The sequence below is a fragment of the Loxodonta africana genome, chromosome 18 (assembly GCF_030014295.1).
Source record: "Loxodonta africana isolate mLoxAfr1 chromosome 18, mLoxAfr1.hap2, whole genome shotgun sequence".
Classification (NCBI taxonomy): domain Eukaryota; kingdom Metazoa; phylum Chordata; class Mammalia; order Proboscidea; family Elephantidae; genus Loxodonta; species Loxodonta africana.
In genome coordinates this window covers 67,032,290-67,149,443 of record NC_087359.1, presented here as the reverse complement: position 1 = coordinate 67,149,443, position 117,154 = coordinate 67,032,290, and the positions used below count along the sequence as shown (strand labels likewise).

Below are 117,154 nucleotides of genomic sequence, written 5' to 3'. Positions count from 1 at the left end.
AACGTGATAGCTCTAGAGCCATGCACTTCGGCAGCCTGGGGCCCAAACCCCTATCTTTCCCCTTAATTGGCTGGTCCCATGACCAGTTTTTAGAGGTGATGCCTCTTGCCACCACCTTATTCTGTGACCTTGAGCAAACCCTTATCCATCTCCGGGCCTCAATGTCCTCTTGTTAACCAGGGATTTGAATAGGAGGATCTGGAAGCAATCCCTCCAGCACTGACACTGCATGACTAGTATTTTACTGACTCCAATTACTGGGTTTGATACACTCTGGCCGCCAGCTCCTCCCCTGGGAGCAGAGGCCAATACCTGGGAGCAGAATAAACTGGTTTCTCCAGCCCGGAAGGCCCAGCCCTGTGGCCCCCCTCTAGTCTTTCAGACATTCCTGCCGGAACCTGAGATGTTCCAAACCTTCTTGGCTGATAGTGCTATTCCTGCCCCAGCCCAGGGACCTGGGGCCTCCTACTGGAACTGCCCCAGGGCTGGCAGACACCCTGCCAGCCTGCTGGGCTGCAGAGGGAGGGCCACAGGGAGGTAAGGAGGAAGGGAGGGGTAGTGCAGCTGGCAGGAGCCAGAACAAACCCTTCCCAACGAAGGAGGCTCCGCCAGGCTGGCCTCCCTCCACCCTCCCAGGAGCCTGCAAGTAGCAGCCAGAGGGATATGTGGAAACATCCAGATCTTACCATGTCAGTCCGTCTCAGGGGTTTCTGCTAGCCCTCCTTTGCACCCCTCAAGGGACCCTGCACCCTAGCCAGGTGGATTTCTCTACTCTCGGGCACCTCCTGCCCAGGCCACCCACCCCACAGCAGCCCCCGCGCACTTATACACACTGCCCCGTTCTAACCTCCTGGCTTTGGCTCAAGCTGCTACTGCCCACGCATAAGCCTGCCCTTTGCCACTATTCTGTCCCAACTCCGCTAGCCTTTAAGGCCCATCTCCTAGAGAAATCCAGCCTTCGATGTTCAAGCCATTCGCTGGCCTCCTCTCTGTCTGCACTGCACTTGGGACCTGCCCCCATCAGTAGCTATCTACCGTAAATTCCAAAAAAAAAAAAAAAACCATCACCATCGAGTCAACTCTGACTCATGGTAACCCCATGTGTTACCGAGTAGAACAGTTTCACAGGCTTTGTTTGGGTTTTTTTTTTTTAACTGTAATCTTTGCCAAAGCAGATTGCCAGGCCTTTCTTCTTCAGTGCTCTGGGTGGGTTTGAATGACCAACATTTAGTAGATAAGTGCAAACCATTTGTGCCACCTGGGGGCCTCTACTATAAATAACTGTTTCCTAAATAGAGCTCCTGAATCCTCCCCTCCCTCCCTACTTTCACCCCCAAGGTAGGCCTCCCTCTTCCTTTGTCCCCTAGACTGAGAGCTCCTCCTGGGGCAAGACCAAGGGCCCTCCTTCCCTCACCTCTCAGGCTGGACACGTATCACCAAAACAACTCCTGTTGATGTGACTGAAATTTCCCCAGAGTTTGGGAGCTTTTTTTTGGGGGGGGGGGGGCGGAGCTGGTAGTAACTCACTTGGGATTCAATCCTTTCTGGGGCCTGATTACTTTTGCTCTTGTACCTGGACTCTCCTGGCAATATGAAAGTTCCTTTACTACCTCCTCGCATTAGCACCTATCTGACACAGCTGCCGTGACGTCTGGGTGCTCAGGCTGTGCACTGCACTGCTCCAGAGGGCTCCTTTCTTTAGACCACAGTGCGATAGCTCTGGAGTTATGCACCACAGCGGCCCTGGGATCCAAACCCTTATCTCTTCCCTTAATTGGTTGGTATCTTGACCAGTTCTTGGAGGTGATGGCTCACAGAGCAGACTCCTGATTCATGGATCAGGTGCCCATAGCCTTCATTACTGGCCTTGAGCCTATGTTTGTTCTAGGGTCACCCCCCCCACCCACCAGCAAAGGCCTGACAATTTCTGCCTATCAGTTTGCCCATCCTCTCTGTGTTACTTCCCCTCCTTGGGCCTCAGTTTCCTTATCTGTAGAGAGGCACTTGTGCACTTGATCTCCAAGGGCTCTCTCCATTCTAAAGATCACCAATCTCTCCTATGCTGACTTTGCCAACAGGGGCTATGTGACTCGCCATACACACCTTCCAGCACACTGCTTCAGTAGGTTTAGGAGCCTAAAGACAAGAAGGGACATTTACAACATGCAAAATAACCCGAATCTTGCTGGGGTAAGTCCCAAAAGACTCCTTTGAGCGGCAAGCTGAGTGTGGGAGAGAGGAGCCCAGGCAGTTCGATCCACAGAGGAGGGGGCTCTGTGCTGCCCTGAGGGGAAGGGCCAAGCTTGAAATTGCAGCAGAAAGACAAAATGTTTGAACAGTGGGAGGCACTCATGCTTGGAGCAAAGCATCAGTTTTTCCACCTGTCTCTGTAACAAATTCCCATGGACTCTCAGCCTGAGGATGGAAGGACCCAAGGCTAAGTCAGAGGGGCTGGGGACAGGCAACCCCACTCAGGAAGGAGGTGACCTACCGGAGCTGGCTGTCATGGCTCTTGGTTGCCATGGACTTGATTCTGACCCATGGTGTGCAGAGTAGAACTGCCTCATAGAGTTTTCAAGCCTGTGATGTTTCAGAAGCAGATTGCCAGGCCTGTCTTCTGAAGCACCTCTGGGTAAGTGAGAATCACCTACCTTTCTGCTAGCAGTCAAGTGGTTAGCCATTTGCACCACCCAGGTTCTCCATACATATCAGGGGAGTGATGGAGAAAACAGCCTCGGAGCCCAACTGCCCTAGCTCTGAATCCAGGCTCTGCCCAGATCCTCTACATCCACTTCAGTGAACTACTTCTTGTATCTGTTTCTTCCCACGTTTTAAAATGGGGAGAGTAACCTTTCCTACCTCTCAGGATCACTGTGTAATAAAGTGTTCAGCTCATCGCCTGGCACGTAGCAGCAGCAACTGTGTACTGCTATAATGATGACAGTGTCCTGGAAAGTGAACTGTGCACATGGTGTGCACACTCATGCACACACACAGAGCAGGGTGGGGACACACACCTTGCCATGTGCCCTTAGCGGGGGGGGGGGGGGGTAGGGACCCAGGCACTGCAGAGGAGGAAGGGGATAGCAAAGAGCCTTTTCCAGCCACAATGGTGTCATCTCATGGTGCCTCCCTCAGGACGGGAAAAGGGAGGGAAGCGAGAAACGGGGTGTTTAGATGTGCTTCATACTTGCTGTGTCTCACACAATCAGCACCACCCCAGCAGGACTCTTTGGGATGGAATGGGAGTATGTTCTCAGGCAGCTAAATCATACACCCCAGCGCAGGACAGGGAGAACATCCCCAGCCCAGGGTCCCAGAAGCATGGGAAGGGGGACGGTTTATATGCAGCCCAATGGTATTCATGTTTGAGTGTGCGTCCTGGGTGTGGAGGGAATGGGGTTCACACCGGTCCCAGGGGATGGCATCACACCTGTCATTGTCACTAGTTGGGTGTGAGTTCATGGCAGACTCACAAGCTCCAGCCTCACAAGCCAGCACCGCTGAGACCAGGCTTGCTGCCTCCACTGTATGGCCGACCCTGTGGGCACTGGCTTCCCTCCAGCCGGCCTCCCCAGGCACCACGGAGCCCAGAATGGGCAAGCAGGGGCTGAGTCTGGTCCACCTCTAAATCCCCAGCGCCCAGTTAAGGGCCTGGCACAGAGCGGATGCTGGTGAATGAACCAACGTCTGGATGGATGAATGAACGAATGACTAACGCCCACTTCCTCAAATCACGGGCTACACCACCTGAGCCTGGAGGAGGGCAGAGCCCACGGGACCCCAGAAGAGGTCCCACCTTTCGATCTACCGTGCCTGAGACTTTGCCTCCCAGGGTCGCAGAGGGGGGAGGGGGCGGGACGGTTCACTAACGGCGCGGCACGGGGCACCCTTCCTTCCCAAGAAGAAATCTGGGTCTCCTGACTGAGCTGGGGTGGGGGTTGGGGGAGGAATGTCGCGTCCTGAATAGAGAGAGCAGTAGAACAAGGGGGCCCGTCCTGGTTTGCGTTGGGGGGCGTGGGATGGAGTGGCGGCCGTGGGACATCCCTTTCCATCCCCGCGCCAGAGTCTGCCCAGGTCCGGGGGAGGGGGGACGGTGATAGCTCCCTAACAATGGGACTGGGCAGGGGTGCCGCAGACCTCGCCCTATCCAGCGGGGCAATGGCGAGGGGGACGCGGTGCCCACGAGGTGACCGGGGGCTCAGGGAGGACGCGAGGCGCGCGGAACCCTCTCTCCACCTGCAGGGGTCGGGCCACGCCGCTGCCCCCTGCCGCCCTCCCAGAACCTCCGCCCACCTGCGCGAGGGGCTCACCTGGACCCGTGGCCCCTCCTAGAGAGGCGCGGGTCCCTCCCCCCGGCCGCCGGCCCTGCCCTCCCGGCGCCCGCCCTCACCTGCACTGCCCGCCTTGGCCATGTCCCGGGCGGCGGGCTCCGGGGGCGCTGCCCGCGCTCCTCCCGGCTCCGGGGCCCGGCCCCTGCCGCGGCGGCGCCTTCGGCTCCGAACCGACTCCGCGCGCCGCGCCGCGCCCGCGCCCCCGCCCCGCGCGCCCCTGCTGCCGCCACCGCAGCCGCCGCCGCCTCGCCGCTCCCTCCAGCTCCCTTAAAGGCGCCGAGCGGCGGCCGCGCCGCCCCCCCCCCCCGCCCCGCCGGGGAGGGACTGACGACGGAAGGCGCCCAACACTGCCCCCGCGGGCCCACACCCCCGCCCGGGCCGCGGCCCCGCGCTCCAGTCCGCTCCGCTCCGCTCCGGCCCGCGCGGCCGCCGCAGCGCGTGGGGGTAGCCGCCGAGGGGCGACAGCGACTGAGCCCGGGACCTGCGAAGAGACGTGGACAGAGACCGCGCGAGAGACTCGGAGACAGCGAGCGGAGAGAGCCGGTGACACTGCAGCCAGGCGGAGATTGAGACACGGACTGGGAGACAGGAGACGCGGGCTGGGAGACAGGCCGGCAGAGACACAGTGCTGGAGAGAGACTCCCCTAGGGCAGAAACGCCAGCGGGGAGAGAGACAACAATTCAGAGAGAGATACCCAGAGGAGACATAGATACTCAGAGCCTGGCACTGAGAGAGAGTGACAGAAACCAGGCGGACGTGAGGAGAGAGAAAGGAAGACAGGGACACAGGAGGCTCCCAGATGCCAAGAGGGAGTTAGGGGTTAGAGACTCCAGGGTTAGAGACAAGAGAGGTACCTGTCCATCACCTCCCATTAGAGGGGTTCTGGGTCGTTTGCAGGGTCGGACCCAGCCTCAATAGGAAAGGGGTTTCTGTGCCTCGAGCTTTAAAGGACAGTGTAAAACACATGCAGTTCCTGCCTGGATCCCAGGCTGGAGCTCTGTTTGGGGAGTCAGTGACCTGGCAGGAGCAGGACCCCCTTCCTCCTCCCCAAATCTTGGACGCAGACATTCTAATGAACAGGCCTCAAGGGGTGTTGTGGAGATTGGGGTTGTGGCTTCTGCCTTGGTGGCAGCCAGGGATCCACATCCCAGCCCCAAATGGGGACAGAAGATGGTGGGGCCTATGAGACAGGGACTCCAGTGGGAGGCCCCAGGGGAGAGCAGGACCCTCCCTAGCTCAGGATGGGACCAGGCCTGGGGGCCCAACAGATGTCTGGCCAGCCTTTGGCAACTCCCAACATCCCCAAAAGCCAGCTGCCTGGATCCCTGCTGCTGGAAAGGGGTAGGAGTAGCTGCTCCTCAGACACCTCGTGGAGCCCTCCACTTAAAGAATGCCCTGCTTCCTACCCAGGAATTGGTAAAGGCTACTAGAAAAAAAAAAAAAAAAAGTGCAGCCAAGGGGCCCTGGTGGCATAGGGGTTAAGCGCTTGGCAGTTAACCAAAAGGTCGGTGGTTCGAACCCACCAGCCCATCTGTGAGGAAAAGATGTGATAGTCTGCGTCTGTAAATATTACAGCCTTGGAAACTCTATGGGCAGTTCTACTCTGTCCTATTGGGTCGCTGTGGGTCCGAATCGACTCAACAGCAATGGGAAAGTCCAGCTGGAGTCCCTGGGCAGTGCAAATGGTTAAGTGCTTGGCTACTAACCAAAAGATTAGCAGTTCGAATCCACCCAGAGGTGCCTCAGAAGAAAAGCCTGGTGATCTACTTCCAAAAATCAGCTAGTGGAAACCTTGTGGATAATGGTAGAGGTCAGTGAAAATGAAAGAAACCCTCAATGAGGTGGACTGACACAATAGCCAGAATAATGGACTCAAACATAACAATGATTATGAAGATGGTACAGGACTGGGCACCATGAGGTGGGGCCAACTCGATGGCAACCAACGATAACATTCTTGTACTCTCAGAGGTATACAAAAAAAAATACCAAACCCACTGCCGTCGAGTCAATTCCGACTCATAGCGACCCTATAGGACAGAGCAGAACTGCCACGTAGAGTTTCCAAGAAGCGCCTGACGGATTCAAACTGCCGACCTTTTGGTTAACAGCGTAGCACTTAAACACTACGCCACCAGGGTTTCCCTCAGAGGTGTATTATCCCCATTTTACAAATAAGGACACAGTGGCTGAGAATTTCAGTGCTCACGGCCATGTGGGACTGGACCCCAGGCCTGTATGGCACAAAGCCTCTGTTCTGTTCACAGTGCTTCATGTCCTCATCTTTCCATGTGGCTGGGGGACTGTCAGAGGCATGCTGCCTGGATAACGCCCAGGTTTGGCCACCTGGTCTGTGGGCATGAGCTGTGGAAGAAGCAATAAACCTGCTGCAGAGGGGACGCATCAGGACCAGAGCACCTCGCAGGCCCTGAAAGCTGGGCCCTGCCATTTCCTGACACAGCCACCTGTGTGTGTGTGTGTGTGTGTGTGCGCGCGCGCGCGCGCCCGCATGCCTTCACACAGACTGCAGGTAAATACATCCAGCTCACAGAAACCCTCGCTGAGGTGGGCACTGAGACCCCTGCCCCCATCATTCAGTCCAGTCACCACAAACCTCAACCAGTCGCCTTGGGGGGCTGGGGGGTGGAGGAGTTAAAGAAAGATGCCAAGAAATCATCTAACCAGCCTCTGCCCCACCTCTCTTTCTCAGATGGGAAGACGATAATTGGCCAGAGACGGAGGGGCCTTACCACATGAGGGCTGACTTCCAGCTCTATCCATGGCTTCCCTCTGACCAGTCACTGGCTGCTTTAAGCTCATTGGAGCCCCTGGGTGGTATAAATGGTTAACGTGCTCTGCTGCTAGCCACAAGTTTGGGGGTTTGAGTCCACCCAGAGGTGCCTCAAAAGAAGGGCCTGGTGATCGACTTCCAAAAAAAAAATCAGCCATTGAAAACCTTATAAAGCACGTCTCCACTCTGACACACATGGGGTCGCTATGAGTCAGGGTCAACTCAAGGGCAGCTGGGTTTTTTTAGGCACGTTATCCCCTTGAATTCTCACAGTAACCTTGTGAGGTAGATATTATTATAATATTATTATCCCCAATTTACCGACAAGTGAGGGGAGGCTTAGCGGTTAATTCACTTGCCCTACGTTCACACAGAAGTGAATGACCAAGCCTGGGTCTGAAGTCTGGTCTGTCTGACTTCAAGATCCTGGATCTCAGACATCCCATTTCACTCCTCTAATGGGCTCGCAGCTTCCCTTTTTTAAGTGTTAACTACAGCCCCTGACCCTGTCTGGAGAACAGCTCAATCGGCTGGATCTGAGGCCAACAGTGAGTGTGGGCCTTGGCCCCCAAGGGCAGGTCCCCAAGGCAGGCTGACAGCGGCAGACCCATCAGGACTCCAGGCCATTAGATTAACTAGTGGGAGTTAACTTCCTGTGTCAGAAGGATGTCCGTAATTGAAGTAAGGCATAACTAGCAATTTAGATCTGCTGACCTCGCTGCCTGGAGGAAAGAGAAGCAGGAGCCAGCCGGTGCCTCCTGGGCCTCCCAACTCTCCCTGAAGATGTCACAGCTCTAGACTCAGCCCCTACTCCAAGGCCCGACGCCCAGGCTCTTCCGTCTGACTACAGTCTGTTCTGCTTCTGCATCTGCCTGTGCGTGACAGCCCAGAGAGCTGAAAACCCCGTGCAGATGCAGTCCTGCCTCAGGACTGGGGCACTGTGGACAGGCCAGAGAATTCCAGGGACCTGGCTGGAGGACAGCTTCTCAAAATGACAGGCCTGGATATCGATCCTGGACAGATGGTTTTAAGCCCTTGGAAAGGTGAGTGATGGTCACCAGGTGCCAACGTGGCCTCATGGAAAGAAAGCCAGTCATGCCCGGCTAAGTTCATTTCTTTTTTGGACACAGTTATGATGACCGGTGGAGCTGGGGTTGGCCGTGCCTGCTGGGCCTGGGTTTGGGCACAGCTGCTGCCCAACTCTCTGATTTTGTCAGAAGCAAGATGATGGGCTGGTCCTTGTCCACTCCTGAGATGTGGAAGGAGGCCTCCAGAAGGACTGGGGCCAGACCATGAACCTCCGCAGTGGTGCCCATGACAGAAGGCACCATAAGGAAGACGAGGATCATGTAGCTCATACAGTCTGCATGGGAGCCAGCTCACCACTTCCATGACCATTCACACTGGCCTTGGTAAGCTGGAGCCATGGCCCCAGCCAAGAGTATGAAATGAAGTCTCTCTCAACCCCCAGCTCTAAGCATTAACCCTCACTCCTCAATCCCCACCACTCCCTTCTCTCCAGCCCTGCTGCCTCTCTGCCAATATCACACTGGCCCCTCTCACCCAAAGCTCCTTCTGGCCTGGTTCTATGTTCTTCTTCATCCTCTCCTTACTGCTTCCCACACTTGAAAGCCCCTGGGTTGCTGTCCACTGCCATGGAGACCAAGTCTACCACCATTTCAGCCCCTCTCCCATCATAAAAGCAACCCCACAAACATCTCCTCTTTCTTGGAATCTTCTGGAAGAGCTCTGAAAATTGTTGGCTTGTTCTCACCATCCCCTCCTTGTCCCTGTTGTTGTTGTTAGTTGCCCATGGCTCCGACTCATGGCAACCATATGTATAAGAGAATGAAGCATTGTTCATTCGAGCACCATCTTCATGATGGTTGGTATGTTTGAATCCATTGTTGCCCCTGGCTCCCCCAATTCTGCCCACTATCTGGGTCACTGGATGGAACGTGCCCGCTACCCATCACTGCTTATTCGTCTTCTCCTACTGCTGACTGTGGTTAATCTATCCCACGCTTCTGCTTCAACCCCAGGAAGGATTAGGACCCTGCCTGCCTCCATCCCTCTTCCTGGGCCAATTCCCCATCACTCTTGGCAGTTACACTGACAAACCACGACCTCACCCTCAAGGCAAATGCTGCAAAGAAGGCACCAGGTCACTGAGTCTCATCTGCGGTCTCTGCAGAGTCATGAGGCTGCCCTTTTGATCAATAAATGACCCTTAAACAGGGTCAGATTAAGGCACGTGAGGGCCCTAAACACTGATAACCTGGGGGCTTTCTCCTCTGCTTACTCACGCATTGCAATGGGATATGTGAGTTAAATGAGTATGTGTACATATACGTGTGTGTCTTAGCTATTCATGACATAACTTCTTTTTAAATGTGACTGTAATATTAGTGATTAAACGCAAAAAGCGGCATATACCATTTCAGCAGAATGAGATGAACTAGATTATAAAATATTTAGTTGATGTGAGTCCTAAGATCTGTACTATAGGCCACAAAGAACGTTCCGTATATTCTACAACAAAGAAGATGAGTCAATGAACTTAGTCTTTGCCTTGGACAGCTGGTGCCCCTGTTTCGCTGATGCCCTAAACACATGCTTACCTCGCGAAGCCCCCAGCCAAGACAGAGCCCACCCAGGAGACCAAGCCCAGGGTTCCTCTTCTACATGAAAGTATACAGCCACTTCATTCCCACAGGGTGAGCTGAGAAATCTAGACAGCACACATGGGTGTTTATGTTCAGCATGTTCAAAAGACGTTTGGGGGCATCTTGCAGAATCTGTTAAACTGGATCTTGTCGGATTTTTACCTGAGTGGTGAGATGAATTGAGACTCAAGTCTGTATTTTATCAATTGCTGGTTAGTTCACTTCTGTCTTGCTGGTAGACAGAATTTTGAAGAAAAGGTCTAGGGAAGAAAGCTTGCCTAGAGAGGCTGAGAGGTAGGCTTTTCAAGAAAAGGGGTAGTTGGGTGGAGGTAGGAGAGATGTGGCAACTGCTCTAAGAACTGTGGAAAAGGGATGATTTTTTTTAAAGAGAATGTTCAATAGGTTCTGCTGTGTAGCATCTAGTGGGACCCCCCTCCTCCACTGTCCATGCAAATGTCAGCAACTCAAGTCCACCCAGAAGTGCCGTGGTAGAAAGTCCTGGCAGTCTGCTTCCAAAAAACCTGTGAAGCACAGTTGTACTCAGAAGCGACTCCATGTCAACTGGTTTGGTTTTGCTCAAGCTTCTGCAGTTGTAGTCGTGTTTGTTTGCAGTAAAGACTGTTGAGATTGGCTGCCCAGCAAGCCCAGTTGTCTTTGTGTTACCCTTTGTTTTTGTTTCTGTTAGCTGCATCAAGGCAACCCCAACTCATGGTGACCCCATGCACAATGGAACAGAACAAAACGATAGTCACATGCCATCCCCATGATGGGTGGTGGACTGGACCGTTGTGAACCACAGGGTTTTTGCTGTCCGATTTTTGGAAGCAGATTGCCAGGCCTTTCTTCCTAGTCTGTAAAGCTTCACTGGAACCTGCTCAGCATCATAGCAACAGGCAAGCATCCACTGACAGATGCGTGGTACTGAATATGAGGCGCGCTGGCCAGGAACCGGGTAAAAATCCAAAACTCGCTGCAGGATTGCTCCTTGAGTTGGCTCTCCTGCAAAGACCCAGCAGGGTCAGCTGCCCGGAACAACCTAGCCCACGTGCTCTGACCTCAGATGTACCCTCCCAGCTCCTCACACAGCATCGTCTATTTATGACAGATTCTAGGGCTCAAAAATTGAAACACAGTCATAGATGCTAAGGCACTGAAGCAACAGGAGATCGATGGGAACATGTGCCTGGGGTTCATGATTAATAATGCAACACCAAGGCTCCTCGCACAGGAAATCACAACCGGGTTCTGTAAACAGAGAAATCCCCCAAACAACCCAGGGCCGTTGAGTCAGTGGCATTAATTACATTGGCAATGGTGTGCAACCGTCACCAACATTTCCAAGATGTTTTCATTACCCCAAACAGAGACTCAGTACCCCTTAAGCAATAACTTCCCAGCCCACTTGGCCCCCAGTTGATATTCTTTTTGAGATCTCTGCACATTGGTATTTATAGACTTAGCTTGTTCCTTTTGACTGTTGCGTAATATTTTAAAGTGTGAATAAACTTGATTTTATTTTTCAAGACCCCACTTACTGGCCATTTAGGCTTCACGGCTCCTGGCTGTTACAAATGATGCTACAACAAACATCCCATGACTTTTGGGGTTCACCTGGAGACTCTCTGGGCACATACACAGTATTGGAATTGGTGGGCTGTAGGGAAGGTGCACCTTCTGTTTTCCTAAGTACCGCACCCCTGCCTTGCTTCTAGGTGGCCATCCGGCTACTGCCTTCATTTTACGGCTGGTAAGATCAAGGGCCAGAGCAGGGAAGTCCTTGCCCTACTTCTAGAATCTGAGGGTTCTGACTTCCGCTCCAGGGCTCCGTCCACTCAGAACACTCCATCCCCTGTCTTTGGGGCTCCAGAAGCGCACGAGCCAGCAGTAACCTCCACCCTGGGGTAGAAGCTCCACGTTTCTTCTCTGTCTCCGAGCGCAGTAGTACTCACCACAAACCTCCCCAGGAGCTGGTGGGGAAGAAGGTGGGAGGGTTGAGCGGAAGTCAGCATGGAGAGGCAGGCCTCCTGTGACACAACAGAGATAAACTTTGGAGGCTCAGGCACCTGCAGCAGCACCTGTGTGTGATGAAATCTCCTGCTACAGGGCCCCCCTCCCTCTGGGCCACTTTGCAGGGGCAAAGTTTGCACTTGTTGTTGATGCGGATATCAAAGCGTATTAGTCTGGACTCCCCAGAGAGGACCCCACGCTGCTCAGAGCTCAGGCAGCTGCTGAATAAATGCCAAGACAGCCACTAGGGGGAAGGAACCCTAAGAAAGGGCCATTCTGTCCATCTCCCTGCCTTCAGGGGAAATTTTGCTTAAACCTTTAGACCTCTGTTAGGCTATATGTTTGTAAGGGAAAAATCCCTTAATTTTAATAAATTCCTTAATCCCATTCCAGTTGTTTAACGGTGCTATCTGGCCAACTCTTCCCAGCATTTGCTCTATTTCTCTCCTACTATAACAACGGAAACCCTGGCAGTGCAGTGGTTAAGAGCCACGGCTGCTAACCTAAATGTTGGCGGTTCAAATCCACCAGGCGCTCCTTGGAAACCGTATGGAGCAATTCTACTCCGTCCTACAGGGTCGTTATGAGTCAGAATCAACTGGACGGCAACCAGTATACTGACATATAAGAACAACTGGAGCTCTAGTGGCGCAGTGGTTAAGAACTCAGCTGCTAAGCAAACTGTTGGCAGTTCGAATCCACCAGCTGCTCCTTGGATACCCCATGGGGTAATTCTCATCTATCCTATAGCGTGGCTATGCGTCAGAATCGGCAATAGGTTTTTGGTTTTTTGTAACTACGACAATGGGGCTGACTCAGGGCGACCCCGTGCACAACGGGATGAGACCACTGTGATCCATAGGGTTTTCATTGCCTGATTTTCCAGCAGTGGATCACCAGGCCTTTCTTCCTAGTCTGTCTTAGTCTGGAAGCTCCACTGGAACCTGCTCAGCATCATAGCAACAGGCAAACCTCCACGGACTGATGGGTGTTGTCTGCACATGAGGCTCATTGGCTGGGAATTGAACCCAGGCCTCTGGCATGGAGGGTGAGAATTCTGTCACTGAGCCACCACTCGCTGCCCTCTGCAATGAGCACTGAATGTTTGCTTAGGGACTACTACATGCCAGGAATCGTTTTAAGCGCTTTACATGTGTTACCTCATTGAATCCTACTGTAACATAAGGAGGCAGGCATTATTTGGCCCCATTTTACAGATAAGGAGACTGAGGCTCAGAGAAGCTAGGTATCTTTCTTTAAGTTACACAGCTAGTAAGTGATAGAGCAAGTATGCAAGTCCATGCTCCTACCTTAACCACTAGAGGGAAGAAAACAAGAAAAAAAATTAAGACAAAAACAGGACACAGAAAACCAGGAGGCTGAAGCTCTGCCACTAATTCACGTGCAACCTGGGGACAAATCGCCGCCCCTGCCCGTCTCCGTGTTCCCCGGTCTATACAGCCAGCCCGCCAGACTGGCAGGTTACCCCGAGCCTTTTCCGGGCTCCTATGATCCTGCGGTTTTCCGAATCCCACAGGTGAGGTGCCCCGGCAGGTCCGGGAGGCGAGGAGGCTCTGAGTCAGCAGGCGTCTCCAGGGCACAGATGTGGCCACCTGGTCTGGGCAGACGCCTCCTGGGGACTCTCAGAGCCGCCCTGCCCGGCGGTGCCAACCCAGTACCCCGGGCAAACTCCCGGGGCTGCTCCGGCCATCTATTCGTATTGGAATTTGAATGCTTCTGGTCAGAACGAATTTTACAAGGGTTTTGCAAGTGAATTGACTCCACTTATTAAAGATAGACTAGATTACACGCCGAGTGAAAGGACACTCCCGGGGCCTCGGGGCCTCGCTGCCTTTCGCGGAGACGGAAGCAGCCCTTTCCGAGCGGCCCCCGGTAAACCACAGTGGGGAGACATTTCAGCGAGCAGATGCCAATTAAATTACCGGCTGAAGGCTCGCCGTCCATCAAGGAAACATCGTGGCCCAGATGGGCTGCTGATGAATAAAAAGGCAATTCTCAAAATCCCCTCTGGTTATGTTATGCAAATCTATTTCCGAAGGCAGGAAAGCAAAGGCTAAGAGACAAGTGTTCAGGGGAAGCCTGGACTTTGAGTCAGGAAATGTCTAAGGAAGGGAGGGCGAGGGAGCGGGAGAGGGAGGGATAGGCAGGGAGGTGTGAGGTGTGTTTAGAGAAGGAACTGTCAGGAACTGCGGCCGGTAGGGGGCGCTACATCTGCTCTTTGTCTTCAGAGTCTCTGCGGAGTAATCTTAAAAGGAGTCCCTGGGCGGGGCAAACAGTTAACGTGCTGGGCTGCTAACTGGAAGATTAGATGTTCAGGCCACCCAAAGGTGCCACTGAAGGAAGACCTGGTAATCACTTTTTTTTGTTTGTTTGTTTGTTTGAGAAACTTTTTTATTTTTAAATAATTTTTATTGTGCTTTAAGTGAAAGTTTACAAATCAAGTCAGTCTCTCACATATAAACATATATATGCCATACTACATACTCCCACTTACTCTCCCCTAAATGAGTCACCCTGCTCCCTCCTTCCAGTCTCTCCTTTCGTGACAATTTTGCCAGTTTCTAACCCTCTCTACCCTCCTGTCTCCCCTCCAGACAGGAGATGCCAACACAGTCTCAAGCGTCCACCTGATACAAGTAGCTCACTCTTCGTCAGCATCTCTCTCCAACCCATTGTCCAGTCCCTTCCATGTCTGAGGAGTTGTCTTCGGGAATGGTTCCTGTCCTGGGCCAACAGAAGGTTTGGGGACCATGACCACCGGGATTCCTCTAGTCTCAGTCAGACCATTAAGTCTGGTCTTTTTATGAGAATTTGGGGTCTGCATCCCACTGTTCTCCTGCTCCCTCAGGGGTTCTCTGTTGTGCTCCCTATCAGGGCAGTCATCGGTTGTGGCCGGGCACCATCTAGTTCTTCTGGTTTCAGGATGATGTAAGTCTCTGGTTCATGTGGCCCTTTCTGTCTCCTGGGCTCATAATGGTAATCACTTCTTAAAGATTAAAAAAAAAACAAAAAAACTCTGCCATCCAATGGATTCCAACTCATGGCGACCCCATGTGTTACAGAGTAAAACTGCTCCCTAGGGTTTTCTTGGCTGTAATTTTTGTGGGAGCAGATTGCCAGGCCGTTCTTCCTCAAGTGTCACTAGGTGGATTCAAACCTCCAGCCTTTAAGTTAGTAGATGTGCTTCCGAAAGCTCACAGCCATTGAAAACCCTCTGGAGTGCAGTTCTCCCGAGACACGTGGGGTGCCCAAACTCGACAGCAAATGTTTAGTTTGTTTTTATCCTAAGCGGGTGAGGGATTTCCTTTATGCCATTGTGGAAGTTTAATAGTTAGAAGGGTGTCTTGGACTCAGAGCCTATCGGAGTTGGAAGGACCTCTCGACCCAGCCCATCAGACCCAATCCCAGCTCAGCACCTCACTTTATAGATGGGAGGAGGTGGTGGGAAGTCGAGTTTTGCCACTAAGTCATTCGGACTCATGATGCCACCAAGGGACACCGATGGGGAAGCTAGCCCCAGGTAATGGGGCTCAAAACCAGGGAGCTGGTGGCAGAGCTGGGACTCAACAAGGATTCCCAGGTTCCTAGCTCAGGACTGTGTCCTCACAGCTTTCCATGGAGATGTAGGGAGCAGTCACTGGCATGTGGCAAGAAGTATCTTCTACCTTCTCACCTTGTGTCCCCAAGAGAATCATTTTGCCCCTCCACTCCTTGCTGCCAGGAGAAGCAGGGTGTGTTGCTGGTGCACAGATTGCATTTTTCTTGCAGAAATAATATGAGGGCTGGATGACATGTATGTAACACAGATGCTTCCTCTCTCAAGTAACAGACACAGACCCAGGATCTCTTTAACACACAGGGAACTTACTGGAGGACGATCAGGGTCTCGGAGTCTCTGGGTGGTGCAAACAGTCAAAGTGCTTGGCTGCTGACAGAAAGATTGGAAGTTCAGGTCCACCCAGAGGTGCCTTGGAAGAAAGGCCTGCCAGTCTACTTCTGAAAAATCAGCCATTGAAAACTCTGTGGAGCACAGTTCTTGTTCTTTTTGCTTCTATAACGGTCTTAAATCACATAAGGTACATGTCCCTATTATACTTTCAAAATATATATGTATAAGCATTTATAAGATGAACACAGGAATATTTTTACCTTTGTGAGGCTCTCTAACTATCGATCACTAGAAACCTGTAAGTCATTAGAAAGTTATTTAGAAAATTTCTGAACTTAGACATAGAAAAACATGTGAAAAATGTGAACAACCTTTAAGTTGGCTTTGACCCTGCATGCTGTGACAAAAGAAAACTATGAGGTTGAGCCATGGTCAAGCCTTCCTCCCAAGACCTCTCCTTAAAGGTAAATGCCTGAAGTGTAACAATTGGAACTCTAACCTTTGAACTAACATTGTAATAAATTCTGATTCTCCAGCTCTAAATGAGTGTTGTAAGGTCTTACTAGGGTGCCTTGCCATGACTACCTTGCGATAAGCTAGACTCGAGTTTATGCATGACAAACCTGAGTATCTACTACTTTCTAAGCTTAAAATCCAACAGTGCAGTTCTACTCTGACACACACGGGGTCACCAGGAGTCGGAGTTGACTCCAAGGCAGCTGGTAATTGATACTACTCTGTGCACAAAGGTCCTAGTGCATCCTCTGACCGGAAACTTCAGGGGCAAGGCTAGCCCCCTCCCAGTCAACTGTGGTCCCACCATAGTGCTTTGCAGGTGGACCTGGGGCCGCCTGTATGTTTTTAAAAGTTTCCTCATCGCAAGATTTCATATTTGGGAAATAAGAACAACTACCATTTTCAGAGTTCAAGTTATATTTCAAACTATAGAAGGGAAAACTTAGCGAAAGTCTTCTTGGCGTTACATACAATGAGCCTTAACTTGGGGAGGTAGATTTCTGCTCCCCTCCCCAGAGTGAAAGAGTTACTAGAAATTCCTGGGGTGGGAGGAATGAGATTTTTTTGCACATCAGAAGGGAGCAGCTGGGCTAAGAAGTTAAAGAAAGCAGTGATGTAGGCAATGGGCACTGAACTGGGAATTGGAAGACCTTAGGTCTAGTCCCAGCGTGGCTCCTGATTTCCTGTGGGACCCATCCCCACTCCGAGCTTTTGTTCTCCATCTGCAGGAAAAACACAGTTGCTGTTGGTCAACTCCAGCTCATGGCAACCCCATGTGTGTCAGAGTAGAACTGTGCTCCACAGGGTTTTCAATGGCTGATTTTTCGGAAGCAGGTTGCCAGGCTTTTCTTTTGAGGCACCTCTGGGTGGACTCGAACCTCCAAACTTTTGGTTAGCAGCTAAGTGTGTTAACTGTACCACCAAGGACTCCACCTGCAGAAAAACCAAAACCAAACCCATTGCCATCAAGTGGATACTGACTTACAGCCACCCTATAGGACACAGTAGAGCTGCCCCATAGGGTTCCCAAGGAGTGGCTGCTAGATCCGAACTGCCGACCTTTTGGTTAGCAGCCGATCTCTTAACCACTGAATTCTTCTCTGTCTACCCCTCAGAATAAGAGATCTGAAAATGCTTTGTGATGGGTACATCGTTATGTAAAAAGACTACTTCAGAGAGTATGAAAAGTGGTGGGGGTCGGCCTCAGAATCATGCCAGAATTTCAGGGCTTCTTGCCTGGATCTAGGGATTGTGAGCCCCCTGGAACTGAATGGGAAACTATGTCTGTGTGTGTGAGAGTGTGTGTTTGTGTGTCTATGTATGTGTGTGTGTGTACATGCTTCCTGAGGAAAGGGTCTGTAGCTTTTACCAGATTTTTAAAGTGGCCTTGAACCTTCAGAATAGCAGGAAGTCCTGTTTAGTGAACCCCTTTGCTCAGATGGGAAACAGGCCTCCTAAGAGAGCTTGTGAGTCTGAGGTTTGTTTGTGTCTAAAGCTGTGAACAATTATCTGAGTTAATTAAAAGCTCTGGCAGAGCCAAGCCAGGGCCCCCATTCCCCTCCCTCAGCCCAGCGGCCTTCTGTCACACATGCCACAGGTCACAAGAGCTGCAGCAGTCTTCCGTGTGTCTGAGGCCCCAGCAGGAAGAAGGCATCCGTGTGCCAGGCCACGCTCCCTCCTGAGGCGAGGACAGTATCATCCCTGACAGAGGGAGCAGAGTCCCCAAGGCCCTGTCTAGGTTGTCCTCACAGAGACCCAACAGTTCTGCTGGCCCCACATCTGTTTCCAACATGCCTGGGATTTCTTTTTGACAAGAAAGTAAACGTTGTCTGGACAGCCACCTACGCGGCGGAAAGCTGCCGGCTTCCCATTGGAGGGTGGGGAGATTCTGCGGGTCTTTAAGGATGGCAGAGATGCTCCTGGCCTGCTGAGCAGATATAAAGTCCATTAGTAAGAACTAATGAAGACACAGAAGGCAGGTCAAGGAGAGGCCCGGCTTGCTGCGAGGGCTCGCATACAGGCTGGAAGCTGTGTGGGGCCTGCAGTTGCCCTCGCGCTGTGGGTCAGTCTTCAGTATTTGCCTCTCCTGTACACGCTGTCCTTGGATCCTCATTGTTCTCAGTTCAGTGGTTTGGGCAGTGAGTCTGTTTCCCATTCGATATAAAAAGCCCGTGCCTGCCTGTGGACCTCTTGGCACATTCGTTGTGAAGCTCGGATTTATGATGGATCGGATTTCAGAGGAAGCATCGATTAAATACAGATGGAGCATTTGGCAAGGGCCTGGGGCTCCCAGTAGACGCCCCCATTTAGAAACAGAACGAAGATTAGAAAGCGTGAGCAAGGGACATCTGGGGCAAACTGCATATTCAAGGGAAAGTCGGGAGGACAGGGTGAGGGGAAACTGCTCCTTCCTGTTCAAGGGCATCTTCTCGAAGTCTGAGGAAAATTCTGTCAGGAGAAGTAACGTCACCACCTCAAACACATCCGGTCTGGTCACTTGATGCTCTTCCTGTGCCTTCTGTTGGGACCGGGATGGCGGCAGGGCAGCCTCCTTTCTGGCTAAACCCCGTCAGTGCCTTGGTGTAATGGCACTATGTTCACAAGTGTGCCCTCTCCTCTCAAGACTCTGGGCCTTTGCCATGCTGTTCCGTCTGCCTCTTCTTTAGTCACCAGCATCTCACTTATCTTCCAGGATTCTAACTGAAATACCACCTCCTCCACGAAGAACGCCAAATTGTAACCCTCACTCAGTAAAAACCAGTCACTCCTTTCAGTGTACAGTATGCGACTCTGCCGTCTATTTCACCTTCATTTTCATTCTGCCTTAAAATATAGCTTCTAGAACAGAATCTGTGCCTCAACTCTCTGTTTCCGATGTGTAGCATGTCCAAACCTAAACCAAACCCACTACTGTCAAGTTGATTCTGATCATGGCGACCCCATGTGTTATAGAATGGAACTGCTCCATGGGGTTTTCTTAGCTATAATCTTGAAGAAAGCAGCTTGCCAGGCCTTTCTTCCTTGGTAATGCTGGGTGGATTTGAACCCACAACCTGCAGGTTAATAGTCAAGCGCAAACCACTTGTGAGCCTTCCCCCAAATCCACTGCCGTCGAGTCAATTCCAACTCATAGCGACCCTGTAGGACAGAGTAGAACTGCCCCAAAGGGTTTCCAAGGCTCTCATCTTTATGGAAGCAGATTGCCACATCTTTCACCCTCCAAGTGGCTGGTGGGTTTGAACCGCCAACTTTCAGTTAGCAGCCGAGTACTTAACCACTGCACCACCAGGGCTCCTCATAGTGAGCCTTAAATGAATGTTAATCCAAATTAAAAAGTGTCTTATGACAGAGTCTGGAGAAGACGTGCTTGCTTTTTGTGGTGCACATCAGCCCGCCCTCCCTCTGGGAACAGCACTTGGGTTTCCCCTGGGAAGCTGCCCCTATCCCATCCCGGGCTATGCAACTGAGATGATGCTGATCCAGGGGTGGACATGTGACTCGGATCTGACCAATCAGAGCAGAGGATTAGATCCAGGTTGGGCTTGTTACTCAAGTTGGGCCAATCAGAGCGGAAGAGCAATCATCCAGGGGCATGTTCGGCCACTACTGAGAGTGAGGGGCTTCCTCCTGCTGGGGCTGCTAGGCCGGGCTGCTGGTGTCCACGTTGCCATCACACTGGCGGAGTTTGCCTGAGACTGATGCCTTTAGGAGGAAACCAGGCTGGAGGCTGGCTGGTGAGGCACAGCAAGCCCAGGTACACCTGGGGCAATGGCTGGTGCCAGGATGTCCAATTTGGAGAGTGCTTCCTGGCAGCAGGGGTCCGAAGCCATAGGTGGGAGCCTGACTTATGACTTCAGGGCAGATCCCCAGCCCCTGGTGGGAGGCTTGGGGAGGAGGAGCCCAGACAAAGGTAGGCTGGGTGCGAAGTGATGGACTCTGTGGTACACTGGTAAGTGCACAAAATTTGTCAAAAGACCTGGGGACAACCACTTTCTAGTTGGGAAGATCCCCATCTCATTTGGCTTCAATTTCATCTGTAAAAGGGTTAATAACCCCCACCTCAGTGTTATTGTGAATTAAATGACATAATGTACATAAGGCACTCAGACATAGCACTCAAGCAGTGAAGTTACTGTGTTACTCTGGGGGCTGGGTTCGGAGCAGGGCCCAGTCCCAGCAGAAGTGTTGGGATGAGGGAGGCAGATGATGGAGTGGATGTAAACTGAGGCAGCAGCTCGGCCTCTGAGCAGCCTGCTCTGTCAGACCGATAGGAAGGTAAGAAGCATATTGCATCCATCTTTGTATGACTAGAACTAAGCACAGTGCCTAAAGTAGAGCAGGGCCTCAGTAAATATTCGTTGGTTTTAAGAGATGGAAACTGCACTGACAGTGAGCATCTGCTGTATTTTCTAGACCAACTAAGAATCATTGACTTAGGAGAAAAACGCAACTGTGTGACAGAATGGAAAAAATACTAGACTTGGAAGAGGTCCAGATTGAGTTCTAGTTTTGTCAATGTGTGTCTGTATGGCTCCAAGTAAGTCCCTTAATTTCTATAGGCCTCAACTTATTCATCTGTAAAATGGGGTTATTAATACTTTGTCTACCCCATAAAGATGTTGTCCAGTTCAGAAAGTTCTGGAAGCGCTGTGAGACCTACAGCAAACATGGAGGGGCAACATCCATGGGTGTAGTCAGTCCCCAGGGCTGATGTGAGCCAGAAGGGACGCTTACCGGAGGCAGCCCAAGGCAGTCAGCTAAAGTGGGGACCCGGGTGTGTGCTCGCGGCAGCCAAAAGCATGGCTAGAAAAACGGTGTTGCCTAAGTGTCCAGTTTGAAGGCCAAGGCCAGTGTAGACACAGGTCTACAGCAGGGAGGATTCCAAGCAGGAGAGAACACAATGAAAGGAAGAAGGCATGGAAAGCAGCTCAGAGAACTAAACCCGTGAGAACAAGCTGAAAGTTTCCCTCTACAAGGTTCTCAGTAATAAACCTAAGCGTTAATACTTATTGAGCGCTTACTAGACGCCAGGTGCTATTCTATGTGTTTTCATGGGTTACTTCCCTTAACCCTCACCATGGCCCTGGCTGGGTGCTATTTTTATTTTCATTTCACTGATTAGGAAACTGAAGTGATCACACACGATTTTAACTCAGGCCAACTGGCCCTGGCTCTGATTCATAACCACCCCAAATTACTGCTGGTAGGCAAAGCCAGGTGGCTACAGTCACCTAAAGAGAGAATATATCTAAAGGCATTTTGTAAATTTTCAAGTACTAGGTAGATTTTCGATGTTGTTAAATCTAAAGAATATAACTTCTTTTGGCCTCTAGGTACCTCTCCAAGAGTGGTGTGTTGGACGGTTTTGGTTAAGGAGACCACGTCTCTTACTGAGATTGGATCATGCCCAGGAGGTCTTTAGGCCCACGGAGGGAGTGTGGCTGCACAGGCTTTGGTGGCCACTTTATCTCCACGGACCTCTGGACCCCCAGCCTCCCATGTGCTCTCGAGGAATCATTGTCTGCTTTTGTCTTCCCAAGTCCTAATTAAGCTAAGGTCCCAAGAACACTGGAGCTGTGGGGTAGATGGCAGAGCCCATGTGTCACGGATTGGAATGGTCCTGTCCCTCTTGGCCAAAGCATTTCAAAGCTTGACAGCTTCCTGGAATTTGCCCATCCCCATGTGAGTGGCCAAGCATGAAGAGAAAGACCAAGGGCCCCACTCTAGCAGGGGGCAGGAACATACAGTGGGCTTCTTGGCTCGGGCCCGGGGACCTTCTGCAGGGCTCTGCAGCCCAGGACTGGGTGGTTGACCTGGCAATAAGACCTAAGAGAAGACAGAGGAAAGATGGGTGGGGAAGGAAATGCGTGGCTAGGTTCAGAGAGGGAGGCAGTGAGGAAGGTTGGAGGTGGGGGAAGGCAGAGTAAAGCAAGGTAAGAAGAAACCCCAAGAGGGATCTTCGAGAGTAGAAATGGGCAGAGGGTGGAGGGTTGCAATGATAGCCAAAGGCTAACAGTGGCTGGGAGGGAGAAGGCTGTGGTGAGGGGGGTTTCGGAGATAAGGACTTGGAGGTGGGCAGTGTCTCAGTGAGGATAGGCTCTCAGGAGCGGTCTTAGGTTGGGCTGCTGAGATGGAGGACCTAAGCAGCTCTTTGGTGTAAAGGTGCTCTAGGAATGATTGGGAAAGACTCTTTAAGGTTCTCCAAGGAGGATTTTAAGATCCTGGAATTGGGGGAGAGAGGAGTGAAAACCCTAAGAAGACCCAGGGGTATCATGGGAAGTGAATGACACCACCAGGGAGAAAGGAGAGGGCCTGGATTTCCAAGGGGAGAACCATCCTGTGATGAGGACACAGCAGTGGTCAGGAAGAGGGAGTAGCAGCAAGGAGACATGAGTACCTTTTCCTGGGTCCACAAAAAGGAACAGGAAGGGAGTAGCCTCCATAAGTGGCAGACCATGTGGGGAGCCAAGCTCAGGGAAGGCAAGGAGGTAGAGGTGTCTCAGTTATCCTCCAGCAGCAGGACATGGCAGAGCCTATCCTTAGACACACCTGCTGGGGTGAGAACAGATGGACTCAACTGCAGGCCACAGGAGAAAGTCCAATTGGATGGATGGAAAATCAGAGCCAAAGAAAAGTGGTGAGACAGCAGATTTGGTTTAATGAGGGTTCCCAGGCAGATGGACACCAGGAACAGCTATGGGCACTCTAGGAAGAGCAGAGGAAGAGAGTTATGGGGAGGAGGGAAAGGTCAGTCTCAGGGAGATGTGGCAGCAGGCTCCCAGCCGCAGGCTGAGGTTCGGGAGCCACACTTCAAGCTCTGATGAGACAGGTGAGAGCAAAGCAGGGAGAAGAGCAGGTGCCCTGGACTGGCTGGCAAGAGGAGGACCTAACTACTAGAGCTAAGGTGTAAGGGGAAGGCCTGACCACGCAAACACATCAATGTCTGGATATCAGACCTGTGAACTCCAGGCCAGGGTGCGAATGCTATTATCAGTTGACTGAGTTCACTTGGGCCTGACAGCCAGCCCAGGGTCCCAGTCTAGAATTTCCAGGGTCCTTTACTGAGGACTAAAAGGACGCACACAGGATGGCTGGAAGAGGCCCTTCCAGCCCAGGCCCAACTTATTGGATTCAACCAACCAACTAACACGCTAGTGTTGAAAGAGATCAGAGATCTCTATTTGGAATCAACAGAGAGCTGAATGGGAGAAGGCCAATGTTGGTGAAGATAGATACAGCCGCCACTGCCTTTCTTCTGCTTCTCAAGAGCCCAGAAACCACCAGTTCTCTCACCAGCTGATGCTTCCAAAGGGCATGTCTGTGAGATGAGTCTGTGGAGATGCAGGCTCCCCTGATGCATCTGCAGGTTTTGCAGTGAGTTCTCATCACGGTCTCAAGCTGCTCAGCGACAAGGCTTCCTCTCAGAAACACAAGAGTTAATGAAACCTACACTGCGTTACAGAGAAAAGCAGCAGCCTCCTGCTGCTAGTCTGGGAACCCTTGCCTCCCTGTTGTCTTCGGGGGCCTTGCTCAGATCCTTCCTCCTGCTCTTCAGACCCACAGATGCACAGTCCAGCTTTCTTTGCTGCTCGTACCTCCTTGCAGCACAGCGTCTACCCCCGCCCAGCCCACTCACCCTTGCCTTCAGGGAAGCAGGAACTGTTAGCCAGGAAGTGAGGTGAGCGAGAAAGACATCCTCTCATCATCTCTCCAAGCTCCGATGCTTCCCTGCCCTAGCACCGAAAGGACCACAGTTCTGAGACAGTCAAGGGTACAAAGAGGAAGAGGAGGGAGTCATTTCTATGGTCCCACCCCTGCCCTGCTGGCCCACGCCCCCAATCGTATAGGGGGGCTCTGTGACCAAGGCACTGTGAGGGGGCTCAAATCCTGCCTTAGGCAGGAGGCAAGTTCCCAGCATTGACTTGGAATTCTGACTGCATTAGTACCTCAGAAACTGTCACAGATGGCACTCTATTTCAGGGTCACAAAAGGTTAACAGAGATTTTTGTGGCCGATACAGAGATGCTATCTATACAGGCAGTCACTGGGTTCCGAACGTGTGACTTACGTAGCTTTGAACCAGGCCCCGAAAAGCCGATTACGTTAAAGATATGAGGTACGTACAATGGTCCATAATAACCAACGCGCGCTACTTTGTGATGGGCATCAAAGCATTATTACTGTGTTTAGGAATCAGAGAGGAAGTCCCACACAGCCAGAGCAGATGAGCTGAGGGGTGTTTGTCCATTACTTAGGGTAGGGTTTCCCAAATGAACCTGAGAGGAATTAGCTGGGGGTGGGGGTGGGGTGGGAATTTGCTGGGACACTTGTCAAAACGATAGATTCCTACGTTCCCTTCCTCGGAATGGCTCTTTACCTGCCCTGGAAAGGCTCTAGTGGAACCCAGAAATCTGGAGTTTAAAATGCCCCACACCAGGTGATTCTTGTCAGGAAGGTTTTGGGGGCTCTGACAAAGCTCGACCAGCCTTGCCTGCTAAGAGTGTAAGTGGGAGCCAGAGGACAAGGGTTGGTGTTATCTTCTCGATTGTGCCTAGGAAGGCCTCTAGGGAGAAAGTTTGGCTGGCGGAGTGCTGGCTCGCCATGAAGGCCACAGAGCTCAGCTGGGCACGCGCTGCCACTGCCACCGCCACTTCCTCCTCAACGCCTCAATCTAACGAACACCTGATTCATGCCGCCTAATGACGGCACGTTCGGGGACTGCCTGTATGCTGTACACTAGGACAAACATTTGACCGAGTGTCGTTAGATACTAACTGTACCTAACTGTTCCAACTTACGTACGTACAAATATGACTTAAAGACAGATTTAGGGACGGAACATGCTGGTAATCCAGGGACTGCCTGTACACATAACACATATACAATCTGATCCCATAAAAAAGTGAGCTTTCCTTCTTGTGTTAGTTCAAAAAGATTTACTGAGCACCAACTACACGCAAGGCACAGTCCCTGCCCTCAAGGAGCTAAACAGACCAGAGGCAAGTATGTAAAGAGGTAAAACCCAAAAATGACCAGGGCTGTGAAGCTATCAGTGGTAGTAGATGCTGAAAATATACAGAGGAATTTCAGCATCTCTGTAAACCAGGGGCAGCCTCTGCAACGTGGAAATACTAAACCCATGCATCTCTGTGTCTGAAAATCCACGAAAAGGTACTGCCAAAACTGGAGGGATTTAGGGAATGACTTATACAGGATCAGCCCTTGTTCATAAAGAACGAAAACCGTCAAGGCCCAGGAGAGCTGCAATGCTATAAATGAGAAAGGTTACAGTTTAAAGACTCAACTGCCATTTTCAAATAGAAGTTTTTATTTCTTGCAGTTCATTTTTGTGTCTTGGAGGCGGCTTTGGCCACGGAGGTCTACTAGGCCGGGGCTACAAGGTGGATGCCCAGACCTGGAGGCCGGTATGAGCCCTGCCCATGTGAGTCAGAGGTGGGTATCCACCCGGTGGGAGGAGGAGAGACGGGGAAGAGCTAGAAACAAGGCAGTCTGGGCTTGACCCTGCAATGGGCAGGGCCCAGCAGGCAGGCTTGGGGAGCCGCTAGGACACGAACTGGGTGGGGTCAGGTGAGGCAGGAGAAATGCCCTTCAGTGGACTCTCAAAACTGCTACAACTGTGTTTACGGGAATAAGTGACCCCATGACCGTGGCATCGCTGAGTACAGGCTTGTTTCCTCAAGTTATCTCCCCTTTCTGTGCCTCAGCTTATTCACCTCTAAAATGGAATAATGACAGTATCCCACTCACACGGATATGAAGATTAAATAAGTTAATACATGGAAAGCACTGGGAGCAATGCCTGGGACATAGTATGTGCTCAGTAAATGTTAGCTTTTATTATCATTTATTTTTGCCTGAGGGGGGTGGTGGCGAATAAGCTGCTATGCTCATTTCAAAACTATTCTCAGTGGTTTCTGTAACTCACATTGTACTTTGCCTGTGGAAAAAAAGGAGATGTAAATTATTTCAAATAGGCATACATATACTTCAAAATATCGAGTTTATTTAAAAAAAAAAACAAATCGGCACAGTAAAAACTGCCACACAAAATTACAATCAATGACAAGCGCTCCTATCAAGTACACATATTTAATTAACTCCCCCAATTAAAGACCTTTAATTTCCCTTGAAGCCTTTTTAATTCTGAGGTTATATAAAATTAAGCAGAAAAATATTAACATTACGCAAAAATCAATTTTGCACAAATGACTGTGATCAAGCAGCTTAAATTATCACCTGAAATGCGTGTACTTCAGAGAAAAATCCCAGATGACAACACTAGAAGTGTTATACAAAGATTCACATTACTCCACGGGGCATGTCTCACGTCACTCGTTCGCCACCTTTCTTTCATCAAGCCTGAGGCAAAAGAATCGAGTGGAATTTTTTCCAGGCACTGGCCTTATTTTTATGCACATTCTTTTTCTGAATTCAGAGTTTCTAAAAATGCAGAGGCTTATCTCTTGGTAAAATATGAATATAAGATGTTCAAGGACCAAGCTATTATGGTTCTTAAGTTTCTTCCTTTCTCTGGGGAGACCCAGAGGTCATCACAACATCCTGATCTGTTCTCTTCTCCCACACAAGGTGGATTCTGTAGTATGGCAACACAAAAGCAGACACTTGAGACCTCATCAGAGATGAGGCACAGGAGGCCTGGTGGTCCTCTTCTGATGTCCTCAGACTTCCTCTGAATTCAGGAAAAGTTCTGTGTATCAGGATATGTTAACCCACAGCAGGAGAAGACTTGGGGAACTAAAAAATGTGAAAAACCACCCAGGAACTGAATATTAAAGAAATGTGTGTTTACTATTGCATACCGGTAACTAGTGGATTCCTCTTTTCAGGGAGCTGTAATGGACCAGGGGCTTGGCAGTTTAGCCAAACTCTGTGCCCTACACGGGAGTCTGTAACCTAGCAGATGGAGACAGCTGTCCTGACAGGCAACTGCCAAAGACAGAAACATGAGCTCGGCAAGAAGACCAGGCAGTAACTGTACTTTTGTTGGCACCCGCGGGTTCAACAGCAACGTGAATCATCGTGTAAACACACTTTTACTTTAGGTTAGATGCTTATCTGCTACTTTCCAAAGAATTCTGATAACCAAACTGAGCCAGAGGAATGAACATAATATTTCAATAGGAAAATTACACATTCAAAAAATGTTACATTGTCATAATCAATTCACAACGTTTCCTGGGCACTGATAAATATAACACATTCAGTCATGAACTACCAGAACCATTGCTATGACAACTGGAAAATGCAGAGTGAGGATGCCATCACTGGCGCTTCCTTCCCTTCAGTGGGCAGCGCCTTCTGGGCCTGGACTGGCAGCTGAGGAGAAAGATTTCCTGTGGGGTAAAACGGGGTGGTGCCGCCCTTCTCCAGTGTGACATGAGGGCCCCGCCTCGGAGGGCCTTTAAGCAGCAGCCTCTAAGAATTCGGAGGTGAACACGGCTTCTGCATAATCTTCACACACATCCTGAAGTTCAGCAGCCACGGCCCCCAGAGCTTCATCTACCAGCTCATCTGAAAAGCTGGAAGACAAACAACACAGCTAAAGGGACGCACAGCCGAGTGTGGGAGCCACTCCTGTGCTCGGCTGGGGAACTTAACAAGCCAATTCTACAAAATTTAAATGGAAATTCAAAAGGCCAAAGACAGCCAAGATACTTTTGAAGGAGAAAAACAAGGTGGGAGGACTCGCTTGACTAGATGTTAGGTTCCGGTGCTCAGATCCCCAAGTTGTGCCAGAGGGAAGAGGCTGTAACACCCAGGGTGGTCCTCACCCCCAAGACACTGGAAAGCAGAGGGGAAGTGAAACTAGCTGCAACCCCTGTCCAGATCCACTCCTGACTGTTGTTCGCTGCCTGAGAGAGCAAGGGTGTGTGCACTCTCTGTGGGGGTGAGGGGTGGTACTCCAAATCTGCACTTTCTCACCACACATACACACACACAACTTTTTTTCCTCCTGAACAGCTTGAAAATGAATTATAGACTTGACATCCCTTAAATACCTCAGCGTGTATTTCCTAAAACCCAGGACATTCTCTTCTGCAGTCATCGTCCAATTATAAAACTCATAAAAGATAATACTATTATCTAATCTTACCCACAGACCTTATTCAAATTTTGTCAACCGTCCAAATAATGTCTTTTTCGGCAAAACTTTTCCTAATCCAGGACTCCATGCTATATTTAGTTCTAACGTCTCCTTAGTCTACTTTAATTGGCAATAATTTTTTAGTCATTCTTTGTTTTTTATGATCCCAACATTCTTTTGAAGTGCCCAGGCCTAGCATTTATTTTGATGCTGGGGCCGCTCCCGATCTGGCCAGTAAGGGGCGCTTTCAAAGCGGCTCCTGTGTCCTGTTGCCAGGGCCACACCGTTTAACGCTTCCTTCCTGGACGCCATGGTGTCCCAGGCTCCTCTGACATCTTCCCAGCCCCAGTGCTGGTATCAGCTGTTTCTCCAAGGAGCCCTGGCACTTTTTATGGAGAACAGTATTTAAAAACCGGACCTGGGTACTAGCTGTGCCCACTGCTACTGGTGCCACTGCTCCTGGGCCCTCTCAGCAGACGAACTAAGAAACACACACACATACATCTACATCAAAACCTGTAAATTCATACAGATACCTCCAACTATAGCTCAATAGAGGACTCATTCTAGCCATCTCCTGGAAACCTGGCTCTCATGATTCACAATATATTTACTTATTTGATCAATCCTAAAATAAAGTAGCTTTAGAATTGCTAACCCATACCACAGTGAAAAAGACACCTAGTAACTAGACTTCCATATGTGCTTAGAGCTCTTGTTGTCTTTAGTCAGAGAGCATACAGTCAAAACACTGAGTTCAAAGTTACTTAGGCAGGTTCTTACCATGCCTCCCCGCTTCAGTATGATTATGTTAGTTATTCCAAATAAGGTTAGGTTCATGTTTCTGTTTGTATGCCAATTTAGGGTTTCCCCCATCCTTACTGATTCGATGGGGTGGACAGAAACATTAACATGGTTGCAAAAGTCAGAAGTATACAAAAAAAGTATATGCAGAAAAGTGTCAGCTCCCCGCTCCTCCCCCATCGTCACCCCAGCTAGTTTTGGGTGTGTTTTTGCTAATCCGACAATCTTTTGTCAGATCTTTAAATGGCATGTATAGCGCTTTTTCATGGAATGTAATTCTGATATATTGGGTTTAATTCTATGACATTACTAAATATTTTCTACTTGTCTACTCTCTCTTCTTTCTTGCCTTCTTCTGGATTTTGTATTTTTTTTATTATTCCAGTCCTTCCTATTAACTTGGACTTATACACTTTTACTATTCTTTCAGTGCCAACTCTAGATTACAAGAAGCATCCTTGACTTAAAGTCTAACATTCATGGACAGTCTTACCATCATCCCAGACAATGCAGTTCCTGACTTACATGCCAGTGCTATCACGTGTTTTAATTTGTATACATATACATACACACACATCCCCAGAAGACATCAGTAGTATTGTTTCGTGTAGTCAATATTCATTTACCTACACATTTGCTTTTTTTTTTTTCCTTCATGCCTCCCTATATTTCTGACTTTCCATCCGTGACCATTTTCTTTCTGCCTGAAGAATACCTTTTTACTATTTCCTGTAGTGAAGATTCACTGGCAATATATTTCCTCTTCTTTGCTTGTTTGGAATGTCTCACCTTCCTTCTTAATATATACTTTCACTAAGTTTAGCAGTCCAGATTGGTAATTCTTTTCTTTCAGCACGACATTTCTTTATGCCAGGACCTCCAGCTTCCACGGCCTCTGTTCCTCCTTTTCTCCTCCTTCAGTTAATTTTAAGATTTTTCTGTCTTTGATTTTTCAACAGAGCCTTTGTCATCTTCTCATCATTGAGATGCTCAAATTCATCTTTATGGTGTGCCCTGTACTGTCCACTCACTCACACACAGTGGCCACTCTTGGGCTCTTTTTATCTAGAGACTAACAGCCTTCTGAGAAATCTTCCTACAGTATTTCTGTGGCAATTTCTCATCCCCCCATTTCTCTAGTCTCACATTCTGGAACTCCTATTATTCAGATGTTGAATCTTCTACAACGATCCTCTAATTATAAATATTTTCTCCTTTATTACCTCTTTGTTTTGTTCTACTCTGAGAGATTTGACTTTTTTCTTGAATCCTTCTAGTGAATTCATTTCCGCTGTCACATTTTTAATTTCTAAGAACATTTTTTTGTTCTTTCAAAGTTTTTAAAATAGCATCTTTTTCTAATTTCATGGTGTAATAGCTTCACTTAATTCTCTAAGAAATTAATTTAAAAATTTATTCTTTATTTTTATGTTTTACTCGACTGCCTGCATTGTCTCTGCTTCCTCAGAGTTCTTTTTATCTGTTATAATAGCCTGTCTGATCTTTCATGGTTTTCATCAAATGTCTGGTCATTTAGCTGTCTGCTCATACTAAAGAATAAGAATTTCCACCAAGCCTCCTATTTTCAGGCTCACCCATGCCTTCACAAACATCTGGTGCTTCTAAGTCCTGAGTCTTATCAGGAGTTCTTCTGCACAGATAAACCTGACTCTTGGCTTCAGTCCCATTAGGCACTTGGCTTTCTCTGGTCTGCTAAGTCATATGTCATTTGTCTAACTGCTTTATGGCTTCCAAAATTGTATTAACGTGTCTTGTTTACTGTCATTTATGATTTCATGCTTTTCATTTATTCTTTTAGTGACGTATAGTGGGACTGGGACAGGGAGAAGAGAGTGGAGATAAATAAACATGTCCAAACTGTCATTTCCAACCAAATGTCTCTTTGTTTTTGAAACCAGGAAATCATTAAGAGCTTGCTTTTATCAAAAGCACTTTCACCTTAAGCCTTTCCTTTCACAATCATTCTTTTACTTGCATCCGGTTTATAGCATCTCCTCCCACCATTTACTGGAAGGGTGCTTTCTTTTCCTTCAGGTGTAAGGAAGAATTAAGACATTTAAAAAAAGAAAAGACTTAGCTAGCTTCTCCTTCACGTAAAAGACTATTTAGATGCAGTCAACTGTCATTTGGATACTTTTTCAAGACCTGAGGGATACAATTCTCATCTTTGCAACATTCAAGTAAGAAGCAAAAATAGGAGAAGTTAAAAACACAGCCAGAATATTGAGATGCACTGTCACTTAGGGACAAACCCAGGCATATTTTAATAGCTTTACCTTCTAGATTTTAATCTAATACTCTTCATAGGCTGAGGGAGGTTTTCCCTATGTCTACGAACCAACTAAGAACAAAATGTATCATTGAATCAAGTGGTAAACACATATCAGGAAAAGTCTATCTTCCTTGGCTTGCTTCTGGATTTCCCAATAAGCTAACTCACCTCACCAACCCAAACAGGTCATGGGAAAAGGAGGCGAGCATGCTACAGGACAGCGTTAGTGCACAGGAGCAGGTCCGGTTCATCTGCTCTCTCCCCCCAGAGAGTCCCTCCAAGCACACGTGAAGATAAACGTGCGTCTCGGCCATCTCGTGCTTTGAAGGGTGCTGTATGTTACAGGGAAGCCCCAGAGCTTCTGGTTAAAGGTGAGGGATTGAACACAAGTGATTATCTCTGCTCCTGCCCAAGCCCCCACTGAAATAAGTGAAATAAACAAATGTACAAACCTATAGGGTGGGAAAAAAAAGTCAAAAGTAGACGTGTTATGTCCGAAGTACTGAGCAGAGACCCAGAATCGTAACTGATTCAGCAGCACAGAGGACGTACAGAGGGAGCAGAAACCTAAGAGCCCGGAGAAGCTGATGCCAAGGGAAAGCAAGCTCATTTGTCCCCCAAAACATGAGCAAGGCTCAGGAAACGGGGCTCCTGGGAATCACGAAGGGTGAGTGAGGTGTGGGGTACAAAATGAGGAAAATGATTGAAAATCTGCAGAATGAGCAGTTAGACTGATAAGTCTCCACCCCACTCCTCGCAGCCTAGTGACAATCCCTCCTTTACCCTCACACGAGAAGGAATATTCTTCAGAAAAAATAAACCGGTAATTTTAAACTTGGGCAAATTATCAATCAAATACAAAGGTAGAATAAAGACACTTCCAAACATTAAGTCTTAAGAAAGTTTCCCCAATACACAAAGCAGAATATGTGCTGTCAAAACAAGAGCATAAAGCAAGAAAGAGGAAGACAAGTACGTTAGGAAATAAGGACTCCAGTCCAGGAGGGAAGCAATCGAAGCTCGGGAAGTCCCAGGATGCGAGCCTGCAGCAGATCTAGAGAGCTGAGGGCCACGCTGTGGGGAGGAAGGAGGGTCTCAGGAAAGAGATGGCAGTGGGAAGGAAACAGAGATGAACTGTTTTGATCATGAAGAGATTATACTGAGGCTGTTGAAGAGTACGGGGGAAAAGTTAATAAGTACATAAAAGAATAAGCAAATAAAAGAGAGACAATTATTAACCCTTGGAAAATTTCTAAAACTTAGCTCAGTGGAAAATATCTGTGTATTCGTAATAAACTCTGAATACTGCTTTCTCTAAAAACTGGAATATGACCATATTTGGAAGATGGAAGGGGGGAAAAGGAGGTGAATGGCATTGTGTGTGCAAGTATACGCCCAGGCATAAAGAAGTTAAATCCTGTGCTATAATAATAAAGAACTCAAAGTCCAATGTCTAAAATTTAAATTAAGATACGAGTGTAGAAATACAAAGGTAAATCATGAAGAAGTAGCTAAGAAAATTAACAGTGGTTGCCCCTGCGGAACAGGATCAGACATTTTGGAAAGAAACAGGAGGACAGAAACCCATGTTTTCAACTATTTGACCTTTTAAAAATCATCTGCATCTACTACTTTGATAAAAATCAATTTTAATGAGCTACTTTATTTCTCAGCAGATTAAAATATGCATAGGTAACAGGAATGCAAATATTTCAAAAGCACTTCCCTTGATCCTGAGCTCACTAAGTAATTCGATGATGTGTATTGACACTGAAAACGGTAGTAACAACGTAGGTCTTTCAGGTGCTTTCATGTATATCCCTGTTCAACTTCCCCACAGCCCTGGAAGGTAAGTGCTCAGGGCAGGTGTTAGTAAACTCTTTTCTGGGATGAGAAAACCAGGGTTTAAAGAGAAGAAATGACTGGCGGCTTCAGTTTATACTTCCAGCTCCAACTCCTGTGTCCTCTGCCTCTCCCAGGGGTTCTTTTCCATTAAAGAAGGGCCATCAAAAATTTCTTCAACAGTGACACCCATCCAGCGCTTCCGCGACACCCATCCAGCGTTTCCGCGACACTCATCCAGCGTTTCCGTGACACCCGTAGGCATCTGAATTTGGGCCCTTTTTTAGAAGAATGGACATATATGCATATCTTTCAAGTTAGCATTTTGGACATCGTTTTGGACTCCATAAAGCTACTTTTCCCAGGGGAGGTGACCTGTAGTAGGAGATAGGTTAAAGAAAACACTGCAAAGCCAGAAAGCCTGCTGTTCATACATGCAAGCCCGTCCCAGCCATGAAGACTGCATGATCATGACTGCTTCCTGCCGTCAGTATTGTGAGTTCCAGACAGGACACGGCCCTTGCTAACAGCAACAAGAAATCCACCCTGACTTGACTCCTGAGCCTGTCAAAGGGTTCCTGAGAAGGGTAGGCTGCAGTGGGCTCCTTCAGGTGTTGTCACCCATGTCATTTTATAGTCTCCTGTATCTGAAAAGAGGCAGTCAGCAGAGAAAGCCTATCCACTAGCCTGAAAGCAAATACTTGAATCCCAGGGCCCTAAAGCATGACATGAGAGTCCCTGGGAGGCACAAACAGTTAAGTGCTGGGCTATGAACCGAGAGGTTAGCAGTTTGAACCCAACCAGAGGCGCCTCTGAAGAAAGACCTGTTAATCTACTTCCAAAAAAATCAGCCATTGAAAACCCTGTGGAACAGAGTTCTATTCTGACACACACGTGGTCACCATGAGTCTGACTTGATTCGATGGCAACTGGTGCTGGTATTTTTAAACCATGACATGAGACCTTGGCTAGTGCTTTCTCCAGTTTCCTTGTTAAGTATAATATTTGGTACTTGGCTCCTGAACAGATAAACAGAGGCACATAATATTTTCCTGACCTTTCGGCTATCAGCCATGGGTTGAAGGAGCCGACGGCCTCATGAGAAACCATCCGGAGGTACTGCTCAAAACGACTGCAGTAGTCACCAATGCTGTGCAGCATAGCCGGGGGGATGGACAGGAGGGCTCTGCCCTCTTTCTGCAGAGCAGCTTCCGGAAGGGAGAGAAGGGGAGCCTCTCTTTTCTTCAATCTCTCTTCTGTTTCCACACTTTCATCCAGGGAACTGAGAACAAATAAAAATGATGAAAGTATTCAAAATAAACTGTGGGCAAAGGCAATCTGTCCATTCACCCTGAACAAAACTCAGTATCCCCCCACCACTTAACACTTCCCTTCTTCTCTGGACTAACCCTCAACATGGTACGAATCACTGTCCTCTAGACAAAGAGCTCTGAAAGCCACGTTTGCAGTTACTATCTGCACAACCCACAAGTACCAATGCAATGCTTTCAATGGCAAATACCAACAAAATGTTACTGAATACTGAAAGGCTTCTTAAGATGCAGTATATTCACTGCCCATCTTATAAATATGCTATTTTACCAAGCTAGCTAATATATCTGGAGTTTGGTAAGATCTTGCTCAAAAGATTTTCTGTCTTGTGGGAATTGAAGGAATTCAAAATTCAAAGGCAGCCAACTACAAAAAAATCAGTCTAGTTCCCACTTACTTGCCATTCCAAGGCCTCTCTAACACAATGTTCACATCTGGGTCTTTGTGAGCCACTGTCTTTGTGATCCTGATTGGATGAGGAGGCAGCGGCCCTTCACGGACTGCTGGGACTTTTTGGTCTAGAAAAGGAGAGGCATAACGTGACTGCGTATAAAGAGACGTCCAATGCACATATTAACTAGGGTTGTCCTGGTGGCCAATAACCCCAGAGTGAGTTAGTATGCATCTCTCTTAGGCATAATGAGTTAAGCTAGCAGTTCAATGGCAAAACAGGCTCTTGTTTTAAATAAAATGGTGAAGTAAAAAGTTATAAGTAAATAAACCAATGAAGAATTAGTCTTAGGAGATAACTGAACTCCTCTCAGAAGCCTCTGCACGCTGTGGAGCTCCTGGAAGAGGTCTGTGCAAAGTCCCAGGCTACGCTGCTTCCATTAGGGCCAGGTGCCATTCAAGGAGTCTTAAGCAGTTGAGTTTGTTTTTTTGTTTTTTTTTTTGGTAGCATTTTTTATATATAATTTTATTTTGTGGTTGAGAATATACACAGCAAAACATACACCAATTCAACATTTTCTACATGTACCATTTAGTGATATTGATTACATTTTTCGAGCCGTGCAACCATTCTCACCCTGCTTTTCTGAGCTGTTCCTCCCACATTAACATAAACTCACTCCCTCCTAAGGTTCCTATCTAATCTTTTGAGTTGCTATTGTCAATTTGATCCCACACAGATAGTTCTTAAAAGAGCACAACACTCAAGGCAGACCTTTATTACTAGCTAAGCTAAACTATTGTTTGGTTTTAAGAAGACCTCAGGGGATATTTTTGGTTTAAGGTTTAAAGACTATCTCAGGGCAATAGTTTCAAGGCCCATCCAACCTTCATGGCTCCAGAAGTCTGATTCCATAAGAGTTTTAGATTCTGTTCTGTATTTTCCCCCTTTTGATCAGGATTCTTCTATGGAATCTTTGATCAAAGTGTTCAGTGGTGGTAGCCAGGCACCATCCAGTTTTTCAGGTATCATGGCAAAAGAGGCATTGTTCAATGAGCCACAAATTCCATACCTCCCCATATTCCTGACTCTCCTTCTTCCTCTATTGTTCCAGGCAAACAGAGACCAATTGTTGTGCCTTGGATGGCTGCTTGGAAGATTTTAAGACCCCAAGCACTATGCATCAAACTAGGAGGTAGAACAGAGGTACTGTGAGTTTGTTTTTTAAGCTTTAAATGGTTTGCTTACTAAAGAAGGAATCAAGACCACCCACACCAGAACACTGAATTAGCTGATTTAATTTGTCTCTGGGCATTGCTGGAAAAGTCTGCAGGATGATAGGCAAAACATTAATTCAGGAACTATCCCTTGCAGGCTTCACAGCTCTTTCGAGCTTCAGGTTATTTATAATTTAAAATTTATTTCAAGTGTAGGAAGAAAATGGGTCCTCTTAGGTAAAGAGCATCTAAAAGTCAAACAACTTTCCCTCTCATTTACATGCTTATGATTTCTTTCCGTCCAACAGGGATTGTGTAAAAAACCAGTTTTTGTAAAAATATTAGAGAGAATACAATCAATTTTCAATTATTCAAAGAAGGAGAGAATCAGAGATGTAGATTGGAAACGGCAAAGACTAAAAAATCACTTTACATTTGGTTTTATGATGCAAGTGAAAATACAATCAGAAAAACCAGGATTCTTACTAGGATTTCATGATTCTGGAGTTATATACACCCAAAAACTCATTTCTGTTCTTAGTGTTCTAAAGAGCTCCTTTGAAATGCACAGCTAGGCTCTAAGTGTGGCTACAGATAGTGACTAATAATTTAAATTGTCCTTGAAAAAAAAGAACACTGAGTCCTCTGGGAGCCTGTCTTCTTGGGTGATAGAACCTAACTTTGTGGCCAATGGCCAAGCCATTGTTAAACTCATTCCTCTTCAGCTTTTCTATAAAAAGAATACACACCAGGAAGATGCTAAAATGCCCACTGGTTCACTCCACAAGGATCAGAAGAGCCCACCCAGAGTCAGGTTTGTGCTAGGCACAGCGGGGAGACACAGAACTGAATATGACAACTTCTCTGGCCTCAGAGAACCTGTGGCTTAGCGAGAGAGATGAGGCACCTTCACAAACAACTCTAACACACAGGAGAACATTCCAGAAAGTGCTATGGAAGTTCACAAGCAAGAAGGGGAGGAAAGGAGAAGTTCCAGGAAAAGCACCACACAAGTAGGATCAATCGAGGTGGGCCTTGAGGAATGGTTTGATTTTTAAGTGAAGATAAAAATGGGTACTGGAGTGAGAACAATAAGAGCTAAAAACAGCGCTACAAAATTACAGACAACATAAAAGGAACAAGTTAGTATTTCGGTTTAGATGGCTCATCTTTCTGTCAAAATTTGATAATGAAGAATGCTTTTTCTAGAAGATAATACCCCAGACTCATATTTTAAAATAATTATCTGTGACGTATGCCACTATCATAAACCTTCTATACCCACAGGTTCCCTTCCCTCTCTTTGTAACTGTAGTATTCACAGTCCTTAAATTCCTTTAGAGGTGATGTTTAACCACATTTTATCCTCCTCCTCTCATTCAGTAAGGAAGTACCTGATAAGCATGAGTCAAATCTAATCTGCGTTAACACTTCCCAGCCAAAATCGTGGCAGTAGCCTAGCAACTGCAGCCAAATGCATATGTATGGTTTTTTTTAAATGGGGAGAGAAAAAGAACAGTCTTTTCAACACAGTGGTGCTGGAACAAATGGATACCCGCTAGGAAAAAAAAAGAAAAACAGGCCTCAATCCCCTACCTTAAACCACAGGCAAACAGTCATTCAATACAGATCACAGACCTAAACATAAAAGCTAAAGCCATAAAGCCTCTAGAAGAAAACAGGAGAATCTCTTCTCAACCTGGGGACAGGCAAAGTTTTCTTAGATCACAGGAAGCAAAAACCACAAAAGAAAAACTGGTAAGTTAGACTTTATAAAATGCTCATAATAAGACACCTCTGAGAAAATAAATAGGTGGGCCACACAGAAGGGGGAAAGATTTGCAAAACACATCTGAGTAGATTAACCGCTGCCCGGCTGCAGGGTGGGGAAACGGGGAGTGACTGTGAACAGATACACAGTTTCTTTTTGGGGTGATGAACATTTTCTGAGGTGATGGTATGTTCTGTATCTTGACAAAGGTGTATCCACTTGTCAAAACCCATCAAATGCTGCAGTTAAGATCTGTGCATTTTATTATGTAAATTTTATCTCCAAAGAAAAAGAACCACATGTAAGTATTAAACCCTAGCTCCCGATAACGCATGTGGAAGTGTTTAGGAGTAAAGTGTACTGATGTTTGCAACTTACTCTGAAATGCAGTCACAAGGTGCATTGGTGGGTGGACAGAGATGGAAACATGATCAAGCAAATAGGGCAAAATGTTAACTGCAGAATCTAGAAGGTGGGTATACGGGTGTTCACTGTACAATCTTCTCAACCTTTCTGTACGTGTGAAATTTTTCATAATAAAATTTGGGAGGGAGGAAAGTAGAGAAACATTCACCTTTTTTTTCTTCCTGCATCCAAAATTGAGGATCAGCATATACAAATTTATTGTATCTCTGGCGAACTATCTCCTGGTATTTCTTTAAAAAAAAAAAAAAAGAGTTTAATTTACGAGAGAAAAATGAGTTTCATTACAAACCAGAACTAGTACAGATTTAAGAGTTTAGCAGAATACAGGCAGCCCTGGGACTACGAATGAGTAATGTTCCTAAGTCTGTCTTTCAAGTTGAATTTGTACCTAAGTTCGAACAGTCAGGCAGGGTTCCTATCTTACATCAGTTAGCCAAATGTTTGTCTCAGCACGTGGTATAGTAAGCATACAGTGCACCTTTCCTCTGCATAAAAACCATTAAACGCTTCCAGATAGCTAAAACTTCTTTAACATAGTGAGATGGTAATAACAATAATAATGTTTTGATGCGCGTCCCAAAGTAGCACCCTTTTGTTATTACGAACCACTGTATGTACCTTGAATTTTTAATACAACGGGTTTTCTGGGGGTTGGTTCGTAACTACAGGTTGTATGTAAGTTGGACACTTGTAACCTGGGACGGCGCGTATTTTAATACAGACACATGTCCTGTTCTAGTAATGATACAGAAACAGGTATCTGCCATGTGAGGAAGTGATTAATTCATGAAATGGAGTCTTAAACAAAGCAATTAATATCGCTATAATCTAGACTGGCACTGTCCACTAGAACTTTCTACAATGATAGAAATGTTCTATATCTTTCCTGTCCAATATGTTGTTGTTGTTGTTGTTAGTTGCTGTCAAGGCAGCTCCAACTCACGGCGACTCCATGTATAACATAAACAAAAGGTTGCCCAGTCCTGCACCATCCTCACCATCATTGGTGTGTTTGAGTCCATTGTTGCAGCCACTGTGTACTGCCTTCCAACCTAGGGAGTTCATTTTCCAGCACTATACTAGACAATATTCTGTTGTGATCCACAGGCTAATTTTTGAAGTAGACTGCCAGGCCTTTCTTCCCAGTCTGTCTTAGTCTGGAAGACCCACTGAAACCTATCTACCATGGGAGACACTGCTGGTATTTGAAATAGTGGTAGCATAGCTTCCAGCATCACAGCAACACACAAGGCATGACAGTACGACCAACTGGCAGATGGGTGATGGGTCCATGTAGTAACAACTAACTACTGACCACTAGAAATGTGGATAGTGTAACTGAGGAACTAAATTTTTACCTTTATTTAACCAATTAATATTTGAATAGCCGCAGGTGACTGGTGGCTGCTGTTGGGACAGTACAGGTCTAGGCAACCATCCCCAAGAAAGGGCAATCAGTTATAAGACTGGGATAAACTGCACAGCTTTTAGTTTTCAAAAACCAACAAAAAATCATCTTCCTTAGGTTTCTATTTAGCTGCAGGGCTGAAATAAACTTCAATCATGGTGTAGTTAAAAAGAAAATGCTGAACTGGGAGTCCGGAGACCTGGATTCTCAATTTAACTCTGCCAGGAATTTTTTCGGGATCACTTGCTCCCTTATTGTGTCTCAATTTCCTGCTATGAACCACCCAGGGGTTAGACTGGATGATATGTGAAGCCTAAAATTCAATGAGAAGCACTCTAATATCATAGATATTAAAGAAGGTAAAATTCTCTGTGACTTAAAAAAAAAATTGCACTCTAACAGGGTAGAAGAGGCAACTGAATGGCCCTTACAAGCTAACTTATGAAAACACCTATGATCCTTTTTGTGGGACCAGGCCCTGGTCCAGTGTTTTTTGGATTACATATCAATGGAAACGGGGATAATAACAACTAGTATTTAATGAGTTATGTGTCAGGTGGTATGAATACTTTATACCTCATTTTCTCCTTAAAAACAGTGACTTTACCAAGGTCAAGCATTGAGCTGGCAGTGGAGCTGGGTTTTAAAGCCAGGTCTGTGTGACTCTGAGGCACTGAGCCGCAGAAGCACAAGGAGAGGCCCCACGCAGCAGAAGCCAGCCCCAGCACAAGCCAGGGATGCCGCGCCAGGCCTTACTTCCATTTCTTCCATTCGGAGCATCATGGTCTCCAGTGTTGGAGCGTCCTTGCTGTCCTCCAAGATCTCAGGGTGAGTCACAGCCCAAAGCTTGTGAGTCGTATCGTCCAAAAAATCATCCGGCAGGCGAATGTTGCTGGATTCGGAATCAACAGCTGCAGTCTACAAAACAAGGGAGGGGGATGGTGCAGAGAAAAAAGAAGACTTTAAACATTACTGCTGATCGAAATAAACCAACCACATAGCGATCCAAGTGGCAGAACTTCTATGCTAAAACAAACCTCTCCTAAGTCAGTAAATATCAAAAGCAGTAACACGAGCACAGTTTCTACCGGTCATTTAAATGGTGACATGACTCACGTCACACCATTTCACGTTGTTACGTAGGCTTAAGCATCACCCAAGCAACAGTTTCCTCAGGGCAAAATGAGGACAGTAGGAATCCTAGCTGCTTTGAGAATCCACTGATTTCACATTATGTGAAAGTGCTTCCAAAATCAGCACTGTCCACGTCAAATCATCATCATTATTACAGGTTTTGCCGGTTGGTAAAACAAGTACCTTCCTTTTGCAGGACTCGGGGGAATGCTCAATACGTGACGTGCCACGTACTCCAGGGTATCTATCTATTCTTTTCTGGCTCAATGCTTTTGTAAAAACTTCTTTTCATGACATCGCCAAGTTCATGATTCTTTATGCTTGCTTGAGACTGTCTACCTATAACCTGGGAAGGCTTTTCCAGCCTTTTTTCACCTTGTATCCTTTACAATCACAAGGCACCTTACAGTTTGCAAAACATTTTTACATGTATTTTTCTTGATTCTAATAAATATCTTAACCTGCTCTGAAAGGGGCTTTTGCAAAGAATGTCCGCTAGGGAAATGATCATATTAGGCTCTGGAATGAGACATTTCTGGGATTAAATCCTGGTTCTGCCCACTGATTAACCTGCAACCTTGGGCAAGTCTACTTAACCTCTCTGGGCCTTGATCTTCTCATCTGTAATATGGAAATAATAATCTTACTTTTAGAGTTGCAAGGATTACACGGGAGCCTGCATATTGGGACACTTAGCACGGTGTTTGGCATAAGAGACTCAATGAATGGTTACTACCATAGCAATTTCAAAGTTCTTTTAACAGTTCACAGACAGAAATATATTAATGGCCAATAAAGATATGAAAAAAATGCTTGGCCTTAGTCAAAGTTAAAGAAATCAAAAGCAGTTCAATACCCAATACAACTAAGTTGTCAAGAAACAACTTAGCCAATAATATAGACCTAGTTACCTGAGGGTGCTGTGTCTGTATATGCCTAATAGTTTCCACTGATACAGAATGGAATGCCAAGAATACTATGCGCCATTAAAAAAGAGTAAGGAAGGTCTGACGTGCTAACTGGAGCCCTGGTGGTGCAGTGATTAAGAGCTACAGCTGCTAACCAAAAGGTCGGCAGTTCGAATCCACCGGCCGCTCCTTGGAGACCCTACGGGGCGGTTCTACTCTGTCCTATAGGGTCACTTGAGTCGGAACCGACTCGACAGCAACAGGTTTAATGTGCTGATAGCAGTCCCTGGGTGGCACAAATGGTTAAGTGTTCAACTACAAGCCGAAAAGTTTGTGGTTCAAACCCACCCAGAGATGCCTTAGTAGAACAGTCTTGGTGACCTGCTTCCAAAAGGTCACAGCCTTGAAAACCCTATGGAGTGGTTGTATTCTGCACATGTGGGTTGTTAGGAGTCAGAACTGACTCGACAGCAACTGACAACAACAATGTGAGAATACGGAAAGATCACGAAAATGTATTATAAACACAAATGTAGGGTACCCTAACCACAGCTATGGTATCCACTTGGGGGGAGATTTAGCTTTTCATATTATACTTTTTTGAAATTTCTGGCCACGTGCATATATAACTTTTAATTTTAAGAAACGCACACATTTTGGAAAATATACTTCACATGCAGGTTTACTTGTAACAGCAGCAGCAGCAAAGAAACATGTTACGATGGTACCCCTGCAAGAGCTTTTTCCTGATTTCGGATTATCTTGTCCATCAAAGGTACTGAGAGTTGTATCTTACTTGTCAAGCGAAGCCAATGTCTTCTCCATTTTACAGATGAGAAATCCAAGAATTTGTGTTCCAGTTCCCACAGCACTTTTGTTGTTATAGTAAAACAACAACTTCATCAGAAGCCAACTTCTATAAGGGTTTTTTTTTTTTCCCTAAAACATACCCAGTTGTCTATAAATATTGACTTTTCATGGTGCTGCCTAGGAAATCCTTTGCAATGATTCCCACATTTAAGCAATAGCCCAGAATTCTAAAATACTTGATAGTTACTTTTAAATATGTTAAAGACTGTTTAATACCTATAGAGTAATTCTTACATAAAAAGCTGATCACACCTAATAATATTCAAAAACATCTACTTCAATCACTTCATTTTTGTCTGATACTAACACGTAGTACAAACTGTCTCCCCAGGTTAGATGCTGGTCTTGTTATTTTCCTGGGGGAAAACAGTAACATTTTTTGTGCTACGCTGCACACAACACCAAGCCACAGTACGACTGAGTCTGTAAGGGCCAAATGCAGGCTTTCAGCTTCCCAGTCTTAGGAGCCTCACCTCACGAGTCTGTCACAAATACCCGTACGATAAAATCACAACTGCAAAGATTATAAAAACACGCTGCAGCTAACAACAACAAAAAACCCGTTGCCACTGGAGTTGATTCCAACTCACAGTGACCCTACAGGACAGAGTAGAACTGCCCCAGAGGGTTTCCAAGGAGTACCTGGTGGATTTGAATCGGCAACCTTTCGGTCAGTAGCCATGGTGCTTATCCACTGTGCCACCAGAGCTCCATGGCAGCTAAAGTATTGCTTAATAATTAGAATAAGGATAAATTCCTGAAATCTACTTTCTTCCTCTTCCTAAGGCCACTGGGCTGGTGGGGTTTTGTTCCAACTTCCTCCTAACTCTGAAATTTTTGTAGTTGCTCTGCCCTAAGACTTTTGAGCAAGTAAAGCAATTAACATCTTTCTAACCTCAAAGATCCAATGGCTCAAGGTGCACTTTCTACTCCCCAGCCCTAAGCCTACGAAGGGTAGGAACATGTCCACGAGTACTGAAAACAAGCCCTCCAGAGGAAGAGAGCAAGGATGGACAACAACTATGTATGTTGTTATTTACAGCCACCCACAAAAACCTGCGGCTTGAGATTTCTGTGAGCTGTCTGCCAGGCTGGTCTAAGTCATAACACTAACTATACACTGTAAGAAGGCCAAATATGAAAAACCATTTCCACCCTTCTTGAGTAGGAAACTCTAGTGTTTGCAAGGTAATCTGCATATCATCTTCCTCACGACGGAAGACATGAGCGTGTAATAATACCAGCGTCGGCCCAGAGTACCAACACCACAGAGCACATACCTCCTCCGTAGGCTGGGATGCCGCTGTGTTGACTGATGGACGATCCTTCAAACGACTATTTGCATGCAGAGAGGAATTGACTCTCTGTTAAGACAGACAAATACATTAATGGGTTGTAAAAACTAACAACCCATATGAGTTCAAATGAATTCTGTTGCCAGAATAACTTCAGTGTGGAACTATTCATCAGCATTGGCTACATTAGGCTTTTTGCAGCAATTCAGAGCACTCTGTCTTCATGAAAACAAATGCCATGTGTTGATCTTGGCTTTCTGCCCTTTTCTTTGTAAACGTTGTCAGAATAGCTCCTGCTTTCACAGAAGTCACTCAACTTCCCTGTTCCCGTTTCCTCACTGATAAAAATGAGGCGGTCGTCTTTGCTCATATCTCTGCAGGCCCTCCCAGCTCTATACTGCTGAGGTTTCCATGGACTCAGATAGTAATTTAGCAGCTCTTAAACTAGAAACACAGAAGTTCAGTGGCCTGTACAGGGACCTGAAACATCACTGTTTCCATTTGAGACTATAATAGTCCTCTGAGGCCCCCATCTATTCACACCAACAAGACTGTTTCTATTTACAGGGTCTGGCCATAGAATGCAGCTTCCTGCTTATAGGAGGATGGCACACTCTGCTGGAGATGCCACATGTAATCCTGTCTTCACAAACTACTGGCTTGTGCACAGAAGCTGCCCCAACACGTCTCTCCTCTGGAAAAATGGAGCCAATCATTCCAAACCACTGAGGTGGAACAGCACAGCATCAGGACGGATGTAGTTAACTGAACACTAACATCACCAATCCATCTATTCGATTAGGAATGAAAACTGCAATCTAAACTCTCTGCCCAAACTAAAACCTCACCTTTCTCCACGGCAGGACTTTCTCTCTCCTCCTCTTATCTCTATCCTTTACTCACAATGGAGGACATGCCAACAGTATGTGGTTGTTTAGGGCTGTCCAAAAGGGGCCCCAGCAGCACCCCACCCACACTCTGCACCCCAGATCAGCACTGTAGCCTCCAGCCGGCAAACAGAGACACTCAGACCGACAAGGGGTCAGAATAACTTCTGTACAATCCTTTTTATTCTAGAACTCCCCGAAGGCAAGCAAACAAGATGATCTCAATTACCTGGGCCTTGGCCAGGAGAGGCTTCAGACGCTCCAGCACTGCCTGCTCCACCTTGTCCGCTAGCTGGGTAGCAGAGACACTATTTAGAAATAAAACTGAAAATTAAAACCAGAACCAAGAAAATCTCTTCTGCCGCATATTTATTTACCACTCCAGGCAAGGAGAAATCAAATGATCACACAAACCACATGCTTTTCCAACTTTACTGATGACACACATGATCTGGGAATCCTGCTAAAATGCAGATTCCGATTCAGCTGGGCTGGGTGAGGTCTGAGATTCTGCACCTCTAACATGCTCCCAGGTGATGCGATCCTATTGCTCCTGGACCATACTTCCAGTACAAGGGCTTAGATAACATCTGAAGAAGTATGTTCGGTTCTGGTTACACTTTAAAACAATGATGGCCGCCTTTAAATAACTAAAAAGAGGACCTCTGGGTTAGGGAGATAGATCGAATGAATGAAACTAATTTTGATTTCTCCCCAAACTCCACTAAAACACTATTAGACATTTTGTTTTTTAGGCACAGACCCAGGACATGGAGAAAAAAAAAGCTGGTGCTGGAAAACAGAAGGAGAAAAAGGATAACTAACATAGGTGATCTGAGAGAGCTGAATTCCAGGCCAGTATCAAGAAAAACTATAAGGCTGCTATGAGTCAGGATCAACTCGACAGTATACAACAACAACCAAAAAAATTCAGAACCAACACCATATGTACTGCCAACCTAAGTAGGGCCAGGACTGGCAGTACCAGCTACCTCTAAACCTGGGGATACGCTGGGAAAGGGTGGCTTAAATATAGAAGGCAAGAGTCAAATGATGCTTGAGACATTAGGTTCCTAGATCCCTTTCCTTACACTTCATATAATTAGGCAACTGCCTCTCTCCAACTCTGAGAGAAGCTTATTCGCCGGAGAGGCCGAACAAAAGTCTCTTGCCTACGGGACACCAATCATAGTTGAGGGCTGTAGGTACACACTGAGAAGAAGGAATCGTGTACGCATGCTGAATGCTGAATGGTAAGCCTCACCAGTTCTAAACTCAGTTCTTGGAACACTGGCATCCAGGTCCTTACCCTCCAGGGCAGGAGACTAAAGACTTTTCTCTGGGCAATCTGACAAGCCCCAAAGGAAAGACCTAAAGACCTACATTAGGGTCCTTAAGAAATGGTTCAGCCAGATCACCCCAGAGTAAAGCTCAATGTCAATCATGCTTTCATCAGACAGTGCTGGAATAACCAGAGAGCCATAGGGAAAAATGAAACCTTACCAGCAGATCTCATCTCATACACAAAGTAATCTGAAACGGGTCATAGACCTAAAAACAAAAGCTAAAACTACAAGGCATTTGGAAACCTTGGTGGCATAGTGGTTAAAAGCTACGGGTGCTAACCTAAAAAGGCCAGCAGTTTGAATCCACCAGGTGCTCTTTGGAAACCCTATGAGGCAGTTCTACTCCAACCTATAGGGTTGCTGTGAGTCAGAATCGACTCAACAGCAACAGGTTATAAGGCTTTTGGAAGAAAACAAAGGAGAAATCTTTGAAACATTAGCACAGCAATGATTTCTTCATTCACACTCACACAGAAACCTAACCATAAAAGAAAACACTGATAAACTGGTTTTAATCAACATTTTAAACTTCTAGTCATCAAAAGACCCCATTAAGAAGATACATAGGCAAGCAACAGTACTGGGAAAAAATATTTGCTGCATATATATTTGACAAGGGACTCAGCCACAAAATATAGAACTCTTACAAGTCAATAATAAAAGAACAAAATAGCCCAATAAAAAATGGGCAAAAGACTTGAACAGATATTTTATAATGAGCACTAGTAAAAGTGCTCACCTCATTAGTCTTCAAGGAAATGCAAATTAAAACCACAATGAGATACCACAAGGCCTCTACTAGAATGGCTAAAAGAGACTGGCAAGGCCAAAAGCTAGCGAGGGTGCAGAACAACCAGAAAGGACTCCTCGGCATTGCTGATGGGTGTATGATATGGGTCAACTACTCTGGAAAACTTGTATGGCAGGTTTTAAGAAGTTTAACATTTACTTATCCTATAACCCAGAAATTCTACTCCTAGGTATTTACCCAAGAGAAAGGAAAGCATACTTCTACAAAAAGACCTGTGTAAGAATCTTCACAGCAATTTTATTCATACAAACTAAAAACTGGAAACAACCCAAATGTTCACCCACAGAAGAATGGATAAACAGTGTGGGCTATTCATGCAGTGGAATACTACTCAGCTGGAAAATGACTTATTTTGATATATGCACAGCATGGACGAATCTCATAAATATTTCGCTGAGCAAAAACACCAGACATAAAGGAATAGATATTGACGATTCTATTTACATGAAGTCCAAGAACAAGCAAAACTACTCTATGGTGATAGAAATCAGAAAGGGGCCTCACAAAAGCTGGACAGAGAAAGCTTAGAACATTACAGGGCAGCCCACTCCCCGCTGACCAAGTTCCTTCCAGAAATCCAGAGTACCTGGTTCGCTTACAGCTCCTCTGTTGTTGTTGTGTGCTGTCAAGTCAGTTCCGACTCATAGGGACCCTACACGACAGAGTAGAATTGCTCCATGGGGTGTCCTAGGCTGTAATCTTTACAGGAGTGGATGGCAAGGTCTTTTCTCCCACAGAGCTGCTGGGTGGGTTTGGACTACCGACCTTCCGGTTAGCAGCCAAGGGCTTAATTATTGTGCCACCAGGGCTCCTTACAGCCCCTTTAGAAGCTCCAAGTGTAGTAAGCCCTACGTTTCTATGAATTCACTCTTGACCCTGCCCATCGACTTCCTGGGAAGGGGCTGCTAACAAGCTCTCAGGGGAGCTCAAGTCAGGTTATGATGTAGACTCTGTTCAGCCTATTTTCCCCCGGGAGCCTTCATCTAAAAACAATGCTGCCCTTTCTTTGTGCAGCTAGGTTCAAGCTTGCTTCTCAGTGTTCAAAATTAAACAATCTATTGTTAGGAATTTACATGGGTGGTAGAGCTTATGAAGAAAGGCAATGAAAAGCTTAACCCAGAATCAGGACAGTGGTTGCCTGGTGGGAGGGGAAGAGGGGGTAACAACTGGGGAGGGGCCCACAGGGAGCATCTAAAGCAGAGTTCATAACCTATCTCTTGGTTCGGTGTGGTGGTGAACAGCGCATGTACATTTAGTATGCTCTTGACATGTAAAAAAAGTTTTTTTGACATGTATGATATACTTAGTTTTTTAAAAAATTTTTGTTGTGCTTTAAGTGAAAGTTTACAAGTTTATACCTAACTTTTTAAATAAAAAAAATAAAGGTGTAAACGGAATACAAAGCATTAAGTTTTGCTATATGGCCTCAAGGGAAGTGGATAGGAATCAAATTTCAGCACAACTGAAGGTCTCACGTTCTAACAGCTAGATATGACCATGCCTCAGAAGGTGGTGTTCACCCTACCACCAGGGGTGTGCATGAATATGATGGACGCTTTGTGAAGCTGGTACAGAGGGACTGGGAGCATCACCTGGGGTAAAAGATCCTTCCAGTCCTAAGACTCTGTGATTGTATGACTCAAAGTGTTAACTACAGGCAAAACACCTTGGTACCCTAATGAGAGAATCACCGTCCTTCTAACCTGGACTGAACAGCCTATCCTGATCGCTGACAGACACACACCTGTTTCAGCGACTGCTCTGTGAACTTACTTCAGGGCGAAATTATTATTGGAGCTGAAAACATGAGCCAACTTCAGCAGCAGCAGCAGCATCAATCACACCTTTTAACGAACTTCTTTATGCCTATAGCTAGGGAACACCACTCAGGAAGTGAACGGAAAAAGGCAGCCTCATCAGAAAATCTTAGATTGCCTTCAAGTTAACATATGAAGCAGAAGTTCAATCATACAAGGAAAACATGTACACCACACCAACCTTCTGCCTCAGACGGGCTGCCATGTGGCCCAAGAGACAGAAGTTCAATCACATGAGGAAAACATGTACACCACACCAACCTTCTACCCTCAGACAGGCTGCCATGTGGCCCGAGAGACAGAAGTTCAATGACATGAGGAAAACATGTACACCACACCAACCTCCTACCCTTGGACAGGCTGCCATGTGGCCCGAGAGACAGAAGTTCAATCATATGAGGAAAACACGTACACCACACCAACCTCCTACCCTCGGACAGGCTGCCATGTGGCCCGAGACACAGAAGTTCAATCATATGAGGAAAACATGTACACCACACCAATCTTCTATCCTCGGACAGGCTGCCATGTGGCCCAAGAGACAGACGTTCAATCGTATGAGGAAAACATGTACACCACACCAACCTTCTACCCTCGGACAGGCTGCCATGTGGCCCGAGAGACAGAAGTTCAATCATATGAGGAAAACATGTACACCACACCAACCTCCTACCCTCAGACAGGATGCCATGTGGCCCGAGAAAAATACCTTTGAGGGCAGCACAAATAAACAGATATAAGACTGATCTTTCAGACGGCTCTTCCCCAAAATTGTAGATTTTTTTCAGTTCTCCTTCAAACACCACACAAAAGAAATATTTCTAGCAAAAGCACCATACAACATATATACAGGCATGCAGGTATTCATTTATTTAATCAGTCAATCACTCATTCATGTCGTGACAAACAGTCCAGATTGGCTGTCAAGTATCTCAGATCAGTTAGAACAGGCAAGCAACCCCTATTCTTCCTCGGAAGCAAATACATACCTCAACTTTTCGAGTCTATCTATTTCTTCAGTTTTGAGTTCATTCAGTTCCTTTGTTCTTCTGGAAGTTTCAGCATCAAGCCAATCAAGCCTAGCAAACAGCATAAAAAGTCACACCGACTCTTCCTCAGAGCTGGCAGGGTTTCATCGCGAGAGAAATGGATGGAGGGTCAGAGCTGCCTTGGCTCCAATCGTGGCTCCACCGTGGGCATCTTAGGTGACTTCAGTCTTTTAAGCAGGCAGATAGTCAACAAACATAAGAAGCATGGCTAGATCTACACAATCTGGATCAACTGCTAAAACAACTAGATGATCTAGAAGAGGCCCACCTACCTTCCTCTACCTCGGAAACAGATACAGGCAGTCCCCAGTTGCGACTGTCTGACCTACATAAAACCTGTAGTTACGGACCAACCCCCATAAAGCCTATTACATTAAAAATTCAAGGTACATACAGTGGTTTGTAATAACAAATGGGCAGTACTTTGTGACATGCATCAAAACATTATTATTATTATTGTATTATTATGTTAAAGATATTTTAGTGTTTCTGGAAGTGTTTCTTTAATGTGTTTCATACATAGAAAGGTACACTGTATACTACATACTAAAACGAACATTTGACTAACTCATGTTAGATACGAACCCTACCTGACTGCTCCCACTCAACGTACTAATGTGACTTACAGACAGACTTCGGAATGGAACTCTTTCGTAATTCAGGGGCTGCCTGTATTTACCTCCATTTTTGTATTTTGTCCATTTCTTTGGTTTTTAATTCTTCTAGTTCCTTTAATCTTTTGGAAGTTTCAGCATCAAGCCAAGCGAGCCTAGCAGACAGTACAAAAAACAGTCAAATCATTTTGACCTCGCTGCTGCAATATCCTTACCACAGAAAGAGACCAGGAGTCAGGATCCCCAGGGTCCCAATAGCAGCTCCATTAAGGACTCAGTAGGTAACATGACCTCTCTGCACCCCCTAACGCTCTCCATGCAATATTTCTAAGTAAAAGGACATTTATGTGCAAAACCAATCCTAGCTAGCGTACAGAGCAACAAGAAACTGCCTACGAATGTTCTCGAGAAAACCTGCCCTCACTGTATGTGGGATTCCTTGTTCCACTGTAAATAAAGCCCTTGCTGTAGCTTGAAGTTCAGACAAAGAAAGGACCCCCAGGAGAGTCCTGTAGGTATAATAAGGGCAAATACAAACAAAACGGAAAATTCTGAACAGTTTTATTGTATACAAAAGGGCTTTGACTTTAAGTCTAGGATATGTGACTACTCTCAAAGTGTTTAATGGTCCACTTTCATTGGCTTCCTGGTACCTGCAGAATAACTTCAGCCACACAAACACAGAGCACCAATGCAGAGGAAGAATATAAGAGGCACGGAAGATGCTGTCCAGCTGAAAATCTCTTCACTTTGGAAATGGTAAGTAGTCAAGACTTTGAGAAGGAAGTAGGGTGGCCTTCAGGGCCCCCAGATATGGCTGCAAAGAAGCTGCTTGTGGCTGCTAGTCAAGTACCAGACTCGATTTCCAACAAAGCCCCGAGGGCCACCACCCCCGGAGGGGCTGTTAGCCAGTGCACCCAGCAAGCGTAGAAGCTGCTGCTGGCAGCCGTGGACTGACTTGGGGAGCCTCCCTCACCTGGCGCCCTGTCCTGCCAAAGCACTCAACACTTACCGTTCTTTAAGGAAGGGTGCACTGACCCTCAGTGGGGTGGTGGCCACATCTGCCACACCTCCAGCTGGCTTAGGACACTTATTTTTCCCCTCTTGCAGGACTCAGCCCTCACACTGGTCTGTGTGTGGTGCCAAGACAGCTGCCTCTGTGAAAGGACAGTCTAAGAAACTGTCGTTTTCTTAACAATCCCAAAAAGCAACCAAAAGAAGACTGGTGGGTGGGGCGGGGGGGGGGGATCAAAAACCTCTTTGGATTCTTCCTCTCCCTTGTCTCATGTCCAATCTGTTGCCATGTCCTATTGATTACATAGTGTAATGTCACCCCTGAGAAGTCTTCTCCAGTTCCTCCACAGAGTTAGACACTGCATACCTATCTCCATTACAGCATTCCCCAATTCCACTGGGACTCTTTAGACCTCAAGGACAGGGGCATGTCTTTCTCATCTTTGAATTGCCCCACCATCAGGGACAATGCTGGCCTGCAGTAAATGCTCACTAAACAAACGTCTGCTGAATGGAAGGACAGAATGAGAGCATACAGGACGATTATAGGCTCTCTGCAGTCTGTCTGTATCTTCCACTCCTTTCTTCTCTCTCCCTGCCCTCTTCTCTACTCTCCCTCTCTGACCATCCACGCTGTGCCTCAAAGCTCTCATTTAGGTCCCTAAAGAATTCAGATTTTTTAAAACAGCCTAACTGCCTTTCCTCCCTTGAGTCTGCTCTCCAGCTCACCCTATCCATACCCGTCAGATTCACATTCCCATGGCATATTCCGATCCTGTTGTGCTAGAATTCACAAACCTCCAAAGGCAAGGGGAGCCCTTAGCAGAGAGTCCAAATTCCAAAGGCCACCCTGTCCTGCGCCCAGTTTACCCTTCCAACCTTATTGGTTGACTTCTCCCTTTACTTACCCTATGCTTGAATCAAATGAAACGACGTTTTACTTTCTGTACATAACCCACAGATTTTATCTATTTATTTATTTATTTATTTTCACCATTCTCTTCCCAGGGAATGTTCTCACCTCATCACCATATTTAAATCCAAGTTCTCAGTTCAATTTCCATCTCCCTGCATGAAGCCTTCTCTGATTTCCAGAGCAAGAAGTAACAACTCCCTCTTCTAAGCTCTCAGGGTCCTTAACTCTTTAGTTGTTAGGGTATGTTATAGATCGAACTGTGTTCCCCAAAAATATGTATCTACTTGGCTAAGCCATGATTCCCAGTATTGTGTAGTTGTCCACCATTCTGCGATCTGATGTGATTACTCTGTGTGGTAAATCCTAACTGCTATGACGTTAATGAGGCAGGACTCAATCTACAGAATTAGGTTGTGTCTTGAATCAGTTTCTTTTGAGACAGGAAAGAGAGAATGGAGCAGAGTGGACAGGGATCTCCTACCACCAAGAATGAGGAGCTGGGGTCCCTGAGTTCCAAAACTCCTAGACCCAGGGAAGAGTGATGGCAAGGACCTTCCCCAGAACTGACAGACAGAGAGAAAGCCTTCCTCTGGAGCTGGCACCTTCCCAGAATTCGGACTTTTAGCCTCCTAGATTGTGAGAGAATAAATTTCTGTTTGTTAAAGCCACCTGCTTGTGATATTTCTGTTACAGCAGTATTAGATAACTAGGACAGGGTACATGCCATATTCTCTCTTAAATCGTAATTAATTTTGTATCTTATCTTCTCTATTGCTTGTGAATAAGTAGGAGCTGGGGTGGTGTCTCATTTGCTCTCTTTTAAAGTCTCCACAGAGCTTACAACTGTGCTGTGTACAAAATAAGCAAACGATATGCAATTGACACCCATATAATTTTTAAGTGAGTGAAACAAGGAATAAAAGAAGGGGTCAACATAAGCTGTATAAGTTTGACAGAGAAGTCTGGCAATCCACAGCTTAAATAATGAACTTCACACACAGGAAAGGGAAGCCAGGGTTTACTTCAGATTTTACCAAAAACCCACTGCTGTTGAGTCGATTCCGACTCATAGTGACCCCACGGATTCTACTAAAAGGAGCCCTCTAATCTTCAAAGATTTGAAATGCCAGCACAAACCTGGCTGCTTCATGCTCAATGGCACCTTGCCAGTGACTTTCCTCTTGAGTATCTTCTTGCTGAAGAGACTGCTCTTTTGTGGCCTCTTTGGAGCTATGTTTTACCTTTGTCCACGCAGCACTGGAAGAAAACAGAGAAGTATATATTTGTTATCATTTGCCCATGTCCAATGACTCCTTAAAGGTGTCAGCTCAGAGAAGACGAGGGCATCACATTAACGGCGACCTACAGCACAGGGCCCTAAATCGGAAGCTGAATGTGAAGAAGACTAAGAGACGCCAGGACTCAGGCTCAGCTCCCCTTTGCTTCAGAGAAGCAGTCACTATTCTAAAAGAAAAACCAACTGTCAGTTACAGAATTATAGGTGAACTTCCACAAAACCCTGTTATAAATTCGGATCACTGATTACGTTCCTTATTATAAGGCAACTCTGTATCATTTTAATACAGCACTAGAGCCTAGAAGCCTTATCCAGTCCCCTCCCTGTCCCTCCACATACACTCTAGAAGACATCCCGTTGTATATCTGCTTTGCAACATAAACTTCAACCAAGTAATGTTATTTATGGGCTTACCATCTCCGTATTAACTGCTCATGTAACAACTGAAATCTGGGCAGAGTTATAAAAACTAAAAGGCACATTATGAAATCAAAAGATCAGATTTTAGTTCCAGCTCTGCTACACGAACAAGACATGAAACTCCCTAAACATTACTTTTTCAACCTTAAAATGGGGCTTGATGGATAAACACAGCCATGCATTCAGAACTATTCAAAATCTTAAGGTAAGTCCATTCCGCCAGGCTTCTTACCCTGTCTTCTGATGGGCTGCAAAAGGCAGACATGTGATCACCAACCCCCTCACTCATTCTCCTCCCCACATTACCGGTTCCTGCTTCCTCTCTTCTACTGTCCGGCCTCCTGGTCCTTTCCACTGTGCTTCCAAGAACTACTGACCCATGGTAAACAAGCTCCCCTTAACCTTTAGCCAATTTCCCAAAGATTGTTTCCACCTAATTAGCTGGACCCTGGCTCCCCTACAGGACAATACCTCCTCTAGCCCTCTGGAATGGCAGCTCCTCATTCTCTATGTGCTTTGAATGAGGGTGACAAGATGGTGATGTCCCGTGCAGTCAGGACAGTTTCTGTAAGATTTGTATGGTTTCCTAATTCATAATGATCTTGCCTTGGAACTGGAATTATTTTTAAATATTCACTCACTCAGCAAAGATTTACTGAATGCCTACTAAGTGCCAGGCACGGGACACACAGCTGTAAGAAAGGGCATAGTCCCTGACCTCAAGTAACCAGAGTCTACTGTCAAAGGAGACAAGTGAAGAGAAGCCCACGATCCTCCATACGATACCACATGCCCACAGGGTGACGGGGTGGCCCCTGGGAGGAACTCAAACCACAGGCGGGTGGGAAAAAGGAACCAAAAGGCTTCTGGGCAAAAACTCATGTCTCACCCAAATAAGCTTATCTTCTTAATGGGAACGAAGGCTGCTGTTTTATTCGCTTTAAGCTATAAGTAACCTTTGATCTGTAAGTAAAGATAAAACCACAGACCCACATGGTCCCTTGAATTTTTACATACCATTTGGGGGATGCTGGCGGGGATGTGGGGTTTGGAGGTATCCAAGGAGCTCTCTGGTCTTTCACAGGCTGTTGGTTCATTTTTAATCTGGATGAGACTGTTGTCTGGTGCAACCTGCTTTTGATGTGAGGTTGAGTTGGTCTACATCTTTCAGCTCTATGGAGTCCCTGTAAGTGAAAAGTATAAATTAGGAAGCCAAATGAATATCAGAGAAACTGTGGTTTCAATCTTTGGTGCACTGAAGGCCCAAGTGTCCCTACGTTATTCATACATCCAACTCAGCAAAAACCTAACTGGAAAGCACTATGGTAGACATTTTTGGGGGGAGGGTATATGTGACACTGAAACATCCCAGTGGCGGGGAGGTAGGAGGGGGACAGAGAATTATAGCCCTGGCTCTCTCACCTTTTAATATTTATATTTATTTATATCCATTTTCCCTAATTAAGTAAAAATAAAGTTAATCTGTACTATTTAGAGATAAATTGTAAAATACTCTTGGTGAAAATATGTACTTAATCTTGTTTAATATCCACAATATAAAAAGAATTACTACAATTCAACAATGAAAAGACATGTAACTCAATTAAGAAACGGGCAAAAGACTTCAACAAACATTTCTCCAAACAAGATATACAAATGACCACTAAGCACAATGAAAAAATGTTTAATGTCATTAGTCATTACAGAAACACAAATCAAAACCGCAATGAGATACCACTTTACACTTACTAGGATGGCTACTATAAAAAAAACAAAACAGAAAATAACAAGTGTTGGTGAGAATCTGGATAAACTGGCAGCCTCATCCATTGCTGGCGGAAATGTAAAATGGTGTGGCTGCTGCAGAAGGCAGCTTGGCGGTTCCTCAAAAAGTTAAGCACAGAATTGCTATAAACGTAGGAATCCCAGTCCGAGGTACATAACCACAAGAACGAAAAGCAGGGATTCAAATAGCTACTTGTACATCAACGTTCACTGCAGCAGTATTCACAGAAGCCAAAAGGTAAAACAACTCAAGTGTCCACCAACGGACAACTGGATAAACAACATGTAGTATATATGTACAACGGAACACTACTAGGCCATGAAGAAAAATGAAACCCTGATAAATGCTACAAACGATAACCTGTGAAAACATTATGCTGAGTGAAATAAGTCAGATCACAAAAGGACAAATATTATACGATCCCATTTATATGAAGTATCTAGACGAGACACATGCATAAATACAAAGTAGGTCAGTGGTTACCATGGGCTGGAGGGGAGGGAAAAATGGGGAGTTGCTGCTTAATGGTTACAGTTTCTGTTTGGGGTGATGAAAAAGTTCTGGAAACAAATAGTGGTGGTATGAACAACACTGGATCGTACACCTGAAAATGATTAAAATTTCAATTTTTATGCTGCATATATTTTACCACAATTAAAAAAAAAAAACTGCCCCCTCCCCAAAAATACTTAATCTTTCAGAGCTCTGGGTTTCTCATCTGTAAAATGAAGATAATGTCTTCATATGTTTCTGGATGATTAAATGGGCTACGACAGGGGGAGTGTGATAGCGATGAAGGTAGAAAGCATATGCCATATACACAGAATGAAGCAGGCTATTTAAAAACAGGCTAGAGAACGAGGCTGTGCCTCTGGAGAAGAGCACTGTGTTGAGTTCCCACAGGCTGGGTCCTGACTTCCCAATTATCCTCATACTAGTTTGGTTAGAAAGCAGTAGAGACTTGGTCCTAATCCATAATTTGTCAGTAACTGGTAGTTACCGCTAAATATCCTTTTCCTGGGGCCACCTGACAATATACACGTTTGCTACAGAATCAGAAAATGGCATTAATGACAACAAGGGGTATTCAGACTAGGAGGTGTCTTCTCCCCAATTCTCTCCTCATAGGGCCTTGAGTGAGTTTTAAATAGAAGTTTAAAATATTAGTGAGTTTCAAAGCAAGTTCTAACTACCCAGCCAGCTCCCAATGCTGTATTAGAAAGTACTCACCCCAGGATGCCTTTTAATGTCGACTGATTATTAGTTACCCATATTTACCCTTAGCATGAACCAAGTCTCCAATCCCAAGCTTCCAAATCAGAAATAGAAAACAAGCAGCAGCCGAGTTTTAAAACAGCTTGCCCACTTAGGGCCTCGGTGTCGAATGAGGATCTTACTGAGCCAGGACAAGGGAGAACGCCCAGTCCTGACAACAATACTACAAACTGCTTTGTTGTTGTTGTTAAAAGAGAAAACCAACCTGGACTCAGCTAAGCTTAGGCCACTGGACTCAGGGCTCTGTCACCTTACCGCCTGAGAGCTCCAATTCTGGCTCCACCACTTACTAGCTCCTGTGACCCTGGACAACTTCAGATTGATATAAACGTGCAAAAGAAAGAAGTGATTTCATACTTGTTGCGGTCTCACAGGTGCCAGGGCATCTCTCTTCCTAAAAGGCGCGTTCACGGTTGCAGGTTTCTTTTTCACCACTCTTGCCTTTACCAGGGCTGACATCTCATCTTTGAAGCTTGCACTTTGGTCTAAAATAGGTGGAGCTTCTTCCTGAAGGATATCTACAGGCAACACATCAAGTTCATCCTCTAACCTCTTGGTCCCGGGAAGCTCCGTAACAGGTCGATGCTTATCTACATGAAGATTTCAGAAGGATAAAGGGAAAATGCTGCTGAAATCAAGTCAGTGAGAGTGACTACCTACAGACAGATACACTCCAAATATATACCACTTTTATTCAGCATTGTTCTAGACAGGGCATTTAAACTCGTAACGTCTGTTGCCATCGGGTTGATTCCGACTCATAGTGACCCTACAGGACAGGGTAGAACTGCCCCATAGGGTTTCCAAGGCTGTCATCTTTACGGAAGCAGACTGCCACATCTCTCTCCCTTTGGAGAGTGTGCCAGGTTTGAACCACCAACCTTTTGGTTAGTAACTAAGTCCTTAACCACTGAGCCACCAGGGCTCCTTGCCAGGGCAACTAGAGAAGAGAAAGAAATAAATAAACAGCATTCAAATCGGAAAGGAAAAATCAAACTATATTTGCAGATGATATGATTTTGTATACAGAAAATCCTATCACCCTCCAAAACCACTAGAGCTAATAAACGAGTTCAGCAAGGTTGCAAGATACAAGATCAATATACACAAATCGATTGTATTTCTATACACATGTAATGAACAATCTGAAAATGAAATTAAGAAGCATTTCCACTGACAACAGTATCAAAAAGAACAAAATAGGAATAAATTTAACAAAAGAAGTGCAAAACTTATACTCTGAAAACTAAAAAACATTGTTGAAATAACTGAAAAAAAATCCCATGTTCATGAACCGGAAGATTTAAAGCTGTTCACACGGCAACACTCCCCCAAGACCTGCAGGTCCAACCTAATCCCCATCAGGCTCTCAGCTGACTGCTCTGTAGAAACTGACAAACCGAGTTTAAGATCCATGTGGAGTTGAAAGAGACCCACACCAGCTAAAACAATGTTGAAAAGCAAAGACAAAATAGGAGGACTCACATTTCCCACCCAACTTCAAAACTTACTAAAGCAATGGTAATCAAGCCAGTGTAGTAATGACAGAAGGACAGACATACAGATCAACGGAACAAAATCAGAATCCAGAAATAAATCCACACATCTACGGTCACATGATTTTTAACAAGGATACCAACACCATCCACTGGGGAAGGAACAGTCTTTCCAACTAATGGTGCTGGACAAATGGAGAGCCACATGCGAAAAAAGCTTGAAGGTAAAGACCTCGCACCATATACAAAAATGAACCCAAAATGGATAAAGGCCTAAACGTAAGATCTAAAACTACTGAAAGTCTTAGAAGAAAACACAGGAATTAATTCTCATGACCCTGGATTTGGCAAAGGATTCTCAGATATGATGCCAAAAGCACAAAAAAATGCAAAGACAACCCACAGAGTGGAAGAAATATTTAAAAACCATGTATCTCATAAGGGACTTGTATTCAGAGTATATAAAGAACTCTCACAATTCAACTAAAAAAAAATTAAAAAATGGATTAAGGATAGATGTTTCTCCAAGAAAGATACGTAAATGGCCAATAACCACACAAATGCTCAACGTATTAGCCAAAACCACAATGAGACACCACTTCACACTCACTGGGATGGCTACAATAAAAAAATCAGATAATAACAATGTTGACAAGGATGTAGAATAATCACGATCCTCATATACAGCTGGTGGTAATGTAAAAATTTTGAGGGCAGTCACTTTGGACAACAATCTGGCAGTTCCTAAAATGATTAAACATAACTCGTCACTGTCGAGTCAATTCTGACTTGTAACAACCCTATAGGACAGAGTACAACTGCCCCATAGGGTTTTTAAGGCTGTAATCTTTACGGAAGCAGGCTGCCACATCTTTCTCCCTGGAGTAGCTGGAGGGTTCGAACCACCAACCTTTTGGTTAGCAGCTGAGTGCTTAACCACTGTACCACCAGGGCTCCCTCAGAGTTACCATATTATCCACCAAATCTATTCCTAGAGAAATGAAAGCATATGTTCACATAAAAACGTGTACATAAATGTATATAGCAGCATTATTCATAATATCCCAAAAAGCAGAAACAGCCCAAATATTCATTAACTTACAAATGAATATGGATACACAAATGTGGTATATACATATGATGGGATATCATTCAGACATAATAAAAATGAAGTAACGATACATGCTACAACATGGATGAACCCTGAAACCATTACACAAGGGGAAAGACATCAGTTGCAAAAAGCCAGATATTACATGAGTCCATTCATACGGAACGGCCAGACTTGGGAGATCTACAGAGATAGAAAGCAGATTCACGTTTGCTTAGGGCTAGAGGAAGGGATGGTGTTACAGGAGTGAGAAAGGGCACAGGATTTCTTTTTGAGATGATGAAAATGTTTTAAATTGACTGTGGTGATGGTTGCACATATCCTATGAATATGCTAACTAAAGCCCACTAAATTGTATGCTTTAAGTCAATGAAGTGTATGGTATGGGAATTATATCTCAATAAAGCTGTTTTAAAAAAATAGAAAGGATCAGCATTAGCCAAGACATCCTGTAAGAAAAACAAATGGCAGGACCTGCTTGACTGGGTATCAAGACTAGGAGTAACTAAGGTAGTAGAGCATTGGCGTAAGTAACATCAGGTATATCGATGGAAGACAACAGGGGACCCAGAAACGGCCTGCGCATGTGTGGACATGTGATGAATGACACAGTTGACACTGTGGAAGAGCGGGAAAAAAACAGTATTTTCAATAAATAGTGCCAGGCCAACTGGACATTCACATGGAAGAAAATGAAACTTGGTCTAGGAAAAAAAACACAGGAAACGGCTTCTTAACCTTGGCATAAGGAGGAGTGTCTTATAAAGGATACCAAAAATAAACAAAAACAAAAACCTTAATGAGTAAACTGAACTACATTAAAATGAAGAACTCTATTCATCAGAAGACACCAATGAGACACTAAAAAAGCAAGCCACAGAGTGGAGGAGATACAACACATACAACTGAGGAGGGGCTCATAGAGAACCCTACAAAAAAAAAAAAAAAAAAAGACCAGAGAGAAGAGAGCGGGGCAGGTAGGAAGAGAAAAAGAGAATAAAAGAAAGAGAGACAGGGACAGAGAAAAAAACCGAGGGAGGAGTGGGCAAGAGACTTGAATTGGTACTTCACAAAAGCACACACCTAAATGGCCGATACATACGTGAAAAAGTACTCGTACATTAGTCATCTGAAAAACGCAAATTAAACCACTGTTGATACCCTTGGCATGCCAACCAGGTGGCAAGGATGTGTAACAACTGTTCTTATACATTGTCGGTGGGAGTTGAAACGATAAAACTACTTAAAACAAAACAAGCTTTATCCATTACATTTGAGCAAACACTACCCGATGGCCCAGCACCTGTACTCCTGTGACTATGTCCAACAGAAATGCACACACACGTACCACGAGACAGATCTAAGAACTATCACCGCAGTTTTCTTTATAATCACCAAAGATCGGGAATAACTCAACGACTAGAAGAATTGTGATATACTCAAGAATATATCAAAGAATGTAAACAAACCACACAAACAGAATAGATGTCTCTCACAAAGCACTGCATGAAATAAAGCCAGCCCCCAAGAATATCTACCGCACAATTCCATTTTTATAAAGTCCCAAATCAGGCGAAACTGAAGTACAGCATTAGAAACTGAAGTAACAGTTAACTCTGCGGAGGCGAGAGGGAACACAGATTGGAAGGGGAGCATACAAGGGGGGGTTTCCTGGCTGCTGGTAATGTTCTTGTTCTTAACAGGGATAGTGGTTATACAGATGTTTGCTTTCTGGTAAATAACTAACCTGTAAATTTACATTTTGTACACTGTTCTAGAAGTATGTTGTTTTTCAATTAAAAAAAATAATTTGTTGCTTTGTCCACACTTTAATGTAAATCACACAAAAACACTAAATACTAAAACCTTAGAACTTTTTTAAAAAACTGTCTATAAACATTTCAAGATAAAAGAAAATCTCTCAATAAAACAGGAACATAAAATTTTCTCAACTTCATATGACAATCTGCCAAAATCCAACAGTAAGCATCATATATAACCATTCCAATTAAATTTGGGAGTGAAAAGGATGCCTCATTACAGTTATTATTCCATATTATACTGAATTAAAACCCATTCAATAAAGCAGAAGAAAGAAAAAAAGATATCAATATTACAAAGGAAGACACAAAACCATCCTTATCTTCAGGTAATCTCACCTATCTGGAAAAATACGAAAGAATTAGCCGCCAAAATCCTACATTTCATCAAACATCAGTTACAAAACATCATTATGTTTTATGTATTACGGTGTTGGCGAAGAATACTGAATATGTCATGGACTGCCAGAAGAATGATCAAATCTGTTTTGGAAGAAGTATGGCCAGAATGCTCCTTAGAAGCAGAGAATGGTGAGACTTTGACTCATGTACTTTGGACGTATTATCAGGAGAGATCAGGACCTGGAGAAGGACATCATGCTTGGTAACGTAGAGGATCAGTGAAAATAAGGAAGGCCCTCAACGAGATGGACTGACACAGTGGCTGCAACAATGGGCTCAAACATAGCAACGATTATGGGGATGGTGCAGGACTGGGCAGTGTTTCGTTCTGTCGCACACAGGGTCGTTATGAGTCAGAATCAACTTGACGGCACCTAACAACAATCAATAAAAAAAATAAAAAAATAAATTTTTTTTTTTTAATCAACAGGAAATTTTAAAATGTTGTCAATTAATTGTTAAGATGTCATTCACGTTAAGAACGCATCTGAATTTCAGAAATGTTCAAATGTGTACCTTAACCCGTTGCCACTGAGCCGATTCTGACTCATAGCGACCCTACAGGACAGAGTAGAGCTGTCAAACAGGGTTTCCAAGGAGCAGGTGGTGGCTTCAAACTGCTGATCTTTTGATTAGGAGCCAAGCTCTCAATCACTGTACCACCATGGCTAGAACCAATGAAATACAGTATTATAACAAATAAGAAATTTAGCAAGGTGTCAAATATAAGAGCAATGTCCAAATCTAACAGCTTTCCCATAACTAGCAATAACCAATGGTTAAATGTAATTAAAAAAAAAAGATCACATTCACATTAGCAATAAAAACTAGAAATAAACCTAACAAGAAATTTGTAAGGCTTTGATGCAGAAAATTCTAAAATTCAACTGACGGGAGGGGAAAAGGTAAGAATGGATGGGAAGACTCCATACTGTAAAGATATCATTTCTCCCCTAATTAGTCTACAACTCAGTGTAATCCCAATCTAAATCTCAACAGTATTTTTCATGGAACTTGACAAGCTCGCTCTAAATTCTTCTGGAAGATAACCAATGATCATCAGCAAAACTGTGACAAAGGAAAACAAAGAAGGAAGAATTGCCTTATCAGATATTAAAATATATAAGAAAGACTGATGGATTTGTCTCCAAAGCTAAAATTCCCTATACCAAAAGAGACATCATAAACCAATTACAAAGACAAGTGATTACATAGGAGAAAATATTTGCAATATATTTAAACCACAGAGGGATCATGATCCAGAATGTATAAAAAAACGCCTCTAAATCCATAAGCAAAAACATACAGCCCGGCAGAGATGGGCAAATGTTATGAACAGGCAAATCACAGAGAGGAAATAAATGTGGCCAAGAAACATGTGAAAGAAACCACAGCCCTCACTACGAATCAGGGAAATACAACATGAAACAGTAAGATGCCATTTTTCACCTATGAGATTAGAAATTGTTTTAAATTTGATAATACAGATACTTGGTGAGGGTATGAGGAAATACATACTAATGGTTGCAGCTAGTCAAAGTACAACTGTATGTCCACTTTTCAGGGCAATTTGGCAGCATCCATTTAAATTTACAATGTGCACACGATATAACCTAGCAGCAATTCCACTTTCTGAAATAACAAAAATTTGTTTATTACTTCCCTTAAAAAAGTACAAACATTTATGCATGTGTGTATACACGTATATATGCACACACATATAAAATGCATGTATGTGTGTGTATGTATAATTGCAGTAGTAGTAATAGCAACAGCATCATCAGAATCTGTCTGACTTCAGGTGGGGATAATGCCAATCAAGATCAGCCCAAGGCTGATCCTTACAACGTGGAGGTCAACATGTCTCCACCCTCCACCCTTTTTAGAATTCTGACACCAGCCGTCCCTCCCACAGCACTCTGTACTTCTGTGTTCGATACTCCATTGTAATGGCCGCACAGAGCTCACAGACCTTACTTACAGTTAAGTGGTTTATTAAAGAGGTAACAGGGTATAACTCAGGATCAGGAAGCATGTAGGCCAAGTCTCCCTTCTTCAGTTCGGGACAGCTCTCTCAGCTCCTCTCAGTCCCAAAGACAGGCTCCTCTTGGCCCTGCCTTCTGACACAACGAAATCTGCTGCAAGGCCCCTTCCAGGCCTGTCAGCGCCAGCTCTGCCACTGGGCCCCTTCTGGGGTCTGTTGCTGTTTTCACTGTTACAGTCCTTGACCTGTGTTACAGCTCTTTTAGGAGGTCCCTTGCCTCCTCTCTCTCTGCTCCTTCTTTCTTCCTTCTGCTTCTCTTCCTGATTTTTTCTGTCTGAAAAACCTCTGTGGGGCTGGCTGTACATATACGTGTGTACGTATGTACGTACGTATGTGTGTGTATACATATATACTTATATATATAAAAATATATAAATCCCACTGCCGTCAAGTCAATTCTGACTCATAGCGACCCTACAGGCCAGAGAAGAACTGCCCCATAGAGCTTCCAAGGAGCACCTGGCAGATTCAAACTGCTGACCTCTTGGTTAGCAGCCGTAGCACTTAACCACTATGTCACCAGGGTTTCCATCTATATATATGTAAATTTATGTGTGTGTGTGCGTGTATATATATATACACACACACGTATATATATTTGTATATATATGCATACATACACAACTTTTTGTCAATTTCAACACATGGCCCCTCCCAGTGGGGGGGGAGCAAACTGACCAATCCCCTCTCAGTGCCACAGACACACTATTTGCATAGTCCATTGACCAATCCCTGAAAGGTACATACCAATTACAGGGCAGGCTGCAGCCCAGGACCAAACAAAAAGTATCAAACCAAAGTGTTTATACTTTCCCAGGAAATGTAACAAACACTCTGATGTAGAAAACTAGTACAAAGGTTAACTCCTTAAGGCTTAGGAAGAAAAACCTGAGAGAGAGGGAGAGAGAGGGGGAGAGAGAGGGGGAGAGAGAGGGGGAGAGAGAGGGGGAGAGAGAGGGGGAGAGAGAGGGGGAGAGAGAGGGGGAGAGAGAGGGGGAGAGAGAGGGGGAGAGAGGGGGGAGGGGGGGAGAGGGGGAGAGAGGGGGGGAGAGGGGGGAGAGAGGGAGGGAGAGAGAGTGTGTGTGTGTGTGTGTACACGTACCATTAAAATGGAAACACATAAACTCTAAAAGTAAGGTAGGGTTCTAACTTCTGGCTCTGCAGAAATTTACTTTGGGTTAGCTCAAAAGCTCTGATATAAGAATAGAGGCTTTTACTTCTCCACCCTCCTCTACGGGAGAACGCTCTAGCTTCCAACCTAAGGAAGCATCTTGGTTACCACTCACTTACCCTAGTTAAAGTGCATCTATCATGGACTAGGTTCTAAATTCTGATTTTCCCCTCAATGCAGTAACTGTGACAGTCCAGACAGTGTCAAAGAATAAAATATCCGGCAATAAACACCTGAAGGCACATACCAGCAAGAAGCTTCTTTGCTACTGCAGGTCGCCTCATTTCCTGTGGAAACATCTCCTTTGCTCCAGGGAGGCTCCTCTCGCTCTTTGACGATGTACTTGGCCACTTCTCTAAGGCCTTTGGGCTACCAACTGGAAATTTGTTCCGAACTTCAGAGACACATCTCTTCACCTTTTTTGGTGACAGTTTCTTTTCCAGAAGGGATTCCAAGTCCTGCCATGAAACAGTCAATTACCGTCTTGGCTTATATCACAAATGAACATTTTTTTTTTTAAATAATTTTTATTGAGCTTTAAGTGAACGTTTACAAGTCAGTCTGTCACATATAAGCTTATATACACCTTACTCCATACTCCCGCTTACTCTCCCCTTAATGAGTCAGCCCTTCCAGTCTCTCCTTTCGTGACAATTTTGCCAGTTTCTAACCCTCTCTACCCTCCTATCTCCCCTCCAGACAAGAGATGCCAACACAGTCTCAAGTGTCCACCTGATACAAGTAGCTCACTCTTCATTCTTCATCACAAAAGAACATTTTTAATTGCCAAACTAAAATAAGGACTCTACAGAAAACTGTTAATAAATCTCTTACAGTCAACCAATTGCTGTTTCACTTAAATTTAAAGCTTTATTATTTAGGACATCAAATTAATAAATTTCTGCATTTTTTTTACATGTTTAGTTCACTAAAAGCAATAGCAAAGAATGACTACTTTTAAGAGTATCTAAAACATAAAATTTTGATCATCTTTTTAGAAATTAACTATAGTCCTCAAAATATAATCCTATATGCTGTTAAACCGTTTTAATTCTCAATGAAAACCTCACAAACTCAAGTAGTATTTTCAGTGAGCAGACATACTATATTTAACATAAATTTTATAAACTAAAGGAAACTTAAGGTCAGTGGCTTTGCTCACTCATCTACCATAATACTGGTAGGAGACCTGTTTCCCCCCTGCCTAAAAGAGGCATACCTTTCAGGTACCCACATTCATCACCAGGCAGAATAAAGGCCTAGTCTCTATCTAGTCTACACAAAATAAGGATAAGTGAGCACAGCCAGGGAGATTTAGTTCAGATAATAATAAAGTACTCCTTAGAAAAGCTGTGGGATGGTGTAACAACCACAAGAAGGATAATAAATTTTTTGCACTCAATATTTTCAAAAGTAAGAGAGATAAACATTACGTTAAGAAAATTTACTTGAGTACTATTACTCAAAATTTGGAAGAGGGACTAGATAATCTCAAGAGCCTTTCTAGGAATATGAAGATTTATCCTTCAAAAGGAATCATTTTGGACAATAATGTTTCTTGTGGGTAAGCTGAAGAAGCATCACGTGACTTGGTACGTTGCCTAAAGTTCTGGGATCTGCATCTGATGATGATATTTCTGACAGTGTGCTGTGACACAAGAATGTGCCCAATGAAAAGCACATATTCACTGTGTGATGGAATTTTAAAGGCAGAAAGGGCTTTAAAGACAACGAAGGAGCTTGCTAATGGAGGAACCAGCGTGTCACTTAGTCCAGAATTCTCCCCGCTACGCCACCTTTTTCTTCAGCTAACAGTTCTTACCATGCCATATTAACATACAGATCACCTTTTTATTTGTCAGTGAAAATACATGGTGTAGTGGAAATAACACTGGAATGAGAATCAGGAGATAGAAATTTGATTCCCAGCCTCAAGAGAAGTACTTGTGCAATCCCTCTGACCTTTTTTTTTTTTTTTTAAATCTGTAAAATAGTGACAATAAAACCTGTTGCAAATCACAGTGCTGCAGTAGGGATCAAATGGCATAATTATGTGGTAATGCTCTACAGACTTCAGAAAACTACCGAGATTCAGGGAACGGTGTCAGGACTGTCTCTGTCACAGATTAGAACGGAGAACACCATCCGTTCCTGATCAGCACATCCAGGGAAGGCCGATCACAGGATCTGAGGCTGTTTGTCTTCTAAGATCCATCAAGATTAAACACTGAGTACTTTTTCTATTTTCCTTTCCTATGCTAATAAATTCCTTGCTAATTGGCAAGGTCAGGGACAAAATATTCTGTTTAGCTAATGGATCTGGTTAAGAGTTGTTATATGCCACCAATTCTCAAAGAAGTAAAATACAATAATATAGACTAGATGGTAAAAATCATAAAATAAAAACCAAGTACCTCTTCAACCGCTGTGAAGCATTAACTTACTAGGCAGCAGTTTTTTCTTACATTCTCCATAAACCCTAATGAAACTAGGTGACAGCATTACTTCCCTGCTTAGAAACAACACACGTTTAACATGGCTTGGAGCCCATCTCGTACCTCAATTTGTTGCAGGATATCTATAACAACGTCAGGGACAGAAGGGTCAGAATCCAGCTTGGCAGAACACAGTGAAAGCTGGCGGATGAGACTTCCTAGCTCCCGACCCCGCGCGGGAACCGGGTATTCCCCTCGGTCGGTAAACTGAGTGACAAACATCTGTAAGGCTCGAATAGCTCCACGGTGGGCAGCTGCCAGCCTAGACATTGCCCATGACTGGTAATAAATGAGACGGGAAAAGTGAATTTGATATTCAGAACTTCCTAATACTAACCCAACCCATAAATTAGAGTATTTACAATCCATCTTCTTTCTACAGAAAGCTCTTCCTATGGTGAAAACTTTTTCATAGTAAAGAAAACTGCAAAGCTTAAAGGTTTTCTAACGACAAAACCTTTTCTTCCTATTCTCAGTTTCTTATATCAGCAGCAACAACAATAATAATTTATTTTTCCGAATCTGTTTGTTGGAAGGCAACCTCCTATTCAGAATGAAGTGTTCACTCCTTCACTGCAAATTCTATTAATGCAGAGAACCCACATATAATACCAACACTGGAAATGTAATTTATAAAAAGTATTAATCATAATTTAATTGCATCATACCTTCTTAGTGTGCTTAATTTTATGTGGACTCAATTTATCCAATTCTTCCTGGATTTCTTTTACCTGTTTTTGTAAAGGGGGAAAAATGATAAACTTTATACCTTTCCATTGATCTTTTTTGTACAAAAGAATACATCTTGTCCAAACATAACCATCATTAACTCAGGTCAGTTGAAAATGAAATAGGCTCTTCATTCATGCACCCAAAAAACAGTTACTGGTTTCCAGCTGGAGATGGCAACTGGAGCACAGTGCTCCCCTTCCATCCCTCGGTCTCTGATATAACAAGAATTTAACATGAAGGAGCAGAGGTGGAGGTGAGTCTGGAAAGGCAGGGGGTCCAGATCACCAAGTCTTAAGTGCCATGCCAAAGAACGCAGCCATACGGTACCTGGCTACCACCACCGACTGCTGTGACAAGGATCGCAACAGAGAGTCCTGGACAGAGTAGGAGAAAAATGTAGAACAAATTCAAATTCACAAAAAAAGACCAGACTTACTGGTCTGACAGAGACTGGAGGAACTCCTCAAACTATGGCCCCCGGACACCCTGCTAACTCAGAAGTGAAGCTACCCCCAAAGTTCACCTTTAGTCAAAGATTAGACAGGCCTATAAAACAAACAATAATACAAGTGAGGTACGTGCTTCTTAGTTCAATCAAGTATACAAGATTGAATGGGCAACACCGGGTCAAAAGCAAAGATGAGAAGGCAGGAAGAGACAGGAAATTTGGAGGAATGGATACTGAGAACCCAGAGTGGAAGGGGTGAGTGTTGACATATTGTGGGGATTGCACCCAATGTCATGCAAACAATTTGTGTATAAATTTTTGAATGAGAAACTAATTTGCACTGTAAACTTTCACCTAAAACACAAAATTAAAAAAGAATGCAGGCTTTATCCTATAAGTTATAGAGATTCACTGAAGCCTTTTAAGCAGAGGTCTAACATTGTAAAACTCGTATTTTAGAACAATTTCTATGGCAGCAAAGTAGAGTAAGGACTGAAATACAATCCAAGAAGAATACGGAACACAGTCCAATTCAGGCATTTTCTTTTAAATGAAAGAGTCAAGTTTTTGGTTCAAGTAACAGGGCAAAGATGTGACTCCAGTCATCAGAAATGAGTTAAAGGCAGATTAACGAGTAAGATACTAAGTTTACAACAAACATTTTAAAAAATCTATCCATGATGTCAAGACTGTAAATGCCGGTTTATCAGCCACTAAATGTGCCCTGAAAAACACTTAACATAGTCTTTTTTTCCCCCATTACCAGAATGTGAATGTACTACTATTGTTACAGGAATAATCAAATTATTTACTATCTACTAAGCTACTACTGGAGCCCTGGTGGCGCACTGGTTAAAGTGCCAGGCTGCTAACGAAAGGGTCACTGGTTAGAACCCACTGGCTGCTCTGTGGGAGAAAGATGTGGCAGTGTGCTTCCACGAAGATTTACAGCCTTGGAGACCCTATGGGGCAGTTCTACCCTATCCTGTAGGGTCGCTACGAGTTGGAATCAAGTCAACGCAGTCAGTTTGGTTTTGGTAAGCTCCTACTAGGTTATAAACATCGGACAGACGGGAAACTAACAAGGTCCCTTTCCTCTAGGACCAGGGTTTGCAAGAAGAGGACTGTGAATTGCCAGCTTTATGTGCAAAAATTTTTTTTTTCTGGGGAAAAGGTCCAAGAGTCTACTGTCTGCAAAAGTCAAGAACCACATCCTAAGGAGTCTGGCCATTCCCATGTAATATACCAATAGACATAAAGGCCAATGCCAAAAAGAAAAATAATTACTTGTCCACAGGTTCAACACCTAGCCTCACAAACTCAGAAGCATTCATGTAGGTTACATTGCTGCTAATATTTCTGAGCCAGAAAGAATTCCTTAGAAATTCAGTACACCAAGTGGAACGTCCCACTCCTCCTGGGCTTTCCCACCTGCTGCTGGAGGACGTAGAGCATCCGTGCAGAACGCACGGCTTGCTCCTGTCTCCTGGTTCGGACTCGCCGCTCTTCATCTGGATCCAAGGCCTCTTCTATTTTATCTGCAAAGATTGTTTTCCCCAAGAGTGGATTATAAACCATATATAAAAATTTTTAAAGATTTCAATTACTCAAAAGAGGTAACACATTTTTAAATCTCAATTTTTATTAAGGAAAAAAAAAATGAGGCAGGTTTAACAAAAAATTTCTATCATTCATCAGCCAAGAAACCAGGAATGTCTGGGCCGATGTGCTGACTCAGACGTGGAAGGGCCTTGACGACATGGACTGGACCGAGTTCCCCTCCAGGCAGAGATTCCCTGAACTAATCCCACTGGACAGACTACAGCCCTGTGAGGCATCACTCACTACTTCAGAATTCTTCATATTGAGCCAAAAATCTGTCATACTTTCTGTTTTTTCGGAAAGCCTCTGTTGGCCTATTTTTAAGTTTAGTGAGATTACTTTCATACTTTCTTATCTTGAATCAAAAAGAGAAATCCTTTTTCAAAAAGAGAGCACGTTAAAATGCCAAGTGCTAAAACTACTAAGTGTCTAACGTCTTCATGTATTTGTCAGGAAGCACACCCTTGTACACACTGATGCTCCGCATTTTCAAAAGGTTGGTTCAAAAAAATTGTTTCTGGAAGATTGCCTGAGGGAGATGCAGTCTTTCTGTTCCTCCCAGGCAGTGGTTTTCAAAGACGTTTACAGAAATTCTTGGGCAGAGCCCCAAAATACAAATCAGCTAAGAGCAGTATTTCATTAGGATGTGTATTTCAGAAGTCTAAATTTTTAGTGTTTACACTTAAAAGGCCAAACAATGAAAACAGTAAGCCAGTTTTGAAGAAAGCAAAAACGTGCAATCAGGAAGGGCAGATACTGACGCGGCCTTACAGGAGCCTACGCAGCCCCGTGACTTCTCTCCCATTTGAGCTGCACAGTAAGTAGGAAACTCGGGGTCACACGCTCCTCTGCACAGTAAGTAGGAAACTCGGGGTCACACGCTCCTCTGCACAGTAAGTAGGAAACTCGGGGTCACACGCTCCTCTGCACAGTAAGTAGGAAACTCGGGGTCACACGCTCCTCTGCACAGTAAGTAGGAAACTCGGGGTCACACGCTCCTCTGCACAGTAAGTAGGAAACTCGGGGTCACACGCTCCTCTGCACAGTAAGTAGGAAACTCGGGGTCACACGCTCCTCTGCACAGTAAGTAGGAAACTCGGGGTCACACGCTCCTCTGCACAGTAAGTAGGAAACTCGGGGTCACACGCTCCTCTGCACAGTAAGTAGGAAACTCGGGGTCACACGCTCCTCTGCACAGTAAGTAGGAAACTCGGGGTCACACGCTCCTCTGCACAGTAAGTAGGAAACTCGGGGTCACACGCTCCTCTGCACAGTAAGTAGGAAACTCGGGGTCACACGCTCCTCTGCACAGTAAGTGGGAAACTCGGGGTCACACGCTCCTCTGCACAGTAAGTGGGAAACTCGGGGTCACACGCTCCTCTGCACAGTAAGTGGGAAACTCGGGGTCACACGCTCCTCTGCACAGTAAGTGGGAAACTCGGGGTCACACGCTCCTCTGCACAGTAAGTGGGAAACTCGGGGTCACACGCTCCTCTGCACAGTAAGTGGGAAACTCGGGGTCACACGCTCATCTGCACAGTAAGTGGGAAACTCGGGGTCACACGCTCCTCTGCACAGTAAGTGGGAAACTCGGGGTCACACGCTCATCTGCACAGTAAGTGGGAAACTCGGGGTAACACGCTCCTCTGCACAGTAAGTGGGAAACTCGGGGTCACACGCTCCTCTGCACAGTAAGTGGGAAACTCGGGGTCACACGCTCCTCTGCACAGTAAGTGGGAAACTCGGGGTCACACGCTCCTCTGCACAGTAAGTGGGAAACTCGGGGTCACACGCTCCTCTGCACAGTAAGTGGGAAACTCGGGGTCACACGCTCCTCTGCACAGTAAGTGGGAAACTCGGGGTCACACGCTCCTCTGCACAGTAAGTGGGAAACTCGGGGTCACACGCTCCTCTGCACAGTAAGTGGGAAACTCGGGGTCACACGCTCCTCTGCACAGTAAGTGGGAAACTCGGGGTCACACGCTCCTCTGCACAGTAAGTGGGAAACTCGGGGTCACACGCTCATCTGCACAGTAAGTGGGAAACTCGGGGTCACACGCTCATCTGCACAGTAAGTGGGAAACTCGGGGTCACACGCTCATCTGCACAGTAAGTGGGAAACTCGGGGTCACACGCTCCTCTGCACAGTAAGTGGGAAACTCGGGGTCACACGCTCCTCTGCACAGTAAGTGGGAAACTCGGGGTCACACGCTCATCTGCACAGTAAGTAGGAAACTCGGGGTCACACGCTCACCTGAATACAAATGAAGTGACTCCAGCAGGGTTTTTTAACTGCTCACCTTGCGGACGATTCTGACGTAACCCGCCTACAGAGCAGCAGCTCAGGAAGCACTAGAGGGCACGTCGGTGCCACTGAAAGGGTGGTCGGGAAGGGGGCCGCCCACAAACCGTTATCAGTCCCCAGCAAGATAAGTACAGAAATTCAAAGTATGCATTTACACGTTTTTATAGCAGTTTGCCATTGTTGCGACATTTTTATTATACTTTACGGAAGTACTGATTTGCGACTGAGTGAAAATGAAAAACAAAAAACCCAGTCCTTCCCCACAAATAGTTGAGCACTGCCCTAGAGATTCACCTGGATCAGACCAGATCACCAGAGCCGTGGCCTCACGGCTGGGGAGTCGCGCCACAGACCAACACTGAGGGGCATTGTAGGGAACGAGCCTCAGCGCATTTGTTATTTTCATGCAGGGCTGTTTCTGAATCGTTCATCATATTAGACAATTGTTTTTTCTCTTTTCAACTTTGTGAATTCTGGCTGCTAGAAAGCTTGGAGACACATCTGTAACCTGTCCCTTAGAAATCTGATTTTTCCCTGTACCGCAATGTCCTCGTTTGCCTGTTTGTGTTTGATTCTGTTCAATCACAGGTGTTTTTGTGAGGCACCTTAAGTTCCTTACATAACCTCACGGGACACATACGCATATACAAGTGAAATGTGATATGCAAAGGCTAATTCTAGCTCCTTCGGATGTTCCACTGCTTACTTCTTGCAGTCTGAAAGCTGGGCTCCATCCCCCTAGTTATTAGCTATGATAACCCCAAATTCTCCACAGACAATCAATCACCTTCTACCCGGACGTACACAGGCATGCAGAACACTGAAGACCCGTAGCGTTGAAAGTGTACGATCATCACACACCTTCCTTCTTACACTATGATCAGAGATTTCACACTCAGTATACCCACAACTTTCCCGTCACTGGTGTGTGCTCATCTGACTATCACTGAACTTAAAACTCCTTTTATCTATAGTACGCATACACTGTGCCCTTTTTTTTTTTTTAAAGTAAATTCAAAATAATTTTGCCAGGACTTCTGGATAAGCAAGAAAAACATCAGAGGATGGTCTGCACTCTGGTGCCAGAAGACCTAAGGTGCAGACAGCAGGTACCCCAAATCCTAGCTGGCCCTCAGCCAGCCCGCTTACAAAGAGCAGCCTACGGGGGAGAGCTGCTTCAAAGACCTCTGCTGGAAACAGGGATTAGAACGGGGCAACCTCTTCAGGGGCAAAGACAATACTCAAAGTCAAAGTCCAACTGTCTTGTCATGAGTGTTCACACTCAAGTGAACCAACAAACAGGAGGATGGAGGGGAGTTTGGGAGGCCCAGAGGAATGTATCTCAACTACCCCACACTCACGGCATCTCCTCCAAGTGAAGAATCTAATTTTTCTCACCTTTTTTAGTTACTTCTTCAATTTTGTGGATACAACTGCTCAGTTCTTTCTGGAGCCGCTGAACTTCTAACAGGCTTTTGTGTTCACCTGTCTTGGGGTGTGGCTGAAGTCCCGGATCCCGGGTGGGTGGCGAATTTGGCACGGTAAGGTCTGATTGTCCTGGATGAGATGTGTACAGGTATACCTTGGCACCTGAGCTGGAAATTTCGACTCTGGATGGCTGGTGGCTGTGTGGAAAGCCTTCCTGCCTTTTGGTTTCCTTCCTTTCTAGCCTGTGTTCAGGTATCCCAGACTTCATATGTCCACATTTCTGAGGGGTCTGGGGCTGACTTCTGAGATGATGTCCTTTCACATGTTCTTCAAACTGTCTTCGTTTCACATCCCGTTTGGCCAGGTGGACAGCATAGCTGAGTTTCTCTTCTGATATGACGGAAAATGAAACAGAGCTGCTCAGGTCAGGCCCGTCTCTAGAACTGACATCTTTACAATGGTGGGATTCGTTGTAGGAGTGCTTCAGCTTTTCAATTCTAATTGCATGTGGACAAGAATACCTGATTGCCAAGCTGCTTGAATGAGTGGGAACATTCCTATTAAACTGCAACTGGTTCTTCAAAAAACAGATAAATAAAAGTAAGTACACATTAAATTAATGACATATTGCATAGCTGGTATACGTCTCTGATCAAGTTTCTAAAATTTCACCCAGAAGATTATTAGTGCTAAGACGGATTTTCTGTGGTACTGACGGAATCAGCCTGAGGGCACCGCACCCCCCTGGTTCTATCCCATAATCACCCAGTCCCACAGTCTTATTCTGTTTACTAAGATCATACTGGGATCTTCCTCTAAAAATCAACCCAAAAGGCTTCAAGCAGCAACCACTTAAGTTCCTCACTCCCCAATTAGCACTTCTGTACTGTTCCCAAATGCAAGGCTCTAAAAGTGACCGACCCGTTACGACTTTCCTGGAAACTGCTCCACAGTGGTCCCACACAGCCACTCCAGATCTCAGCCCTTTGACTACGCCTCTTCAGATCTTCCCGTGATTTCTCACCCAATGCCTGGACCACATCTTTTAGCCTGCAGCTCAGTGGATCTTGCGCCAAACATTCTACTTATGCTTTACTGTGTGAGCTTAAGTTTTAGTGAATTTTAATTACAGTGGATACACGTTTTGTCTTTCGTTTAACATGGGCGTGTTTCTATATTCCTCCAGTTTTTATTATTTTTCACGATTTCGTATCCTAAAATCCAGTGAATGGCTTTTTCACACTTAATTATAACACTATTCTCAAACATTTAGTTTGTTCCAGATTTTCCACCAATAAAACTATTACTTGGATTAATATTTCAATGCATTTATTTTATCTCTTTTAAAATTATTTCTGTAGGATAAATTCTCTGTCCTGGGATTATTAGGTCAAACGGAACAAACAATTTATGGCTTTAAGTATGCATACTCCTGAAGAGACCTGTTAGATGGGTAAACAAGAGGATCTGTGCCTACAAACTCAACAAACCTTGTGCTGTGGCGCCCTGACTTCAAAGAAGACCTCCCCCATCATGATTAAGTAACTGTGTGTATATGTAATATCTGTATAAAAGTCAGTTTAAAAAAAATTGTGAGAAAACTTCAATTACAGAAAAAAGAGTAGTCAAAAACCTGACTAGAGGAAAAAAGGGTTATCATCAGACACAGAGTACCTGAAACTTATAGACATATTTGGGAAAGATCTTTCCCTCAAAGAGTCTAAATAAAGCTAAAATGTCCAGGAACTTTGATAAAGATTCAAGAAAAAAAATGAGTAGGCTTCTCTTTATCTGGGTGTGGGGAAAGGCCTTCTAACTATGACTCAAAATCCAGACACAACAAAAGAAAAGACGGACAAATACGACTACATACGAATTAAAAACAAAACCCGCAGTCAAAAGAACTGACAAACTGGGAGAAAATATTTGCCACAGAAATCAAATATGAAGGACTAATAACCTTACATATACAGACACCTTAAAAATTAAGGTGGAAAAAAAAAAAGATCAAAATCCAATAGAAAATGGGAAAAACACATAAACTAAAATATTCCAAAAAATATATAAATATGGCCCTTAAACAGATAAAAAGATGTTCAATATCATGAGAAAAATATAAATGAAAACTACACTGAAATATCTATAAGATTAGCAAAAGTCAAAAAACTATAACAACACATTCTCTTGGTGAGGCTATGGGGAAATGAGCACTCTCGTGCTCGTGGGAAGGCAGACTGATCCAACCCTCTTCGAGGAGAATTTGGCAACGTCTAACAAGACTACATATGTGTTTACCTTCTGACCCAGCAGTCTCACTGCTAGGAATTTACCCCCAATAATACATATGCATGGGGTTATTCATTGCTAAATTGTTTGTAATTGCAAACTGTTGCAATCATCCTAAATGTCCATGTAGGAGAGTGGCTGAAAAACTATGGTTCAGCCACACAGTGGAGTACCTTGTAGATATAACAAATAATGAGGGAGCTCTCTGTGAACTGAGGTGGAGTGATTTCTCAAACATATTGCTCAGCAAAAAGTGCAAAGTGCAAAAAGAGTATAATATGCTATCCTTCACATAAGGGGGAAAAAAAGGGACGTGAAAAAATATACATGTACCTGATTATTCATGCAAAAAAAAAAAAAACCCAGGAAAGACAAACCAGAGGCTGGGATGAGTTATCTACAGGTTGTGGGTGGGAACTGGTGGTAGGGATAGAGAGAACACCACCTCTGTGAATCTATTTTTGTACAGGTATATCTGGAACTATGTTAATGTTCCACGCATACCAGAAAGAAGAAGAGAGGGAAGGAAAGGAGGAGGAAGAAAAAAAAGTCCATGAAGATGGATGAAACGCCTAAAAATGAATACAAGCAGAAACAAATGAACGGAACTAAATTTCAAATGAGTAACGTAAATACACTATAAAGTGGGGTGAAAAAAAATCATCCAAAGTATCTTCTGAACATGGTACTTGGACTATACGTCCTCAGGATAAAGGCGAAAAGTACTCTAAACAAATGTTGAACTCTAATTTGTAAGCTTCCTTTTTTTTGCAGAGGCATGAGTTGAAATTCTGAAGCTACTTTTTGTGCATTCTAGGATTGGGTAAGTAAGTAAACGTATGGTAGATAATGACAGCCAGGTTTCATAGTGTCGGAGAAGGGGGTTATAAATACGGAAAGTGCTGGACTGAAGTTGGAGACAGCTGTGTGAACTCACGGGTTTTAATTTAGATACGCAGAAGGAAAAATACTTTAAATGATGGAAAGAAAGAAGTGGATACAGAAATATGTGAGTGTGGACCTGTATACAAGTATTTGTGTTTGCATGTACATATACACCCAAGTATAAACATGTACTTTCTAACTCTGTTCTCTGAGAGGGCCTAGAAACAATGACATGTCAGTAGTAATGAGAATACCTAGTACCCAGATACTCATTTCTGAATACCATTCTGCACTTAAAGGAGACCAGGGTTCCTTGGATAAATGGATGATTCCAGGGCTGGACAAGGAAATGACAAGCTGAGTCTGGAATATCTGTTTGGATTATGTTTGTGTGGCCAAAAGTGATCTAAGATTAATGTGAACATGTCAAAGGGACAGAGGAGCCAGCCTGAAGTGACTCTTTTCATAGACAATGTGAACATCAAAATAAACAATGATAAAGAATTTAACCTACTGAATAACTTGAGAAATGAGGCCACCCTAATATATAAATGAAAAAGAGAAGAGAAAGCTCTTCCTTACAGTAAGAGACCAAATAAACATAGAAGGCATTATGAAGTTAGAAAACCACCATTTGCCAACCATCAAAATAAAAACCTGATTCAGGCAAGAATCAGTAATACATGCTAAAACTAGTGGATGAGTGTGAGAAAGAAAAGGATATTTACAAAATCTCAAAGATAAGAGACTTTACAAACGTTAAGAGTAACTACAATGGAGATCTCAATCAAATGATGTAAGTCAGCACTGCCAGCAGTAGGACCAATCTACAGCATGTGCCTCCTGATAGGATGCTCTGAGGAGGACTCCACATCATTTCGGTGGTTTTCCTGCCAAAAGTGTAACCTAAATCTAATGAGAAGACATTAGACAAACTCCAATTGAGGGAAAATTCTGAAACAACTGGGCTGTATTCTTCAAAAATAGAACTGCCACGAAATACAGAAATTGTTCAGGTTAAAGGAGATTAAAGTGACAACAAAATATAACTCATAATCTTGGCTTTTCTTTTGCTATAGAAGACATTATCGAGACAACTGACAAGATCTCAATAAAGTCTATGGACTATAAACCAAACCAAAACCAAACCCAGCGCCGTCGAGTTGATTCCGACTCACAGTGACCCTATAGGACAGAGTAGACCTGCCCCATAGAGTTTCCAAGGAGCGCCTGGCGGATTTGAACTGCCAACGCTTTGGTTAGCAGCCATAGCACTTAACCACTACGCCACCAGGGTTTCCCTATACGGTATAAAAAATATGAGAGTATTATTTCAATATTAACTTCCTGAGTTTTATCACTGTGCTCTGGTATATATAGGCGAATTCTTAATAGTGGTAAAAGGACAGCCTGTCTGCAACTTACTCAAACCGTTCAGAAAATATGGCTGTGTGTGCATGTGTGGGGGGAAAGAGAGAGGGACAAAGGGAATGTTAACATTTGGGGAATATGGTAGGATGGTATCCAGGAATTCTGGGTACTATTCTTGCAATTTTTCTGTCAGTCTGATATTAATTCAAAAAAAATTTTTTTTTTCCAAACCACAATGAGGTATTGCTACACACCCTCCAGAACGGTTAAAAGGAAGAAGATTCATAACACCAAGCACTGGCAAAGATGTAGGGCAACTAGAGCTCCCACACCTTGTCAGTAAGAATGCAAAATGATAACCACCACTTCGTAAAAAGGTCTGACAGTTTCTTATAAAACTAAATCTGCACCTACCCAAGGATTCAGCAATTCCACTCCACGTATTTACCCCAGAGAAATGAAAATATGCTCACAAAAAGATCTGGACAAGAATGTTTATAGCAACTTTATTTATAATAGCCCCACACTGGGAACAGCCCAGGTGTCCATCAACTGGAGACTGGATCAGCAAACTTGGGTATACTCATACCATGGAATACCGCTCAGTATTAAAAAGGAACAAGCTACCGATACATGCAACAATGTGGCTGAATCTCAACAGCATCGTAGTAGGTGAAAGAAGCCTTACCCGGAAGTGTACATATGAAATGATTCCATTTATATGAAGTTCAAGAACAACTAAAACTAATCTACGTTAGAAAAAATCAGAATAGCAGTTGCCTCTGGAAGGTCATGGAAGCTCCACAGACATCCAAACTCCCTGAGGGACCAAACTGCTGGGCTGAGGGCTGTGGGGACCATGGTCTCGGGGAACATGTAGCTCAATTGGCATAGCATAGTCTTATAAAGAAAATGTTCTACATTCTACGTTGGTGAGTAGCATCTGGTATCTGAAAAGCCTGTGAGTGGCCATCTAGGATACTCCAATGGCCTCACCCCTTTGGGAGCAAGGAATAAGGAAGAAAACTAACGATACAAGGGAGAGATTAGTCCAAAGGACCACATTTACCACGGCCTCCACCAGACTCAGTCCAGTTCAACTAGACGGTGCCCAGCTACCACCACTGGCAGCTCTGATAAGGATCACAACAGGGAGTCCCGGACAGAGCTGCAGATAAATGCAGAACAAAATTCTAACTTGAAAAGAAAGACCAGACTTGCTGGCCTGACAGAGACTGGAAAAACCCCAAGAGTATGGCCCCCGAACACCCTTTCAGCTCAGTAATGAAGTCATTCCTGAAGTTCACCCTTCTGCCAAAGATTGGACAGGCCCACAAAACAAAACGAGAATAAAGGGGCACACCAGCCCAGGGGCAAGGACTAGAAGGCAGGAGGGAACAGGAAAGCTGGTAACACAGAACCCAAGGTTGAGAAGGGAGAGTGTTGAAATGTCATGGGGCTGTTAACCAGTGTCATAAAACAATAGGTGTACTAACCATTTAATTAGAAACTAATTTGTTCTGTAAACCTTCATTTAAAGTACAATTGAAAAAAAAAGAAAGGAAATGGGGAATCTAGGATGGAAATGGGCGGAAAAAAAAAGAATAGTGGTTGCCTCTGGAGGGTAGGAGTGGGGACTGACTGGCAAGTGGCGTAAAAGAACTTTGAGGATATGGACACGATCTGTTTCTAACATAGGTACACGTTACACAAGTATGTATCTTAAAACTCAACAAATATGACTTACGATGTGTGGATTTCAGCGTAAATTTTATAGCAAAAGAAAAAAAAACTGAAAACAAAGACTGAACTCCAGCTTAATGATTTGCGTACTAAAGTATTTAGGGTACCAAGGTCTGCAATTTACTTTGAAATGTGTCAAAAATAAGATGGACTGATGGATGGATCTCTAGAGGGATGGGTCGAAAAACAGACGTGATAAAACCAATAAGGTAAAATATCAATGCTAGGTACTCACTGTAAATTTCTTTAAATTTACCAGACATTTTGGGGTCAACTGTAAGGCTGGAATAAGACCAGCTATTAGCTAATACCAGGAAATTATTATTATTTTGGTCCATTTTGTTAGGTGTGATAATGGTACAAATGTTAAGAGTTTATTTTTAGGAAACGCATTCTAAAATATTTAGAAGTGACATGGTATCTGTAATGACATGACACCTGAAACGGTTAGCAAAAATTTTAGATGGATAAATATACAAACAGGGCAAAATGTTAACAACTGTTGAAGCTAGGAGGTGGATTAAAAGGTGTTCGTTGTCCGTTTCTTCCAACTTTTCTGTATGTTTGAAATGTTTCATAAGAAGAAGTTAAAAAAGGAAAAACCTACCTGGGTTTGAAATTCCCTGGGGTCACACCTCCCACCTAGGTGGACATCAGGTGCAAGACGGACACAGGCTGGAACAGGTTCGCCTGGTCCCATCACGTTGGATGGTGTAGAACAAGAGGGGAAATCTAGTCATCAGCCAATGGATCTTCCCTGAAATCATTGCCTAAAATGAAAGAAGGCGACTTTCAGACCAATAATCCTAAAGGAAAAGAATAAAGAAAACCCAAGGGCATGCATGTGTAACATTCCAGAAGCAGACCGTAAGAAACTCAGACTACAGAGTGAATGCTTAAGGACAGGTATATGACAGCTTCTCCCATTTACAAAAGCGAGCACACTTTTGGAATTTGTATTTCTAAAAGAACAGAACACACTATTTTAATGACAGTTTCTTACACTCTTTTCATTCCAAATTTCGTAGGTCTCCAGTAGGACACTACTCCTCATACAGAGCTCTGCTGTGGTAATCTAGCACTTTCCAGTAGGGCAGCTTTATGGACACATAGGCTATGTGACTCTGAATGGCTCTAAGTAAACCTGCAGGATCAGAGTATCCGGATTTCAGCCAGGATCTGCCATTAACTTGCTGACTGACCTCCCTAATTCTTCCGTTTCCCATCTTCCCACTGCCCTATACATATATACGATAACAGATATGAAAGTGTTTTGTAAACTATAAAGGGCAATACTCACATCATTGCCTCTCCCTGTTCTGAATGCTCCCTACAAACACCCTACGACTGCTAACACTCAAGGAGCTTAGCACACTCTGTGCTGGCTGGCTCATGTTATTTACCTATTTCACAGGTATCTGTCTCATCTTCCCAGCTAGACAAGGTTCCTGGAGGGTAAGGGCCTTGTCTTGCTCTTCTATTTCCCACAACACAGCGCTCTGCACACAGTCGACAAACACCTGTTGAGCTGAATTTCTGTAAACTGACTAGTTTTAAATGCACTGGGGAATGTGTTCTCTCAAGGAATCCTGTAGTAAATCATTTGGGAAAGGTTAAAAAAAACAAAAACAAATCTCTTAATTTAAGCTTTTCAATAAATCCGAGGTTTGTAGACTGGATTTGCTCCTACAGATGTCGTAGAAAGGCAGCTGTCCAAGATTCCTTATTTCTAAAGCTGTTGAGACATGATTTTAAAAAAAAGACGGAAAGAGGCACAGGAACGAGGCAGTCGGAACGGTTCGACACCGTCACAGTTCAGGTGCTGGAGTCCGCAGAATGAAGCCTGCAGAAGCGGGGCGGGGGCGTCTGCAACCTTTACGTGGCCAGCACTTCCCCCTGGATGAGTCCATGGGCCAAAGGCCTCACAATTCATTCTCCACTAGGATCCACAGCTCCACCATCCCTAGAGTGATGCTACATAAGCGTGCACACACACACACACACACAGAGCCCAGGGACACCTACCCCTGCCCGCCCCCCTACACAAAGTCCTGGAACACCCCTCACCTTGCAACCTGTCCCCTCCCCACTGTTCCAGGAAACCTCCCTATCTGTTACCCCACCCCCATACCCTGCAACATCTCCACCAAGTTCTCTCTCTCCCCTGTTCTGAGACACTACAGCCTGTGCCTTCAACCACAAGCCACGACAAACCTCCCTCCCAACTTGTTCCCCCCCGACAGAGCCCCAAGACCCCCCCCACCTGAGCTTATTTCTTATACATACTACTGGGACGCCCCTCTCAATCTGTCCTCCTCCACATAACTGTCTCCCAAATTGTCCCCCCTCAGTCTGTTTCCAGAAACTCCTCCAGCCTCCCTCCTCCCCCTCTGCTGTGGATGATCTGTGAAATAACCAAAGCCCATTTCCTCCCTTGAAACTGGGGGCACCCCCACAGTTTCATGTAGCCCCATAGTTTTTCTTGTCCCTGACACTCCTGGAACATTCCTGTAGTCTCTTTCTTCTCCCACAGATCTGTGACAGCCCCATAGCCTGGCCCCACCCCCACAAGTATGCAACACCCCCCCAGCCTGTCTCCTCCCTGCCAGTTCCAGGATGTTCCTACCTCCTGTCTCCTCTCCTGAAGCCCCAGGCCCCTCTGTCAACTCCCTTCTCACCGCTGTCAGGCCCATGACACCCCCGTTCATTTCTTCTTCTATGGACCCACTCACCCATACTGCAGCGGGCACCCACCCAGGCACAGGTACTCCCACAGCTCCAAGCAGCCCCAAAGACTCAGGCCCCTGAACAGCTGCAGGAACTGTTCTAGTCTGTCTCCTCCACAGGCTCGAGACACCATCAAAACCAGTCTCCCCTTCCACAGGGCCAGGGACACTGGCAGCAATTGGTATTTCAGTAGCCTGTCTCCTTCCCCAAATGTCGGAGATGTCCTGAGAACTGGTATCCCCCGCCAGAGGCCCAAGGGCCCCAGCGCCTGTGGGCACTCCCACGGCCATAGAAACCCCAGCAGCCACAGGCATGCCAGCAGTCTGTCTTCTCGATATGCACAAGTGACCCCCAGAGTGCATCTCCGCCCCCTCAAGCCCAGTGGCTGTGTGCAGCCCCAAAACCACAGGTACCCCTGCAGTCGGTCTACCTCCTGACAAGCCTGAGACGCCCCCAGAGCCAGTCTTTTCCCCCGTGGGCTCGGCTATCATGACAGACGTAGGCATCGTGGGCCCCCTAGCATCTGCAGGTACTCCCACAGTCTCTCTCCCTCCCCATAAACCTGTGTCACCTCCAGAGCCCATCTCCTCCTGCACAAGCCTAGGCCACCTGGGCACCATGGGCATCCTGCCCACTGCGGACACCCCTACAGCCACAGGTACTTGTACAGCTTGTCTCCTTCCCATCAAGCCTAAGAAATCTCCAGAGCCAGGGTCCACACCTGGAGGACCAGGCACCCTAAAAGGGGTGGGCACTTCAGCGGCCATGGGAACCCTGGCAGCCTGCCTCCTTCCCCACAACCTTGGGACACTTCCAGAGCCAGGCTCCTCCCCTACAGGCCCAGGCACCTCAGGATCCACAGAAACCTGGGTCATCGTGGGAACCCCACCAGCCTGTCTCCTTCCCCAAGATCCTGGGAGAGCCCCAGCACCAGAATCCTCCCCCACAGACCACAGCTCCCCAGGAGCCACGGACCTCCCTGAAGCCATGGGCATTCGGGGAGTACGAACCCTTTCCCACAGGTTCACGGCACCTCCAGGGCTGTTTTCCTGCCCCACAGGGCCAGATACCCACACAGCAGCAGGCACCCTCTCAGACCTGGGCTCATCCACAGCTATGGGGACCCCTACTGCAGTACGCCTGTGCTTAGGCACACCTGCTGCCTTGGGTATCCCCATGGTCGCAGACGGCCCCACAGTTTGTCTCCTCCTGCACAGACAAGAAACATCCCCAGAGCCAGTCTCAGTCTCTTGATTCGCAGGCCCAGACATCCCTAAAGCTGTAGACACCACGGTCTCTTGCTCCCCAATAACCTGCCTCCCTTCCCACTGGCTCACGACACGCTCACAGCATATCTCCTCACCAACAACTCCTGGCACTGTCTCAGCTGGAGGTGCCCCCTGAGGCTGCTGTCTATACCACAGGCCTGGGGTACCACCATAGCCTGTCTCTTCTCCCATGGCCCGTGGGACCACCACAGCCTGGGCCACCCCCACAGGCACTTCTGTTCCCCAATGACCAGAGACAGGCCCATGGCCTGTCTCTTCCCTTAAAGTCTTAGGTACTCCTATAACCGCTTCCATCCCCCACAAGCCTGGAGCACCCCCAGAACCTGCCTCTTCCTCATCAGTACCAGATAACCCCACATCCCCAACAGCTTCCCAAAACCCTGGGCCTCCTCCAGAGCCAGTCTCTACCCGCACAGCTTGTCCTCTTTCCCAGAATCCTGGGTCACCCCCGTATCTGGTTTCCTCTTCAATAGCACGAGACACCCCCACAGGCTGTCCTGTGCCCCGTAAGCCAGGAATACCCCCACAGCCTATCTCCTCCACAGCCTGTCTCCTCCGCCACATGCCTGGGGCACCCACAGACCTAGTCTCCACAACAGCAGCCACCCCCACAGCCTGTCCCCTTCCGCACATGCTTGGGGTACTGCCATAGACTGGCTCTTCTTCCAAAGCACCAGATACCTGCGTGGACTGCCCTCTCCCCCACAGACCTGGAGCACCCTCACAACCTGTCTCTCCCTCCACAGTTCTGGGAACTCCTGCCACCTCGCGCCACCCCACAAACCCAGGCACCCCCTTAGTCTGTCCTTTTCCCCAACGGCAAAGGGCAACCCCACTGCCTCTCCCCTCCACTGCCCCAGGCATCCCCACAGCATGTCCCCTCCCCCACAGGCATGGGGCAATCCCACAACTTGAATCCACAGTACCAGGCATTCTCACAGCCTGCCCCTGCCCACACGAACCTAAGACCTTCTCGTAACCTACTACTAACCCCTTAGTTACAGGTATTCCCGTGGCCCGAGGGACTGCCCTAGCCTGTCCTTTCACCCACGGTCCTGTGAGGCCACCAAGGCTTGTCTCTACCCATGAAGCCTGGCCAGGGACACCCCTTTCAACTGGCCCCTGCCCTGCAGGCACAGGGTAGAGCTCAACTCTGCTCTCTTCTCCATAACCTGAAGCTGCCCTCATGGCCTGCACCTTCAGCCACAGTTCCAGAATGCTCCCATGCCCCAGAGATCCAGGACGGCCTTTTCTCTCACAGCCCAGAGGACTCCTATAGTCCGTCTCCTCAATCCCAGTTCCAGTCACCCACACAGACCCGATAGGCCCCACCACCTGGGGTTCTCCCACAGCCCCGTTTACCCACACAGTCTCTGGGTCTCTTGCAGCCGCAATAGACCGTGCAATACCAGGTGCCCCCAAGGCCGCCTTTGCCCCAACAGCCTCTGCTGGCTCCGCAGCTGGCCTCCTCCCCCGTGGCCGCCGACACTCCTGCAGCCTCTCTGCATTCACACAGCCAGTTCCCCACACCGAGAACCTCGACTCGCGCTTGGTTCCACGGCCTCGGGGCGCCCCTGCAGCCCGTCTCCTCCCCCAAGGCCTCCGAGCTCCCCGCCTTGGCCTGCTGGGCCCCTGACGACGGGCTGGCATCTCCGCGGCTTGCTCGCCCCCACGCTGCCTAGTCCAGAACCCACGGTCAGTCGCCGTGCTCATAGCTCCAGGCCGCTTCCCTTCTTCCCCGCCGCACTCCTCAGGGCTCTCTGGCTAAGCACCTCGCTCCCGGGGCTGCCGCACACACGCACTCTCACGCTCAGCTCAGGCCCTCGCAGCCTTTTCCCTCGCAGCCCCCAACCCTGCCCCACCCCCGCCCAACCCCGGACGCCCGCCCCCCAGTCCCGGGCCCCTCAAAACCCTTAGCAGGAAAAAAGGTAGTTGTGCGATGTAGAGCGGCAAGGTCTGCCCTGGGTCAAGGTCTCCTCGCCCCCAGGTCTGTGACTCCTAACGCGGCTTCGCAGAATCCCCCCAGCTCCGGCCCGAGCCCACCTGGCCTGGGGCGAGGAACCGCTCCCGGGAGGCGGGCTGTAGCCCCCAACTAGGCCTCGCTTCCGGCCGCTCGCCCCGTCGCCACAGCAACAGGCGCAGGGTTGCTTGGGAGTCGTTAAGGCTCCTGAGCTATCTAACGGTCCGGGTGTGTAAGGCAGCAGGTTTTGCAGCCTTTTTTTGTACTTGGAATCAGGGCCGGGGCCCGATTAGGGCAGAAGTCTGGGTTTGCGGGAAGCTAACGGCTGGGAGTGAAGCTAGCAGCGAAGGCTCCGAGAAACGAGAGCAGAAAACGATGCAGACGAGTTATGGCCCCCAGAAGCTCCCGTAGTCGCGCTGGCTTCCTCCGACACCGCCCCGCTCCCAGCCCGCCCGGAAACCACTGTGCCCCGCCCCACGCAGGCCCCGCCCCGTGGCGGCCAGACGGCGGATTCGGGCCATCCGCGGCGCGCTCCCCTGATGGCCCGCTACGAGGAGGTGCGTGTGTCCGGCTTCGAGGAATTCAACCGCACTGTAGAGCAGCACGATGGCAAGACCATCTTCGCCTACTTCACGGGTTCTAAGGACGCCGAAGGGAAAAGCTGGTGCCCCGACTGCGTGCTGGGTGAGGCCGGGACTCGGGGGCTGCTGCCTCGCCTAAGAGGCTGGAAGACAGGCCAAGAGCGGAGAGCGGGGTTGAGAAGAGGCAGAGGAGGGAGTCGTGGTCCCGGAGATCTGCGGGGCGAGCTGAGCTGTCATCTTGATTCCTTTTCGCACCCTGTTCCCTTCTTTCCTGCTCTTGGGTCCTTCCCCGCCCCACCGAGAGCTTTTTTTTTAAACCACCTATCACTTCATTCTGATCAGATGATCCTGGAATCTAGTTCATTTTTCACTTCCCCAATATGATTAGTGTCTTATGGGAGATGAGTTGGTCTTCTTTCAGTAAGTGTTTGGGCCCTTCAGAGTGGGGCTAATTAGGACTTCGACTCGGTCCTGACCTTTACAGTGAGTCTAAGACCAGAAAGGAGCCCTAGTGGTGTAGTGGTTAATGCGGTCGGCTGTTAACCAAAAGGTCAGCAGTTCGAATCCACCAGCCGCTCCTTGGAAACACTAGGCGGCAGTTCTACTCTGTCCTGTAGGGCTGCTATTGATGGCGACGGGTTAAGACCAGAAGAGAGCACTTGACTTACACTGACCTTCTCAGTTAACTTTAGGTTAAAGTTTACTTACCAAGACTGGAGGGAGGCGAGGGGGAAGCTGTTTATCCGTGTTTACGTGTTAGTATTTTATATAAACTTTTTTTTTTTTTTAAAGCTGAACCAGTCGTACGAGAGGGTCTGAAGCATATTAGTGAAGGATGTGTGTTCATCTACTGCCAAGTAGGAGAAAAACCTTAGTAAGTGGCAATGTAATGCTGTATTTCACAGATATGCAAACTTAGGGAGAAAGGGTTCTGCCTCAGGTTGTGCATCCTGAGGTCAAGCTGAAAGTGAAACAATTCGAAGTTGTTAAAATACAAATTATAAAATGCAAATTTCCAGCCACTCATATTTAGTAAAGGTAATTCAATGAATCTGGCCTGGTCTAAGTTCAGAACTTAACTGGTTTTGATTTATTTTATCTCTCAGTCACACTTTAAATGAAAACTTTGCACAGACTAATAAGTCATAGACCAAGGCTTTTTAAATGTTTACAACAAGAACAATAATTGCTGAAAGACTAAATGCAGGAATATATCAAAATATCAAGCAACCTGGAAGAAACCAAATCAGTTTTTTTCATGATCACTTTCTTTTCGGGACAGTTGGAAAGATCCAAATAACGACTTCAGAAAAAAGCTGAAAGTAACTGCAGTGCCTACACTACTTAAATATGGAACAGTGAGTATTCTGCTTTAATGTTTGGGGCTGTAATTGTTTCTACACTCTGTCAAAACTGTCTTAACTGTTCTGGATTCAAATTTTAAAAGATACTGCTATTTCATTCCGAATACCACATTGCTGTGCAGAGCGCACTCAGAATTTACAACCTGGCCGTCTGTCCCTACGGCCAGTACCAGCACGCTATTAATAATGTAATTATCTAAATATTAGAATGTCGCCATGCCTTTTTTTTTTTCCTAAGAATTTTTCTTAAAAAAACTCTTAAGCAGTCCTCATGAAGCTGATTAAGTCATGACTCCTTAAAGCATTAGCATCTATTGTTTTCCATTGAATGCATAATTCTGGTTAAAAAGAAAGCTCAGTCATGCCCTTGGTATCCTGAAGAGTTGAGGGAAAGGGGATGGCACTGGGCACGCTGTCTCTTGTTTCTGTGTTTACACCTTCCTGGTATCTTGGGTTTAATTCCCTTGAGCCAAGTATTTTAATGATTCATCTTGAGACAAATGTGTTAAACAATTTCATAAAACTTGTTACAACCAGTCAGTAGTTTCTGAATGGTATAATTTTTGCGTTCAAAGATTTGTGTCATTCAAGCTAGAACGATGCACTCCACTCCTGACATTTTGTAGCAGTGGATTAAGATTTAACTGTTCTTCTCTTACAGCCTCAAAAACTGGTAGAATCTGAGTGTCTTCAGGCCAGCCTTGTGGAGATGTTGTTCTCTGAAGATTAAGATTTGATGATGGCAATTGTATCTTGATTTCTTAACCCTGCTCTAGAAATGCATACTTGATTAAATAAATGATGATGTAGAAAAAGTTGGCGTATGTCTAAAGTGCACTATTAAAATGCTCACGAACCCTCCATCTGCAGTGTACGTGTATCTTTAAGATGGGGGCAAAAGAACTCTTCAGGAGTAGAAGTAATGGGAATGTATTATTGGAGGTGAGAGAAAACACCTAAAAGCCCTTAATATCACAGTTGACAGTTAATCTCTAAAGGGATTAGGATATCTTTTACCTTAATTCCATGAATTTGCAAACCAGTTGATATTCCTAAAAACCCTTTCTTGGGCTTTAGAACTTAATCACTGAAGGAAAGCACAGAACTCCTAATCCAGCCTCTGCTTAATCCGGGCAGTTTGTTTTGCAGCTGTCTAAATGTGCTTCACTTAGGATGAGGTGGGTGACAGAGAGGGGATTGGGGAGACTAGCCTACTGAGGTGAAGAAGTACCACTTACTAGCTGTGTACTCCTAGTCAAGTTACTTCGCCTATCTAAACCTCAGTTTCCTCCTCTGTAAACAAGGATTATTCTGTAAGAACCTGAAGAAGCACTTAACTTAGTGCCTGGTTTGTGGTATCTGCCAAATAAATGTTAGCTTCCCTGAGTAAGCACAAGCACTTGATGCTCCATAACTTTGTAGCCTAAGGTCAAAAGTCTAATTAGTAGTTAACCACAAATCTTCTTTCCACTGCCACTAGGTCAGCAACATTCTAATGATTCTTCCTTAAAGTTACCTTGCAAAATAAGTGGTAATATAAATATGTATCACTGTATAAAGCTTAGAAGTTTTGTCCACTTCCTGCTCTACAATTAAAAGAGGTCACTGGCTCCATTCCTCTCCTTCTGTCATCCTAGAGACAATAAGGTTCCAGTAGGTGGACTTGCCCAAGGTACCACTGCATATCAACAGCAGAGCTCAGTTTAGCATTTGGTATATTTGGTGACCCTACCCTACCCTATACCCCATCCCCCATTGTCTGCTTAAATTGGTCCAAATCATCTTAAGGTTTCCATTCTTACTCAGTTGACTGTGTTAAAAAAAAAAAAAAAAACTAATGAAAACTTACAAATCTACAGGGAACTCAAAAGTAGAACAATTCTCATTTAACGGAAATAATCTATTAACAATAAAATGAGTTGGATTAAACAGTACACTCAAGGGTCTAGGTGCTACCACAGTACAGGTAGAAAGGAAGAGTCTTTTGTCTTCACTATACAAAAGAAACACATTATATACATGTCTTAAGAGCCTGCTCTGAGTCCCGTTTTCATTTTCCCGATGTGTTATTTTGCTGTTGCTGCTCTGCCAGGGCTTGCTGAAGTCGCATCCGTTTCCGGGAATAGTGCTGCCAGTGCAGAATCTGCTGCTCGTCAATAAATTTCGCACACTGAGCGTTCACCAGCTCCTTGCGGAAGTGTTCATACTGGAGCAGTTCTAACATGTGTAAACACTGAGGATACCTGGGTTTAAGTTTATAAGTTAATGACAACATAATCTAAGTCAATAATGCCAAGCTCTGACTCATTTAAAAGTGATCTGGTAGCCTACCACGTCTGTGAACATTAACTTAGTACACTTTGGTCGGAAGTTTTTTCCCCCTGCTTATTGAGAGAAGCTATGCATTAAAAAGGCAAAATTTTCAAGGGATAAAATTTAAGTTCATAAAGATTAACTTGCCCAAGGTCACACAGTAACTTGTGAACAGAGTCAATATTTGGGGCCAAATCATGTTCAATTATGTGTTTAACTGATAAATACTGATAAAAGAGAACTTTTAATTTAAAAGAGTCAATTTCAAAAAAAAAAAAAACCTTGTACAAATATTATACTCAAGTTTTCCACAGGGATATAGCAATTCTAAAATTATGCATACTCTTGGATTGAGCAAGTAAGTATATTGTTGACAAAGAGCCAGATTTCTGGCTATCAGAAAAGGAATAACAGAAAAGGAAAGGGGAAAGTAGAATAAACCTTTTGTTGTGCTGGAATTGAAAACATCAGTATGAACGCTTGGCTTTTAGTACATATACAGAAAGATACAGAAACCGAGGTGTGTGTGTGTTAACGTGTATCCATCTATTTCCTAGTTTTTTGTGTTGAGACAGCACACAAGCAATGACACTGTGGTACCAACGAGCATACCTGGTGCCCATGTGGTGTTTTTTACATACTATTTCCCAGGGTTCCTTGCAGAAATGGCTACCTGCAGGGCTACGGCAGGACAAGTAAAAGATGAGCCTGGATCATTATGTAGTGCCACAAAGAAAAAAAGTATTCAAAAGATGATGGGGATATGTCAATAGTATGCAGGGCCAACGTGAAGGGGCTCCAAAGCTGAAATAATGAGAGCAAGAAAATACCTATAACCTACAAGATAAAACAAGAATCCAAGAGTCCATAAAAATTCATTAAAAGAATAAGCAAATCAGAGACAAGGGAATGTTCTTCCTTGCAACAGAATTCCAACTAATAAAGGTAGAAGGAATGATGGAATTAGAAAATCACCACAGTAAAAATTGTTTAGGGAAAGAATCTTCAGAAGATACTAAAATTAGTGGGCAAAAGCATGATGTGAGACAGGATATTTACACAGTCTCAAATTATCTCCCTACAAGATACTTATTAAATACAAAGGGAAAAACAGTAACTTAATAATAGAGAACTGGCAGCCAGCATCTTATTAACTAAGCAATCAAACTTAACTCACCACAGTAGTGGGTCAAAATAACTTCATAGGACTCCTGGTATACCAAGCGAGCTAGAGCATCACTTCTATGCCGAGGCATGAAAGACAAAGACTGAGGAACACATATTACAGGAGACTAAGAAGGCACGACAACTAAATGCAATGAATTATGTAGGAATGGCTACTGTACCAGATGTAGGACATTCGTGGGACAACTGGCAAAATTTGAATGAAGCCTGTAGATTTTATAACAGTATTGTATCAATGTTAATGTCCTGGTTTTGATAACATAAGACGTTAACATTTATAGAACGTGGGTAAAGAATAACATATGGCACAGCTGCCAGATACCCAAAGGAGGGCACCTGAACTCACGAGGAGTCTGGAAGCCATGGCACCTGAGAATTGGCTGAAGGTAGCTGAGGAAAACAGAGTACTGTTGTAGACAATGGCTATTAGTGACACAGGCCAAGTGGTGGAAGTGTCCAGAAGAGCAGCTGCCCCTCATCCAGCCTCTGACGTACCAGATCTTCCAGATTCTAAAAGAGCGGCTGGAAATCCAGACTATTACATCCAATCTGAACTATTACATCCAATCCTCCATCTTTAAGAGCAGCTGGAAATTCGGACAATTACATCCAATCTTCCATCCTTAAACGTTGCTAACTATTAAAGAAAATTAAACCCTGTGCAGACCAAAGGAAATGCCCAGCAGGGGTCAATTTGCAACCTCTCCTGAATTTAAATATCTGAAGGGATACCATCAAGAGGGCATAGGCTGGTTCAGGATTAATTTAGGGACAAAATTGGAAACAAAAGGTTGAAGCTATATGGAGGTATGTTTTATCACAACATAAGGAAGAACCTTCTAAGGATCACATCTGACTAACAATAGAATCAGCTGTTCCTGAATGAAGCAGCATGTATCTGTTCCCTGGGAACCCTCCAGCCAGTGCAGATGACCATCTCTCAGCAACACTGTAGGCAAGATTGAACTTGACAGTGCCTAAGACTAAGTCTGTGTACATACATGTTGCACCAACAACAACGAAAAAGGTATTTCATTCATTATTAAATGAATAATTGGCTGTTAAAGAGCCAATAAGGGTGCAAAGGATGTGGGGTCTGTCAATCAATTGTTATTTGACACAGATCGAAAAAGTGACTTGCTTAAGGAATATATAAGTCTGCAGTATTTTCTTCTCAAACTTGTGGTTTAAAAAAAAAAAAAAAGACAAAAAGCTTCATTATTGCTTTTTGGCTACCTGGTTAAGACAAAGCAGAGGTATGAGTTCAAGGTCTTTTGTTTTTTTAACCACTAATAGAGAATAGGTTTTTGGTTATGTTTCCTGTGATTTAATGAACCTTAAAACAAAAGTGTCCATTGCATACCCTGAATGATCAATAAATGAGCTATATACTTAATGATAAAAAAAAAAAAAAGTCATGGATGTGAAGCACTTAGCGCAGTATTTAGCACATAAAAAAAGACAGCAGCTGTAAGACTTAGGCAAGGTTACCTTGTCTACCTCAACATAAAGGAAACAAAAATCCTCACAACTGGACCAATAAGCAACATCATGGTACCAAACCTGCTGTTGTCAAGTCAACTCTAATGCACACCCACCCTTTAAGACAGATTAGAACTGCCCCATAGGGTTTCCAAGGAGCAGCTGATGGATTCAAACTGCCGACCCTTTGGTTAGCAGCCAGCCTCTTAACCACCATGCCACCAGGACTCCAACGTCATGGTAAGTGGAGAAAATATTGAAGTTGTCAAGGATTTAATTTTACTTGGATCCACCATCAACACCCATGGAAGCAACAGTCAAGAAATCAAATGATGTATATTGCATTGGGCAAATCTGCTGCAAAAAAACTTCTTTTAAGAGTTAAAAAGCAGATGTCACTTTGAGGACTGAGGTGTGCCTGACCCAAATCATGGTATTTTCAATTGCCTCATATGCACGCAAAAGCTGGACATTGAATATGGAAGACTGAAAAAGAATTGATGCCTTTGAATTATGGCGTTGGCGAAGAATACTGACTGTACCACGGACTGCTAGAAGAACGAACATATCTGTCTTGGGAGAAGCATAGCCAGAATGCTCCTTAGAAGTGAGGATGGCGAGATTTCACCTCATGTACCTTGGACATGTTGTCAGGAGGGACAAATCTGGAGAAGGACATCAAGCTTGGTCAAGTACAGGGTCAGTGAAAAAGAGGAAGACCCTCAACGAGATGAGCTGACACAGAGGCTGCAACAATGGGCTCAAATATAATAGCAATTGTGAGGATGTCACAGGACTGGGCAGTGTTTCGTTCTGTTGTACACAGGGTGGCTATGAGTCAGAACCAACTCAACAGCACCTAACAACAACATCTTGTCTAGGGCACCTCAGAAACTCCTTCCCTGCAAGTACACCTTTCTGTGTTCTTTAATTTTCAGCCTATGGCTATGTCATTGCACTTTTAAGCTGGGTTCCTTAGGGTCAGAAACTGAGTGAGATGGAGTGAGTAGTACAAGCCAAGGTCGTACAAGAAGGGGTCAGATCATATACGGACTTAGCCCATGAACAAAGACTGGATTTTATTCTGCATACAATGGAAACCCATTGAAAAATTCTAGCGAGAAAGTGGTGTGTTCTGATTTACATTTTTAAGGGATAAAGTTAGCTTCTGTGAAGAAAATATTGTTTTGCTTTGTTTGGTTTGGGGGTAAGGGAGGGAGGTGAGTGAGAGCAGTGATAACCAGTCACTAGATCACTGTAATCCAAGTGAGCAGATGAGGGTGCCTTGTATTAACGTGGTGACAACTAAAAGAGGTCCGGAGAATCAAAATATATATTTTTTCCAATTTGAAACTAAGAAGTCTGTTAAAGATCAGTATAACAAATATACACACATACTTAGGATTATAAAAATTAAACTTACTTTAGATACTTGGCATATTCTGGCTCTTTCCAGTAAAGCAAGTATTTTAGATAATTAACAAAAGCTTTGTCTTTGAAGTAACCTCTTTGGGCAAGAACTGAAAGGCACACACAAAAAAAAAAAAATCTGTAGGTCAAACCCATCCTTGGGCCACTGGTTTGTGACTCCTAACATACAAAGAATCTGCTTACTTTAACATCCCCACCACAAACACACACTGAATTCAAAACAAGCCCCAGCATGCTCAATTACATCTATACAACAGTATAAGTGTAGCACTAATTCTACTCAATTAAGTTAAAAGGTATAAAAATAGGTACTATTATGAATTACAACTCTTCTGTCGGAAATCATTAATATTTGTACATATTCAATTTAAGGAGGTGCCCAACAACTTACAATTAAGGTAATTTGGGTTGGCTAAACACTGCACAAATTCCAACTCCAGCTGAAACCGAAGTCGATTTCCAGCATCATCTAGGACAGAAGACATCGAAAATCACCCAAAATAAATGTCACTATATATGTAATACTGATTTGTAGAAAGGCCGTAATAAAGAAACCTGACTAATGTTGAAGTACATTTCTGTATAAAGAAGAGTATATGATGATTTTCCTAAACTGGGTGTGGGAGGAGGTAAACCTTCCTTTGAAGTCTAAAAAAAAAGAGGAGCTCTGATTAAAAGGAATAAGTTAGGAGTTTTTCTAACATCAAAGAGAAGTCAACAAAAGCAGGAATATACAGAGTACCTACCACTTGGGGGCCACTGGGACTTTAAATCACTGAAATAGGCTGTAACAATTTTGCCTTCCCCTACCTTAATAATGCACTATAACAACAATCGTTAAGTCACTAAATTAAGGTACAGTTCAGTGAGTGCTAAATCAGGAAAAAACTCAAAATGCAAGCCGAAAAAGACGACTACACAGAGTGTGAAAGACCATGAAGTATGTGCACACCTGAGAAACTTCAATAACAGCAGAATGATACACAAGTTTGTCGACGGTATTTCAAACTTGTGCAAGCTTATTTGAAACGCAGAAAATAAACCGAGGAGGAGGCCATTGAAGATACCTCAGCCTCGCCCACGCCGGGAAGCCGACGGGGTCAGTGTTTGCATAGCAAGTGTGGAGAAAATATCTGAGAACCAACGAAACTCTAAAAAGGCAAAAACTACCTTCGCCTTTCCAGACGCCACAAGAAACACCGCCCCTCCCTCTCCGGGCTCTAATCCTGCCGGGAGTTAGGCCCGAAAGGAGGCCAAGAGGAAACGGGAAATAGTGTCTGGACCAAAAATAGTACTATTTGCGAATATTCGAGGCTCAGAGCGCTACTCACCTGTCTCCATGGCGACGGCAGCGGCCATAAAAAGCAAAGACACTTGCCCGCCACCACTCGACAAAACAACTGACCGCAGCCACTGGGTAGATGCCGGAAGTCACAGCTTCACCTTCCGGTCCCGGGGCAGTGTGGGATACCGGGGGCGGAGGTGGGCCGAGCCTCGCCCTGTAGCTCTCAGCTCCGCCCATCGCCGTCCGGCCCCGCCCTGGCCCCGCCCACGCAAGCTTTCGAGGGGCTACCGGCTGGTGCGAGAGCCAAGCCCAAGGCAGCCCGGCCTTTCCTCCGGGAGGTCCTGAGGGCGAGGGGCTTTCAGCCTCTACAAGACCCTCAGTATCCCGTGTCATCATGTTGTGGCCCTCTCGCCCGTGACAGCATCGTAGTCTTCCGCCATTGTGCCTGCAATGACATAATACGTCATTATGACGTCATTCCTTAACAAGTGACCCTGTGTCCTAACCCAGAGGCTTGATGGAGGGCGAGCGTGGGCTGTGAGCCCTCGAGGCCTCGTTGGCCCGCGATACAGCCCCAGAATGGCCTCGCCCCTTAGGGGAAAGCCCTCTTCACCCCGAGTGGAGACGGTCCGCCATAAGGAGACTTCGACGGTTCGCGTGGAGACCTCGTCCCACCGCGTGGAGACATCCTCTAGGCAGGTGCGAACGTCTTCCCGTCAGGTGGAGACCTCCCTGCGCCGCAGCGAGGGGCCCCCCACTGCCCCCTTTGGGAAACGGCTCCCTCACGTCCTCGAGGTGTCCTCCCAGCACGTGGAAACCTCCTCCCAGTGCACGGAAACGTCCTCCCGCCACATCCGGGCGTCGACTCTGCGAGTGGAGACGTCTCTGCACCACGTGGAGAGCCCGGCCCGGCGGGACAAGCCGGCGGCCCGCCAGAACGTAAAAACGGCCCCGTGAGATGCTGTCCAAAGGCCACGAGAGGGCCCTGGCCCTTGGCCACCGAACGATTGCCTCCAGTTTCCAGCCAGTCAGCTGCCAGGAGGACCAGTTGTCTTTGGTTTCATGGAACCAAGCCATAAATGAATGTAAGAAGCAGCCAAGCTGTGATTTCTGGACTCAGCCAACTGTTACTGACCGCCCTGCACCTTCGACCATCCTACCTTTGACCCAGTGACTGTTTTAATTTGAAGCCAACCCAAAAAGTTTTCAGGCCTATGATACTGTATAAATTGGGCTGGATGGACAAAGAGGCTGCTTGAGCTTCTGAGCCAGGTGAGTTTTGGATTGATAGCCACTGATAGAAAGACTTTTACAGTCGCAAACTTGTGGAACAGGGACCACACTGAAAGTAGTCATGACCTATTAAAAGCCTGAGGGGCAAGGAACAGAAGTTCATGATTAATTGGCCTTTGTTTATGTTTCAGATTAACAAGTTAATTATTTTCTTTATGCCAAACGCTTGTACATGGTACTCCTGACCACACACTTTTTAATACAGGTCAAAGGTAGTTAAAAATGAAAGGTGAAGGCAAACAACAACAACAAAAATCAATAAAAATCCTAGAAGGGAGGTGAGAGGAGGTCATTAAAACCTGACCTGTGGTTTGAGGATGATGGAGGGGAAGGATATTTATTGATTACCTGCTGGTGCCAGGCACTATTCTAAGCACTGGGCTATCGCAGTGAACAGGATAGACAAGGGCCCTCCTCTCATGGAGCTTGTTGTTGTTAGTTACCATGTGTCAGCTCCAGCTCATAGCAGCCCCATGTACAACAGAATGTAACATTTCCTGATCCCTCCCTATCTTCATGGTCTTATCTTCCAGCGTTGTATCTGACAATGTTTTGCTGATCCTTAGGGTTTTCATTGGCTGATTTTCTGAAGTAGATTACCTGGCCTTTCTTCCTAGTCTCTCAGTCTGGAAGCTCTGCTGAAACAGGTCTACCATGGGTGACCTTGCTGGTATTTGAAATATTGGTAGCATAGCTTCCAGCATCATAGCAACACACAAACTACCGCGGTATGACAAACTGACAGATGAGTGGTGGTCATGGAGCTTACACTCTAATAAAGACAAAAAAAGGCAGGCAACAAACAACAAGACAATTTTCTATTGTAATTAGCAGTACGAAGGAAATAAATAAGCAATGTGACGGAAAATGAGGGTAGGGAGTTATTTAGAGAGGGTGGTCAGGGAAGGCCTTGCTGAGAAGGAGACATTCGATCTGAGGTTTGTATGTGTGAACAGTGAGCCATGCACAGATCTGGAGAGGATGCATTTTTGGCAGAGGGAACAGCAAGTGCAAAGGGTTGGGTAGGAACCAGCTCGGAAAGTTTGAGGAACAGAAGGAAGACTAGTGTGGCTTAGTAAGTGAGAGCGGGAGCATGACTTGGCAGAGACGAGATTAGTGAAGTAGGCAGGGGCCAGATCATAGAGCATCTTGTAAGACATGGTGTGGAGCTTGGGTTTTATTCTAAGCTCAATGGGAAGACATTGGAGAGTTTTCAGCAGGGGAGTGACATTATGCAATTTACATTTTCGAAAGATCCTCTGGCTGCTGTGTGTACAATGAATGTAGGGCAGGGTTCTCAGCCAAGGGTGGTTTTGTCCCCCAGGGGACATTTGGCAATGTCTAGAGACATGTTTGTCAAAGCTGGTGGGGGTGCTACTGGCATCCAGTGAGTAGAGGCCAAGGATGCTGCTCAGCAAAGCACAGGTCAGCGCCCCCACAGCAATTACTTGGCCCAAAGTGTCAATAATGCCGAGAATGAGCAACCCTGATGTACGGAACAAGAGAGGAATCAGGGAGATTATTTAGGAGGCTAATGCCATGGTCCAACAACAGATGATAATGGCTTAGTCTAGGGTGGCAGAAGTGGAACTAGAGAGAAGTGGACAGACTAGGGGTGTGTTTTCAGGCAGAGCTGGCCTAACTGACTGATTAAATATGGAAGGTGAGGGAAAGAGAAACAGAGGAATCAAGGATGACTCTGAAGTTTTGGCTTGAGCAGTCAAGTAAATGGTGCCGTGTACTGAGACGAGAAATATTAGGGAAGGGCATGTTTAGGAGGGAAAATTGCTTCTGTTTTGGTCATGTTGAGTTTGAGACACTTATATGATAACCAAGTGGAGACATTGAGTGGCAGTTGAATTAAGAGACTGGCTACCATGAGAGAGATGAGGGTTAGAAATATAAAATGTGGCATCATCGGTACATAAATGGCGCTTAAACCCATGGAACTGTCAGTTGCTCAGCTGCCAGTTTCTGCCCCCTTCATTTCATGTTGCATGAATAAAATTAAGACCTTGTTCTTTAAGGAGCACCAGCAAGTCAAAGCATCTATTCCCTCTCTCTCAACGCCATAGGGCCAGGCTTGACCCACCTAATTTTTCCTTGCCTGTAGTCCATTTTTTTTGTAGTCCCTTGGCAGCTACCAATAAGGGAGAAAGTTTGCTTCACAAAATTTGACTTTCACAGCCAACATTAGTACACTGCTATTTGGAAGAAGGTCTTAAACCAATTTCTAGTGGTTCAAGGATTCTTTTGGGGGTGGGGGTGGGGGAGGGCATGGATATTAACGTGTAGTTCTAGCTCCAGGTCCTCAAGGGAAACTAAAGAACAACTGAATTGATTTCTAACAATGGTTCTCAGCCAGGGGCAGTTTTGCCCAACAGCGGGTACTTGGCAGTGTCTGGAGATATATTTGGTTGTCACGACTGGAGCAAAGGCAGGAGTGGGTACCACTGGCATCTAAGGGTATAAGCCAGGGACGCTGCTAAGTATCCTACAAAGCACAGGTCAACTCCCTACAACAAAGAGTTACTCGGCCCAAAATGTCAAGAGTGCCAAGGCTGAGAAACTTCGAAGTTTCCAGCAGCTTGGAAAGCTAGAGCATTGCCCAATCTCTTCAGAGCAGTTGTTTTGTGTGAGGCCTACGTACTAGTGGGAAAGGGTTAGAGATAGTGACCTCTGGTGAAGAGCAGGGCAGGAGAGCTCAGAGAAGAGAGATATGTTGCTCTTTGAGGAACCTTAACACCCCTGCTTTCAATAGTTTATGTGATATTTATCCCAGGAAGACAGGTGATCCCATCTGTGGGCTATAAGTTATCTTGGTAATGTGGGCCCACATTGTGAGGTAGAGTACTTGATATTGCCAGGCCCTGTGATAAGTCATTACCCATGTTATTCATTTAATTACAGGGAAGTACACTGGGCTCTTCCATTGTACAGAGGCTCAGGCCAGGAGAAATGTTATAAAACCCTGGAGGCTAGCCTAATGCTTCTGACTCATAACACTTCCACTATAAATTAATAAACTAATAATTAGCCTCGGGAATTTTAGTCTTTGGTGAGCTTACTAATTCTTTTTAACATGGATGACTATGGGCATTACATGCAAACACCCTCTTAATCAATGTTTTTTAAATTTTTAAGGTAGTTCTCTTTAACAATGCTCTTTATTAAAGTTTTTATTACAGAAGTGATATGTGCTTAATGTAACAAATGAAATAAGTCAAGGATGTGTAACCATTTGATGTCATTCCTTTCCATTCCCATTCTCTGGAGATAATTAACGTCAACTATCTGGTGTGTATCCTTTCAGACCTTTTCCATTATCTAACTTCTTCTGTCTCACTTCATAGTGGTACCTGGGAGACTGGTTTGATGGTTGCTATGAAAAAGGCAAACACCTGGTTCCTAGACAATTGATTCTGTTGGAAAAGTACAGAATTCCAGTAGCTCTTTGCTTTTTGTTATCTTTGTTTTATAAGAAGAGTTTTACTTAGGTTGCTTCCCAATTTTATTTATTCATGTTTCAAAGCTGAAATCCAAAGAGGTACACACAGAGCAAGAAAGTGTCAAAAAGACAAGTGACATGAAGAAAAAGGATGGAACAAGAGATTTGTCATGCATGCTGTTTTCCACGTCAGATCCCACAGCTTTAAAATGATCCGTATGTTAAAGATGCTTGTATCTGTTTCTCATCATCTTTTAATGTACCTGCTGCGTATTACAAGCGTGTGTTACCCATACTGTGTGTCACCCTCCTCACATTGTCCTCTCTTCGAATCCCCAAAGGAACAAGGGCGCTGTTGTATTGGCAACATGGTATATAATGCTGAGCACAATGGGTGTGCAATAAGGAGTGAAGAGCGATGCTATCCCTCCATTCCCAACCAAGACAGCTTTTAAGGGATTGATCTAGAATCCTTGGATTTATTGTGCTATGTAATAGCTGAGACTTGAATTTACTTGTTGCCAACCAGGTTAGTATGAAAAACTAAATAAGTATAAACCTTTCTAAGGAGGGAGACAGCACTTCTCATTCTCCCAGAATCCACTCATTTGTACACAAGTCAAGGAAAGCTTACAAAACTGGGCATGTATCATTGCTCCAGTTGTGTTGAAGATAAATGAAAGCATGCCCATTAATAGTATACTTTTCCCCCAGACCACACAAATTATAGGAAGAACCAGGAGCCCAACCAGCAAGACATTTGGCTCAAGTCCTCATGCAGATCCCAGCCTTCCTGAAGTGGACATGTAAATTGGGCCCTCCTGTGATCCTGTGCTCTAGCGGTAGGACTCAGTGCCACCTCTTGTGTCAGCCAGAATGTTTCAGTGGAAAGAAATGGAGAATTGCCTTCTGAGCATCCTCTTTCCCTCTTGACTCGGATTCTGCTGGCCTGGAGTATTATTACAGCAAGCTAGATTTTCTCTTGATAGCAATCAGAAAACAAGTCCTAGCTGTGGAGACTTACAAATGGCACGGATGTCCCTAAGAAGATGTTAGCGCAAATTGCAGGTTCGAGCCGCCTGCCGCAAAGCCAATACTGAGACAGGAGGAGGTAAGCAGTAAGAGGGCTTTATTGAATACCGGTACTCAAGAGACAAAGGGGTTTAAATTTCTCTCAAATTCTGTCTACTTTAAAGGGTTGATGGGAGGGATTTATATGGGGAAGATCGCGGTTACTTAATGTTTTGAGCACGTAGTCCACAGATGGTCTTATACGTCACAAAACAACTTCAAAAAACTCTTTATTAAACTAAAGATATGCATATCAGGCATCCGGACTCTAATCAGTATATTTGTAACAGGCTGAAAAACTCACATAAGAATCTCTCGGCTAGTGGAACTGTTTTGCCAAGTCCACTGTGGCTGAGATAGGGAGCAAGAAAGAAAGTTACAGATTAAAGATGCCAGAGAGCCTCTTGTCGGTTTGCAGGCTGAAGGCCATTTCTCAAGAGAACAAAAAAAGAAGAGAGACCAAGGCCACAGGAGCTGAGAGATCCGCACCCCTTTGGAAGAGACCGGTGCAGCTGGTGCAATAAAAAACGTTTAGAGATTACTTAGAGCATCCTTATGGCGTTAGTCATGTCAAGCTCTCAGTCACCTATTTTGAACAGGAGAAAACATGTTGTAAGGTATTAGGATGTTTGTTACGTTTAAGAGTGGAGAAGGCTGCTTAGCTATGTTTTGAACAGAGCCTGCACCATTTTCCAAGGACTAGGGATTAATCACAGCTTACACAGCTATACTAAAAACAAATGAGAAAATATATTCTCTCTAATATTAAAACACTAAAGAAAATGCATTTTTGCTACTTCAGAGACCCCACAGACCCTTGAGCACACAAAGCTTCAATAATGACAAACTCTCTTATTTAGAAGAAGTCCAACCCTCTGCTGAAACCAGATGTCTTAAGAAACTGAGCAAAGCAGATATTTCCGTAAGAGGATTCACTGGATATAGAGATTTTTCACAATGGGTGGAGGTAGAGAAAAACAATGATTTAATATAGTAAGTACCAACTTTATAAAGAATAAAAATTAAGCAACTAGTTAACACCGTAGAGTCATAGAATGTAAGAATAGAAGGGTCCCTAGAGGTCATCTGTCCCAGTAGTTTTCACATCACCATCTGAAGAACCCTAGAGATTTTCCGAGACTGTCCAAAAAACCTCAAAGAGAAGGCTTACGACGCGGGGCTCCGGGACCCCCATCCGTATTTCAACCAGGCCAGCTCAGCCTTACATTATCTATAATAGGTTTCCGCGGTGTCTGGAGAAAGGTCCACTGTTTTAAAACTTTTTTTTTTTTTTTTTTTTCCAAAAAAGCTCATCTCCATGGTATGGTTGGGAAAACTGAAGCCCATGGAAGCCAAAAGTAAGTAGCCAGGATCAGAGGTTCTTGTAACCACCGTTCACAGCCTCTAGGATGGTAACTTTTGAAAGCCAAATAAAGGCAGATACGGTATCCTTACGTTCAAATTTCAGTGAGCATAATGGATTACACATAAAGAAGGGAAGGAAAGAGGAAAAGCAAACCAAAGAGAAAGAAGAAAGGAGTAGCATTTGTATGGAGTTCTACAAAACACTCTCATTCCTGTGAGGCTCCAACACATTGCCGTTCAGAAGCTCTGCTATAAGGTATATAAGAGTTTAGCATTGTTATGATTCTCTTAATGAACAGACCCCTTTACCTTTGTGAAGTGGCCTTCTTTCTTCCTGATAATATTCTTTGCTGTGAAATCTATTTTATTTGAGAGTAGTAAAGCTACACCAGCTCTCGTTGATTATCGTTAGGATACTACATCTTTTTCTGTCCTTTTACTTTCAACCTACTTATGTCCTTAAATTTAAAATGGATTTCTTGTAGGCAGTATATAGTTAGTTCTTGTTTTATTATCTAATCTAACAATTCCTGCCTTTTAGTTGGAATGTTTAGATAATCTATATTCATGTGATTATTGATATTAACCAAAAAACCACACCCATTGGCGTCAAGGCAATTCCAACTCATAGGGACCCTGTAGGACAGAGTAGAACTGCCCCATAGGGTTTCCAAGGAACAGCTGGTGGATTTGGACTGCCAACCTTTTGGTTAACAGCCTGATCTCTTAACCACTGTTCCACCAAGACTCCAATTATTGATATGATTGGGCTTAAATCTACCATCTACCTACTTGCTTTCTATTTGTCCCCTCTGTTGTTGTTGTTTTTTCCTTTTTCCTCTTTTGGATTAATTGAGTAGTTTTTATTATTCCATTTTGTCTCCTTTGTTAAGGAGCCCTGGTAGTACAGTGGTTAAAGCACTTGGCTCTTAACCAAAGGGTCAATGGTTCGAATCCACCAGCCACTTGTGGGAGATAGATATGGCAGTCTGCTTCTGTAAAGATTACAGCCTTGGAAACCCTGTAGGGCAGTTCTACTCTGTCCTGTAGGGTTGCTATGAGTTAGAATCGACTCAACAGCAACAGGTTTTTGGTATCTCCTTTGTTGGCTCATTTACTCTCTTTGTTCTTTTATTTTAGTGGTTGCATTAGGGTTTATAGTATTCATCTTTAACTTTTCAGGTTCTACCTTCAAGTGACGTTATACCACTTCCCATATAGTATAAGAACTTCCTGGTCTTTTTGCTATTGTTGCCATATATATAACTTATGTAGATTCTATAAACCTCGCAGTACATTGTTATTATGTTTGCTTTAAACCATCAGTTATCTTTTTTTATTGTACTTTAAGTGAAAGTTTACAAATCATGTCAATCTCTCATAGAAGAATTTATATACACCTTGCTATATACTCCTAGTTGCTCTCCCGCTAATGTGACAGCACACTCCTTCTCCCCACCCTGCATTCCCCGTGTCCATTCAGCCAGCTTGTGTCCCCCTCTGCCTTCTCATCTCCCCTCTAGACAGCTGCCCACATAGTCTCATGTGTCCACTTGAGCCAAGAAGCTTACTCCTCACCGGTATCATTTTCTATCCTATAGTCCAGTCCAATCCCTGTCTGAAGAGCTGGCTTTGGGAATGGTTCCAGTCTTGGGCTAACAGAAGGTCTGGAAACCATGACCTCTGGGGTCCTTCTAGTCTCAGTCGGACCATTAAGTCTGGTCTTTTTGTGAGAATTTAAGGTCTGCATCCCACTGCTCTCCTGCTCCCTCAGGGATTCTCTCTTGTGTTCCCTGTCAGGGCAGTCATCGGTTGTAGCCAGGCACCATCTAGTTCTTCTGGTCTCAGGCTGATGTCTCTGATTTATGTGGCCCTTTCTGTCTCTTGGGCTCATAATTACCTTGTGTCCTTGGTGTTCTTCATTCTCCTTTGCTCCAGGTGGGTTGAGACCAATTGATGCATCTTAAATGGCCACTTGCTAGTGTTTAAGACCCCAGACGGCACTCACCAAAGTGGGATGCAGGATGTTTTCTTAATAGATTTTATTATGCCGGTTGACCTAGATGTCCCCTGAAACCATGGTCCCTAGGCCTCTGCCCCTGGTATTCTGGACTTTGAAGTATTCAGTTTATTCAGGAAACTTCTTTGCTTTTGGTTTAGTCCAGTTATACTGACCTCTCCTGTATCATGTGTTGTCTTTCGCTTCACCTAAAATAGTTCTTGTCTATTGCCTAATTACTGAATACCCCTCTCCCTCCCTCCCTCCCCACCTTCATAACCATCAGAGAATATTTTCTTCTGTGTTTAAATTATTTCTTGAGTTCTTATAATAGTAGTCTCGTACAATATTTGTCCTTTTGCAACTGACTACCATCAATTATCTTTTAAAGGGATTTAAATAATAAGATAAAGATCTTTGTGTATACTCACCTAGTTACCAATTTTGGTGCCCTTCATTCCTTGGTGTGGATCCAGATTTCCATCTGGTATCATTTTCCTTCTCCTTAAAAAAAAAAAAAAAAAATTTTTTTTTTTTTTTTTTAAAGGACTTGCTTAATCCTTCATTTCTTGTAGTACAGGTTTCCTGGTGATGAATTATTTCATTGTTTGTATGTCCAATGAAGTCTTAATTTTATCTTCACTTTTTAAATATATTTTTGCTGAGTAAAGAATTCTCATTCCATTGATTGATTTTTCTTCTTATTATGGGTTATATTTTTCTACTTCTTTACGTGCCTGGTAATTTTTGTTTGGAAGCCAGACATTGTGAAATTTACCTTCTTGAGTGTTGGATACTTTTGTATTCTTGAAATTTGTTCTAAGACACTGTTAGGTTACTTGGAAAAAAATCTGGTCTTTCCAGTTATTGCTTTTAAGCTTTGTTTGGTGGGTTAAGTCAAGGTCTGATTTTTTACCAACACCACGTAAAAACCCCTGTGAGTACTCTATCTGATACCCCCTAAATTATGAGGTTTTCCACCTGGGTGGTGGAAACAGACCCTATTCTCAACTCTATGTGAGCTTCAGGGATTGTTCCTTTTCCTTTCAGATAGCTCTTTTCCTATCCTTGGATAGTTTGCTCACATACATGTAATGATCAGTACTCAGCTGAATACTCGATGGTGGGCTCTCCTTATCTCTATAGAGTTTTATCTCTGTACAGCTCTCTCGTTTTCAGTACACTTCCCTGTGAATTCTAGCTGCCTTGGGCTCCCTGGACTCCCAGCTAGATCTTGTCAACTCAGGGTTGCTGCCAGGCTCTGCCTAGGTTTCCCCTCCTTGCACTGCAGCCTGAAAGGTTTCTCCAGAAAGTAAGCTAGGGAAGTTGTAGAGTCCATCTTTTTGGCTGTTTGTTTAGTTATTTCAAACAGAGGGGTAAATTTGGGTCTCGTTACCCTACCCTGGCTGGAAACCTCCTCCTTATTATTTAATATAAGTTTTGGGGGAGATTAACTTTACAATTTAGCCTCAGATAACAGAATATTCAGATGAGACTGTGACTGAATTTATGGAGTAATTGTAGCCCAGAAATGCATAGTGCGACTGTCTTCTAGAGATGGATACAATGACTCTTGGGACTTTTTGTCCTCTTTTTGGGAAAGAGGGTAGTAGCATCTTTATTTGTATGAAGAATAGTCGTATTGTGTTAAGCAGAAACTTTTTTTTTTTTAGGGGGATATGGAAGTTCAAATACAAATGTCGGTTAACCAATAGGATGGACTGTGGTAGCTCCAAACTCCCATTTTATACTGTGTTTTGTAGTTGATGCTGTTATTTTTAGTTGCTGTTGAGTGGAACTGTGCTGCATAAGGTTTTCAAGGCTGTGACCTTTTGGAAGCAGACTGCCAGGCCTGTCTTCCAGGGTGCCTCTGGATGGGTTCAAACTGCCAACCTTTTGGCTGGTAGTTGAGTGCTTAACCATTTGTGCCACCTGGCCACCCATTGTCATCAAGTTGTCGCTCGGAGCAGCTGGTCGGTTTGAACTGCCAACCTTTCTCTTAGCAGTTAAGTTCTTAACCACTATGCCACCAGGGCCTCTTGCCACCCAGCTAGGGGTCTACAAACCACATTTATGCTTTGCCATCTGGCTTCATATTGAGCTCTGTCAACCGGGGAGGGAGCCTTTAAGACTGGTGGAGGGAGACGAGACTTGCTGCTTCCTGTCTGCTTTCCATGCACTTCTTTTCCTTCTCCTTTCAGGTAGCTGTGAGCATCACACCAGCTTTTGGTTCCTGTGAGCATCACATCAGCAGCACTTCACTGTGGCGGCAGCAGTGCCTCCTCATCGTGGCAACTGAATCCCCTTTGCAATTTTCTAATATTTGAAGAACCAGCTTTATTGTGCCCTACCTTGTAGACACTAGCACCAGCCAGCGGGCATCCCTCCTCAGAGGTTGGAGTTTCAGCTCCACAGGGTCCCTCGTCCCAAGTTTCTAAGTTTCGGTAATTTCAATTTCTTCCCTTTCTTGTCTGCTACTAAGGCAGAACATCTTCCCTTATGCTTATTACCTATGCACGTTTTCTCTTCTGTGAATTGCTGTTCATATCCTTTGCCAATTTTTCTTAAATTGATTTTTACGAGTCCTTTAAATATACCACATATAAAGGTCCCTGGGTATCGCAAATGGTTTGCTCCTGGCTGCTAACCAAAAGGGTGGTGGTTCAAACCACTGAGTGGCGCTGCAGAAGAAACAGACAAGAAAACCATACGGAGCATTTCTACTCTGCACCCGTGGGGTCACCATGAGCTGGAATCAACCTGATGGCAACAAACAACAACAAGGCCAGTTCAACAAGTATGGCTTGGTGTTATGGATTGAGTTATGTATTCCAAAAATATATGTTGTAAATCCTAACCTCTATGCTTATGGTTATAATCCCCCTTGGGAATGGGTTATCTTTGTTATGTAAATGAGACAGGATTAGTATAGGGTTTTTCTTGAGTCAGTCTGTTTTGAGATAGAGATTAAACAAGCAAGCAAGGAGAGATGGGGGAAGAGAAATGCCAAGGAAGATCTCCAAGGAACTGCAAGAAGTAGAAGCTGAAGAGACAAGGACCTTCTTCCAAAGCTGACAGAGAGAAAGCCTTTCCCTAGAGCCAGCACTCTGAATTTGGACTTCTAGCCTCCTAAACTGTGAGAAAATTAAATTTGGATTTGTTAAAGCCATCCACTTGTGGTATTTCTGTTACAGCAGTAGTAGGTAACTAAGATAGAATTTGGTACCAGGAGTGGGGTGCTGCTCTAACAAATACCTACAATGTGGAAGTGGTTTTGAAATTGGGTAATAGGTGGAGGCTGAAAGAGTTTTAAGGTGCCTAATAGTAAAAACATAGATTGCCTTGAAGAGACTGTTGGAAGAATTATGGATGTGAAAGGCAATTCTGATGAGGGCTCAGAAAGAAGTGAGGAGAGCTATAGAGAAAGTCTTTATCATCTTAGAGAATACATATGGCACCAGCAACAGAATGTTGCTGGAAATGTGGACATTAAATGTGCTTCTGGTGAGGCTTTAAAAGAAAGTGGTAAACGTAGAGGAATGGAGGAAGGGTGATGCTTTTTATGCAGTGGCAAAGAAATTGTCTGAATTATGTTCAAATGTTTGGTGGAAGGTAGAACTTGTGAGTGATGAACTTGGAGTTCTGGCTGAGAAGATTTCTAAGCAAGATCTTAAAAGGACCATGTTGTTTTTCCTTAATGCTTATAGTAAAATGTGAGAGAAAAGAGATGGACTTAAAAATGAGCTGTGCAAAATGAAAACAAAACGTAAAGATTTGGAAAATTTTATTGTACAAACTCAGAACACGTATCCTAGAATTTTCACCAAGGATGTAGCTACAGAGTCTTTTGTTAAAGAGGTTAAGCCTGTGACTGACGGCTTTAACCAACTACCACAGCGGAAAACCCATCAGCTTAGACTGAAGGGGACAAGGACAGGACAGAAGGAAAAAACGCCATCTGCCTCTTAGAGTTATACAGGCAGGAAACAGGCCAAAGGAGCTACATCTGTTGTCCTCCAAGAAAAGAACCACCCCGAGTCAGCTCACAGGCCAGAAAAACTGTTGAAAAAAGCTTGGGAAGCAGGGCCTTCTTGGTTTCAAAGGATAGGGCCATGGTCTTCTGGATCGCAAAGGGTGGGGCCGCACCCCCCTGGGTTTCAGAGAGTCAGGTCTTCTCCAGTTTGGTTCCGAAGTGTGGGGCTACTGTTAAGGTGTGCCAGGAGGATGGGGCCACCACCCAAATCTGAGGGGGCGGGGCAGAAAAACAGGACCTGCGAGGGCCAAGGGGTTCGGCTTGCCCCACAGATGGACTAGGAGAATGGGGCTGCCTAAAGCTGAGGGCACAGAGGATTATTTTCAAGCCTTGAGAGCTAATGTAATTTGTTCTGCTAGGTTTTGGACTTGCTTCGTGCCTGTTGTCCCTTGTTTTCCTCCAATTTCTTCCGTTTGTAATGGAAATGTCTACCTTGTATCTATTCTACTGTTGTACTTCGGAAGCAGGTAACTTGTGTTATAGATTTCACACATTCACAAATGAAAAGGAATTTTGCCTCAGGATGAAATACCCCTGAAGTCTCACCCATATTTGATTTAGATGATTCAGGAGATGAGATTGTGGGCTTAGAGTTGATTTAGGACTTTGGGGATGATGTAATGGGGTGAATGTGTTTTGCTTGTGGGAAAGACATGAATTTTGGGGACAAAGGGTGGAATGTCATGGATAGAATTGTGTCCCTTAGAAATATGTATTGTAAATCCTAACCTCTATGCCTGTGTCTATAATACCATTTGGGAGTGGGTTGTCTTTGTTATGTTAATGAGGCAGGATTAGTATAGGGTGTCTCTTTAGCCTGTTTCTTTTGAGATATAAAAGAAATTAAGTAAGCATGGAGATCTCCAAGGAAGTAGATCTCCAAGGAAGCAGAAGCTGAAGAGACAAGGACCTTCCTCCAGAGCCGACAGAGAGAAAGCCTTCCCCTAGAGTCTGTGCTCTAAGTTCGGACGTCTAACCTCCTAAACTTTGAGAAAATAATTTCAGTTTGTTAACACCATCCACTTGTGGTATTTCTGTTATAGCAGCACTAGATGGCTAAGATACTTGGTAATGACGTTTTATAGAAGAGAGTGGTTAGAAAACTGTTAGACTGGACACAAGGGGAAAAAGTTCTGGTGAAGGATTATTAGACTTACTGAAGGAGTGGGTAAAGGTCGACGGGGTCCTCCCAAGGTTGAGTGCATGGGTGGCTAGTGTCTCAGAAGAGGTCTTAATCCATTAAAATCTATCAGAAAATTGCTTAAGCATTTTTTCAGAATTATAATTGCTTCCCAGAAAGAGGCTTTGGATTATATTCTCAAAATGTCCCTGACCCAGCCCAGATGTGGGACAGTTTTTCTTTCACAGTGTAAGGGTTTCCTGAAAACTTTTGTTTCAGTGTGGGTGTACTATGTCTCGATGTAAACGATATTTCTTACTGTGTGTCATTGTCAAAGAGATTTGAAAAATACTGCTGTTCTTTAGAGCTGAGATCTGATCCAGGCCTCGTGAAGTCCAGGGCTCCCTAAACCCGTCCTTTTCAGTGGGAAAGCTCTCTCTCTTTGCGACACCTAGGAACGATTCTCCTGGGTGTCTTCACAAGCTTGTTTGCGTATCTGTTGGACTCAGAGGTCTGAGCAGAGTGTGTGTACATCCTAGAACACGCGTGCTCTTCATAAAATTTCGTTCGCACGACATCCCAGTGCTGGAATAACGTCTTTGAAAATCATCAGTCTGTCTAATCCCTTTGATTTGTTCGTGAAGAAGCTGAGGCCCAGAGTGAATGCACTTTGCCAGTCGCTTGCAGTGGCACTGCCACCGCCAGTCTACCAGGACAGCAAAGACCTCACCAGTGGAGAACCGTGTAGTTAGTTGGCAGTGGCCTGTCCACATTGCCTTTTAAAAAGACCAGGAGGGAGAGCTTGAGTAACTGAATTGCTCCTCCATGTGTATTCATTTAGCAAACCCTTTACCAGGTTCAGTGCCACATTATCCATTAGGCCCTCAGGCTAACCTCTAGGGCTTGTGAGCTTTTCAAGGGCATACAAAAACGTTTGATGCCTGAAAAATTCATGGACTCCAAGATACAAAAAGAAAACAACATTGAAATTAATAAACCCTGATGTGGGTAAACTTTAACATACTTAATATGATATGATTCAGAACCTCCAAGAATAAGAATGTCTAGGACTTAAGAAAGTCTTAAATGGCTCTGCCAAGGCGCTATAAACTGATGCCTGGACTGTAATAAGATTACAAGTTGGGGCCTCTCTCCAAAGGAGATGAGAATAATAGGCTTGGCATACAGCATTTGGCCTGGGATGGCCTAGAGATCAATTCCTTCCCCCGCACTTTTTTTTTTTAAATCTTACCTTCCTGTGACCAGACAACACATTTCTCTCCATCAGCCGAGGAATGAGGGTATCTGTTATCATTGGGTCACTATGAGTTGGAATCGACTCGACAGTAGTGAGTTGGTTTTTTGGTTTATGATCACTGGGTGGCCTTTCTGGGTCTTGCTTCCCCCACTGTGAAATGAGGTGCTTGGATCAATCTCTTGATCATCGATTACCAAAGTAAGAAATCTGGGCCGATGCTGGTGGGCAAAAGAACTTTAGAAGATACGGAAACAAACACATTTTAATAGTTAAATATTTATTTCAACGCATATCATGAAAAAGAAAATAACCAGCACTCCAACTTGTAAGTTTACCAGTATTATTACTTAGACTATAGTGGGCATTTAATTTTTTTTAATGAATTGAACTAAAGAAAAATAATCTACTTCCATAAACAGTTGGACTTAGATGTAGCTAAAAGTTCAAAGTGGTATGGAACATAATGACTAGAGTTTGAGAAATTGTTGTTAGCTACTATCAAGTCAGTTCCAACTCACGGTGACCCCGTGTACAACAGAACAAAACACTGCCGGGTCCTGCGCCATCCTCACAATTGTTGCTATGTTTGAGCCCATTGTTGCAGTCACTGTGTCAGTATATACCTTTGAGGGTCTTCCTCTTTTTCCCTGACCACCTACTTTACCAAGCATGATGTCTTTCTTGAGGGACTGGGCCCTCCTGATAACGTATTCAAAGTACATGAGATAAAATTATCCCATCCTCACTTCTAAGAAGCATTGTGGCTGTACTTCTTCCAAAACAAATTTGTTCATTCTTCTGGCAGTCCATGGTGTGCTCAATACTCTTTGCCAACACTGTAATTCAAAGGCATCAGTTCTTCTTTGGTCTTCTTTATTCATTGTCCAGCTTTTGTATGCATTTGAGGCAATTGAAAATACCATGGCTTGGGTCAGGCACACCTTAGTCATCAAAGTGGCATCTTTGCTTTTTAACACTTGAAAGAAGTCTTTTAAGCAGATTTGCCCGATGCAATACGTTGTTTGATTCCTTGACTGCTGCTTCTGTGGGTGTTGATTGTGGATCCAAGTAAAATGAAATCCTTGACAATTTCAGTCTTTTCTCCATTTATTATGATGTTGCTTTTTGGTCCAGTTGTGAGAGTTTTCGTTCTCTTTACACTGAAGTGTAATCCATAGTGAAGGCTGAACAATTTGATCTTCATCAGTAAGTACTTCCAGTCCTCTTCGCTTTCAGAAAGCAAGGTTGCGTATCTGCATATTGCAGGTTGTTAATGAGTCTTCCTCCAATCCTGTTGTTGTTAGGTGCGTCGAGTCAGTTCTAACTCATAACAACCCTATGCACAACAGAACGAAACACTGCCCGGTCCTGAGCCATCCTTACAGTCGTTGTTATGCTTGAGCTCATCGTTGCAGCGACTGTGTCAATCCACCTCCTTGAGGGTCTTCCTCTTTTCCGCTGACCCTGTACTCTACCAAGCATGATGTCTTTCTCCAGGGACTGATCCCTCCTGATAACACGTCCAAAGTATGTAAGACGCAGTCTCGCCATCCTTGCCTCTAAGGAGCACTCTGGCTGTACTTCTTCTGAGATATATTTGTTCATTCTTTTGGCAGTCCATGGTATATTCAATATTCTTCACCAGCACCACAATTCAAAGGCGTCATTTCTTCTTTGGTCTCCTCCAGCCCTAATGCCCCATTATTCTTCACATAGTCCAGCTTCTCGCATTATTTGCTCAGCATACATATTGATAAGTATGGTCAAAGGATACAACCCTCATGCACACCTATCTTGATTTTAAACCATGCAGTATTCCCTCGTTCTGGTCAAACGGCTGCCTCTTGATCTGTGTGCAGGTTCCACATGAGCACAATTAAGTGCTGGAATTCTCATTCTTCACAATGTTAATCCGTAATTCATTATGATCCACACAAATGCCTTTTCATAGTAAAATGCAGGTAAATATCTTTCTGGTATTCTCTGCTTTCAGCCAAGATCCATCTGACATCAGCAATGATATCCCTGGTTCCATGTCCTCTTGTGAATCCAGCTTTAATTTCTGGCAGTTCCCTGTCGATATACCGCTGCAACTGTTTTTGAATTATCTTCGGCAAGATTTTATATGGATGTGGTATTAATAATATTGTTCGATAATTTCCTCATTCTGTTGGATCACGTTTTCTTTGGAATGGGCACAAATATAGATCTCTTTCAGTTGGTTGGCCAGGTAGCTGTCTTCTAAATTTCTTGGCATAGATGGGTGAGTACTTGCAGTGTTGCATCAATTTGTGGAAACATCTCAATTGGTATTCTGTCAATTCCTAGATCCTTGGTTTTTACCAGTGCCTTGCATGCAGCCTGGACTTTGTCCTTCAGTACCATCGGTTCTTGATCATATGCTACCTCCTGAAATGGTTGAACATGGACCAGTTCTTTTTGGTACAGAGATTGTGTATTCCTTCCACATTCTTTTGATGCTTCCTGTGTTGTTCAATATTTTCCCCATAGAATCCTTCAGTACCGCAACGTGAAGCTTGAATGTTTTCTTTAGTTCTTTCAGCTTGAGAAATGCCAAGCGAGTTTTTCCCTTTTGGTTTTCTACCTCTAGGTCTTTGCACATGTCATTATAATACTTTACTTTGTCTTCCTGAGCCGTCCTTTGAAATCTTCTGTTCAACTCTTTTACTTCATCATTTCTTCCATTTGCTTTGGCTACTCTGCGATCAAGAGCAAGTTTCAGAGTCTGTTCTGACATCCGTTTTGGTTTTTTCTTTCTTTACTGTCTTTTCAATAACCTTTGCTTTCTTCATGTACGATGTCCTTGATGTCATCCCACAACTCATCTGGTCCTGTCATTAGTGTTCAATATGTCAAATCTGTTCTTGAGACGATCTCTGAATTCCTATGGAATATACTCAGGGTCATACTTTGGCTATCATGGACTTATTTTAGTTTTCTTCAGCTTCAACTTGAACTTGTATATGAACAATTGATGGTCTGTTCCTTAGTTGGCCCCTGGCCTCATTCTGAATGATGATATTGAGCTTTTCCATCATCTCTTCACAGATGTAGTCAGTATGATTCCTGTGTGTTCCATCTGACCAAGTTCACATGTATTGTTGCCATTAATGTTGTTGAAAAAAGGTATTTGCAGTGAAGAAGTCGTTGGTCTTACAAAATTCTATCATGTGATCTCTGGCATCATTTCTACCACCAAGGCCATATTTTCCAATTACCAACCCTTCTTCTTTGTTTCCAACTTTTGCATTCCAATCACCAGTAATTATCAGTTTATCTTGATTGCATGTTTGATCAATTTCGGACTGCAGAAGTTGGTAGAAACTTCAATTTCTTCACCTTTGGCCTTAGTGGTTGGTGTGTAAATTTGAATAATAGTCAAATTAACTGGTCTTCCTTGTAGGCGTATGGATATTACTCCGTCACTGACAGCGTTGTACTTCGGGATAGATCTTGAAATGTTCTTTTTGACGATGAATGTGATGCCATTCCTCTTCAACGTGTCATCCCCAGCACAGTAGATCATATGATTCGAAATAGCCAATACCAACCCCTTTCCACTCACTAATGCCTAGGATATTGATCTTTACCCGTGTCATTTCATCTTTGGTCACTTCCAATTTTCCTAGATTTGTATTTTGTACATTCCACATTCTGATTATTAATGGATGTTTCTTCTGTCAGCAAATGAAGGTCCTAAAAGTGTTACTCCATCCATGGCATTAAGGTCGACTCTACTTTGAGGAGGTAGCTCTTCCCCAGTCATCTTTTGAGTGCCTTCTAACCTGAGGGGCTCATCTTCCAGCACTATATCAGTGTTCTACTGTAATTCACAAGGTTTCACTGGCCAGTTTCTTAGAAGTAGATCACCAGGTCCTTCTTACTGGTCTATCTTAGTCTGGAAGTGCCACCGAAACCTGCCCACCATGGGTGACCCTGCTGGTATTCGAAGTACTGGTGGCCTAGCTTCCAGCATCACAGCAACACACAAGCCCCCGTAGTATGACAAATTGACACATGAGTGGTGGTTGGGAAATTAGTGTGCTAATTTAGTACAGTAAATTAATGTTTTTCTAACTTTTAGGGGTGTGACATCAATTCAGTGGGTTGCAACCAGCATTTTTCTCATTAATGAAACAAAACAGAAAATATAGAAAATGTCAGAGTGATTTTACACAGTAAAGGTAAGTATAATTTTGCAAAACTTTTGTATTCGGACGCATAGTATAAAATATATTTGGTATCAGGAGTTACCGTCAAAAAAGCTGGAGAAAAGTGCATCTGTGAGTCTCTTCAGGCTCCTGCGCTCTGAGTCTGTGACCGTTGTCGTTTGTGCCATAGCAGATGGTGGACAGCAGAGGGCAGTCAATCTCCACATTGCAGCTAAGGCTGCCTCCTGGAGGCATAGAAACCCTTGGGGCTCTGGGGAATGTTGAGCCAGGCAGAAGCCTAAGGCCAGGCCCGAGGTAACAGTTGTTAACAGAAAATCTAGCCCTTTTGCTTTCAGATTTTAGAGGCGACAGCATCTGAGGAAGAGAAGCGTGGCATTCTCCAGGTGGCATCCCTGCAGCCACTTTCCATTCTCCATCCCTGTATTAGATTCTTGTCTCTGGATTTTCTACACACCCCAGGAATACTTCGGATGTCTAGTTCTTTTCAGACCAAGCTCCTCTAATTGAAGATTGTACCCTGGCCACGTGTGTCTTGGAAAATCAAAGCATTTTCATGTGATGTGCTCGCCTTGATTTGAGAACTCTCCTGTCCTTTCCCCAATTCCAAAGGGATGTTTCACATTGCCTTCCAAAAGGAGCTTTGCTGTCTAAGAGCAGTGACCCCGTATTGAGCGCTCTCACCCCTCCACGCACTGTTCTAAGCACTTTACATATATTAACACATGTATTCTGCACGTTTTGAGGTAGTCAGGACACTGGGGCATAAAGGGGTTAAGTAACTTCCCCAGCATTACCAGCTAGGAAGAAGCAGAGCCAGGATCCAAACCCAGGCAGGCTGGCTGGTTCCAGAGCTTGTGTTCTCAGCCACTGGCTTTTGCTGGTGTGAGAGGAACCGATCCCTCTTCAGGTTACCTGCAGCTCAAAGGGTAGTAAGGATGCGGTATGTTCAGGAGGAATCCTGGAGGTCATCAGAAGAGCAGGAACGTTGGAGCCCTAGACAGGAAGACTCAGTGGACACTACCTCACTCTGCTAGCTGAAGGGCTTAAAAAAAATTATGAAATCTGAAATCTACAGGCAAAGACAGCAAGCAATACCCATTGCTCATCTCATTGAAATTCCAACACTATGCCACGTCTGCCTCA

The 117,154-nt window shown here is 44.8% G+C and overlaps 5 protein-coding genes across 10 annotated transcripts; 2 read left to right on the top strand and 3 right to left on the bottom strand.

The window, feature by feature from the left end:
* Positions 1 to 26,229: 26,229 nt before the first annotated feature.
* Positions 26,230 to 81,328, bottom strand: KIAA0753 (KIAA0753 ortholog). 5 transcript variants are annotated; one of them, XM_003416714.4, is made up of 18 exons: positions 81,222 to 81,328; positions 74,300 to 74,906; positions 70,426 to 70,532; positions 68,483 to 68,545; positions 67,878 to 68,093; positions 65,567 to 65,777; positions 57,633 to 57,865; positions 55,232 to 55,398; positions 53,635 to 53,754; positions 50,633 to 50,722; positions 49,894 to 49,983; positions 45,160 to 45,238; positions 44,029 to 44,112; positions 40,593 to 40,754; positions 38,577 to 38,658; positions 35,021 to 35,141; positions 34,349 to 34,573; positions 26,230 to 27,786 (listed from the first exon to the last, which is right to left on the bottom strand). In XM_003416714.4, the coding sequence occupies exons 1-18, from the start codon at positions 81,312 to 81,314 to the stop codon at positions 27,669 to 27,671; spliced, it is 2,868 nt and encodes a 955-aa protein (XP_003416762.1). In that variant the 5' UTR covers positions 81,315 to 81,328; the 3' UTR covers positions 26,230 to 27,668. The 5 variants fall into 5 exon arrangements, with proteins under 5 accessions (XP_003416762.1, XP_023412097.1, XP_023412098.1 ...); XM_023556329.2 differs by lacking the exon at positions 26,230 to 27,786 and adding an exon at positions 29,790 to 33,569; XM_023556330.2 differs by lacking the exon at positions 26,230 to 27,786 and adding an exon at positions 33,453 to 33,666.
* A 1,559-nt stretch (positions 81,329 to 82,887) lies between these two features.
* LOC135228117 (collagen alpha-2(I) chain) lies at positions 82,888 to 86,476 on the bottom strand. Its single transcript, XM_064271622.1, has one exon. It carries the CDS (start codon positions 86,341 to 86,343, stop codon positions 82,900 to 82,902), a length of 3,444 nt encoding a protein of 1,147 aa, XP_064127692.1. The 5' UTR covers positions 86,344 to 86,476; the 3' UTR covers positions 82,888 to 82,899.
* A 592-nt stretch (positions 86,477 to 87,068) lies between these two features.
* TXNDC17 (thioredoxin domain containing 17) lies at positions 87,069 to 89,350 on the top strand. Its single transcript, XM_003416857.4, has 4 exons — positions 87,069 to 87,274; positions 87,964 to 88,045; positions 88,454 to 88,529; positions 89,197 to 89,350. Exons 1-4 carry the CDS (start codon positions 87,130 to 87,132, stop codon positions 89,263 to 89,265), a joined length of 372 nt encoding a protein of 123 aa, XP_003416905.1. The 5' UTR covers positions 87,069 to 87,129; the 3' UTR covers positions 89,266 to 89,350.
* MED31 (mediator complex subunit 31) lies at positions 88,744 to 96,642 on the bottom strand. Of its 2 annotated transcripts, XM_003416856.4 has the most exons (4): positions 96,278 to 96,409; positions 95,338 to 95,415; positions 94,939 to 95,035; positions 88,744 to 90,778 (listed from the first exon to the last, which is right to left on the bottom strand). In XM_003416856.4, the coding sequence occupies exons 1-4, from the start codon at positions 96,303 to 96,305 to the stop codon at positions 90,586 to 90,588; spliced, it is 396 nt and encodes a 131-aa protein (XP_003416904.1). In that variant the 5' UTR covers positions 96,306 to 96,409; the 3' UTR covers positions 88,744 to 90,585. The 2 variants fall into 2 exon arrangements, with proteins under 2 accessions (XP_003416904.1, XP_023412096.2); XM_023556328.2 differs by lacking the exons at positions 94,939 to 95,035; positions 95,338 to 95,415 and having other exon boundaries at positions 96,278 to 96,642.
* On the top strand, positions 96,622 to 97,573 carry C18H17orf100 (chromosome 18 C17orf100 homolog). The gene has a single exon (XM_003416712.3). The coding sequence runs from the start codon at positions 96,811 to 96,813 to the stop codon at positions 97,186 to 97,188; it is 378 nt and encodes a 125-aa protein (XP_003416760.1). The 5' UTR covers positions 96,622 to 96,810; the 3' UTR covers positions 97,189 to 97,573.
* Positions 97,574 to 117,154: the final 19,581 nt, after the last annotated feature.

What these genes read in the sequence shown, in the direction of transcription:
- TXNDC17 (XM_003416857.4), top strand. Translation starts at nt 87,130, where the DNA reads ATGGCCCGCTACGAGGAGGTGCGTGTGTCCGGCTTCGAGGAATTCAAC. An exon ending in GTGCCCCGACTGCGTGCTGG is followed by an intron (nt 87,275 to 87,963) that starts GTGAGGCCGGGA and finishes TTTTTTTTAAAG; the next exon opens with CTGAACCAGTCGTACGAGAG. An exon ending in CACTACTTAAATATGGAACA is followed by an intron (nt 88,530 to 89,196) that starts GTGAGTATTCTG and finishes CTTCTCTTACAG; the next exon opens with CCTCAAAAACTGGTAGAATC.
- LOC135228117 (XM_064271622.1), bottom strand. Translation starts at nt 86,343, where the DNA reads ATGAGCACGGCGACTGACCGTGGGTTCTGGACTAGGCAGCGTGGGGGC.
- MED31 (XM_023556328.2), bottom strand. Translation starts at nt 96,627, where the DNA reads ATGATGACACGGGATACTGAGGGTCTTGTAGAGGCTGAAAGCCCCTCG. An exon ending in TGCCGTCGCCATGGAGACAG is followed by an intron (nt 90,779 to 96,277) that starts GTGAGTAGCGCT and finishes ACTTAAACCCAG; the next exon opens with GTATCCTCAGTGTTTACACA.
- KIAA0753 (XM_064271623.1), bottom strand. Translation starts at nt 81,314, where the DNA reads ATGGGACCAGGCGAACCTGTTCCAGCCTGTGTCCGTCTTGCACCTGAT. An exon ending in GATAGACTCGAAAAGTTGAG is followed by an intron (nt 45,239 to 49,893) that starts GTATGTATTTGC and finishes ATTTCTAAATAG; the next exon opens with TGTCTCTGCTACCCAGCTAG. An exon ending in CATCCCAGCCTACGGAGGAG is followed by an intron (nt 40,755 to 44,028) that starts GTATGTGCTCTG and finishes CTTGTTTTGTAG; the next exon opens with ACTGCAGCTGTTGATTCCGA.
- C18H17orf100 (XM_003416712.3), top strand. Translation starts at nt 96,811, where the DNA reads ATGGCCTCGCCCCTTAGGGGAAAGCCCTCTTCACCCCGAGTGGAGACG.